The 144,179-nt window shown below is 37.3% G+C and overlaps 6 protein-coding genes and 2 long non-coding RNA genes across 18 annotated transcripts; 4 read left to right on the top strand and 4 right to left on the bottom strand.

The window, feature by feature from the left end:
* Nucleotides 1–13,398: 13,398 nt before the first annotated feature.
* Nucleotides 13,399–14,423, bottom strand: LOC149948674 (uncharacterized). Its single transcript, XR_016480296.1, has 3 exons — nt 14,400–14,423; nt 14,275–14,328; nt 13,399–13,472 (listed from the first exon to the last, which is right to left on the bottom strand). It is a non-coding gene; the product is annotated as an uncharacterized LOC149948674 (long non-coding RNA).
* A 33,025-nt stretch (nt 14,424–47,448) lies between these two features.
* On the bottom strand, nt 47,449–86,462 carry LOC149948671 (uncharacterized). The gene is made up of 6 exons (XM_090173762.1): nt 86,447–86,462; nt 80,907–81,038; nt 49,579–49,681; nt 49,131–49,423; nt 48,531–49,053; nt 47,449–48,464 (listed from the first exon to the last, which is right to left on the bottom strand). Exons 3-6 carry the CDS (start codon nt 49,600–49,602, stop codon nt 47,742–47,744), a joined length of 1,563 nt encoding a protein of 520 aa, XP_090029888.1. The 5' UTR covers nt 49,603–49,681; nt 80,907–81,038; nt 86,447–86,462; the 3' UTR covers nt 47,449–47,741.
* On the top strand, nt 57,889–62,567 carry LOC149948673 (uncharacterized). The gene is made up of 2 exons (XM_090173759.1): nt 57,889–58,919; nt 60,856–62,567. The coding sequence occupies exons 1-2, from the start codon at nt 58,083–58,085 to the stop codon at nt 62,383–62,385; spliced, it is 2,367 nt and encodes a 788-aa protein (XP_090029885.1). The 5' UTR covers nt 57,889–58,082; the 3' UTR covers nt 62,386–62,567.
* Nucleotides 66,733–86,355, top strand: LOC149948672 (ATP-binding cassette sub-family C member 4-like). Of its 4 annotated transcripts, none has more exons than XR_016480681.1 (27): nt 66,733–66,812; nt 69,100–69,178; nt 70,017–70,127; nt 70,502–70,625; nt 70,710–70,928; nt 71,200–71,289; nt 71,765–71,928; nt 72,493–72,618; nt 72,686–73,055; nt 73,130–73,219; nt 73,283–73,474; nt 73,543–73,637; nt 73,690–73,776; nt 73,848–73,944; nt 74,386–74,598; nt 74,653–74,828; nt 74,898–75,172; nt 75,561–75,640; nt 76,110–76,260; nt 77,789–78,013; nt 78,077–78,177; nt 78,726–78,938; nt 79,005–79,250; nt 79,331–79,503; nt 79,556–79,661; nt 80,766–81,052; nt 86,093–86,355. XR_016480681.1 is itself a non-coding variant. In XM_090173760.1 (26 exons), the coding sequence occupies exons 2-26, from the start codon at nt 69,111–69,113 to the stop codon at nt 80,973–80,975; spliced, it is 4,002 nt and encodes a 1,333-aa protein (XP_090029886.1). In that variant the 5' UTR covers nt 66,733–66,812; nt 69,100–69,110; the 3' UTR covers nt 80,976–81,333. The 4 variants fall into 4 exon arrangements, 2 of the variants coding, with proteins under 2 accessions (XP_090029886.1, XP_090029887.1); XR_016480680.1 differs by lacking the exon at nt 86,093–86,355 and adding an exon at nt 81,220–81,333; XM_090173760.1 differs by lacking the exon at nt 86,093–86,355 and having other exon boundaries at nt 80,766–81,333.
* A 411-nt stretch (nt 86,463–86,873) lies between the features above and the next one.
* Nucleotides 86,874–94,588, bottom strand: LOC149948670 (serine/threonine-protein kinase D3-like). 5 transcript variants are annotated; one of them, XM_090173755.1, is made up of 15 exons: nt 94,259–94,587; nt 93,928–94,079; nt 93,725–93,863; nt 93,366–93,664; nt 92,794–92,998; nt 92,636–92,710; nt 92,432–92,579; nt 91,941–92,368; nt 91,827–91,876; nt 91,520–91,756; nt 91,086–91,450; nt 90,917–91,023; nt 90,756–90,841; nt 90,448–90,682; nt 86,874–87,328 (listed from the first exon to the last, which is right to left on the bottom strand). In XM_090173755.1, exons 1-14 carry the CDS (start codon nt 94,266–94,268, stop codon nt 90,449–90,451), a joined length of 2,535 nt encoding a protein of 844 aa, XP_090029881.1. In that variant the 5' UTR covers nt 94,269–94,587; the 3' UTR covers nt 86,874–87,328; nt 90,448. The 5 variants fall into 5 exon arrangements, with proteins under 5 accessions (XP_090029881.1, XP_090029882.1, XP_090029883.1 ...); XM_090173756.1 differs by lacking the exon at nt 86,874–87,328 and adding an exon at nt 87,545–89,269; XM_090173757.1 differs by lacking the exon at nt 86,874–87,328 and having other exon boundaries at nt 90,111–90,682; nt 92,432–92,573; nt 94,259–94,588.
* A 2,149-nt stretch (nt 94,589–96,737) lies between these two features.
* On the top strand, nt 96,738–107,327 carry DAAM (disheveled-associated activator of morphogenesis-like protein). 4 transcript variants are annotated; one of them, XM_090172361.1, is made up of 24 exons: nt 96,738–96,781; nt 96,965–97,186; nt 97,950–98,039; nt 98,101–98,166; nt 98,235–98,323; nt 98,390–98,525; nt 98,984–99,181; nt 99,787–100,001; nt 100,100–100,166; nt 100,237–100,354; nt 100,423–100,555; nt 100,609–100,735; nt 100,805–100,927; nt 100,991–101,219; nt 101,284–101,423; nt 101,482–101,589; nt 101,649–101,870; nt 101,930–102,036; nt 102,098–102,186; nt 102,256–102,532; nt 102,601–102,661; nt 102,732–102,863; nt 102,937–103,110; nt 106,932–107,327. In XM_090172361.1, the coding sequence occupies exons 1-24, from the start codon at nt 96,749–96,751 to the stop codon at nt 107,217–107,219; spliced, it is 3,444 nt and encodes a 1,147-aa protein (XP_090028487.1). In that variant the 5' UTR covers nt 96,738–96,748; the 3' UTR covers nt 107,220–107,327. The 4 variants fall into 4 exon arrangements, with proteins under 4 accessions (XP_090028487.1, XP_090028488.1, XP_090028486.1 ...); XM_090172362.1 differs by having other exon boundaries at nt 100,234–100,354; nt 101,652–101,870; XM_090172360.1 differs by having other exon boundaries at nt 100,234–100,354.
* A 1,684-nt stretch (nt 107,328–109,011) lies between these two features.
* On the bottom strand, nt 109,012–110,092 carry Tbcb (tubulin-binding cofactor B). The gene has a single exon (XM_090172359.1). It carries the CDS (start codon nt 109,899–109,901, stop codon nt 109,191–109,193), a length of 711 nt encoding a protein of 236 aa, XP_090028485.1. The 5' UTR covers nt 109,902–110,092; the 3' UTR covers nt 109,012–109,190.
* An 880-nt stretch (nt 110,093–110,972) lies between these two features.
* On the top strand, nt 110,973–111,576 carry LOC149948667 (uncharacterized). Its single transcript, XR_016480410.1, has 3 exons — nt 110,973–111,085; nt 111,175–111,402; nt 111,465–111,576. It is a non-coding gene; the product is annotated as an uncharacterized LOC149948667 (long non-coding RNA).
* Nucleotides 111,577–144,179: the final 32,603 nt, after the last annotated feature.

Raw genomic sequence — 144,179 nt, 5'->3', positions numbered from 1 at the left:
CGTCTTTCCCATTGGGCAAATAGGGCACTGCCCTAGGGCCCCAAGATTCTGAAGGGCCCCATTTTCAACTTTTGTAAGGTGAAAAAGATGAATCTTACAAATATTGTTTTTCACATTTTTTAAATTGTAGTATTGTCTATTTACATTTTACAAATTTTTAGACTATCTAAAACATGTCTTTTCGTGATATAGACGGTGTAGACCGTCGCATTTTTTTATTTGAACCAATATTTGAAGATTCGGGCGACGATGGACTTTGCATTGGAGGTTAAATGCCTAGTTTTTCTTCTGCCTGCCCCTCTTTAAATTAGGCCAACATGTTCAGCGGTTGGCCTACCACCGGGGTATTTGTGCTCCAATAAGTTAATTTAAAGGGGGACAGGCAGAAAAAAACCTAGGCCTTTAAGAAATTGTCTGGAATTATTAGGGGCCCCGCGTATCGCTTTGCCCAGGGGCCCCCAATCACGTAAAGACGGCCCTGGTAATCCACTGTTAGACGCTACCTACAACGGCTCTCGGTTCACCCTCGGCTGTTACGTGAGGGCGCTTTGTTTTTAGCCTCGCCTTTACTCTCGATTTATACGCGCTCTATCTCACTGGGTAGACTTCCTGAGTGGTGGAAACAGGTGAACATCACTACTATCCGTAAAACCCCTGGCTAAAGATCAACATGGTTTCCTGTTACGGCAATCTTGTTTCACTAATATGTTGTCCACTCTTGAGGAGGTCACTCGATGTCTTGATGGTGGCGACTCAGTGGCGTTGCCGGGGTGGGGGGCACGTGTCCCTCCCGAAACGTTTGGTTGTATGTACAATTTTTTTTTTTTTTACTTTTTTTCATTGTGTGTCCTCCCCGAAACCAAATCCTGGCTACGCTACTGTGGTGACTCGTTTGATTTACTTTATTTGGACCTGCGGAAAGCTTTCGGCACGGTGCCACATTCTCTACTTATTCGTAAACTGGAGCTTTTAGAGGTCCCCTCTACGATTGTAAATTGGATTTCTGAATTCTTGACTGGTCGCTCTCAGCGGGTTGCTCTGGGGGGTGCGCGTTCTTGGTGTGAGGTGACTACCGGTGTCCAACCCTCTTTGTCATCTTCATCAATGACATGCCCCTGGTTGTCAAGGAGTCTTTTCGGAAACTATTTGCAGACGATAACCAAATAGGCCGCAAAATTTCGTCCCTGGGTGAGTCGAAGTCATTACAGAATGACATCCAAGCTCTTGAGCAATGGGCATCTTCCAATAGCATGTGTTTCAACGCCTCTAAGTCAATGGTTCTGCATTGTGGGGATAAAACCCCTGTTTTGAGAACCGTTTGGGTGGTAGGCTGATTGAGGCTCGAACTGTAGTCCGTGATCTTGGGGTTATGCTCAGTGGCCGTATGTTTGGAGCTACTCATAGTCGTGCTGCCGCTGCTCGTGGTATGCGCGCTCTTTATTTAATACGCCGTTCCTTTTCGCATTTCAGTGTTAAGTCGTTTACAATATTTTACAATGTATATATTCGCCCTCATCTCGAATACTGCTCGAGTATTTGGTCGCCCCATCTAGTCAAAGATATTGAGCATATCGATAGAGTACAAAAAAAGCCACGAAATTGGTTAATGGTATGCGTACTCTTTCTTACGAAGAGCGCCTTAAACCATTAAATTTATTGTCCCTTAAGGACAGGAGTGCAAGAAATGATCTCATTGAGACGTTCAAAATTATACATGGTCTACAATGTCCAATATAATGAGTTTTTTGAGGTCAGTAGAAGGAAAGTGAGGGCGAGACGCCACTCCCGGGTTCGGGTTTGGGTTCGGGATCGAAATCCGGGATTTAAGGGATGAAATGGGGGTAAAATCATCGAAAAGTCAATGTATTTAGGGTATTTCTCGCGACGATTTGTTTTCCCGTATATCAACATATTGTGTCCAGGCCAACTTGTTCATTTATCTACGCTTATCTCGAAAGATACTTGAACGTATATCTTATCAAGTTTTATCGTACGGAATAAGTTGAAATGATGTAAAAATTGATAACCTAGGCGACGCGTGCGCAGATTACCCCGGGGGACGCGGTTAATTTGAATTGAAGTGTTTTGACGTCATGGAATATTCGTTGTTAAAGTAGAATGGAAATATTTTTAAACTTCATTTTAATATCATTGTAGTATGCTTGACACTTGAACCAATCTCACGAGTATTTCTTAAAACGAATATCTCGATCGCGTTTTATCGTACGAAATAAGTAGAAATTATGTAAGTTGTATGATACTTGATAACCTAGGCAGGAAGATAGCGCGCGCGTGCGTGGATTACCTGGGAGGCGTGGATTACCTGGGAGGCGCGGATTGCCCGGGCGCGCGGTTAATTTGAATTTAAAACATGGATTCCCTCTCCGAAATAATTCATGTACCCAAAATTGGACCGCAAGTTTTTTTCTTTTAGGGGAATCTCTATGGGAGTTTAACATTACAATAAAGCTAATAGGTCCAGTTTGGGGTACTTTTGGTCCGAAATGGGGTACATAGGGCCGAAAATGGTGACTTTGGTCGTTTTAAGGGTACTTTTGTTCTATTTTGGTCCATTTTTGGGTACATCAGAAAAGCAGTTGGAAAAACGAAGAGCCTTATTTTTTTTTTTCCCACCCATCTCCAAACTCCAAAAATTTATTGCTTTAATTTATTTATCGCTTCCGTAGGTATAAAATAAGATAAAAACCACTTACCTATATTTTAATTACGGTAAATTAAAAATACTTAATTAGTGTACTAAGTTACGTTTAAAAGAACCTTTTGTAACAATTCCAATATGTAAATATAGGTATAAGGATTGAAAAAATACTTAAAGTGGTTTTACTGATAAACTCTAAAGGAATTTAACTTTAAAGGGTATCTTAGATTATTGTTTTTAATTTTATTCAAGTTGAAAACGTATTAAGAGTCCTTCAAAGTACTATAAAAGGATTTTATTTACGAACTTAATTCATATTTTCTTCAAACTTTCAATTCGCTTTTATTACTATTTAAATACGGTAAAATATAATTCTTATACACAAATATAGTCAGAAAGATACTATAAAACACTAAAATTAAAATTAAATTAAATTTGTGTGGATAAGATTTGTAAATATCATTTTGAAACTAATAACTTTCACGCTTTATTTAAGTCAAGCCAATAAAAACAATTACCTATATTTTAAATACGGTAAAATATAAATACATTTCCGATATGTAAATAGGTAGAATAACACTATGAAAAGTTCCTTTTTCTTCTTTTAATACGACAACACACAACTCTGATACGCAAATATATAAAGAAAATATAAAAAAAAATTACTCAACGTTCGATACGTTAAAATACATTTCCGATACACAAATATAGATAAAGAAATACTATAAAATGTAAAAAGGTAGAAAAATACTACACATTAACCATTATGAATTTAAGCTTACAACATCCTTCACGTATAGAGCATAACATATATGTTCAGAGTTAACTTGTTTCCTCGTTATCTTTATCGCACGTGTTTTAAATAGCGTATGGAATAAGTTAAGAATGTACTGAAATGGTGTATGTTTAAACCTCGTAGAATAAAGAGTAAAACATATGTTCAGAGTCGGCTTGATTACTAAAGCGAATAACACAGAGACGTTTCCGGTGTAGTCACGTAGGAAGAAAAATACTACAACACTCTCTATATTCTACATTCAACACGTTAAAATATACTTCCGAAATGCCAATATAGGTAGTAAAATACTACAAAATCTCTATACTTTACCTTCAATACGTTAAATTACATTCCAATATGTAAATATAGGAGGAAAAATACTACAAAAGCCTCTTTTCTTGGCGTTCAATATGTTAAAATAGATTTCTGAAATGCAAATGTAGGTAGTAAATACTACAAAATCTCTATACTCTACCTTCAATACGTTAAATTACATTCCAATATGTAAATATAGGTAGTAAATACTACAAAAGCCTCTTTTCTTGGCGTTCAATATGTTAAAATAGATTTCTGAAATGCAAATATAGGTAGTAAATACTACAAAAGCCTCTTTTCTTGGCGTTCAATATGTTAAAATAGATTTCTGAAATGCAAATATAGGTAGTAATTACTACAATTTAAAAAAAGTTGGTAAAAAGAATATCATTTTAACTTATTTAATTGTGTTTTTTACCCAACCAAGCATTTATTTGAATAAAAGTGGTATTTATTTAAATAACCAATAGTTAAATAAAAATTGTTAAATGTTTAAATAATCGAAAGTGAACAAGCCTATTTTTTTAAATAAAACAAACAGACTTTAGAGTTGATAAGATTTGTAAATATCATTTGAAACTAATAATTTTCACGCTTTATTTAAGTCAAGCAATTACATTTTTAAAAATGAAAGAAGTTAAACAATATAAAAATTTGTAAATATTGTAAATATTTTTAGGTAATAAAGAAATTAAGAAATGTTTTAATTAAAATATCTTTCATTTTCTACTACATTTTTAAAAATGAAAGAAGTTTAACAATATAATTATTCTAATATAATTTCAAAATCAGGTATTATTTAAAGTACAAATGCATAATTTAGTGAAGCAATTCTTATTTAAATACTTTTATTTAATTAATTTGTGTATCTGAAATGTATTAATTGAAAAATAAGTGGGTTTTACTATTTATCACGGTTTTTTATATATATATATATATATATTGGAATTGTTACAAAAGGTTCTTTTAAACGTAACTTAGTACATTAATTTATTTTGGAAGTTCAAAACGTATTAAGAGCCCTTCAGAGTACTATAAAAGGATTTAATTTACAAACTAAATTAATATTTTCTTCAAACTTTCAATTCGTTATAATTTGAATTTAAATGAAAACATCATGGATTATAGGTGCGTAATCTACTATTAGACCGAACTAATTAAAAAAAATACTTAAAGTAAGTGGTTTTACTGATAAACTCTAAAGGAATTTTGGAATTTTCTAGAATAGCAAAGTAAAACTAAAACGTAAACCAAGTTTAAAACGAAACTAATAACTGGGAGAAAGGTTGAAGTAAGTATTTTTTTGATTTTTCGTTTTTTAATTTTTGAGTTCCCTATATTATTATAAACTAAATTAAATATAATTTATGAAAATTTGTGATAAAAGATCTGCTCCTTCGTGTTTTACATATATTTAAAAACTCGAGATTTTAATGAATTGTTTTCAAAGCATGAAAAATATAGCAGATCCTTTGATTTTAATTGTAGTTAGTAGTTACTTAAAAAAAAAAGTCGCTAGCTGACTTGGAGCTGGTGTAGTTAAATTTTAAAAATGTGTATTTTAAATTTTGTTTGTAAAAGTTTTTTTTGAAAAAGTTTAGTATTATAGTTTAAATTTATTAAATAAAATAAAATATAAATTATACATTTGGTTTAGTATTTTACTATTGCAAGTAAAATTAATAGTAATTTCAATTACTTTTTTAGTTTTTTTTTTGACAAATATGCAAACTATTTAGTTATTTCAAAAACAAATACGTCGAATTATTTGGTATTCGAAATACTATTGGTTAGTTTTTATATCTTTAATTTTATTTTTCAGAACAATTTCTCTTTGTCTAGCTTCTTCTAACTTTAATTTAGATGGCCTTAAAGCCAAGTATTTAACAAATTTTGTAACCAAGTAGATGGAGCTTTAAACAATTTTTCTGTCATGTAGTCAAGGAAATGTTCAAATATACGTGTATTTGGTCATTTTGATGGTCAAATAGCCCAGTATGGAACTGCGAGATGATAGTCAGACATTGAGACGCGGGTGGCGCCCGTGCCCCAGCGTCCGCGCCAGCCCCGTCGGTGCCCCATTTCACATTTCAGACGTCGACGGAGGCTCGGGGCACCATCAGGGCGAGGGCGCGGACGCTGGGGCACGGGCGCCACCCGCGTCTCAATGTCTGACTATCATCTCGCAGTTCCATACTGGGCTATTTGACCATCAAAATGACCAAATACACGTATATTTGAACATTTCCTTGACTACATGACAGAAAAATTGTTTAAAGCTCCATCTACTTGGTTACAAAATTTGTTAAATACTTGGCTTTAAGGCCATCTAAATTAAAGTTAGAAGAAGCTAGACAAAGAGAAATTGTTCTGAAAAATAAAATTAAAGATATAAAAACTAACCAATAGTATTTCGAATACCAAATAATTCGACGTATTTGTTTTTGAAATAACTAAATAGTTTGCATATTTGTCAAAAAAAAAACTAAAAAAGTAATTGAAATTACTATTAATTTTACTTGCAATAGTAAAATACTAAACCAAATGTATAATTTATATTTTATTTTATTTAATAAATTTAAACTATAATACTAAACTTTTTCAAAAAAAACTTTTACAAACAAAATTTAAAATACACATTTTTAAAATTTAACTACACCAGCTCCAAGTCAGCTAGCGACTTTTTTTTTAAGTAACTACTAACTACAATTAAAATCAAAGGATCTGCTATATTTTTCATGCTTTGAAAACAATTCATTAAAATCTCGAGTTTTTAAATATATGTAAAACACGAAGGAGCAGATCTTTTATCACAAATTTTCATAAATTATATTTAATTTAGTTTATCATAATATAGGGAACTCAAAAATTAAAAAACGAAAAATCAAAAAAATACTTACTTCAACCTTTCTCCCAGTTATTAGTTTCGTTTTAAACTTGGTTTACGTTTTAGTTTTACTTTGCTATTCTAGAAAATTCCAAAATTCCTTTAGAGTTTATCAGTAAAACCACTTACTTTAAGTATTTTTTTTAATTAGTTCGGTCTAATAGTAGATTACGCACCTATAATCCATGATGTTTTCATTTAAATTCAAATTATAACGAATTGAAAGTTTGAAGAAAATATTAATTTAGTTTGTAAATTAAATCCTTTTATAGTACTCTGAAGGGCTCTTAATACGTTTTGAACTTCCAAAATAAATTAATGTACTAAGTTACGTTTAAAAGAACCTTTTGTAACAATTCCAATATATATATATATATATATAAAAAACCGTGATAAATAGTAAAACCCACTTATTTTTCAATTAATACATTTCAGATACACAAATTAATTAAATAAAAGTATTTAAATAAGAATTGCTTCACTAAATTATGCATTTGTACTTTAAATAATACCTGATTTTGAAATTATATTAGAATAATTATATTGTTAAACTTCTTTCATTTTTAAAAATGTAGTAGAAAATGAAAGATATTTTAATTAAAACATTTCTTAATTTCTTTATTACCTAAAAATATTTACAATATTTACAAATTTTTATATTGTTTAACTTCTTTCATTTTTAAAAATGTAATTGCTTGACTTAAATAAAGCGTGAAAATTATTAGTTTCAAATGATATTTACAAATCTTATCAACTCAAAAGTCTGTTTGTTTTATTTAAAAAATAGGCTTGTTCTAAAGTCCATTTTTCAGGTATTAGTAAGTATTTCATACAAACTAACTTCTAAAATATGGATTTAGTTCGTAAATAAAATTCTTTTAAATTACTTTGAAGGACTCTTTATACGTTTTGAATTTGAATAATATTAAAAACAATAATCTAAGATACCCTTTAAAGTTAAATTCCTTTAGTTTATCAGTAAAACCACTTACTTTAAGTATTTTTTAATCCGTTCGGTCTAATAGTAGATTACGCACCTATAATCCATGATGTTTTTATTTAAATTCGAATTATAACGAATTGAAAGTTTGAAGAAAATATTAATTTAGTTTGTAAATGAAATCCTTTTATAGTACTCTGAAGGGCTCTTAATACGTTTTGAACTTCCAAAATAAATTAATGTACTAAGTTACGTTTAAAAGAACCTTTTGTAACAATTCCAATATATATATATATATATATATATATATATATATATATATATATATATATATATATATATAAAACCGTGATAAATAGTAAAACCCACTTATTTTTCAATAAATACATTTCAGATACACAAATTAATTAAATAAAAGTATTTAAATAAGAATTGCTTCACTAAATTATGCATTTGTACTTTAAATAATACCTGATTTTGAAATTATATTAGAATAATTATATTGTTAAACTTCTTTCATTTTTAAAAATGTAGTAGAAAATGAAAGATATTTTAATTAAAACATTTCTTAATTTCTTTATTACCTAAAAATATTTACAATATTTACAAATTTTTATATTGTTTAACTTCTTTCATTTTTAAAAATGTAATTGCTTGACTTAAATAAAGCGTGAAAATTATTAGTTTCAAATGATATTTACAAATCTTATCAACTCTAAAGTCTGTTTGTTTTATTTAAAAAAATAGGCTTGTTCACTTTCGATTATTTAAACATTTAACAATTTTTATTTAACTATTGGTTATTTAAATAAATACCACTTTTATTCAAATAAATGCTTGGTTGGGTAAAAAACACAATTAAATAAGTTAAAATGATATTCTTTTTACCAACTTTTTTTAAATTGTAGTAATTACTACCTATATTTGCATTTCAGAAATCTATTTTAACATATTGAACGCCAAGAAAAGAGGCTTTTGTAGTATTTACTACCTATATTTGCATTTCAGAAATCTATTTTAACATATTGAACGCCAAGAAAAGAGGCTTTTGTAGTATTTACTACCTATATTTACATATTGGAATGTAATTTAACGTATTGAAGGTAGAGTATAGAGATTTTGTAGTATTTACTACCTACATTTGCATTTCAGAAATCTATTTTAACATATTGAACGCCAAGAAAAGAGGCTTTTGTAGTATTTTTCCTCCTATATTTACATATTGGAATGTAATTTAACGTATTGAAGGTAAAGTATAGAGATTTTGTAGTATTTTACTACCTATATTGGCATTTCGGAAGTATATTTTAACGTGTTGAATGTAGAATATAGAGAGTGTTGTAGTATTTTTCTTCCTACGTGACTACACCGGAAACGTCTCTGTGTTATTCGCTTTAGTAATCAAGCCGACTCTGAACATATGTTTTACTCTTTATTCTACGAGGTTTAAACATACACCATTTCAGTACATTCTTAACTTATTCCATACGCTATTTAAAACACGTGCGATAAAGATAACGAGGAAACAAGTTAACTCTGAACATATATGTTATGCTCTATACGTGAAGGATGTTGTAAGCTTAAATTCATAATGGTTAATGTGTAGTATTTTTCTACCTTTTTACATTTTATAGTATTTCTTTATCTATATTTGTGTATCGGAAATGTATTTTAACGTATCGAACGTTGAGTAATTTTTTTTTATATTTTCTTTATATATTTGCGTATCAGAGTTGTGTGTTGTCGTATTAAAAGAAGAAAAAGGAACTTTTCATAGTGTTATTCTACCTATTTACATATCGGAAATGTATTTATATTTTACCGTATTTAAAATATAGGTAATTGTTTTTATTGGCTTGACTTAAATAAAGCGTGAAAGTTATTAGTTTCAAAATGATATTTACAAATCTTATCCACACAAATTTAATTTAATTTTAATTTTAGTGTTTTATAGTATCTTTCTGACTATATTTGTGTATAAGAATTATATTTTACCGTATTTAAATAGTAATAAAAGCGAATTGAAAGTTTGAAGAAAATATGAATTAAGTTCGTAAATAAAATCCTTTTATAGTACTTTGAAGGACTCTTAATACGTTTTCAACTTGAATAAAATTAAAAACAATAATCTAAGATACCCTTTAAAGTTAAATTCCTTTAGAGTTTATCAGTAAAACCACTTTAAGTATTTTTTCAATCCTTATACCTATATTTACATATTGGAATTGTTACAAAAGGTTCTTTTAAACGTAACTTAGTACACTAATTAAGTATTTTTAATTTACCGTAATTAAAATATAGGTAAGTGGTTTTTATCTTATTTTATACCTACGGAAGCGATAAATAAATTAAAGCAATAAATTTTTGGAGTTTGGAGATGGGTGGGAAAAAAAAAAAATAAGGCTCTTCGTTTTTCCAACTGCTTTTCTGATGTACCCAAAAATGGACCAAAATAGAACAAAAGTACCCTTAAAACGACCAAAGTCACCATTTTCGGCCCTATGTACCCCATTTCGGACCAAAAGTACCCCAAACTGGACCTATTAGCTTTATTGTAATGTTAAACTCCCATAGAGATTCCCCTAAAAGAAAAAAACTTGCGGTCCAATTTTGGGTACATGAATTATTTCGGAGAGGGAATCCATGTTTTAAATTCAAATTAACCGCGCCCGGGCAATCCGCGCCTCCCAGGTAATCCACGCCTCCCAGGTAATCCACGCACGCGCGCGCTATCTTCCTGCCTAGGTTATCAAGTATCATACAACTTACATAATTTCTACTTATTTCGTACGATAAAACGCGATCGAGATATTCGTTTTAAGAAATACTCGTGAGATTGGTTCAAGTGTCAAGCATACTACAATGATATTAAAATGAAGTTTAAAAATATTTCCATTCTACTTTAACAACGAATATTCCATGACGTCAAAACACTTCAATTCAAATTAACCGCGTCCCCCGGGGTAATCTGCGCACGCGTCGCCTAGGTTATCAATTTTTACATCATTTCAACTTATTCCGTACGATAAAACTTGATAAGATATACGTTCAAGTATCTTTCGAGATAAGCGTAGATAAATGAACAAGTTGGCCTGGACACAATATGTTGATATACGGGAAAACAAATCGTCGCGAGAAATACCCTAAATACATTGACTTTTCGATGATTTTACCCCCATTTCATCCCTTAAATCCCGGATTTCGATCCCGAACCCAAACCCGAACCCGGGAGTGGCGTCTCACCCTCACTTTCCTTCTACTGAGGTCAAATGGTCTGGGTGCAAAGCCCCCACAATTGTGTGTTTTTCACTCAACGGATTATAAATTATTGGAATCAGCTCCCGACAATTGTGAAGGTTAAATCCTCAGCCTCAGCGTTCAAGACCCGCCTTGATAAGTTTTGTGGCTGGTAAATAAATAAATAAAAAAATGTATATATCTATATGCTGTATACCCATATTGTCTGTCACTTTCGTTCATATTGTTTTCTTTTGTTTGTATATTTCGTGTTTCAGGGCTCAATAAGTGTATTGCACGTTCTTTTCCCGACTAATAAATATTATTATTATTATTATTATTATTATTATTATTATCCGTAAAGGAGGTGAAACGGATGATGACGCAGGTCACGTTTACTTGGGTAAAGTCGCACAGTGGGTGGGTGGGTTGTGAATGAAAGGGCTGACTTTCTTGCAACAAATTTTCAAATTGCGCGCCTGGTGTGAAGCTCCCCCCCCCCCCCGCTATACACCAAAAACTTGTAAAAAATTATTACGTAAATATCGAAACACTAGAAATTTCACGTGTTGCAGCAGGATTTAGAATTTACATTCAATAATGGTGCTAATATTCATCCAATTGCCATTAATTTAATCCAATGACATCATAGGAATACAACTAAAACAGCATGAAATACACAATTTTTAAAATGAAACAATGGTTCTTTCTATTTATGGTATTATATTTTGTATATAAAGCCGGTATGACATACAAATTGCTTCTTTTAATAGGCGATATCAAGGATTCGCTTGCTACGATGGCATCCAACTCGAGCCAGGATTCACCTCAACTTGCTCGCATTTCACAACAGTTGGAGGATACTAATGCGCACCTCAAAACACTGGCTGATCTCCACGCAAATAGGTTATGATTTTAAGAAATTTCTTGAAAATGACACGAGGAAGACAGATGCCTTCTGTCAACTAGTTGCCTCAATTACTGGTGTTCCGGTGCAGCCTCCTCAGCAACCTGCTCCATAAAATTTTTCTGGTTATAATGCCCGGGGACTTAGGCCTGAACCCAATTGTGTCACTTCACGCAATTGGTGGGATGGGATACCCCGTTATCAAAAACGCGCCATTATTTCTACCTCCGGGGTGGTGTGGAAATGAAATAACTCAAATGGATTGGACTTTGAAAGGCGGTAAGTTACCCTTGGTCTTCTAATGCACAATTCCACCAGTTGCTGTCTAAGTAGTCTCCCCTGATCCAGGTAGTGATTGCCTTCTTCTGCTCTCTCAACCAATTCTCGTGGCATTACACGTGCAGTCACAATCCTTCGAACATCAGCATTGACATCGGCTACAGGCGGATAGATTTATTTAACTTAATTGTCTTTGATATCGATTGTGTTTTTTACCAGGTGCGACTGGATGTTGAACGTTGTTGCTTATGCATTAATTATGTAAATAGTAGCAAGCTGTAATGATACGACAGGCTTTTTCAGGCTCATAGCACAGATACCCTCCGCTCTCATCATTCAAACGTTCAATGACGTTCCTCCCTTTGAAAAAATGACATAAATGTTTGGAAAACTATTTGGACGAAAGTTATGTAATACCTCGCTTGTGTCGTTTGTTAAATTCAACCTCTTTTGGAGTGTTAGGGTTTAGGAATGGAGTCATAACACAGGGTTGCAAGCCATACCCGTTATCACCAACACTGAGAGAAATTTCTACTGCATAAATTACAGAAAATATCTGGCAAACCATCATTCCAGAAATGCTCTGATTTCTTTACAGATATTTCCATAATAAAGGTTTACAGAAACCAACTGCTTTTTTAACAGATAAAAAAATGTTTTTCACCTACAGATTAATTATATAAAAATTACAGATATTTGTATTGTAAATAATACAGAACAAATATGTTAAATAAAAATGTAACTTTTTTTTTTAAAAATCAATGTTCTGTACATATTAAAGAATGTTTTATTTAAAAACTGAACAAATTGTGTTTTTATAAAACGGCCTTCTGTAAATATGGCATACATTTCTGTAGGACAAACTGAACAACCTGTGTTTTTATAAAACATACTTCTGTAAATATGGCATACATTTCTGTAGGATAAACTGAACAACCTGTGTTTTTATAAAACATACTTCTGTAAATATGGCACACATTTCTGTATAACAAACTGAACAACCTGTGTTTTTATAAAACGTACTTCTGTAAATATGACATACCGACACCGTTCTGTAGGACAAACTGAACAACTTGTGTTTTTATAAAACGTTCTTCTGTAAATATGGCATACAGTTCTGTAGTACGTCTTATGTGTTGCAAAAAACGGAATTCTGTAAACATTTCAGATAATTTCGGTAAAAAACACTTTACCCAGATTTTCTGAAATACTTTGAATTCGGTTTTTTAAGGAAACTTCTTTTGAAAAACGGACATTCCGTTGTGATAAAAAAACTATATTCTGCAAATATTACATAATATTGGATACAATTTCGAAAAAATCATTTATTCATGAGCCAATTTCCCAAAATTACTACAGGATTTTATTTTTAATTAATATCCAAACATATTGGGATATTTTGTTTATATAAAAAAGATCTTCACGTTTATAACCTCTTTCGGATTCTCTGGATTTATCTTGGCGATGCATCTATAATATTGAAAGAAAATTAGTTAAACCTTGACCTCAATAATTTATGTTTAGTAGTAGAGTCAGCCCGCATTCAAAGAAAGGACTTATTATACAAGGAAAGATTATTCCCTCTTAATGTTAATACGGGTTGCCAAAACGTTTTCATTTTAAAATTCCCCAACAATTTTCATGGACCAATCAGTAGAGTAGCTAGGGGGGCGGCACTTTTCACTTCATGGCAACTGAAGCGACGGTCAATACTCCATTTTAAACTAGTTTTGAAAACTATTTATCTGAAAAAGGTCTAGCTACGCCACTGGGACCCATAACTTCTTTTGAAGTGGTAATTAAATATGAACAAGAGCACATAATATGCTGACATTAGAAAGCTATAAAGAAGTTAAAGACAGTAAATCTAATGTGGTCACCGGCCAGGGATGGTCGTTGTTCTACCCCTGTGAGAACAGTGTCAGAATTTGACAGGCGAGATGCGCGAAACTTCAAAGGGAGAGGAGCGTGAGAGGAGTTTCACAAAGTACGCGTTTCAGATTTGTCAAAAAACCTCCAAAATATTAGAAAATCATTCAATATTATTGTAGTACAGTCCAAAAGAAATAATTCAAACAATGTCATCTTCACGAGTTCTACTACAGTCGAACTATGGTCCCCAGAAAGCTTAGTATGGTTTGCACAATCTTTGCGTCAATGTCCGTCATGTGTTCTACGGCACCCACTCCCATATAGTAAAATTTAGCCAACGGGTTTACTTAACACAATAGGTGTTTCAATAAAATAATAAATAAAAATTAATTAAGCTTACTTTTAAATTAGTGCCTCACCACCTAAGCTCCAGTCTACGTCACTATTTACATTCCTTAACATCAAAACTGGAACATTAAAATCGTATAACTTTAACTTACGCTGCGCTGCAGTTTCGACACTAACTTCAGTCCGGAGTCATGAGCAGTGTTGCCACTCTATGATTTACAAAATTCCAAGATCGAGCTCGAAAAAATGCCAAGAAATGACAAGCGCGAAATTTGAAAGCAGTAACGAAAATGAAGCGTGAAAATTTTGTTTTATACAGGTCACCATGTAGTGGGCTCAAAATGACTAAATTTAATTACATAAATTAACTATGTATGTTTTAAATTAATCTTGTGCACTGGAAAAATTCGTCGTCTACGTTATTTTAATTTTGGTAATTTTTGCGCAAGTTGTTAAACTGTAATTTAAAAAATAAGACATTCGGTTACCATAGAACCTTCCAGCGGCCAACGCGAGAAGTTCGCTAAACTACTGGATTTCCGTCTGCTAATTCGTCTACTCACAGTCTAGAGTAGAGAAAAAACAACGCAATTTTATTTGATGTTGTGATAACTGACCGCTCTTTTTCTGATACATCAAAATAATCACGTGCTTGGTTGATACTTTGCCGTGGCGTTGTTGATTTCTTTTTTTTTGCACTAAAGGTTTGAATAGTTCTTTCTATAAAGTAACATGGCCTTCTTGTTTTAATGTAGCTCTTACGTCACTGCATTTACCTTCTCCAACACTACGAGCGCGCGCTCGCATCACGAGGAGCTTCCTATTTTCTAACGCTCGTGCAAATCGCGCGTGCTAAGATAATTCCACCAAAGCTCAGTCTTGTGACGTAAGAGCAACATGTTATACTTCTACTTTTAACAAGTTGGGTAAGCGTAAAACATTTATAGAAAGAACTATTATAAAAGAGGTGAGAGTTGCTTGTCGCGTCATGACACGAGTAGCGACCCGCACAGTCATGCTGCCGTGAGCGACATTTTAAATCGTGCCTAGCTTGTGCAACGACGATAAAACGACCTGACGGATGACAAAGGCTCCGTATGCTTAGGTGGCAAATCTTTGGTGTGGGATTTCACCTAATCTGCTATAGGGTTTATTTCTCAGTAGCATGAATGTTACATAAGTAAGCCTATCATCAAGAATTATTTTTTTAATTTATTTAAAAAAAAATTGGTTTACAAAATTGAAACAGTAATAATTAGTGGAGTTTGTAAAGAAATTCCCCAAGAGACGAGCCTGGTAGGAACGTGTTCAAGACGGCGACCGCAATGGCTATGCGTTGGCTGATGTATTCCACGGAACGCGGCTACCCGGTTACTTCCCAAAATTTCCGGTCAGTTGCGGGTTCCAGGGCCAAGCCAAGAGTTTCAACAGCCAAAGCACAGAACTGGAAGCGATGACCGAGGCCCACATTTATATGGCGTTTTTCTTCAATTCAGTCTGGATGGCGGCCCAGAGAGGGGCTGTAGAAGACGAAGCCAAATACGAAGGCGCTATGGGGTCGGAGCATGTGAAATCCCATACTAATGATTTACCACCGGACCAAGGGACAAGGGTCATGCCATCTGGGCGTTTGCCGTCGTCCCTCGACAAACTGCGGGGGCTCGAGGACGGAGGGCACACAGGCGGACATGTCACGAGAGCGCGCCGTACGATGTCGTTGACGGCGGCGTGGCGGGACAGACGACCAGCGTTTTTTTTGCAACTTTACCATGGATCCCGAATGATTATACATGGGCACCACAGTTGCAGATGCGCGGAATGCAGATATGAACAACCAAGCGAAGACCGATGGCGATTCTAAAAGAATTATCGTCGAGATGAGTACCCAGAGACGGAGAAGGAAGCGCGTTCAGCCAGGCACCGGATTCCGTTGAAACGACAGATAGGAGCCGCGCTTTATCGTGGTCGCAAGAGGCGCGTTCCGTTAGGTGCGACAGTGGCTATCATAGGCTTATGGTAATAACCGCAGAAATTTAGAAAATTTCGTTTCTATAAAATATTTATATTACAACTACGGATATACACGTAAAACTTACATTAAATAATTGTAGGGCAAATTACAAGACGAGATCTGTAATTTTTGCAGTTTTTGGTGAAAATTACAGTGCCACAAATAAACATATTTGGTCATTTTAACAGCCAAAATCGTTGATCATGGATTACAGAAATAGTTCTGTAATCTCTACAGTTCTTAGTACAAATAACAGCTCTGTAAGTAAAATATACATAAGGATATTGTACAAAAATAAAATGACTGAACTGTTTTACTTGCTTACAGAAACGTACTGCAAAAATTTCGCACACATTAATACTGTACAAAAACTCTGTAGAAAGTACAGAAATTTCTCTCAGTGAAGCAGATATCCCAAAGGCATTCTATTATGCACGAAATCTCCGAACATACCCGAGTGACGCCAAATAAATGAGTCATGGATGCAGCCTGGTCAGCCAGCAACAAGGTTGGTAATTTTCAGATGATTATCGCAGACTATTTGTACATTGATGGAATAATTGTTCTTGCGGTCCAGGTACTCAACAGCATTTTCCTTCGGTGCTTTTATATTGACATGTGTACAGTCCAACGCTCCAAGAACGTGTGGTAACACGCACCTACTCAAAAATGACCTCTGAAAAGTAAAACTCAGAATTCGTGTATTGTATGTTAAATAAAGTCATTTGCACGTACCTTGGTCTCTTCAGCGTACTCTGGTTGTGTTTGAAATGCACACATGTTCGGCATTCTAGCTATAATGGCTTCAGTTACTCTTCCTATTGGCCTACTGACAGATGGTTGGCTCATTCCATTTTCGTAGCTACTTGCTACTACTCGTTGAAACGAACCAGAGCCCTAAAACATCAGATCAGCTAGGACTTCCTGTTCTACGGTTATCACGATCGCGCCTACATACTGCTTGTCCAATTCTAAATGAAGCCTTAATATTTCGCACAAGTTACGTACATCGTCTTTCGACATCCGATATTGCGCTAAAAACTCTATATTCGGCAGTTCGAACGGATTTCGTCGCTGCCTCCTATAAATTTCGTTATCAGCTAAGTCTAATTCCGCAACAGCAGCTATAACAGCAACAGCTCCAGCCAGAGGCATTTTGAGAAATAATGGGAAAAATGGCGGAAAGTAGCAAAGACTAAATAAATTTCAAACTTTTGAGTACTGTTGAGAGTCTATGGAAAACATGACGGAAGTTTCGATTTACGTAACTCGACTCAATCTGATCCCGCTAATCAGGTATCTTAGTCAAGAGGGGTGAAACGCGGGGGTCGTCAGCGTTCCGCCCGAGGGGTAAGACACTCTGCGAACTCGGTGTACACTGCCGTACCTTTGACAGTGCTAAATGGAACTCGCGAACTCTTGAAAATATGTACCTTTAACAGTGCTAAATGCACGAACTCGGTGTACAGATTATCTGAGACTGTCTTACCCCTCGGTTCCGCCCAACGAAAGCTCTTATAATCAAGATGACGTTCAACTTACCTTAAGCGCAGAATTCATGTTCTTTGTGATTCTGGACAAGAAGACTGAATCATAGTTTTCGGAACGGATACTATGCTACGGAAACTATGCGACGTAATTACACTTTTCATTACTCAAATTAAAGTTTGATTTCGAAATTTCCATACCCAACCGCTTCAAGAGCTGGCTACTTTTTTCACTACACTCAAGCCGTATATCGTAAAGTGGTTGACGTTGGACTTACAGGAGACTACCCGAGGTGGTTATCACCGATTTTGTTGAAACTCGGGGGTTAGGCAGACCTTATGGTAGTATGAAAATTGCCACCTTTGGGAAAAGTTGCAATGGGCTTTAGTTTTCCCATGGCAACCGAGAATGTTTTTGGTCTCTCAAAACAAAAAATCTCAATTTAAAAAAGCATGGGATTTTTTCGGTTTCACAGGGTACTTACTTACTTAAAAAAATTTTAAAAATTATATTTTCAAAACTTACCCAAAAACATAAATTTAATATATTTTGGGTAAATTTTATCAAGGATTTTGGATATAACTGATCAATTTTGATTAAATTTTAACAAAATTTGGGTAACCAAGAAAATCCCATGCTTTTTTAAAAGGAGAGGTCAAAACATTTTCGGTTACCATAGGAAAACTCCCGAGTTTCAACAAAATCGGTGATAACCACCTCGGGTAGTCTCCTTTTGTTAAACCAGAGTATAACAACGTACCTGGGGATCCTAGTATCAAGAAATTGGTTCAACGTCTTTCAGCGCTGCCTCTTGTAAAACCTTAAGAACTGGACCACGTGTGGGGTATAATTTACGAAGAGAACTAACAATCCTAAAGTAGAGGCTCTTCAGAACTACTGATTTGTTATTACAACCATATCTCAAGATGTCTTTTAGTGCCCCCCCTTCCCTTGAGTTTTTTCTGTATCCGCCACTGAGTAAACGTGGTAGACGATTTGAAGCTGCTTCAGAATGGAAGAAAAATTCGTGTACCTGAACCATCTTATCAAACATTTTAAATAATGTTTTGTAAAAACAAAATTAAATGCAAATAATTATTACTCGCGGTAAAATGCTTCTATGCTTCTTATATTACACTAATAAGGCGGCTAAATGGTACTTTTTCGACGGCGAAATGTAAAGCGGCGATACGGGACTACTTGGCCGCGAAATGAAATACGGCGAAACGGGATCAGGCCTTGTATATGCGAAGGAGATCCTTCTCTAATTTTAGCGTTACCTGCTTTTAAATCCTGTACAGCGTGTACATTCGCCCTCACAAGAGTACGGTTTAAGCATTTGTTGTTATTGGAAAGAACGACGACAGCAACGTACGTGTATAATAAACAGCGGTTTATTCGATACTAACTGCACAATAGTTAAAACTAGTACCTTTATACCGAGATACGATTAAAGGTAAAAAAGTACATTATAGCTTCGGCAAATAAAAGATATCCCTTTTTATTTGTACAGATAAAGAACGATCTTTATTGTCATAAAAAAACTAAATGTAGCGTAAGACTTTGAAATACATATTATAAACAACACATTTAGTCCCCCCACTTGGTCAAAGACATTGAGAAGCTGAAAAGGGTACAACGGAAGGCCACGAAGCTTGTTTTAGGGATCAGGACATTACCATACGATGAACGGTTAAAATTGTTAAATAATCGTGCCCCTTAAGGACAGGCGTCTTCGTGCTGACCTTGTCGAAGCCTTTAAAATCATCTATGGCCTGTTTAGAATTTGTATACTAGCTTCGATCTCTGCAAAATCTATTGGGCTCTGGCGTCCGGCTCTGCTTTTGCGGAAAGAGCGAAAATGAATACGAGTATCGTGATTAAAACGGCTCTAGCTCTATCTCTATGGCTCGATTAAGTTGGCCCGGGCGTAAAAGATAAAAGAAAAAAAAAGTGTCCCATAAAAATGCTCTAATATTGCTCCGATTTGCTCCATCGTTTTTAAATATTGCTCCATATCAATTAACTGACAAAATTTACTTTAATTTCTAAGGGCCAACTTAATGCTAGCCCGCCGAAATGGACATTTTCCAAATAGGATAATATCAAAATATTGCTCCAATTTTGCTCTAATTTGCTCCATCGAAACCCGAATTTGCTCCAATTCGGTTAAGCCTTGATACTTATTTTTCAAGCGGTGGGCTAAATTAACGGTAACCTAAAATTTAACATTTACAATAAAAACTCCACACACAAAATATGATCCCATTTAGCTCCATTTTGCTCCCATAAATTAAAATTTTGCACCACATTAGGGAAAAAACTAAACGTTTTTGAAACTTTGTGGGCTAACTTAATTATAATTAAATACTTATGAAAAATCAATGTACATCATTCCAAAAATAATGCTCCCATTTTGCTCCATTTTGCTCCATTAGATTAAAATTTTGCACCATATCGGGTGAGAGTATAAAATGTTTTAAAACTGTGTGGGCCAACTTAATTATAATAATATGTACCTAAAACGCACATCCAAACAAAAATATTGCTCTAATTTTGCTCCATTATGCTCCGTGATATTTAAATTTTGCTCTATAGTGGTTTCAGAAATTCCCTAGCTTACTAAGCGTGGAGAATGAAGTAAAAACATTTAATTAAGGGGCTAACTTAATGAAATCTAAAAACCAGTTAAATTTTCTTAATACTACAACATATAATTACTTCAATTTTACTCTAATTTGCTCCGTATCTATCTAGTTTTGTTCTGATTCCGTGTTAATTACGAAACTGAAATTTTCGGGCCAAATGAATGATATTCAGATTTTAGAAAATTCTGAAAAATCAGTAATTCTAAAATTTTGCACCAATTTTGCTCCATTTTGCTCCGTAGGATTTAAATTTCATCTATTGATTTTCAAAAATTCACTAGCTTACTAAGCGTTGAGTATGAAGTAAATACATTTATTAGCGGGCTAACTTAATGAAATGTAAAAGCAGTTAAATTATCTTAAAACACAAACCATATTATTGGTCCAATTTTGCTCTATTTTGCTCCGTATCCATCTAATTTTGCTCTGCATCCGTGTTAATTACGAAACTGAAATTAATTATTAGCGGGCCAAATCAATGTTATTCAGGTTTAAAAAAATTCTGAAAAATCTACAATTCTAAAATAATGCTCCAATTTTGCTCCGTAAGATTGAAATTTTGTTCTATTGTGGTTTGTCTCTTAATTATTTAAAAAAAAATCCCTAGCTTACTAAGCGTTCAGTATGAAGTAAATTCATTATTAGTGTGCTAACTTAATGAAATGTAAAAGCAGTTAAAATTTCTTAAAACACAAACCATATTATTGGTCCTATTTTGCTCTATTTTGCTCCGTATCCATCTAATTTTGCTCTGCATCCGTGTTAATTACGAAACTGAAATTAATTATTTGCGGGCCAAATCAATGATATTCAGTTTTTAGAAAATTCTGAAAAATCTGCTATTCTAAAATATTGCTCCGATTTTGCCCCGTATCTAGCTAGTTTTGCTCCACAATGTGTTAAATAACAAACATAATTTATTAATTTTGTGGAGATATTGTGTTAATTTTACACATTCAGATATTGACGTACATCTAAAATAAGAAAGATACATTGATAACAATAAAGAATTTTAATTTTTCGGCATTCAGGTACAGTAATGGATCATTGATTAAAAGTAATTATTTTTGCCCTTACTTACCGTCGAAGAAACCGATTTTGCCATTCAAAAACATATTGTTACGTGTCCCATGCTAGTAATTTCTATTTTTGATATATCTTCGCGAGTCCGACTTTACTATGTAATGAACAAAACGTTACACAGCTGATATTGACTATTCTTCAAACCAATTTTGTATAACACATCAAAAAAGAATTTTGATGCTAAAGCTGGGTACATGACAACTGTTTCCGTGATTAGACATTAATAAACTGTCTAATTGTAGTATTTCTTATGACGATTATTTATAATGATTTAGATTTAGGCCTTACCTCTTACTTAGTAGTTTTTTTGTTTAATTTGATTAGTAAGCGTGTAGAAGATGAAAAATGTTATCGGATTTATCGTTACTTCCTAATCCGATTAAAATGTAACTTATGTTAATTAGATATCTTTTTAATGCTCCACTTATCCTAATTTACTATTTTTAACCTAGTATAAATATCCGCGTATGGCGTTGATTAGTTTCACTCTTCGGTGTTCCTCCACCCTATTGTTTCATTTGTAAATATGGTATTTTAGTTAAGAAATACGTTGCTATTTTTATCTTTGGCCTTTTGTCTAGTAACTAGTTTTTTAGTGTAGTTTAGCTTGGCTGTCTACATTGGATTTAGAACTCCAATAAAGCGGTTATAGCTTTTACCCGAATAATTTACCTGCAGGTGGCTCGGTCGGACATTTTGACGGTAAAATCACTCGTATCCCAACTGTACACTCTTTTTCAAAAGTCCTTGACCGTGGGCGATTTTGCAGTAAAAATCGATTATTTCAAAAACCGTGATCGCACTGAAACTAAACTCGAGAATATCAATAAGGGTATCGTTGTCCATCATTTTGAGCTGTTTCCGTGACGTAATTTTCAGCACGCGAAAATACGCCCATTTTGCAAATATTGAACTTTCTAAAATATTGATTTTACAAGAAAATAAATGTGATTTTCAGAATCATCGGGGTTGATTTATTTCAGAAAGTGTCACTGTATTTGTCGTATCTTCATTATTTCACGAGAAATTCGCGTGTGAAGAAATTTCAGATTTTAGGGATTGCCTACTTTGCTCACTATGAGACATTGCACCTACTATTAAAACATTCTACTTAGATTATTTAATTATGCCGCTAATTTTTTACTTGTGGTAACATGTTTTAGGCCACAGCGTTGAAACAAGCATATTCCTTAAAAATTTATTTTCTTATCAATAATGTGACGAATGTATAAAAACAAATGTAAAGTTCATAACAATAAAAAACAATAAAGCTTAAATAATAGTTATATTTTTACTATAAATGAACGCAAGTAATTGTGGAAAAAAAAACGAATCATAAAGATGTTACAGAATTTTACAGTCCTATTTTTTAATTAATGTTACGAGCGAAATAAAAGTTGGGAGGGGAGGAAGTTAAAACAAAGAAATAGCGTCTCCTATTTTTTATTTTTCGATGTTCTGTGGAGACGGTATCGCCATCTATCTACGATATAATACCAGAGACTTAAAAAAAAGCCAAAAAAGGGCGCCCAAAATTTATGTGGTTGATCTCAAGTCGAGCATTCATTAAACCTTTAGCATACGAATGTATAGGGATTGTCACACTTTTGGTAATTATGTCACTTTTGTACAGAATAGTATACAACATGAGTAATGTCGGCTAACCGGAAAAGCAACCTAAAGGAATAAACATACTGCGCAAGCGGACCAAAGCTTCTAAGAGCGCGTCACATGACAATAGTTCTTTTTATAAACTAACTTGGCCTTCTTGTTTAAATGTTGCTCTTACGTCACAGCCTCTTACTTTCACAAGCCTACTAGCGCGCGCTACAGTCGCGAGGAATATAGGTTTTTCTAGCGCGCACGTGCAAATCGCTCGTGCGCAAAATATACTAATAAAGCTGTGTCTTGTGACGTAAGAGCAACATTTTAACAAGCTGGGCAAGACCACTTTTTATTTTATAAAATCAACTATTGTTTTCGGGCAAAATTGACGTTCTGACTCTTACGTCATTTTGTTAAAGGGCCCCACCGGCGTTTCATCAGTTTCAACCGCGAATTGCGGACGGAGGGAAACCTACGACACGTCGTCTGCTACGTGATTTTGTGGGTGCATTTCTCAAACACCGGTTGGGCCCTTAAAATTCCAGTTGAAAAACTTTTCTTATTTTAAAATATTTGAAGTTCGCGCTATTTCTCAACAATCATTTTTCAAAAGCAACTATCGCTGTCAAACAGAGCAACGCGGCTTCGGTGCTTAACTCTTTTCCTCCTGGTACCTCCTTCGAGAAGAGTCTTTTCGCTTAAAATTCCGTCACATTTTTATGATTCGTTTTTTCCCCTACAATTACTTGCTTTCGTTTATAATAAAAATATAACTATTGTTTTATTGTTGACGTTTTTATTGTTATGAACTTTCCATTTGTTTCTATACATTCGTCACATTAATGATAACAAAATAATTTTTTAAGGAATATGCGTGTTTCAACGTTGTGGCCTAAAAAAAGGTTTATCAGATCCGAACTCGAGTTGCGGCTGTGCAATTAAAAAACAATTTCTGTGTTTTTTAGATAGTTAAAATATAACATGTTACCACAAATAAAAAATAACGGCATTATTAAATAATCTATAGTAGAATGTTTTAATAGTAGGTGCAATGTTTCATAGTCAGGGCCGTGCAGAGGTATCCTGTGGACCGGGGCAAACTTACTCGCGGGCCCCTTCGTTTTGCACCTCCCCCCTTGAGCCCTGAAAACTTCTTCCAAGTTATCTTGATTTGCACCCCCCCCCCCCCCCGTGAGCTTCTTCGATGGGCCCTACAGCTACGGACCCCCCTCGTGGGCCCTTTTCACCCGGGCCCCGGGGATTTTGCCCCCCTGCCCCCCCCTCTGCAGGGCCCTGTCATAGTGAGCAAAGTAGGCAATCCCTAAAATCTGAAATTTCTTCACACGCGAATTTCTCGTGAAATAATGAAGATAAGACAAATACAGTGACACTTTCTGAAATAAATCAACCCCGATGATTATGAAAATCACATTTATTTTCTTGTAAAATCAATATTTTAGAAAGTTCAATATTTGCAAAATGGGCGTATTTTAGCGCGTGCTGATAATTACGTCACGGAAACAGCCCAAAATGATGGACAACGATACCCTTATTGATATTCTCGGTTTTTGAAATAATCGATTTTTACTGCAAACGATAAATCCGATAACGTTTTTCATCTTCTACACGCTAACTTACTCATTCCATGATAAAATAAAACAACATATTATTAGTAAGAATTGAAAAAAAGCTAATCGGAAAAATTTTAATTATTACGACAAAAACATAATAAAATTAAACAAAAAACTACTAAGTAAGAGGTTAGGCCGAAAACTAAATCATTATAAATAATCTCCATAAGAAATACTACAATTAGACAGTTTACTAATGTCTAATCACTGAAACAGTTGTCATGTACCCAGCTTTAGCATCAAAATTCTTTTTTGATGTGTTATACAAAATTGGTTTGAAGAATAGTCAATATCAGCTGTGTAACGTTTTGTTCATTACATAGTAAAGTCGGACTCGCGAAGATATATCAAAAATAGAAATTACTAGCATGGGACACGTAACAATATGTTTTTGAATGGCAAAATCGGTTTCTTCGACGGTAAGTAAGGGCAAAAATAATCACTTTTAATCAATGATCCATTACTGTACCTGAATGCCGAAAAATTAAAATTCTTTCTTATTTTAGATGTACGTCAATATCTGAATGTGTAAAATTAACATAATATCTCCACAAAATTAATAAATTAGGTTTGTTATTTAACACATTGTGGAGCAAAACTAGCTAGATACGGGGCAAAATCGGAGCAATATTTTAGAATAGCAGATTTTTCAGAATTTTCTAAAAACTGAATATCATTGATTTGGCCCGCAAATAATTAATTTAAGTTTCGTTATTAACACGGATGTAGAGCAAAATTAGAAAGATACGGAGCAAAATAGAGCAAAATTGGACCAATAATATGGTTTGTGTTTTAAGAAATTTTAACTGCTTTTACATTTCATTAAGTTAGCACACTAATAATGCATTTACTTCATACTGAACGCTTACTAAGCTAGGGATTTTTTTTAAATAATTAAGTGACAAACCACAATAGAGCAAAATTTCAATCTTACGGAGCAAAATGGAGCAAAATTGGAGCAATATTTTAGAATTGTAGATTTTTCAGAATTTTCTGAAACCTGAATATCATTGATTTGGCACGCTAATAATTAATTTCAGTTTCGTAATTAACACGGATGCAGAGCAAAATTAGATGGATACGGAGCAAAATAGAGCAAAATTGGACCAATAATATGGTTTGTGTTTTAAGATAATTTAACTACTATTACATTTCATTAAGTTAGCTCGCTTATAAATGTATTTACTTCATACTCAACGCTTAGTAAGCTAGGGAATTTTTGAAAATCAATAGATGAAATTTAAATCCTACGGAGCAGAATGGAGCAAAATTGGTGCAATATTTTTGTTTGGATGTGCGTTTTCATTTTAGGTACATATTATTATAATTAAGTTGGCCCACACAGTTTCAAAACATTTTATACTCTCACCCGATATGGTGTAAAATTTTTATCTAATGGAGCAAAATGGAGCAAAATGAGAACATTATTTTTGGAATAATGTACATTGATTTTTTGGAATGATGTACATTGATTTTTCATAAGTATTTAATTATAATTAAGTTAGCCCACAAAGTTTCAAAAACGTTTAGTTTTTTTACCTAATGTGGTGCAAAATTTTAATTTATGGGAGCAAAATGGAGCAAAATGGGAGCATATTTTGTGTGGTGTTTTTATTGTAAATGTTAAATTTTAGGTTACCGTTAATTTAGCCCACCGCTTGAAAAAAAAGTATCAAGGCTTAACCGAATTGGAGCAAATTCGGGTTTCGATGGAGCAAATTAGAACAAAATTGGAGCAATATTTTGATATTATCCTATTTGGAAAATTTCCATTTCGGCGGGCTAGCATTAAGTTGGCCCTTAGAAGTTAAAGTTAATTTTGTCAGTTAATTGATATGGAGCAATATTTAAAAACGATGGAGCAAATCAGAGCAATATTAGAGCATTTTTATGGGACACTTTTTTTTTCTTTTATCTTTTACGCCCGGGCCAACTTAATCGAGCCTATTTCTATCGCATTTTAGTCGGAATGTCGAAATAAATAATGTAACCTAAAAACCCTTTCTAGTGTTTTCCGAATAGATCTAGTAAAAAAACTAAATAAAATAGCCATAAATTGCAACGATAGACCGCTTTCGTCCCATTTGGGACTCATCAGTACACTGCGGGAAATCTGCCTCGTGACTATCGAGGGGCTAACCACTCTTAGAAAATCTGTACACCGGATTACGCTTATATTACCACTGCCAAAGGCAGGGACTTCAAAGATTACGGGTAATCCCATTAGTGCAGTCAAAGGTACGGCTCTGTACACCGATTACGCGGAGTGATCAGCCCCTCGGTGACTATTACACCGAAAAGAACATAGTTCGTTGCCGTTGTTTACAAATTGTAATAAGTGAATCCAAACCTTTCAATAACGTGTGATAAAATCATGCAAAGCGTCAAAAGTAAGAGTTAAAATCTAGCTAGCCTTAAAGCGAGGTTCCACAATAAAAAATACACTCTTCTACCAATTGCCTAATTTCACCCTTAAAACAGGGTTGGGAATTTCAATTACGTTGCTTAAGTTTAATTCTAAGTTAGGTATTTTGTACAGCGTATACGTACCCCCCTCAACTTCCAACATTGGAAATACGCGTGGTTATAGAGACTACTAGCCGAGAAGCCCACCCTTTTTTCCCATGTTATAATTACCGTGGTACCCACCTCCCCCTTTTCCCCATGTGATAATTACCGTTCCTCCCCTTTTTCCCCATGTGATAATTACCGTTCCTCCCCTTTTTCCCCATGTGATAATTACCGTTCCTCCCCTTTTTCCCCATGTGATAATTACCGTTCCTCCCCTTTTTCCCCATGTGATAATTACCGTGGTACCCACCTCCCCTTTTTCCCCATGTTATAATTACCGTGGTACCCACCTCCCCCTTTTCCCCATGTGATAATTACCGTTCCTCCCCTTTTTCCCCATGTGATAATTACCGTTCCTCCCCTTTTTCCCCATGTTATAATTACCGTGGTACCCACCTCCCCCTTTTTCCCATGTGATAATTACAGTGGTACCCACCTCCCCCTTTTTCCCATGTGATAATTACCCTTGTACCCCCTCTCCGCTTTTCCCATGTGATAATTACCGTGGTACCCTCTCCCCCTTTTCTCCATGCGAAAATTTCCGTAGTACTCCCCTCCCCCTTTCCAATGCGAGAATTTCCGGCAAAAATAACCAAACCCCCTGTACCCCTTTAAACCCTCTGTATCCAATGGCTGATGCATAATAAAGACCACGGGACTAACGTACGCCGAGAGTGCCACGGGACTTTCGAATCGGAACGACCTCGAAACCCCCCCATCTCCCCGTTTCCGAAACTCGCCGGCCTTCTGAACCCTTTCCCCCACTTATCGGAGTAATACGCGATACTTACAACGTATGACCTGAAGTAACAAAGAAGTGTGACACTTATCGGAGTAATACGCGATACTTACAACGTATGACCTGAAGTAACAAAGAAGTGTGACACTTATCGGAGTAATACGCGATACTTACAACGTATGACCTGAAGTAACAGAGAAGTGTGACACTTATCGGAGTAATACGCGATACGTACAACGTATGACCTGAAGTAACAAAGAAGTGTGACACTTATCGGAGTAATACGCGATACTTACAACGTATGACCTGAAGTAACAAAGAAGTGTGACACTTATCGGAGTAATACGCGATACGTACAACGTATGACCTGAAGTAACAAAGAAGTGTGACACTTATCGGAGTAATACGCGATACGTACAACGTATGACCTGAAGTAACAAAGAAGTGTGACACTTATCGGAGTAATACGCGATACGTACAACGTATGACCTGAAGTAACAAAGAAGTGTGACACTTATCGGAGTAATACGCGATACTTACAACGTATGACCTGAAGTAACAAAGAAGTGTGACACTTATCGGAGTAATACGCGATACGTACAACGTATGACCTGAAGTAACAAAGAAGTGTGACACTTATCGAAGTAATACGCGATACGTACAACGTATGACCTGAAGTAACAAATAAGTGTGACACTTATCGGAGTAATACGCGATACGTACAACGTATGACCTGAAGTAACAAAGAAGTGTGACACTTATCGGAGTAATACGCGATACGTACAACGTATGACCTGAAGTAACAAAGAAGTGTGACACTTATCGGAGTAATACGCGATACGTACAACGTATGACCTGAAGTAACAAAGAAGTGTGACACTTATCGGAGTAATACGCGATACTTACAACGTATGACCTGAAGTAACAAAGAAGTGTGACACTTATCGGAGTAATACGCGATACGTACAACGTATGACCTGAAGTAACAAAGAAGTGTGACACTTATCGGAGTAATACGCGATACGTACAACGTATGACCTGAAGTAACAAAGAAGTGTGACACTTATCGGAGTAATACGCGATACGTACAACGTATGACCTGAAGTAACAAAGAAGTGTGACACTTATCGGAGTAATACGCGATACTTACAACGTATGACCTGAAGTAACAAAGAAGTGTGACACTTATCGGAGTAATACGCGATACGTACAACGTATGACCTGAAGTAACAAAGAAGTGTGACACTTATCGGAGTAATACGCGATACTTACAACGTATGACCTGAAGTAACAAAGAAGTGTGACACTTATCGGAGTAATACGCGATACTTACAACGTATGACCTGAAGTAACAAAGAAGTGTGACACTTATCGGAGTAATACGCGATACTTACAACGTATGACCTGAAGTAACAAAGAAGTGTGACACTTATCGGAGTAATACGCGATACGTACAACGTATGACCTGAAGTAACAAAGAAGTGTGACACTTATCGGATTAATACGCGATACGTACAACGTATGACCTGAAGTAACAAAGAAGTGTGACACTTATCGGAGTAATACGCGATACTTACAACGTATGACCTGAAGTAACAAAGAAGTGTGACACTTATCGGAGTAATACGCGATACGTACAACGTATGACCTGAAGTAACAAAGAAGTGTGACACTTATCGGAGTAATACGCGATACGTACAACGTATGACCTGAAGTAACAAAGAAGTGTGACACTTATCGGAGTAATACGCGATACTTACAACGTATGACCTGAAGTAACAAAGAAGTGTGACACTTATCGGAGTAATAAACGATACTTACAACGTATGACCTGAAGTAACAAAGAAGTGTGACACTTATCGGAGTAATACGCGATACGTACAACGTATGACCTGAAGTAACAGAGAAGTGTGACACTTATCGGAGTAATACGCGATACTTACAACGTATGACCTGAAGTAACAAAGAAGTGTGACACTTATCGGAGTAATACGCGATACGTACAACGTATGACCTGAAGTAACAAAGAAGTGTGACACTTATCGGAGTAATACGCGATACTTACAACGTATGACCTGAAGTAACAAAGAAGTGTGACACTTATCGGAGTAATACGCGATACTTACAACGTATGACCTGAAGTAACAAAGAAGTGTGACACTTATCGGAGTAATACGCGATACGTACAACGTATGACCTGAAGTAACAAAGAAGTGTGACACTTATCGGAGTAATACGCGATACTTACAACGTATGACCTGATGTAACAAAGAAGTGTGACACTTATCGGAGTAATACGCGATACTTACAACGTATGACCTGAAGTAACAAAGAAGTGTGACACTTATCGGAGTAATACGCGATACTTACAACGTATGACCTGAAGTAACAAAGAAGTGTGACACTTATCGGAGTAATAAACGATACTTACAACGTATGACCTGAAGTAACAAAGAAGTGTGACACTTATCGGAGTAATAAACGATACTTACAACGTATGACCTGAAGTAACAAAGAAGTGTGACACTTATCGGAGTAATAAACGATACTTACAACGTATGACCTGAAGTAACAAAGAAGTGTGACACTTATCGGAGTAATACGCGATACGTACAACGTATGACCTGAAGTAACAAAGAAGTGTGACACTTATCGGAGTAATACGCGATACTTACAACGTATGACCTGAAGTAACAAAGAAGTGTCACACTTATCGGAGTAATACGCGATACTTACAACGTATGACCTGAAGTAACAAAGAAGTGTGACACTTATCGGAGTAATACGCGATACTTACAACGTATGACCTGAAGTAACAAAGAAGTGTGACACTTATCGGAGTAATACGCGATACTTACAACGTATGACCTGAAGTAACAAAGAAGTGTGACACTTATCGGAGTAATACGCGATACTTACAACGTATGACCTGAAGTAACAAAGAAGTGTGACACTTATCGGAGTAATACGCGATACTTACAACGTATGACCTGAAGTAACAAAGAAGTGTGACACTTATCGGAGTAATACGCGATACTTACAACGTATGACCTGAAGTAACAAAGAAGTGTGACACTTATCGGAGTAATACGCGATACGTACAACGTATGACCTGAAGTAACAAAGAAGTGTGACACTTATCGGAGTAATACGCGATACTTACAACGTATGACCTGAAGTAACAAAGAAGTGTGACACTTATCGGAGTAATACGCGATACTTACAACGTATGACCTGAAGTAACAAAGAAGTGTGACACTTATCGGAGTAATACGCGATACGTACAACGTATGACCTGAAGTAACAAAGAAGTGTGACACTTATCGGAGTAATACGCGATACTTACAACGTATGACCTGAAGTAACAAAGAAGTGTGACACTTATCGGAGTAATACGCGATACTTACAACGTATGACCTGAAGTAACAAAGAAGTGTGACACTTATCGGAGTAATACGCGATACTTACAACGTATGACCTGAAGTAACAAAGAAGTGTGACACTTATCGGAGTAATAAACGATACTTACAACGTATGACCTGAAGTAACAAAGAAGTGTGACACTTATCGGAGTAATAAACGATACTTACAACGTATGACCTGAAGTAACAAAGAAGTGTGACACTTATCGGAGTAATACGCGATACTTACAACGTATGACCTGAAGTAACAAAGAAGTGTGACACTTATCGGAGTAATACGCGATACTTACAACGTATGACCTGAAGTAACAAATAAGTGTGACACTTATCGGAGTAATACGCGATACTTACAACGTATGACCTGAAGTAACAAAGAAGTGTGACACTTATCGGAGTAATACGCGATACTTACAACGTATGACCTGAAGTAACAAAGAAGTGTGACACTTATCGGAGTAATACGCGATACTTACAACGTATGACCTGAAGTAACAAAGAAGTGTGACACTTATCGGAGTAATACGCGATACGTACAACGTATGACCTGAAGTAACAAAGAAGTGTGACACTTATCGGAGTAATACGCGATACTTACAACGTATGACCTGAAGTAACAAAGAAGTGTGACACTTATCGGAGTAATACGCGATACTTACAACGTATGACCTGAAGTAACAAAGAAGTGTGACACTTATCGGAGTAATACGCGATACTTACAACGTATGACCTGAAGTAACAAAGAAGTGTGACACTTATCGGAGTAATACGCGATACTTACAACGTATGACATGAAGTATCAAATAAGTGTGACACTTATCGGAGTAATACGCGATACTTACAACGTATAACCTGAAGTAACAAATAAGTGTGACACTTATCGGAGTAATACGCGATACTTACAACGTATGACCTGAAGTAACAAAGAAGTGTGACACTTATCGGAGTAATACGCGATACTTACAACGTATGACCTGAAGTAACAAATAAGTGTGACACTTATCGGAGTAATACGCGATACTTACAACGTATGACCTGAAGTAACAAATAAGTGTGACACTTATCGGAGTAATACGCGATACTTACAACGTATGACCTGAAGTAACAAAGAAGTGTGACACTTATCGGAGTAATACGCGATACTTACAACGTATGACCTGAAGTAACAAAGAAGTGTGACACTTATCGGAGTAATACGCGATACTTACAACGTATGACCTGAAGTAACAAAGAAGTGTGACACTTATCGGAGTAATACGCGATACGTACAACGTATGACCTGAAGTAACAAAGAAGTGTGACACTTATCGGAGTAATACGCGATACTTACAACGTATGACCTGAAGTAACAAAGAAGTGTGACACTTATCGGAGTAATACGCGATACTTACAACGTATGACCTGAAGTAACAAAGAAGTGTGACACTTATCGGAGTAATACGCGATACTTACAACGTATGACCTGAAGTAATAAAGAAGTGTGACACTTATCGGAGTAATACGCGATACTTACAACGTATGACCTGAAGTAACAAATAAGTGTGACACTTATCGGAGTAATACGCGATACTTACAACGTATGACCTGAAGTAACAAAGAAGTGTGACACTTATCGGAGTAATACGCGATACTTACAACGTATGACCTGAAGTAACAAATAAGTGTGACACTTATCGGAGTAATACGCGATACTTACAACGTATGACCTGAAGTAACAAAGAAGTGTGACACTTATCGGAGTAATACGCGATACTTACAACGTATGACCTGAAGTAACAAAGAAGTGTGACACTTATCGGAGTAATACGCGATACTTACAACGTATGACCTGAAGTAACAAAGAAGTGTGACACTTATCGGAGTAATACGCGATACTTACAACGTATGACCTGAAGTATCAAATAAGTGTGACACTTATCGGAGTAATACGCGATACTTACAACGTATGACCTGAAGTAACAAATAAGTGTGACACTTATCGGAGTAATACGCGATACTTACAACGTATGACCTGAAGTAACAAAGAAGTCTGACACTTATCGGAGTAATACGCGATACTTACAACGTATGACCTGAAGTAACAAATAAGTGTGACACTTATCGGAGTAATACGCGATACTTACAACAATATGACCTGAAGTAACAAAGAAGTGTGACACTTATACGTTGTAAGTATCGCGTATTACTCCGATAAGTGTCACACTTCTTTGTTACTTCAGGTCATACGTTGTACGTATCGCGTATTACTCCGATAAGTGTCACACTTCTTTGTTACTTCAGGTCATACGTTGTACGTATCGCGTATTACTCCGATAAGTGTCACACTTCTTTGTTACTTCAGGTCATACGTTGTAAGTATCGCGTATTACTCCGATAAGTGTCACACTTCTTTGTTACTTCAGGTCATACGTTGTAAGTATCGCGTATTACTCCGATAAGTGTCACACTTATTTGTTACTTCAGGTCATACGTTGTAAGTATCGCGTATTACTCCGATAAGTGTCACACTTCTTTGTTACTTCAGGTCATACGTTGTAAGTATCGCGTATTACTCCGATAAGTGTCACACTTATTTGATACTTCAGGTCATACGTTGTAAGTATCGCGTATTACTCCGATAAGTGTCACACTTCTTTGTTACTTCAGGTCATACGTTGTAAGTATCGCGTATTACTCCGATAAGTGTCACACTTCTTTGTTACTTCAGGTCATACGTTGTAAGTATCGCGTATTACTCCGATGACCTGAAGTAACAAATAAGTGTGACACTTATCGGAGTAATACGCGATACTTACAACGTATGACCTGAAGTAACAAATAAGTGTGACACTTATCGGAGTAATACGCGATACTTACAACGTATGACCTGAAGTAACAAAGAAGTGTGACACTTATCGGAGTAATACGCGATACTTACAACTTATGACCTGAAGTAACAAAGAAGTGTGACACTTATCGGAGTAATACGCGATACTTACAACGTATGACCTGAAGTAATAAAGAAGTGTGACACTTATCGGAGTAATACGCGATACTTACAACGTATGACCTGAAGTAACAAATAAGTGTGACACTTATCGGAGTAATACGCGATACTTACAACGTATGACCTGAAGTAACAAAGAAGTGTGACACTTATCAGAGTAATACGCGATACTTACAACGTATGACCTGAAGTAACAAATAAGTGTGACACTTATCGGAGTAATACGCGATACTTACAACGTATGACCTGAAGTAACAAAGAAGTGTGACACTTATCGGAGTAATACGCGATACTTACAACGTATGACCTGAAGTAACAAAGAAGTGTGACACTTATCGGAGTAATACGCGATACTTACAACGTATGACCTGAAGTATCAAATAAGTGTGACACTTATCGGAGTAATACGCGATACTTACAACGTATGACCTGAAGTAACAAATAAGTGTGACACTTATCGGAGTAATACGCGATACTTACAACGTATGACCTGAAGTAACAAAGAAGTGTGACACTTATCGGAGTAATACGCGATACTTACAACGTATGACCTGAAGTAACAAATAAGTGTGACACTTATCGGAGTAATACGCGATACTTACAACAATATGACCTGAAGTAACAAATAAGTGTGACACTTATCGGAGTAATACGCGATACTTACAACGTATGACCTGAAGTAACAAAGAAGTGTGACACTTATCGGAGTAATACGCGATACGTACAACGTATGACCTGAAGTAACAAAGAAAAGTGACACTTATACGTTGTAAGTATCGCGTATTACTCCGATAAGTGTCACACTTCTTTGTTACTTCAGGTCATACGTTGTAAGTATCGCGTATTACTCCGATAAGTGTCACACTTATTTGTTATTTCAGGTCATATTGTTGTAAGTATCGCGTATTACTCCGATAAGTGTCACACTTATTTGTTACTTCAGGTCATACGTTGTAAGTATCGCGTATTACTCCGATAAGTGTCACACTTCTTTGTTACTTCAGGTCATACGTTGTAAGTATCGCGTATTACTCCGATAAGTGTCACACTTATTTGTTACTTCAGGTCATACGTTGTAAGTATCGCGTATTACTCCGATAAGTGTCACACTTATTTGATACTTCAGGTCATACGTTGTAAGTATCGCGTATTACTCCGATAAGTGTCACACTTCTTTGTTACTTCAGGTCATACGTTGTAAGTATCGCGTATTACTCCGATAAGTGTCACACTTCTTTGTTACTTCAGGTCATACGTTGTAAGTATCGCGTATTACTCCGATGACCTGAAGTAACAAATAAGTGTGACACTTATCGGAGTAATACGCGATACTTACAACAATATGACCTGAAGTAACAAATAAGTGTGACACTTATCGGAGTAATACGCGATACTTACAACGTATGACCTGAAGTAACAAAGAAGTGTGACACTTATCGGAGTAATACGCGATACGTACAACGTATGACCTGAAGTAACAAAGAAGTGTGACACTTATCGGAGTAATACGCGATACTTACAACGTATGACCTGAAGTAACAAAGAAGTGTGACACTTATCGGAGTAATACGCGATACTTACAACGTATGACCTGAAGTAACAAAGAAGTGTGACACTTATCGGAGTAATACGCGATACTTACAACGTATGACCTGAAGTAATAAAGAAGTGTGACACTTATCGGAGTAATACGCGATACTTACAACGTATGACCTGAAGTAACAAATAAGTGTGACACTTATCGGAGTAATACGCGATACTTACAACGTATGACCTGAAGTAACAAAGAAGTGTGACACTTATCGGAGTAATACGCGATACTTACAACGTATGACCTGAAGTAACAAATAAGTGTGACACTTATCGGAGTAATACGCGATACTTACAACGTATGACCTGAAGTAACAAAGAAGTGTGACACTTATCGGAGTAATACGCGATACTTACAACGTATGACCTGAAGTAACAAAGAAGTGTGACACTTATCGGAGTAATACGCGATACTTACAACGTATGACCTGAAGTAACAAAGAAGTGTGACACTTATCGGAGTAATACGCGATACTTACAACGTATGACCTGAAGTATCAAATAAGTGTGACACTTATCGGAGTAATACGCGATACTTACAACGTATGACCTGAAGTAACAAATAAGTGTGACACTTATCGGAGTAATACGCGATACTTACAACGTATGACCTGAAGTAACAAAGAAGTCTGACACTTATCGGAGTAATACGCGATACTTACAACGTATGACCTGAAGTAACAAATAAGTGTGACACTTATCGGAGTAATACGCGATACTTACAACAATATGACCTGAAGTAACAAAGAAGTGTGACACTTATACGTTGTAAGTATCGCGTATTACTCCGATAAGTGTCACACTTCTTTGTTACTTCAGGTCATACGTTGTACGTATCGCGTATTACTCCGATAAGTGTCACACTTCTTTGTTACTTCAGGTCATACGTTGTACGTATCGCGTATTACTCCGATAAGTGTCACACTTCTTTGTTACTTCAGGTCATACGTTGTAAGTATCGCGTATTACTCCGATAAGTGTCACACTTCTTTGTTACTTCAGGTCATACGTTGTAAGTATCGCGTATTACTCCGATAAGTGTCACACTTATTTGTTACTTCAGGTCATACGTTGTAAGTATCGCGTATTACTCCGATAAGTGTCACACTTCTTTGTTACTTCAGGTCATACGTTGTAAGTATCGCGTATTACTCCGATAAGTGTCACACTTATTTGATACTTCAGGTCATACGTTGTAAGTATCGCGTATTACTCCGATAAGTGTCACACTTCTTTGTTACTTCAGGTCATACGTTGTAAGTATCGCGTATTACTCCGATAAGTGTCACACTTCTTTGTTACTTCAGGTCATACGTTGTAAGTATCGCGTATTACTCCGATGACCTGAAGTAACAAATAAGTGTGACACTTATCGGAGTAATACGCGATACTTACAACGTATGACCTGAAGTAACAAATAAGTGTGACACTTATCGGAGTAATACGCGATACTTACAACGTATGACCTGAAGTAACAAAGAAGTGTGACACTTATCGGAGTAATACGCGATACTTACAACGTATGACCTGAAGTAACAAAGAAGTGTGACACTTATCGGAGTAATACGCGATACTTACAACGTATGACCTGAAGTAATAAAGAAGTGTGACACTTATCGGAGTAATACGCGATACTTACAACGTATGACCTGAAGTAACAAATAAGTGTGACACTTATCGGAGTAATACGCGATACTTACAACGTATGACCTGAAGTAACAAAGAAGTGTGACACTTATCAGAGTAATACGCGATACTTACAACGTATGACCTGAAGTAACAAATAAGTGTGACACTTATCGGAGTAATACGCGATACTTACAACGTATGACCTGAAGTAACAAAGAAGTGTGACACTTATCGGAGTAATACGCGATACTTACAACGTATGACCTGAAGTAACAAAGAAGTGTGACACTTATCGGAGTAATACGCGATACTTACAACGTATGACCTGAAGTATCAAATAAGTGTGACACTTATCGGAGTAATACGCGATACTTACAACGTATGACCTGAAGTAACAAATAAGTGTGACACTTATCGGAGTAATACGCGATACTTACAACGTATGACCTGAAGTAACAAAGAAGTGTGACACTTATCGGAGTAATACGCGATACTTACAACGTATGACCTGAAGTAACAAATAAGTGTGACACTTATCGGAGTAATACGCGATACTTACAACAATATGACCTGAAGTAACAAATAAGTGTGACACTTATCGGAGTAATACGCGATACTTACAACGTATGACCTGAAGTAACAAAGAAGTGTGACACTTATCGGAGTAATACGCGATACGTACAACGTATGACCTGAAGTAACAAAGAAAAGTGACACTTATACGTTGTAAGTATCGCGTATTACTCCGATAAGTGTCACACTTCTTTGTTACTTCAGGTCATACGTTGTAAGTATCGCGTATTACTCCGATAAGTGTCACACTTATTTGTTATTTCAGGTCATATTGTTGTAAGTATCGCGTATTACTCCGATAAGTGTCACACTTATTTGTTATTTCAGGTCATATTGTTGTAAGTATCGCGTATTACTCCGATAAGTGTCACACTTATTTGTTACTTCAGGTCATACGTTGTAAGTATCGCGTATTACTCCGATAAGTGTCACACTTCTTTGTTACTTCAGGTCATACGTTGTAAGTATCGCGTATTACTCCGATAAGTGTCACACTTATTTGATACTTCAGGTCATACGTTGTAAGTATCGCGTATTACTCCGATAAGTGTCACACTTATTTGATACTTCAGGTCATACGTTGTAAGTATCGCGTATTACTCCGATAAGTGTCACACTTCTTTGTTACTTCAGGTCATACGTTGTAAGTATCGCGTATTACTCCGATAAGTGTCACACTTCTTTGTTACTTCAGGTCATACGTTGTAAGTATCGCGTATTACTCCGATGACCTGAAGTAACAAATAAGTGTGACACTTATCGGAGTAATACGCGATACTTACAACAATATGACCTGAAGTAACAAATAAGTGTGACACTTATCGGAGTAATACGCGATACTTACAACGTATGACCTGAAGTAACAAAGAAGTGTGACACTTATCGGAGTAATACGCGATACGTACAACGTATGACCTGAAGTAACAAAGAAGTGTGACACTTATACGTTGTAAGTATCGCGTATTACTCCGATAAGTGTCACACTTCTTTGTTACTTCAGGTCATACGTTGTACGTATCGCGTATTACTCCGATAAGTGTCACACTTCTTTGTTACTTCAGGTCATACGTTGTAAGTATCGCGTATTACTCCGATAAGTGTCACACTTATTTGTTACTTCAGGTCATATTGTTGTAAGTATCGCGTATTACTCCGATAAGTGTCACACTTATTTGTTACTTCAGGTCATACGTTGTAAGTATCGCGTATTACTCCGATAAGTGTCACACTTCTTTGTTACTTCAGGTCATACGTTGTAAGTATCGCGTATTACTCCGATAAGTGTCACACTTATTTGATACTTCAGGTCATACGTTGTAAGTATCGCGTATTACTCCGATAAGTGTCACACTTCTTTGTTACTTCAGGTCATACGTTGTAAGTATCGCGTATTACTCCGATAAGTGTCACACTTCTTTGTTACTTCAGGTCATACGTTGTAAGTATCGCGTATTACTCCGATAAGTGTCACACTTCTTTGTTACTTCAGGTCATACGTTGTAAGTATCGCGTATTACTCCGATAAGTGTCACACTTCTTTGTTACTTCAGGTCATACGTTGTAAGTATCGCGTATTACTCCGATAAGTGTCACACTTATTTGTTACTTCAGGTCATACGTTGTAAGTATCGCGTATTACTCCGATAAGTGTCACACTTATTTGTTACTTCAGGTCATACGTTGTAAGTATCGCGTATTACTCCGATAAGTGTCACACTTCTTTGTTACTTCAGGTCATACGTTGTAAGTATCGCGTATTACTCCGATAAGTGTCACACTTCTTTGTTACTTCAGGTCATACGTTGTAAGTATCGCGTATTACTCCGATGACCTGAAGTAACAAATAAGTGTGACACTTATCGGAGTAATACGCGATACTTACAACAATATGACCTGAAGTAACAAATAAGTGTGACACTTATCGGAGTAATACGCGATACTTACAACGTATGACCTGAAGTAACAAAGAAGTGTGACACTTATCGGAGTAATACGCGATACGTACAACGTATGACCTGAAGTAACAAAGAAGTGTGACACTTATACGTTGTAAGTATCGCGTATTACTCCGATAAGTGTCACACTTCTTTGTTACTTCAGGTCATACGTTGTAAGTATCGCGTATTACTCCGATAAGTGTCACACTTATTTGATACTTCAGGTCATACGTTGTAAGTATCGCGTATTACTCCGATAAGTGTCACACTTATTTGATACTTCAGGTCATACGTTGTAAGTATCGCGTATTACTCCGATAAGTGTCACACTTCTTTGTTACTTCAGGTCATACGTTGTAAGTATCGCGTATTACTCCGATAAGTGTCACACTTCTTTGTTACTTCAGGTCATACGTTGTAAGTATCGCGTATTACTCCGATGACCTGAAGTAACAAATAAGTGTGACACTTATCGGAGTAATACGCGATACTTACAACAATATGACCTGAAGTAACAAATAAGTGTGACACTTATCGGAGTAATACGCGATACTTACAACGTATGACCTGAAGTAACAAAGAAGTGTGACACTTATCGGAGTAATACGCGATACGTACAACGTATGACCTGAAGTAACAAAGAAGTGTGACACTTATACGTTGTAAGTATCGCGTATTACTCCGATAAGTGTCACACTTCTTTGTTACTTCAGGTCATACGTTGTACGTATCGCGTATTACTCCGATAAGTGTCACACTTCTTTGTTACTTCAGGTCATACGTTGTAAGTATCGCGTATTACTCCGATAAGTGTCACACTTATTTGTTACTTCAGGTCATATTGTTGTAAGTATCGCGTATTACTCCGATAAGTGTCACACTTATTTGTTACTTCAGGTCATACGTTGTAAGTATCGCGTATTACTCCGATAAGTGTCACACTTCTTTGTTACTTCAGGTCATACGTTGTAAGTATCGCGTATTACTCCGATAAGTGTCACACTTATTTGATACTTCAGGTCATACGTTGTAAGTATCGCGTATTACTCCGATAAGTGTCACACTTCTTTGTTACTTCAGGTCATACGTTGTAAGTATCGCGTATTACTCCGATAAGTGTCACACTTCTTTGTTACTTCAGGTCATACGTTGTAAGTATCGCGTATTACTCCGATAAGTGTCACACTTCTTTGTTACTTCAGGTCATACGTTGTAAGTATCGCGTATTACTCCGATAAGTGTCACACTTCTTTGTTACTTCAGGTCATACGTTGTAAGTATCGCGTATTACTCCGATAAGTGTCACACTTATTTGTTACTTCAGGTCATACGTTGTAAGTATCGCGTATTACTCCGATAAGTGTCACACTTATTTGTTACTTCAGGTCATACGTTGTAAGTATCGCGTATTACTCCGATAAGTGTCACACTTCTTTGTTACTTCAGGTCATACGTTGTAAGTATCGCGTATTACTCCGATAAGTGTCACACTTCTTTGTTACTTCAGGTCATACGTTGTAAGTATCGCGTATTACTCCGATGACCTGAAGTAACAAATAAGTGTGACACTTATCGGAGTAATACGCGATACTTACAACAATATGACCTGAAGTAACAAATAAGTGTGACACTTATCGGAGTAATACGCGATACTTACAACGTATGACCTGAAGTAACAAAGAAGTGTGACACTTATCGGAGTAATACGCGATACGTACAACGTATGACCTGAAGTAACAAAGAAGTGTGACACTTATACGTTGTAAGTATCGCGTATTACTCCGATAAGTGTCACACTTCTTTGTTACTTCAGGTCATACGTTGTACGTATCGCGTATTACTCCGATAAGTGTCACACTTCTTTGTTACTTCAGGTCATACGTTGTAAGTATCGCGTATTACTCCGATAAGTGTCACACTTATTTGTTACTTCAGGTCATATTGTTGTAAGTATCGCGTATTACTCCGATAAGTGTCACACTTATTTGTTACTTCAGGTCATACGTTGTAAGTATCGCGTATTACTCCGATAAGTGTCACACTTCTTTGTTACTTCAGGTCATACGTTGTAAGTATCGCGTATTACTCCGATAAGTGTGTCACACTTATTTGTTACTTCAGGTCATACGTTGTAAGTATCGCGTATTACTCCGATAAGTGTCACACTTATTTGATACTTCAGGTCATACGTTGTAAGTATCGCGTATTACTCCGATAAGTGTCACACTTCTTTGTTACTTCAGGTCATACGTTGTAAGTATCGCGTATTACTCCGATAAGTGTCACACTTCTTTGTTACTTCAGGTCATACGTTGTAAGTATCGCGTATTACTCCGATGACCTGAAGTAACAAATAAGTGTGACACTTATCGGAGTAATACGCGATACTTACAACGTATGACCTGAAGTAACAAAGAAGTGTGACACTTATCGGAGTAATACGCGATACTTACAACGTATGACCTGAAGTAACAAAGAAGTGTGACACTTATCGGAGTAATACGCGATACTTACAACGTATGACCTGAAGTAACAAAGAAGTGTGACACTTATCGGAGTAATACGCGATACGTACAACGTATGACCTGAAGTAACAAAGAAGTGTGACACTTATCGGAGTAATACGCGATACTTACAACGTATGACCTGAAGTAACAAATAAGTGTGACACTTATCGGAGTAATACGCGATACGTACAACGTATGACCTGAAGTAACAAAGAAGTGTGACACTTATCGGAGTAATACGCTATGCTTACAACGTACCTTCTATGGGAGAGTATTTTTCCACTGAAAATATTTTTTCCCTACTATCTATCTGGTTAAAGTATTAAAATGAAATGTTAAATGAAGAAAGATAAAAATTACTAGTTTGCGGGAGAAATAAGGAGTTGACCTTTGATGCTTTTAGGCGTCTTCGAAAATTCACCAACAGAAAGGACAATTCAAAGAGATTTTTTTAATTTTATTTGCTTATTTCTCTTCTTTTTTTGGTTTAAACTAGTTTTTTTTTGTAGTTTTAAAAACTTGTAAACTGTTTTTTCGATTGTGTTAATTTTTTTTAACGTTTTTGTTTTAGCTTCGTAGTGTTTTGGTAAGAAAAATGTACAAATAATTGGGAATAAAACACTTATAAAAAACAACTTGGATTAAACCATGGTTTAAGAATTGGATTAATCTGAATTAATTCGACGTCAACAAACTGAACAATTTACGCGCCCAGAAAACTTAGCACAAACCAAACACATTTTAATAATTTAAACCGAGAAAAAGATTTAAACTTCCACTCTCCGAGTCTCGATTTCGAGAGTTACCTTACAAGATTTGTAGCCGAGAGTACGTCTTAGCGTACACAACGAGGTGACTAACGCTTTTATGGTATTTCTCTCCGTCGAAACTCGTGCCTAATGCTAACTCACATCCTCCTCGCTCACATTGCTCTGCGCGATTTCGAACAGGAAGTTTGCGACCACTACGAGGTAGCTGATTCCCAAAGGAGGGCGTTTTTTTCACTCTAAAGTTGGAAGCGGAAAACGGGGAACGGTAAATTTTCAAATTGAACCGTCAAACCAGTCACGTGATATAAAATGGGGAAAATAGGTGGGGGTCTGAAAATGAAATCTATAGGGAAGAACTTATTTTCGGCCTTTCAAGAAGTTGTAGTGTTGGTCAAAAAATATAGTTCTTTCTGCGTCTCATTTTACTATATGAACGTGAATAAATAATTATAATGGCCCTTTTAAAAATATATTCTTAAAAAAATAAAAACTTTATATTTTTTTGACATAATTTCAGTTAAATTCCTCAGTAGATATCTTTTTCTGTCATTTCAACCACCAACGTTTTAGCGGAAACCCCACGTGTAACTTTGGAGTCCTTTTAAGAAATTTGAGGTTTCGAAAAGGTAATTTACTCTCTTCGCACATTTAAGAGTACTACTAGCTAACCCTATTACTAACACCACTATATTCTTTTTTATATTGAATCAAGAATATTCATCCCAGCACCAGGAATGCAAACGTTGATCTAATGTTCCCCAGCTGTTGTTAGAATTTTCTCACAAAAATGAAGATGAACCGCAGAAATTAGTAAAGCAATCCTTATTGTCATTTAATTTAATTTCCTATCTCGCACTGCTGGATCGGACTTAAAACTGATCTGGTTAGCACTGCTGGATCGGACTTAAAACTGATCTGGTTAGCACTGCAGGGTCGGACGGTTTTACTAAAGGCGTTAAAGAAGAACCTACGCGATTTTGTTTTTTTCCTGCCTAAGCCAACCTCTTCCTGAGGTTTTCACGTTACCGGAAACCAGGATCCTGACTTTTGGCAGCGTACCTTTCCCTGTCTTTAAATCTTATCTTTTCTCAACGGTCAGCTTTACCTAAATCGGCCATATTTAAACTTACCCAAAACTTTTCGCAAGCAATCAAAATGCAATATTACGTTAAAAGATGTCCATCGTAAATGAAATGTATCAGGGGCGCAACAACATGAGGTGTCCAGGGTGTCAGGACACCCCTAGAGTCCTACGGATACCTCCTCCCAAGGTGTCCACGCAAATGTCTTATGCGTTTTTTTTCATTAATGTAGCAACTTGATGGACACCCCCTAACTAAGCATGCAATTCAATACTTAACCTGATAACGTATTAATCACTAAAACCATAAGTGGATAATAAAAATAAGTATGACACTTCCTATTCACCCAATGCAAATTTTTTAATGATAGTCTGTTTCGCCAATGACAACGTAAACCATTACGTACCGACGGACTGACAGCTCTCCGCGAAATGCTTCTAGTATTTGGAGGAAGCCCGGAAAATCTTTTCGACGGACAGCCAAGGCCAATTGAAAATTGAAATTCTTTCAAAAGTGTAAATAACACTTACTTTTGGAAAATAATGATGAATTATTGAATCGGAAGATAAAAATAACTATTATAAACACTGGCTCCATTTCAAAAGTTAGTTTTTTCCGAATTTCAAACCTAAACGCGTGTATGCTATTATTTCTTGCTATTTAACTAACCAACTATTTTGCCAACCGAAAGATTAGGAAACTTCCTATTTCGCAATCACTATACGACAGACTGTCATTAACCGAATTCGTTCTGTGCCATACTTATGTTTATTATCCACTTATGCTAAAACTAATAATTATATCCAAACTAAGGTATATAGAAAACCTTTTTCCGTCTGCATGGCACCACACGCGCGCTCCAATCACCCTAACAACCAAAAACTAAGTTCGTTTTACTATTTCATCGGCCGAGCAACAAAAGTGTGTTCTAAAACCATCGACCAAAAACAAGAAATAGCTCTAATAAAATCCATCGCGAGCGATAGAGGCTTTGACAGTTCTATTCTTAACAGAGGCACATGGTGGGGGAAAACTCACTACTAGAGAAAGATTTTAAAAAGAAAGAGGCTGTTGCCCTACATATGTTAACATTTCTAACGCTATCGGCAACGTGTTCTGTAAGACTAACGTCAAACCTGTTTATAAGCCCATCAACAAATTATAATCCAATCTTCAACCGCTTAAAGACAAAATTTGTAAAAAAGAAAATTATGGCATATATCAAATAGCTTGTAGCTGTGACAGTATTTACATTGGCTAAACTAAACGCAACTTAAAATACAGAATTAATGAACATAATCTAGCAGTACGCCACTCGAAGTTTTCGACGTCAGCCTCTCGCCGACCATAACTGGACACCAAATTGGGAAACATTTAATATATTATACAAAAGTGATCATTATTTAATATTAAACATAAGAGGATCTTTAGAAATTATCAAAAAACACAATTCTTTCGTGACTGATTTAAATAGAGACGATGGACCCGGGAGTCTCCTTGCGCAAATGTCGTTCGTCCGATATTATTTGTATAATTTGTTTGATTTGTAGAATGCAGCGGTCGTCTGTGATTATGAAATTTTTCCACTATAAAAATTTAATTGTCTTTTTAACTGTAGTTTTATCAAGTTATATATTTTTTATACTTAAAAAACAGGAGCTAATTTTGTTGTGACTCTGTATATAATAACCGTAATCGCGCGCCGGCGTTGAACCTGAAGTAATCGCGCGCCGGCGTCAGACCTGAAGTAATCGCGTGCCGGCGTCAGACCTGAAGAATCTCCCGAATGGCTCCGCGAAACTAGTCGTCTGTTTTTTATAATCAAACTTTCCTTATTGTACAATAAGTGGTTTTATACTTAGTCTATCTTATTAAAACTAAAACAGCCTGAGGCTCTGATGTAGTGAGGGAAATACACACTAAGTTATACTTTAGAGGTTAAATTCTTAAACCAAAGGAATAGCTGATGGGCATCACGAGAACCACACGCAACACAAAAATAAGACTTTCATGAAGCACTTCTCATTAAACTGAATTGATTTTATGTTAATATAACGAAACAATCCGATTTATATCAGTCGTTTTTTAAACAAACGTTTAGCCACGTATAACACATTTCAAACGGCAAAAGAAATCCAAACTTTAATCTCGAATAAACAGATAACAAGCTCTCTAAGAAGGCGATAATATTATTTCGTTGCCCGTGGACCATTTAAATAGGGTAATATAATCGCAAGCTTTAAATTTACACGATGTTCAAGAGTGACCCTTAAAGGGATAATTGGTTATCAGTTACCTAAATACGTTAGTACCTATAGGTCTTTATTAAAAGGTGGGTAAAAATGACGACCCTCCCAGCAAAATTTTAATTTATGTGAAAGACCAATTAGAAACTGCTATTTCGTTACACGACGTCTGAAACGCAGACGATTTTAAACCGAAAACACGAAACTACGCGAGACAGGAAATTCGTTTTCATATAAATTCAAATATTGCTGCGAGGGTCGACATTTTTACCCACTTTTTAATAAAGGCCTATAAGAGTTTTTGAAGTTTTTTTTTGGTGTTATGACCTTTGTTTTTAAGTTGGCGTCTTATAAAACAAACCCTGAAGTCTGAAGATGATTAACTATTAAATAAACTTCAACCAAAAGCGCTTCAGCACTTTGATTCGAACCGAGGGGTTCGACATTTGTAAAAATTCCGTACACTCGAGAAGAATTATTTTAGAAATATGAAAATAAACTGAACATCGCGAAATCTGAGTGAGAATCAGTTCCAAAACCAGAATTCAAAATGAAAATCTCAATCAATTTCTGATTTCTGAAATCAATTTTTAAAATCCCTAAGAAAAATTTGATTCCCGCTCTTTGACTTATTTTTAAATCGAAAGAAATGTTCATATACTTAATATAACTACCACTGTGATATCAAAAGTATTATTTTATTGGTTTTTAATAAAAAAATGAGTTTCAAATTTTATTTTTTAACATTAACAAGGCCCGATAATTAATATTTTTTATCGCATCACCAAACATTGGCAAAAAAAAGACTACGAAGATCGTGACCTAGCAGTCTTTCAAGCGCGTACAGGGCTTTATAATAAAGTAGGATACAAATTAAGTTATAGTCTATCAAGCTTTGGTTAGTTTATTTTACAAAAAAATCGAAATTAATTTCTTACAAGTAAAAATATTTATTTTAATGATAAATTTTGGAATATAATACAAAAAGAACCAAGTAAAGAAAGTTATATAATTCTGCTTTCGTAATAGGGTTGCCACTTTTGCTCTTGAACGCGAGCCATACATCTCCTCAGGTCATCTTCCAAATCCCGGTCTCCCTCCATCCTCTTGAACTCTTGTCTGAACTCGTCGAAGAAGCGGCCCAGTTCGGGTCCCAACACCTCCTTCTTCAGCTGCTTATCTCGGAGACGCAAATCTATGGCTTGGATGACGGACAACAAACACCCGGCCGTCACCTGTTCGACCAGTGTCATGACTCTAAGGGCGTATCGGGCGGCGATGGTTCCCATGCTGACTTTGTCCTGGTTATGACTTTCGGTAGATCTGGAGAAAACCGCCGTCGGAATAGTTAGTTTGGACGCTTCGGCTACATAGCTGGACAAGGCAATTTGAAGGTTTTTGTAGGCCAGGGAAACTGGTAACTTATCCGGAGAGGCGCCTGAGAGATTGGGAGGCAATCCGTTGTTAAATTTGTAGTCGACGATCTGACCCATTTGACGTTCCAGAAGGTCCGCCACGCTGACGGCAGCGGCAACCATCGAATCCATGGCGAAAGTGATGTATCCTCCGTAAAAATGACCACCGTAATAGATCTCACGGTTGGGGACGTCAATGATGGGGTTGTCGTTGGTCGTGTTGACTTCGTTCTCGATATCTCTTCGCATCCAGACCAAGGCATCTCTCAATACTCCGATAACGTGAGGGGCGCAACGAATAGAGTAGCGATCCTGCGATAGTAAAAGACGTAAAGTATAATGTCAACCCAAAGTCGCGGAGGATAGATATATTCTCACCTGAAGCCTGTCAGGTCTGAAAGCGTAGCTAGCCAAATCTTTATAAATCCAGTTGGCAACATCGGCGGATCCTTTCTGTAGCCTAACGGCAAACAATTCGGGATGGAAGTGTTCCTTGTTCCCCAACATGGCCAAGCTTATCAGCGACGTAATTCGTCCTGCCATTCTGCAGTAATACTCGCAACGTTTCCAGGCCTCGCAAGCTACCACGGACATGACGTTAGTCGAATTGATGATGGAGAGAGCTTCCTTGGGTCCGAAAGAGTGCGGCTTGATACCCAGCTCATCCAGAACCTCCTTAGTGTCCCTAATCTTTCCTTTGTAATAGACCTGTCGTTCTCCAATCAAGGCCGCGGCGATGTAGGACATGGGGATCAAATCGCCACTGGCCCCGACGGAACCTTCCTCCGGGATAGCGGGAATGATGCCCTTCTTCAAGTACAATTCCATCTGACGCAGCATATCGATACTGACCCCGGAATGACCTTTGGAGATGCACAATAATCGAGCGAACATAATAGCCCTGGTTAATTCGTAAAAATTAATTTTTAAGAGATTAGAATGAGAGAAGAGGTGTTGTAAAAAAGTCGAATACTATACCTGCACGTATCTTCGGGGAAAATGGCGCCAATTCCGCATCCGGAGTTATAAAGAGCGGCAAAATTCAGCTCGATCGATCTCTTGTAATGGACGACCGTGGTAACGGCATCTCCGTACGAAGTGGTCGCTCCGTAAACCTTTTTCCCACTTTCCATATGCTCCAACAGAACGACTTTACTTTCACGCAAGAGATCGTGGTACTTGGAATCGTTGGACAGTTTGACCTCCCTTCCACGACCCACAGCCAGGACATCCTCGATAGTGGCGGTTCTCTTGCCATCAATAACAAATACCTAGACGAAATTAAATAATTAAATCGTTACGCTTTTCACTTTCCGGATAAATCTGCCATTTTTTTAATAAATTATAAAAATAATTGAAGAAATGAAGGCATCATTATCCGGCAGGCGAAGGAACGAAAAAGTTCGCGATGAGCAAAGTGGCCTACTGAATTCTCGTGGTTATTATCCATTTTGTCAAGCTCGGCTATTTTCGCTTTCGCAATCGGTGAACGTGTCTGGTCAGCGGAAGAGTCGGGCTTTCTTTTTATACTGAGAAGTTGAAGAAAAAGTGTGGCAAAAAAGAAGCGATAAGATACCAAAGGACGACATTATTTTATCATGACCCAATCTACAAATCCACTTTGAATCCTCGCCTCTCCTAACCACCCTACCCACTCCGCCTCCCAAACATTTCTCAAGGGAAATTTTGCCAAGTCTGTTCGTACTGCATTCTATTACAAATTAAATTGAGCGATATCATCTTGTTGAAATACGACACCCATAAGACTACTCTGTTCGTATATCGTCCGTCACTCGTCAAATATACGAATACCTTTAAATGGGTATTCTTTCACCCGCAAAGAATTCCGATATTGTCCGCTGCCTACTATGGCTTCTTCCAGGCCCAAGTTAATTTTGGTGCCCCCTTTCAATAGTGAGCGAAGCGAGCTAGGCGCTTCCTCAATTTATAATTGAGAAATGGAAGGAAAATTCATTTTGCTGCCAGATTTAGTATGTCGTCAGGAGCTAGACGGCAGTCCGTCAGAGAATGTGACAATCAAACGTGTTTGGTTCATAGGGGTGGACGCATTTACTAAAATTACTCCGGAAAATATTTAGTGAAAAGCAAATTATTAAAGTTTTGTACTTTTATTTTTTTCGAACCTTCTTGGTGCCCCTTGTAGGCTTGGTGCCCTAGGCCCAGGTCTATTCGGCCTATTGATTAATCCGGCCCTGGCTTCTTCTATTTTTGGCGCTGCTTAGTGGCTTGTCGCGTTGGAGGTTATATTCCCTTTAAGCGTCGAATCTCGAAGGTAGCTAGTGCGCTTTTGGGGTTCCAATATCGGATGACTTTAACTCGGTTTTAACAGATGTATCTCTCTGACGACAAAAATATACATCTTTACTCGGCTGCAGGTTAAGAAAAGCAAAATATCTAGTACATTTGGCGGAAAGATACTAGCATGAATTTCCGGTAAATCGGTGGCGGGAATTTCGGATTTGGCCAATTTGGTCTAAGTATACCAGCGGGCGTTATATAATTTCGGAAAATTCCGTCTAGTGCGTAATATTTCAAAGTGATAATTCATTAATTAACATAAATTAGATTTAAAGACCATTGTAATAATTAATTTTTAGTTCTGCAAATGAAGCACTCTAAAAAAATTGACGAGTCCAGGGTAAGTATAAAACAGGTAATGCCGAAATTACCACGTTGACGTACATAAACGTGCGATTTTATGATTGTTTAGGAGAATAATACTAAAAATTCGATTTAATCTAGCTTAAAAATAATAATCTACATTAAATATTTATTGATCACTTTAAAATTTACGCAATAGGCATTTCTAAAATGGATTAATATAACACACGTAGGACCCTTTAGGAACTCAACAGAAAATATTCGAAATTCGAAATTCCCGCCGACAATTTACCGGAAAGTCGTGCTAATATCTTTCCGCCAAATGTACTAGATATTTTGCCTTTCTTAACCCGCAACTGAGTATAGGCTATAAAAGTTTACCTTCAAAATGTGGTGGATAATAATGATGGTAAATGTAGAAATTGAACTTATTAATAAACCATATTTTACCGATGGAATTGTTTTAATAAGTCGCAAAATATTATTTTTTATATATCTGTACTTAATTGTAACGTGACATTTTGGAATAAAACAAATTATCTATTCCGCCCGCACTCTGGTTTTTGTCGGAGATGTGCTTTGAAAAATCAGTGTTGTGCCTGAGAAGCGATACTTCTCTCGTGATATATATTTGATATACTTCTTTTATTAAACATTGTAACCCGACCACCTGTTTAAGGGATCAAAAGCTGCTAGATGACTTGGGCCTCAGGTGGTGCCTTGGGTATTAGCTTATCTGATTACAGGGGCGCCCACAGAAAGTTTTCAAAGGGGGGGGGCAATCTTCATACTTAGTCAAAGGGGGGGAAGGAACTTCATACCTTTATTAGCGCATTTATAGCTCATAAAGGCGGGCGCCCATGGCTGATTATTATTATTATTATTATCATCCTAAATTTTAGCTTGGCCATTTCCCAAAGAAGAACGCAATAGCCATTATAAAACGGCCACGCTATTCCGAAATGCGTACCGGCTTCGAAAAGTCTTTTTAATAATAAGTAGTTATGTAAAAGATGAGATCACGTTTTTTAAATAAAATCCAATTTTTTCCGATGTTGAAAACTTGGCTACGCAATCCGAACTGGAAGTCACTTAATGTATCATTAGTTTATCAAAATGAATGAATTTAGTCAGACTAGATTTTAAAAAGAAATATGCAAATTACAGGCAACTTATTGAGGCCATAAATAAGAGAGCCTTGACTGGGTAGTTAAAACGAAAATTTAACAGTAGTGGCTTCATTTTTGGCGAAATTCTACGATTTGAAAGCCTCAAATCAGTTAATTTCGCGAAGCTACATCGTAAATCAACAAATTATTTACTGTCGTAAAAGGCTGTCAACCCTTCTTTAGAGCCTCAACTTCCTCTTCATCCGGGGTTTTTTTTTTTGTAGTCTTGATTACGATTAGCGCCAGTAATTTCCAGTTTCAGCGTTCGATGTCAAATTATTAGTTTCGCACTCAAAATAACCATAGCGGCAATGTAAATCTTCGGTTTTCGAAGTCGTCCGCTCCCCTTTCGACCACGAATTTGCACGTTTTCAAGGACATTTTATTTGCAATTGCGGAATCGGGAGCGTATATTAGATGAATAATTTTTTTATCGTCGCTATCTCGGATAATTTGTAACCCGAGCTTTCTTTAAGCGGTTACCACGAAAAAAATCATTTTGGAAAAATTTAAAATGTTTCAATAAGATCGTCCGGAAATGGTGAGAGAGAATCGAGTTCATAGACCCGTTTACGATAGATGGATTTTTTTTTTAAATAATTGATTGATAAATATTTCGACAACATCCACGCTTCTAGTAAACGTTTTTTTCTTCACATTTTGCAGTTCATTTAATAACGCCATCTTTAATATCTCTCAACTAAATCCGTTAGGAAGTCGGGAAACAGCGGACGCCTTTTGGATTTTTATTTTAAGTGTTTCTAGGATGAAAAGGTCAGCCGTTGCATCGAGATAATTTTGAATGAGCAGACAGCTTTTATCCATTCAATTTATAACTCGGCTGCTAGGCGGCCAAACTTTCGACCAAATGCTTATCAACGCGTATAAGCATAAGTCCGTAATACCATCCTGGCATCCGTCATTCGTTTGCTTTTAATCGCAATACGTAAATATAGCTGGCATTCGCGTGTACCATGAAACGTGGGACAGCGGACAAACCTTAGCTTCAAAGTATGCGCGGGTTTCTGACTTCCCATACTCTTGGTCAGTGGCGGCGGAAGCTAATTTTTAGGGGGGGGGTGGTACAAACAAGCAAACGCGTCCAACTTGGTAACGCGCGGGGGGGGGGAGGACAGTTATGTAGATGGGCCATCTGTAGTAATTGGTAGTATTACTGTACTGCAATTTGGGTGGTACAAATACATACATTTCACCCACCTAGTGAAATCTGGGGGGGGGGGGGGTACAATGTACCCCTGTACCCCCTATTCCGCCGCCACTGTTCTTGGTACTTGAAGAAATTATTCGTAACATCCACACTAGTAGCACTTCTAGCTGCAGACGATATTTTCTAGAATCCCAAAAGTTTCATAAATAAGCCTTTTCAGTGTAAATAGAGCAACGTAGCCAGTTTGAGAAGTTCATAATCCGCTGGTTTTTGTGTTAATATATATAATGCTATTATATGGTGCAACACAGAAATTCGCATCGTAAAAACAAAAATAGTTTTTTTTTAATTGGAGTGATGTGGCATCTGTTGTCAGTTTCTAGAAGCTATGAAGGTGCTTCGTAAATTATCTTAAAGTTAAAATATTATAAATATTAGGAATTAAATTAATATTTAGTCAAAATAAAAGTTTTTATTTATAGTTATTAAATATTGTGCACAATAAACACGGTTGTTATTTTATTGAGTTATGCACAAGAAGCCTAAAATAATTAGTTATTTTACGAATCATTATGAATAATTATATTTAAAAAGCACCTTATAAGTTAACGTTATCGGACAAACGATGGCGCCACTAAAATTCATCCACTATCGTAAATCCGTTAGATAACGAATATTTTAATATCAGCTTATGTGTTTCTCACGTATGTAAAATGAAAAGGATAATTAATAGTTCGGGAATGTATCTAATATTAGCGGCACGTTTGTGGCTGCCGTGCTCTAGTCTCCATGACAGGGTTGGAATCGCATGATTGACCGATATCGAAATAATGTTTTTTTACTACGTTACACTATAGCCGCGTTCATACTATGTAAATACATTCGACACCAAAATTTTACAATTTGGTCTTTCGAAACAGTTTTAAAACGTTTCCAAAGTGTCTACTGCGAACATACACGGCTTATTTTTTAGAGCTTCTTAATGTAGAGATATTTTCACGCGCAAACCAATTTTGAATTCCTTTTATAATGTTTACACTTTAATTACTCACTCCCGATATGCTCGCCTAAACACTTAGGAGTAACAACGTTTGATCTCTTTCGACGAACCCAGATATCATTAAATGCGCATAAATCACCGATTAGAATCGAAATCGAGAAAAGATTGGAATGTACTTGGTCCGTTTAAGTGTTATCGCGGAGAGCGGTCCCGTAATTTATATATTCGCAATTAGCGAATTTGTTTATTTGTAAAACGGCGGTTTTCGAAGCTCGCCAATCTCTCGAACTTTTACTCTTCGTCGCCTCCTTATCATCTCTCACTCAATATTCAATCTTTGCCCCTATTTTTACTATTTTTACTATGTCCCTAGGAGGGGTTATACAATCATCGTGTCTGTCTCTCTCTCTCTCTCTCTCTCTCTCTCTCTCTCTGTGTCTGTGTGTGTGGGTGTATGTGTGTGTGTGTGAGTGTGTGTGTGTGTGTGTGTGTGTGTGTGTGTGTGTGTGTGTGTGTGTGTGTGCCTGTCTGTCTGTCTGTGTGTCTGTCTGTCTGTGGGCTGCGAACGCGTTACCGGGGCAAAGTCCAAAACAATTTACCGGAGCAAAGTCGAAAAACCGTATTTGCAGTTTAAGGGTTGGCAAAACCACCGTCTGACGGTGAGCGTTAACGGATAAATTTGCGGTTGGTGCAGTTTGGTTTGGTTGTTTTTTCGTTAACGCTCAACATCGTGACGGTTCCAACTCAATTTTATTGGAAATTTTGTTATTGCAATGTTTATGCGTAATGTGGGAATGTTGAGTTCGTGTTATGGCGGTTGTGGGTGTTAAGTGTGTTGTGTTTGCGTTTTGTATGTATGGGAGTTTTCTCTCTAAGTTCTTCTTATTGACTTTTGGGACGGACCGAGTGCTGAGGGTTACGATAAACGTCTCAACGTCCAAATAGCAGGGTTTCCACCAATTGTTTACGGTATTCGTCTTAGTATCAATTTGCGATCGCATCGCGCGGGATTCGAACCCGAGACCAAAGAACCACCATCACTTATTACGCTTCATCGAAAATTAGACCCAGCTTTATCGGAAGCGTTTATTACAAATTAACAGAGTATTAAATTTCGGTTTTTATTAAAATAGAACTAAATTTCATGTTCCATTTAAATTATTGCATCGAAGATATTCTAATGTAGCGTCTTCTCTGTTGATTAAAAACGAACGCGCCGCCCAGGTTTCGAACCCGAGCCCTCCTGCATGACAGGCGAATGTTCTACCACTTCTTTAAAAAATTATAAACTCAGCTTAGCGGAAGAGCATATTAATGGTTTTTAAAGTCTACATTTTTACGTATGAATATTTAAAGGTCAAATCTTGTTTTAGCGCAGTCAGCAGAGATAAACGGTTAAAGGGTAGAGCCTGTGGGTGGTCCACTTTGTTAGTTTTTTGTTATTTATTTACGGGTTTTCGTATCGACTTAAATGTAGTTGTATTAATGCAAAGGCGTTTATATAACGTTTATTGATATACGAGCGGTCCTTTAAACAAGTGGCTCTCTGTGCTTTGTTGATGGTAAGGTTTTTGCTTCTTGTTAATACATTTGGTGCGGATATTTGGATTTCCTGGGTGTGCGAGTCATTATATGATATTGGAAATTGGACGGCATTGGTCTTTTTCACGCGGTATGTGTCACAACGGCAACTATTCTACGGTATCTTCATCAAGGGCGAGTGTTGAAATAAAATGAGCGTTAAAGATGCGGCAAGTATGTCGTAAGCGAGAAAAATACAAATACCCTCTGTAGATATTGCTTTCATTAAAATTTGCTTCGTATTATATTCAACTGATAAACTTGTACTGTAAAAAGGGTTAAATTCAATTGTGCATTGTTTTAGTACGTCTAACTCATTGTTGTAACTACTTAATCTATAATATTCTGAATAAATTAAAATCGGTTGTTTCGCCTCAATTATTTTAATTATAATTAAAATTTTATCTTTAAAGGTCATCTCGAGAAATGAATACCACTAGAAACCATTCTTCCGAGGAGAGATATATTTTGGCTTGCCAACTTGTTAATTCTCACTCAAACAAAGACGATAATTTACGCGCCGCTCGATTTTCTTGTGAATTTCTTTTTCCAATAATAGACCAAACTAAACAATGTAGGAAGAGTGATAAACTTCATATTTGCGGTAGATTTGGACGCGAGATTTAGCGCGCTCCCTAAAACGTCTTTACGCCGACGCATACTAACTGGCTGATATCGAATGTTGCTTCGCGATTTCAGACGGAAATTTAAGGTTTATCATTTTAATTACAAATTTTTCAAAAAGTATTACGCCTTTCGCGGCTTTATTCATGACTCGCAGTTACACAACGTACCCTTTTCGAGCAACGCAAGTTTGGCATTCAACCGATCCCACACTGTCACCTTCCCTAAATACATTTCTTAACTATTATTTATCAAAACTTTGTACATTCGTTTAGAAACTGTCGCCTGCTAAATGAAACGAATCTAGAGATGGTTTTAATTTCTTTAATTAAACTACAACGTGTTTAAGATCTAGTTTATTTTTATATCAACCTCGAGAGGGACCAGGTTAGGCTTGAAGTATGACGTCGGAACTTGGCGAATAGCAATACTGTGTTAGGTGGAAATTATAACCTAAATGCTCTGGCAAATAAGTCGGGGAAATTTCATTTTTTTACCAACAAAATTTGAAGTGGCAGACTTATGTTTTAAGCAAACTTCAGTTCACTCCTATTTACACCGATTGCGCGAATGATTACAAAAGGTTACGCGATTTACGCTAAATTGAACTATTTGCTTGTTCTGGTGAAAAATTGGACAAGGTCAGAATATTGGAGTTACATTTTCTAGTCTTCCCTAAAAGCAGGAGTAAAGACAATAAATTGATAAAATTGTTTTACCCCAACTCGAATCCACCACAGAATTGGAGTAAAATGACGTCATAGGATTACTCTTCTTAAGCCTACTCCTAAATGCCAGAACAAGCGAAATGTATCCACCGAATTAAAAAATAACAAATAAGTGTACTCTTTTTCGCACCAAAGCAAACCAATCACTTCCGACTATGGCTCTAATGACGTATATAATACTGCCTAATAGTGCCTATACCATTAATTTTATATCCTACACAATATAAGTATTACACGTCCAGGCGTGCCACCCATTGAAAACTGCGACGAGCCAACGAGGGTATAATTTCATTTACTCTCGTAAGATATTAGACAGGGTTGGACATGTGGGAAAAACCGGTTAAAAAATACCCCTTTTCAGGCTAAATGAATCATTGCTATATCTATGAAGTGACTAATTTGGTCATTGCAAATAGGAGAGATGAAGAAAAGCCAGAAGAAGAGTGAATAGAATAGAAGAATATCACTGCTTTTGTTATTTATTTTTTATTGAGTTTTGCCACTAGATGTTGAAAAAAACCACGTTTTTCCAGACTGTTTTTAACAGAAAAACAACAGGTGAAAAATGCCGCGAGAAAAAAACAATTTTTTTCCACCCGGTTTTATAGACCGAGCACTAATAATTTAGAAAATCCAAAGTAACGCGTAAAGAACCGGCGTCGTCGTTGCTCTGACCTTAAGGGAAATCAGCTTGTTAAATAAATAATAAAACGCAATAAATGTACACGCTTATCCGCTGAATAACAATAATGAGTGTTGCGATACAATATTTCCCAGCCTGTTCCAAAATGCGTCCGAAAAAAAATTTAAATCGTGCGAAATTATCTGGGCGGGAATTTTTATAAATTTCTAACAATGCGTTTTTCGAAAACTCGTACGGCTACCTTTTGGGCTTTAAATAGCAGGGGCGGTCTCCACGATTCTTCAAATGAGATTTAACGCGCGGCCGGTCGAGATACGGGAAAATTTACTACAAAAAGTTTTTATTTTGAAAATATTTCATTACACCACTTACGTTTCGATCTCGTGGTTTAAAATATGCCGAACCTCGACGGTTTTCAAAGATTGGACCTTGCACACGACTACCCTAAATCGATGGTAAAAAGCTCGGCCAAGGTTAACGCAGCCAACGGATCAACAGGAAGACAAGCAATTAACGGATCAACAGGAAGCCACGAAGCCAACGGATCAAACGGATTTCACGCAGCCAACGGATCAACAGGAAGCCAAGCAATTAACGGATCAACAGGAAGCCACGCAGCCAACAGATCAACAGGAAGCAAAGCAATTAACGGATCAACAGGAAGCCACGCAGCCAACGGATCAACAGGAAGCAAAGCAATTAACGGATCAAACGGAGTCCACGCAGCCAACGGATCAAACGGAGTCCACGCAGCCAACGGATCAAACGGAGTCCACGCAGCCAACGGATCAAACGGAGTCCACGCAGCCAACGGATCAAACGGAGTCCACGCAGCCAACGGATCAAACGGAGTCCACGCAGCCAACGGATCAAACGGAGTCCACGCAGCCAACGGATCAAACGGAGTCCACGCAGCCAACGGATCAAACGGAGTCCACGCAGCCAACGGATCAAACGGAGTCCACGCAGCCAACGGATCAAACGGTGTCCACGCAGCCAACGGATCAAACGGTGTCCACGCAGCCAACGGATCAAACGGTGTCCACGCAGCCAACGGATCAAACGGTGTCCACGCAGCCAACGGATCAAACGGAGTCCACGCAGCCAACGGATCAAACGGAGTCCACGCAGCCAACGGATCAAACGGAGTCCACGCAGCCAACGGTCACGACCACGAGGATCTGAATCTCCAATTCCCATTGGTTAATGGATATGACAAACATTATCATGACGTAAGTTTTTACTTCTGGTATTTGTTTTGACAAACCGAATCGGCCTAGATGCATAGCGTAAAATTGAAGAAAACTTGACCTACAATTTTGCCCTACAAATAGCCGTTTAGCACGTTCAATAATTACAGTTACAAAGTATCTGCGTTGGTCAGAGGAGAGTAAAGAAACGTAAATCAGAGATAGCTTATATGGTAATTGCGGATTTTAGAACACGTGGTTTCAATAGTGGATAGCGGTATAGCGGATGAACGGTCTATATCGCACTGAGAGCTTCATCACAGGAAGGAAATCGCCCCTAGCGAGGTTTTCTGTAAGATGACGTTGAAACAGAAGTTTATAAGATGATCTTACGATAGAAGTATATCATTGTTGCCCTTAAAATGCAAAATGTACCATCGTAGGATGTGTTAAACGCATCAAAGCCCAAAATTTACCGAGTGCTTTACTTCACATAACGATTTCAAATTTAAAAATCACCTTATTCAAAAACGAGCAAAATAAACGGGGGATTACGAAGTATTTCAAGCGAATAGCATTAGTAGTTTAGGGATGTGAATCAGTAGCGTAGCCAGGATTTTGTTTCGGGGGGGGGGGGCACACCATTGAAAAAAAGTAAAAAAAAATAAAAATATTTGTACGTACGACCATACGTGTCGGGGGGGCATGTGCCCCCCCCTGGCTACGCCACTGTGTGAATACTTATCTCGTAAGAGACATATTATATACTTATGATAAGACGTGGAAAGGAGTCGACAAAAAACGGCGAATACCGCGAAATTTTACACGTGAAGCCTAATAAGTGGCATGTTTTGAGAACCATATTAGAGTTATAGCGCTTCTGATGGCGGTATAGCGAAGTGTCGCTATAAACGAATTTAATTTGTGCTAATATACCTTTCTTTAAAAAAAATTGTACTTGGGAGTTCCCCAAAATTATTTTGAGGATAGCTAAACTATGTTAGTTATAAACAAGAACGTATTTATGTTAGTGAGAACAAGTCGACCTTTTTAGGTAATAGATCATCATTTATTGGTCTCTTACGTTATCACTAACCTAAGTGTGTTCTTGGTAAAAATGCTTCCTTAGAAAGGGCTTTATGACTGATAAAATAAGTAACGTAACAACAAAAGTATGACACTTTTTATTCCATTGATGCTAATTTTCTTGCCGAACCTTCTTTCGACACTGACACTCACTCAGCTCCGACTTGGAATCCCAACTTAACTGAGTAGTATATTATCATCCTTTGTAATAGTATATTTCACCTTCCGCATATTTAAACACTAATGAATTACGCGCTGAAATCCCGTGAAAGTCAGTTCGGCGAGAATTTTTGCAAATTGTCATACTTATTGGTATTACGTTACTTACGCTGGTAATTCAATCCACATCGTGTGTCGTAACGTTATTTCCCTCAGACGACCTTCATACGTGATATTTTCTTAACTGTTGACGATATATTTTTGTTGTACCGGTAAATTTTAACCCGTACGCTAAATGGTGAAGTTACGGTTTTCAACGCGTACGTACAAACAATTATCCTAACTAAATAGACTTCTTTCTTTCGAGGTATAAACACCGTTTGGTTGGTTTACTTTACGCGGTAACACGGAGGTGTATTCAGATTTCAACTTTTTTGGAGACGTTTAAAATGCCCTATCTGTCATTCGAAACGAATCGGTTCTTGGGAAAAAAATAAGGGGAAGTAAAATCGTAAAAATCTAACAAAATACAGATATGACCTAGATGTCAATTTATCTCCAAGTTTAAACATCGGCCAAAAATATGTGTGCGGAAAAAAAGCCTTGGAAAGATCTTATAATAGTAATATCGGGAAACGTTCTTCGTGATTGTGACCATTTCATCGACATTCCGGCCAAACGGAAAAATTTAACTAGTAAAAATAATAATCCGGTTATACTTTTTCTATTTCAGTTGCCCATATTCGTGACGGACGGGAAAATAAGAATCGAGGACGTGATTTCGGTTTCTAAAGGTCGGCGGGTATTTTTGTCGAACGACGAAACGTTTCTGGAAAAGGTAAACCGGAGTCGAGAGTTGCTGGACAGTCTGCTCGAGGGAAACCATCGCATTTACGGCGTGACCACGTCCTACGGAGACTCCTGCACCGTCAACGTCTCGAAGGAAAACTGCTGGGAGCTGTCCAGGGCCTTGATTAACTCCTTCGGCTGCGCTCTGGGAGGTCACTTTGACCGCGAAACTGGACGGGCCATCTTATTCACGCGACTCGTCTCCTTGGCCAAGGGCTTATCCGGAATTCGAGTGGATCTGTTGCTGCAGTTATCCGGCTATCTAGAGAAGGACGTCATTCCGGTGATACCCCAGGAAGGGTCGGTCGGAGCCAGCGGGGACCTCTTGCCCATGTCCTACGTCGCCTCCTGTTTGATCGGCGAAAGGAAGGTCTACTACCGAGGAAAGGTTACCGAGACCAGATACGCTTTGAAGGAAGCCGGCTTGGTTCCGTTGGTTTTCGCCCCGAAAGAATGTTTGGGCATTATGAACGGTACCACCGTTATGACGGCTTTGGCGTGCCAAGCCTGGACGAGAGCCGAATACTTGACCAGAATGGCCACCCGCATCACCGCGCTGACCAGTTTGGCCACTCTGGGTAATAAAGAGCACTTTCATCCTCGCCTAATGTCCGCTAAGCCTCACGCCGGCCAGATAGAGATTGGTCAATGGATCAACCAGGATTTGAATCCCATTCCGAAGAGAAGCACCCACTACAGGCTTCAGGATAGGTATTCCCTGCGTTGCGCCCCTCACGTCATCGGGGTTCTCAGGGACGCCTTGAGTTGGATGCGACGGGACATCGAGAACGAACTCAACAGCGTCAACGACAACCCTCTTTTTGACCCCGAAAGTGGGCTGGCCCTCAGCGGAGGACATTTCTACGGCGGACACATCGCCTTCGCCATGGATTCTCTCAAGAACGCCGTCGCCAGCGTCGCGGACTTGATGGACAGGCAACTAGCTCTCTTGGTCGATAACAAGTTTAGTAACGGCCTTCCTTCTAACCTAACCGGGGCGGAAGGCGAGCGGGCGTCGCTTAATTTGGGGTTCAAAGCTTTGCAGATCAGCGTGTCCAGCTACACGGCCGAAGCTCTCAACTTAACCACGCCTACCACGTCCTTCTCCAGATCGACCGAATGCCACAATCAGGATAAAGTCAGTATGGGAACCATCGCTGCCAGAAACGCCACACGCATCCTGGAACTGACTGAGCAAGTGGCCGCTGGTACCATCATGGCCGCCATCCAGGGTTTGGATATGCGGCTAAAGGAGGAAAGCCTCACTCCGGCGTCGGTGGGACCTACCATCAAGCGCTTCTTCGACGATTTCCGACAACAATACCCTCGCTTAGAAGAGGACCGCCCTCTGGAAGACGAACTCCGAAAATTACTGGTCTCCATCAAAAATCAGGAGTGGAATTTTTACAATTGATTATATTCTTTAAAACTTTAACCATCCTAGCTCCTCCCCTATCATTTTTAAAGGATTATTTAATGGCTGAAAACGGTGATGGGATATTGTTAAAAGACGCGACCAAATGTATTATTTTTAAGATAGGCGAATTTTGAAATTCACGGTTTTTTAATATAAATATAATGATAAAATAAACGTCATTTCGACATCGTAATGAATTGAATATTATTCCATTTAAAGCTATTTCCTTCTGAGGAAGAAAAATGTCCCCTTCATTTAATTCTTCTTTGTTCGAACGCATTTTAAGCCCCTCGATATCTTTCTCGCAGCAAAGAACAATTATAACTTCAAAGTCGCATCACTTCTTAGATATAATTATAATTAGTTAATTATAATATATTATAATGAAGAAAATAACTTTAACTTTCTAATTTTTTAATGGTAAAACACCTTGGTACCGATGTACCACTTTTAATAAATCAGTTGAATCATAGATAATAACGTAAGTTACTTAAATACGTTATGATAATTAATTTTAATGTTAAAAAATTCCGAAACTCTTTAAAAATTATCTCTAGAATTAGGTAAAGATCGAAAATTTAAACTTCACAATTATTAATCATTTTTGTAAAGCTAAAATAGGAAATCTATAAAATATCGGAGATAAATGTACTTTCGTTTTTGATTGGCTATTTCGTTATTCTTAATTAAGAATAGAGCAATGTCGGGAGAGTGGCTGGAAGATTCATTTAAAATGATTAAAATAGAAATATGTGTTTCAATAATCCGGGTTTTATATTATAGAAGGAGCTATTTGTAAATATAGAGTAGTAGCACTCCGTAGCTTTGGCGATGGCCGCCATTGTGGGCGCGAATTTTTGATGAATGGGAAAAAGCATGGGTGACGTTGTGCTACACTGATATTACTCTATATTCCAGTGTAGGGGGCGCTATCGCAAACTTGCAACATCGAACGGCAATGAACGCCCTTTCATTGTCTGCTTAATAGCGTAAGCGTATTTTGTACTTATTTTAGTTAAAGAAAAATCACGTCCCACAATAGGCCGTTCAATAAATTAACGCGATTGGTAGCGTCGTAGGCATACGTCGTAGCTTAGCACGTCACGGATCACGAGGCAAAACGCCACACGATCCCGCGAAATAATGAAGTGACCGCCATAGAGTAATGGCAGTGCTAAGTCACACGACGTCACCCATGCTTTTTCCTATTCATAAAAAATTCGCGCCCACAATGGCGGCCATGGCCAAAGCTACGGAGTGCCACTACTCTATGGGCGTCTTATTGTCATGGCTGACCTATACGCGTCACCATGGCAACGGACACAAACCACACCCACGAGCAAGCTACGAATTGGGGTTTTTAAATGACGATGGCGATAATTTAGAATATTTCACGAATATTTTCACTTTAAATGCCAAAGGGGAAGCCTTAATCACTAGCGTGATCGTATAGAGGATGAAAAATAGATTTTATGTCAAAAACCACGTTAAAAAATCTTAATCGGTTGTTTCTTAAAGTTTGACTTTCTTGTATTCTGTGCTGAAACTTTGACGGAAAACGACTAGCGTCCTCCAAATCCCGCCTGTAACCATGACAACTTGGCCGCCGCGCGCAGTAACGCGTACCAAAAGCGTGCGCGGGATAGTATAAACCCGAGAATATTTTATAGCGATACATAATATAATAATATGATTTGTGATACTACTGATGCCGATAAGTTAGTCTCCTTTGCAGATGATATGGTAAATTTGTATTATGGTGACACATGGCCAAGTGTTTATAAAAAAGCTAATACCAGCCTCAATAATCTAAAATGTCTATTAGACGAACATCTCTTAAGTTTAAATCTTGTTAAAACATGTTAAATTACTTTTTCTATAACGATCAGTGGGCAACCCACAGATGGAAAGTTAATAATTAATAAAAAACGGTAATAGATTAAACATCTGTGGATGCCATATTATTGAAAAAGTAGATAGTACTAAATACCATAAAATGGGAAGTTCAGATCAAAAAAATTGTGAATACATTAAGATGTTCATTGTTCACTCTGTACCAGCTGATAAATATACTGAATCACAACACATTAAGGTCAGTGTATTATGCTATTGTAAATTCGGTTTTAAGCTATGGAATTATTTGCTGGGGCAGTGCAACTAAAATGATATTAAACCCCCTTGTTAATTTACAAAACCGAATAATTAGAATATGCCTCAAAAAACAGTGGTACTATTCTACTGTAAAATTATATATTTTCGGTACTAAATGTAACGCAACTTTATACTTTAGCAGTAGTAACTGCATATTTTGTATATCGCAATACTATTGAATCTGATGAAAAAATATGCTTAACCCGGTTTCTTGATAACCAAAATGTGCAAATTCCCAGAGCAAACTTTACAATTATCCGAAGAAGTTTACAATATCTTGGACCAAAATGGTTCAATTTGCTGCCTTTAAAATTGAAAACTGAAAAATCGCTTCATCAATTAAAAATCCAGCTAAAAACACTAGTAAAAAATAACTCGATATTGTTTTAATACCTGTTCTCATTTAACATTGATTCTCTTGATTTCTCTTTTTTTTTGTAATACCTAATTGAATCTATAATTTAACCCGCAATTGACTAAAGAATTTAAAAACACCCCCCTAAGTACAAGCACTGCTTAGGTAGGGGGGGTTCTGTTGTGCACTATTTTATGTACTACTTCATTTTCAAAAAAAATAAAAAATTTCAAGCGCAATAAACAATAAATAAATAAAATATGGACACCAAAATTAAAATAACTATTTCAGAGTATTTATACCAGTTAAATATATTTGGAAGTTAAATGAGTTTTTTATATGAATTAGGGTCTTTGTTCAACTTTTAAAACATGTATAAACTGATATTTGCAACAGGTTTCCCTCAGAACAGGTAGCTCCTCCCTTTCCGTCATGTGACCAAAGCGTACCTTCCGACTTTCCAAAACACGTTATCATGTAGCCACAAAATTTTAAACGATTCTGTGACCCTTTAAATAGAATATGGAAAAAGGTCGACTTTAAAAATAGGTTTTTTCGTTGCAATTTTGCGAAAATAATATGCGTTCCGCTTGAGTGAGATAACAAAGCCATAAAAATATTTTAAACAAATCGATCAAGCACTAATAATTTATAAAAACATAAATTTTTCATTTTTTAAATTGAGGAACAGTTACGTTATTGCCTTTTAGAGTCATAGTTACAAAATTACTACCAAATAGGTTTATTAAGCCGCAAATCTACTTGGACCCGCGATAGGTAGAAATAATTAAAATAGGCAATTTAACGAATCGATATTCTTAGAGCAGTTATTGGCCAAAAACAAGGGCGTATTTAAGAGGGGGTTGAAATGAATCAAGGGTGGATACAAAACCTAGCATTTATTTTATGATTACAACATCATATTTATTAAGGATATCGTTCTTAGCAAGTGCTACTAGTTTAATTTAAAATAAATGGCATTTCTAAACAAACAAACTATCGAATATATTCACGATAAAATATATTAAAAAGAACAACTGGCGGTAGAAGGCGCTAGTGTCACATTTCAAAAATTACCCTATACATGTATACCTCAAAGGCGATGTTACAGGTACCACTCATTATCTTTTGTTTACGTTATACGTTGGTATTAAGTGGAATTAATTAGGCAAATGGGGGCTAACAGTGAATTTAAAAAATATACCTTTACGTAGCCTAGAAATGAAGACGACTGATATTACCATAAGTCTATAATATTGTTCCATAAGTTGGCCACTTTGGGAAATATTTTACTGAGAGCTAGTAACGTAGTGACGTCATCGCAAGAAGAAAATCTCCCCCTAGTGAGGTGCTGTCAAAGGCTACGCGTGACGCGTTAGCAATAGGATGGCCGTAATTCAGCCCTCTGTCTTGTGAATAGCTCTCAGTATAGAAAGTGTCACACTTATGTCACGATATTATACACTTATGATATTACTCAACGTTATTTCTTTCCAAGAAGTAGAAGCGGCGGGAAATTCCGATTCCAAGCAATGTCGTTTCGCCATAGCGCATTAATTCGCAATTTCAAGGAAGAACGAAATCGCAATAATTCTCGTTTCATTGTATGAAATATGTCCCAAAGACAGTTGAATGTCATTTCGTAGATGGACACAATAAAAATATGAATAATACCGATAAATTAACGTTAGCCGTGCATTGCGACGCGGAGTGGAAATCCGAACCAAGAATCCTACACCTGCGTCCTTTAAATTTCTCCCCCCCCCCCCCGGGCCGGTGTTTGATATCGCATTTCGACGTGTATTAAAACGATATTTCACTTTTCGAGCCATTTAAGTCGTGGATTGGAGAGATTATAACGTCCGTTGCCATATCTAAAAAGAATTTGATAATAATACGACCGTCAAGCTGTTAGAAGGTAAGTCCGGAGTAAGCCGGTATCAGGGCTAAATTAACCATTAAGCAAAATAAGCACTTGCTTACGACATCGAGGTACTTTGCAATTAGTAAAAGGCGGATAAAACGTTATCATGTAAATTAAGTGCGAGTACGAATTGTTATTTTTCAATTCGAAAATGAAACGGTTTATTATTGTTTATTTACACGGAGGTGCCAAATCCTTCTCCCAAGTTTTTCACCTAAAAGCATATACAACATAATACCAATAAGTGGGGCAATAAGCGGATTTTCAGAATTATTGCTCAATCAAGGTTTAGTTCAAGCGATCATAAATATTTCGTGCCTCTGAATATAAACAACAATGAACCGTAAATTTTTTAGATAAAAACTTACAAAGTTTGTATAATTTAACTTTAAATTCGAAATGTTTTCTCACGAGAGTAGGAACTATATCGACAAATAATTTTCTAACACGCGCTACGCTTTGTTTTTAACGGAACTAGCATCAATCACCTCTAGTTTAGTTAAACCCGGTGGCATAATGTGAAACTAGTTGATCCAAAAAAAGTATGGAAGTTCCAAAAATTATTCAGCCCTGCTCAGTGGCGGTGGAAGGGATTTTTTTTTGGGGGGGAGGTTCATACGCGCTGCCAACTTTGTTTCAAGCGCGCAACCAAAGTAGGCAGTTGGGGAAATAGGTTAACCATGGTCATTGTCTACCATGGTGATCGTTGACACAGGCAACGAAGATAAGGGATCGCTCGGAACGGATCTCTGGTATCCGGAAACCTTCACCGCGAAAATAGTTATAAATTAGAATTTTACACGTATGACAGCTATGGATCCTCCCAAAGTAAAATCAATAACTTACGTTTCCATTTTAACTATTTCTAACTATTTTTATCACGCAACTCTTCACTCCAACTTTGACCTCGTTTATAGACGAAAAAACCGCCTCGAATAACTTCACATAACCGAAAAACAAATCAACTCCTCTGATCCTTATCAGATTACTTTAAAACTAGGCTTATCGCCGAGTCGAGTTTCAAGTAACCATAGTCCGTGTTTCCCAAGATTGTCCAAACTGAATCCGACCGGATAATCAACTTCTTCAACCGATCCCGACCTGTTCCGACCAACACGTACAGTGATATGAAAGCCTCAATATAATATACAACCTCACCTATAATTATGGATTTGATGTCAAAAGTAGACTTCAAATAACGACCATTCTCAAAACATTGGTGTACTAACTCTAAAACTGGTCGTTTGCTGCTTAAAGCTAGGAGCTAGGGGCGTGTTTGTTGCTCCTAGCTTAAAGTTACTTCTTTCCTGAGTTTTGCTTATCCATTAGCCCCCCCCCCCCCCTGAATACCATAATATTGTCTAAGTTTTGAAGCCAGTAGAGGATCAACCAATAGACTTGGTAGGCATCACCCTAGTAGCCCGAAACTTGGCATAAGGTAGGAAGAGGCCAAAGCAGAGGCTAGAGCATTGTCAGGGGGCTCGGGTTGCCCTACCCGACCAGGCGGAAAGCCAACATTCTAGCTGGACATCTGGAAGAATAGTTTTTTCTAAAACACGTATAAATTACTTTACATTAAAAGCCTTTTCGGTAACTAGTTTTAAAACAGTAAAGAAACGTATGACCGTAGCTTAGGATAGGGCACTCTGTCACATTTCCATTTAGGGTCGTTTTATACGCTACGACTACTGTGAAAAAAATAATTAAACATGGTATGAATTTATCAATAGGATGCTTTTGCATTTTTATTCCATAGCCGCCTATAGCTTCTTTGTTAATTGAAATTTACTTTTAGCCAAAGACCTAAAAATGTTGGGTGGGCTCAATGGTTTCAATGAATAACGAGCCAAGTTATTCACCGATTCACAATTTGTTTACAGCTAAGATTCGATTTTAACGTTTTTATTTATACTAGATGAGGCCCATATACACGTTTCGGCGGAAAGTTAATAAATACTCGGAATTATTATAAAACTACATTTTCTGGTACGACTACGGATATTTAAAAATCGGTCTCGCTAATCCAGTAAATGGTGTCCTCCCTGTTATAAAAGGGATTTGTATTTCAAAGGGAAAATAAATATTCATTCATTCATCGGTCTATTGTAATGGAATTTACAGAATCAAAGGGTTTTTGGGGGAAATAGTTTGAAGAGAAGGCAGATACGTAAAAAATACAGTTTCCAATGATGGAACTCGTTCAAAGTGTATACCCTGTAATAAGTCAGGGAATTCTTTTTTAATATCTGTAATCGACTACGTTTTTACTCTTCGCGTAAAGAAGAAGAAAAAATGGAGGTTTCAGATTCCAAATCCAATCCTTGGTTAAAAGCGAACTTCTTCCAGAGACTTTTCCACAGGTAAATTAAACAAAATTTCCGTTTTAGTGTGATAATTAAATTAGAGGATTATTAACTACGCGTTCTGAGCTCTTTTAGAAACCTTAAGTCCAGTGGCGTAACTAGGAACTCTGCCCCCCCCCCCGCGAAAAACGACTCGGAGCCCTTTTAAATAGCACCGATTTTAATCATAAACATTTGGGGGCCCCCTAGTTTTCGCCCCCCCCCCGCGCCGCGGGATCTGCGGAGGCACTATTTACGCCACTGCTTAAGTCTATGCCATAGCAAGATGGGCCATTTTTTAAACCAAGGTAAATTATAGCTTTTAAAGGGAATATAACTTACAACAATTTTAGGGATAACGTGCGCAACCAATTACCACTAAGTCGTGCCGAAAATATCAAAAGCCATAGGAGGGAATGTCCAATAACTATTGTTTGAATGGTGAAACGAAATGTGTAGGAAAATTATGAAAACATTTCAACTGCCATATATGATATTAATTTTTGAACCGACCATCTTTGATTTATAAATTTATCTATTGACGAAAACTTTCTAACCATTTATTAAGTGCTGAATTTTTATAAAAGGTTGCTACAAGGAAAACGTGTCGTTCAGTATTAACAGAGGTTTATATTAAATAATTATCAGGATAGTAGTATTCATTTAGACAATTTTCAACCGGCGCGAATTTCACGCCAAACCGCGAAAGTACACGAGGCATCCTGGATCACCGCTAGAGGTTGTAAAATGTAGAAATTACACTCCCTAGAAATATTTACTGATTTATAAATAATATTTTCCCGATTTTAAATACTTATGAATTAACATTACGACGATATTGTTTTACGAACTGTAGTTGGGTTTATCGTTTGGTTATTCTGGCAAACAAGAGGGACTTGAATGAAACGGATTTGTACAAATGCATCCCGAAATACCAATCGAAATTAATCGGAGAAACATTCGAGAAGTAAATTAATTATTATTATTATTTATTAAATCAAATCATTTAACAATAAAGACCTATTCGCACGAGCTAACATTTTTGTCCAACCTTATGGGAGCGCAGCTTTCGTCCCGAGTTCGCGAAAACACGTTGCATTTTCGTGGACACGCTCCACAAAAAGTCGACGAGATATATTATATTAATATTACCCTTCAGTTTTGCGTTATGAAAAGATTAGATTGAAATGTTTAGAGCGAAGTCTTGGTCACAAAAACCAACGGTTCTTTCAAACTTGGTCAACGCGTTTTGGAAATATTTATCATTCACGGAACAACTTGGTCTTCAAAAATGTTGGCTCACCAAAATCTAAAAAACCTAATTAAATAATTACGCTATAGACAATGGAAGAAAGAATTAAAGAAGAGAGACCATCATCCAAAATACAGGCCCAGTCTGGTGAAAGCCATTTTCCGTGCCAATAAAGGACCCATAATTTACTATGTCACGTTGTCAGTTTTACAAGTATAAAATTAAATTATTTCGTAAATTAATAATTTTAAAAACAATTCATTTTGACGATTGGTAATTGCGAATGAAATTGGTCAGAATTGCTTTTTGAGGGTGATTCAACCTTTGATTTTGGGCGAAATTGTACGATATTATAACCACGGTGGAAACGAATACGGACTGACTCTCGAAAGCTGCTTCATTTTGTTATGGCTAAGCTCGATGGTTTTTTCCTATCTCGGCAATTTTATATTTCACGGCGGAAGCGAAGAAGGAATACGAATCAGAATTGGATGTTCGCATTTACTCTACAAAAAGGTGACATTAGTTTTCATTTAATTAACCGTAGTAGATCTAAGTATGACACTATAGGATATCGGTTACTAAGAGTTTGACGCAGAGGGATTGCGTAGCCAGGAATTAATCAAGGGGTGGGCTCAAACTATAACATTTTTAGAGAGGCAGTCGCGAAGGGAGTTGAATTCGGTGATTATACGAGTATTAAAATAGGACGTGTCATACTTATCTTAAGGTGACTTATGTCTTAAATTATAACATTTTCACTCACTAATTTGAATGCATTTTCTAGGTTTTGAATTTAAGTACGTCCGCTTTGAGTGACATAAAATTGGGACAAATAATCAATATGATGTCTAATAATTTCAATCGATTTGAAGTGGTGAGAAAATTAAAATATTTAATTGATGGATAGTCTTTAATACATTACGTGTTGAGTAAGGTCTAATTTAAGTGATAATAACAAGAACCTTGGTTACTAAGAACGTACGACAGGCCGGTAGCTAGGATTTTTCAGTTGAGGGGGCCCAGCAAATTCCTAAAGGGCACACTTAAAAATCAATTTGTTTCCAAAGACCTATGAGGCTAAGACTACTTCAAAATGAGCTTAAGGGTCCACACGGGTCACACTGGCGTTTGGCATTGGTACACGTGCTTTAAATAAGTATAAATTAAATCTATATAAAAAGTAAATCGAAGTGGAATTTCAAATCACCTTAGTTTGATAAGAGATAATTCCGACCTCTATACAAAGTTATACAAGAACGTCTTCTGATATCGCTGTATCGATTTTCAGTAGCTGTAATTTGTTTTCTCTTGTTTGATACATATACTGAGAGTAAAAATCTTTTGAATAGACGGGCAAGTTTTTCCCATTCGTAATAGCATCGCCGCTGCATCTGATCGTCTCCGGGCTCATTTTGTGGAAAATCATGGGAGTATCTACGACAGCGGGATCTCTCATTTTCCTTGTACAACTATTGTTTCAAATTGCCATGGGCAAAGTGACGGCCAACCTCAGGTACGCGCCTTTCGAAAGTATATCATTAACCGATTCGTAAGACCACCCCATCCGTGTCTTAAACTAGAGGGCTGCATTAGAAGCAGAAACGTTACCATTCCCGCCATTTCCCGACCTCACGCCTTTTCTTATAAACATTCCCGTTAGATTTGACATAAATGTTATCATTCCCGTGTCATTTCCGAAATTAACATTCCAAATTTAAAATATAGCGACCAAAGTGAAAATCCATTCCCAACCATTCCCGAACTCAAAAGTAACATTTTCCATCCATTCTCTAACCGAAATAAAAGATAGGTCCACGGACGCCTGCAGGGTGGTGTCGTTAAATGACGACTGCCCATCTTAAACTATGTATGAAGATTGTCACACGTACAAAAATGTTGGCGGGTGCTCGTGGGCCAATCTGATCCCCACCCACACCCGCGGTCACCATAGTAAATGGTTTAAAAAACGTTACTAGGCAGTTCTATATCTCAAACGGCTAAATCATTGTCAGGATAACGTTTTATTAATTAACCGAAGAGTGTAAGATACAAGGCCAATCTTTTCACATTGTTTCAGGAACAAAACATCTAAAATAACCGACGAACGAATCCGAATTTTGAACGAGAGCGTATCAGCTATAAAAGTGATTAAAATGTACACTTGGGAGAACAAAATGGTTCATCAGGTCGAAGCCGCGCGAAAGTATTTACACATACCACAATCAAACATCCTTAAAGACAACCTGACTAAAAGTACGAAACTTTCGTAGAAAGGAGATAGCGCAACAACTTCGACAGTCTACTACGGTGGGACTGGCATCCGACATGGCCCAATTATTCGGAAAGTTGGCCCTCTTCGTGACCATAATGGCCTATTACTTGCGCGAGGGGATCACCATCACATCTATTAACTTGTTCATCGCCATGAGCTTCTTCGAAAGCCTGCGCTTGAGCTTTCGCCTCTTTTCGTACTCCATCATCAACGTGGCCGAAAGTTTGACCACCTTGAAACGACTGGAGGAGTTCCTGCTCTTGGAAGACAAACGAAACGACCACCCGAACACCGACAGCGAGGCCGACGGTACGGAAAGGAATCACGCGCCCATAATCACCAAGAACGTGGTCGCTACCTGGAGCGCGGTACGCGATTGCTCGTGGTATTTATGTATTTAATAGTTTGTTTAAAATGGTTTCTTTTCCGCGACTGGTTATAGAAATGTAATGTATCGGCTGTAAGCAATTTATCCATGTCCATCAGGAAAGGAGAGTTGGTAGCCATTATTGGCCCTGTAGGAGCTGGGAAGGTAATAGTCTGACGCCAAATAGCTTAGTTCATAACGAGAATCATGTTTATTTTTTTCTCGAAGACATCGTTATTGAAATTGCTGATGGGGGAATTGCGAATCTCCGAAGGGGACATGAAAGTGATCGGAAAAATCGCGTACGTACCCCAAGAGGCGTGGCTACACACGGGAACCATTAGAGAGAATGTGCTATTATTCTCTAATATCACCGAAAACAAATACTTGCAGGCACTACACGTTTGCACCTTGGATAGGGTAAGAGCGGCAAAAACCGCCAGCTAGTCTAGAGAACAGAATCATTACAGCCAAACTAATTAACGCAGGACATAACTATGATGGAGCTGGGCGATAAAACTTTAGTAGGCGAACAGGGAGCATTGCTCAGCGGTGGACAAAAGGCCAGGGTCAATCTGGCCAGGTAAGTAATGGAATATCCGTGTGATTACATCCTAAGCAATGTTTTCCAATAGGGCACTATGTTCAAACTCGGACATCTACTTATTGGACGATCCTTTGAGCGCGGTGGACGCCTCAGTGGGCAAAAATATATTCCAAAAGTAACCACGTTTGCCACAAAAAAATCCCCTCAAATTCAAAACTAGTACTGACTCAAAATATTTATTTTTAGCTGTATTGTTGATTACCTAAAGGGGAAAACGCGGGTGTTAGTTACTCATCAAGTACAACACCTTAAAAACGTCGACAAAATTATAGTCATGAAGGAAGTGCGTTGTTCACGATCACTGTAAAGACTGGTTTTCACTACAGAAAAACGCCACGATAACGAGCGTCAACGCAAAAAAAAAGTGTATTAGGCCTAAGCCTAAGGCTTGGTTTCCACTAGCATTTTTCTTTAAGCACGGAAAACAGCCCGTCATTCAAATTAGGCACTTAAAAACGATTTAACGAGCGTAAAGAAAAATACATTATTACTCGAGCTAATGTAAACCACGCTTAAAGGGAGTATAACCTAAGCACGGAAGGTCTAGCTTCCAGCAATACTAACTCGCGCCACGAGTTAGTATTGGCGAAAGCTATAGACTTTCTCTGCTAAGGATTAGACTCCCTTTAACGGAGATTTTTGGCGTCGACGCTCGTTGTCGTGGCACTTTCGCCTTAGTGAAAACCAACCTTTGAACGGAATTTCTAACAAAACTACTTTACAGGGAAAATGTGAAGCGAACGGAACGTACGAGGAACTAACGGCGCGAGGAATCAACTTAGAGACGTTGGTCACTTTAGAAGGGCCGGAGGAACCATCAACCGACAAAAGTAAAACGGAGCTAGAACGAAAACTGAGCGATGCCTCAAACCAAAGTTTAGATACTAAAAAGGAAAGCAAAGCTACAACTCAGAATAACGACACAAAAATCACCAACGTAAGCTATAGCGATGCAAAAGAAGGATAACGCGTAATACGTTTTCAATTTAAGAATGTCCAAGAAATACTGGAAGTTGAAATAGGTAAATGCTCGAAAAGGACCACGGCTAAAACTTTGTGGCAATATATCAAATCCGGAGGAGGCATTCCCGCCATCTTGCTAATTTTCACGTTGGCTCTTCTGTCACAAGCGTTTTTCAACGGTACGGACATATACCTCTCCTTGTGGTACGTTTTATTTAGACTAAAAGCCCTAGACGCTGTAAATTTTTAATGACCTGCCCTGGTGTCCTATAGGACGTCCGCTAGACACTGTCCAGTGGAAAATAGCACCGTTAACCGGGCCACCCCCTTTAATAGCACTATCCCAGGATCCTGCCTTTCGTTCCTAAAATCCAGGAACAGCTATTTCTATACCTACATCTTGCTCATATCCTGTCTTTTGGTTTTATGGATGGCGAGAATAGTCGCGTTTTACGCGCTTACTAACAGAGCGGCTGACAGAATTCACCACAAAGTGATCAGGAGACTATTCCAGGCGCCCATGTCATTCTTTGAAACCAACCCGAGTGGTATGTAATTAAACTCTAAAGACTGGTTTTCCCCAGGGTCAAAACGCCGCGACGTTGTGCGTCAAAGCCAAAAAAATGCATTCGCGTTTGTTTCCACTAGCGCGTCATTCAACTTAGGAACGTACAATCGTTTTCTCGCTCGTAAAGAAATTACATTATGACGCGCCCTAGTGGAAACCAAGCATTTAAGCCTTAGTTTCCACTAGCGCGTGTACTGACACGTCATTAAACTTTGGGACGTACAATATTTTTCACGCGCGAAAAAGAAAAATTCAGTACATCGACTCGCCCTAGTTTAAATCAAGCTTTAGACTTAACGAGGATTTTTTGCGTCGACGCTCGCCGTCGTGTAATTCTTTAGAGGTTACTTTCTAACTTAATTTTACAGGAAGAATACTGAACAGAGTAACCAGGGACATGGGAACCATCGATGATCTATTAGCCTATATGCTGTGCGAAAGTCTCATGGTAAATGAGTTCAATATCATCAAGAGTGCATAAAGATACCAAGAATATGGTTTCTGTTACTATTCACGCATACTTCGTAGCGTAATTTCGTCCGCCTTTTAATCACAAAACGTAAACATAGATGGCGTTCGTCTGTCAGGGGCGTGCAAAAGGGCGCAAAATTAGGGGAGGAGAAGCCTTGATTTTGCCAACTCTACCCTAATTTTTCCCAAAAACGTCGTCTAGAACTTCATTCTGCCACTGAGCAAAATTATTGGTAGGAGGCTGCCCTTCTCTCCCAGGGAGAGTCTCCCTAGAAGTGACGTCCCAGCCGTCCGTGTGAAAGAGTGTAACGAAAAATCAAAAACAGACAAACTGTTGCTACAAAGTATGCGGGGGTGGATTTAGACCCGTATTCTTTTAGGTACCCGAATGAATTTTTGGTATCATATAAAAACATTTCTAAGTAGTATCCGACCTTATATTATAGGTAGCGGTGCTAGAATTGGGATACTTGTTCGTCATTGTTTACTATTTCATTATGATGATAATACCAGCTATCCTTTTGATGATAACTTGCATCACACTGGGATACTTTTTCGTCAAGCCAAGTCACGATTTTCAGAAATTAGACTCATCGTGTAAGTTTTAAAATCACCAAATCGTAATGTATCTTCAATGAGGTATTTATTTCAACTATGGGAAAATGACTATGTTGAGACTTTTTTTTAGCGTTGCTCCCAATCCCCCTCACGCTCGAATAGTTAGCTGCTTTCCCACTCTCGTGGGGCGAGGGGGGAATTCGACCATCATGGCCGCGTATCCGAGGGGCTAACCACTCTTAGAAAGTCTGTACACCGGATTACGCTTAGATTAGCACTGCCAAAGGCAGGGACTTCAAAGATTACGCGTAATCCTATTAGTACAGTCAAAGGTACGGCTCTGTACACCGATTACGCGGAGTGATCAGCCCCTCGCGCGTATCGTTTCAACAGTTATTATCTTCGAGTATAAATATAAATACACTCTTCACTGAGAGAAAAAACTGTAGAATTTACAGAAATATTTTACAGCACCCGTTCTGTATTTTTTTAAATACAGTACAGTACTGTTTAAATTACTATATTCGAGAAATATTTACAGTATAAATTACAGGATGTTTCATAGGTATTTAAAATACAGGGGCTTCATGTAGTATTTATCGTTGAATAGTAATATATACATACATTTTCGGTACATATTACTATTTGTTTATAGTAAAAATTAGAGGTTTGTTTCAGATATTTGTAATAGAGGACAGCCATGTATTTTCTATCGTAGAAATGTTATATATGTATATATTTGTTCAATACATATTACTACGTATTTACAGTAAAAAATGAAGACGATTTAAGGTATTTCAAATACAGGTAGTTTCTGTAGTTATTGTGGTCGAAGTTGAATTGCTACCAAACAGTAATAATCCATAAAAATTAATTATTTGTTGTAAATCAACTAATATGAAGAAAAGATTTTTAGCGACATCTCGTACAAGCACCAATGGAGTCATATTTTTAATTACCTATCAAATGAAAACCAATTAACGTTAATACATTTAAATGCAAATTCATCGCGTTAGTGTTTATGGTTTGAACTAAGTTTAATACGTGTCTGAATTCCGAGCCAATGAGTTGCATTACTATGTTGTGCACGTGTTTATGGCTCTTGCTTTGGACTCTAGTTCTGCTGGAGCTTATTGGTATATATTTAGCAAATTTGTTGAATATTTTTTCCAATTAAAGTACCTTATTGGTTAAAAATTAATTACGGAAATGTTTAGTGTACATAAAATTATTTTAAAAAAGGGTAGTAAGAACAAATAGAATATATAATATTTCCTGGCTATATTCAGGCAGTTTTTAAATGTAAATTCCGTAAAATTTACAGGCGTGTTGGAAATTTCAATTATTATTTCAGTTGTATACAATACCATGATTCTGGTTGAAAATTTTACTATCAGCTATTTGTATAAATTACAGGAATCTCAAGTAAAAGATATTTACGAAACTTTCTGTAAACAATACAGAACATTCCTGGCTACTGTGCGTCCAGGATTTCCATGTAATTTCTACGCAATATTTTTCTCTCAGTGTTGGTATCTTTAAAGACTTCAATAGCATTACATTTTAGCTGGCAGCCCAGTGTACTCCCACTTGGCCTCGAGTGTACTCGGACTGCATACGATCAGGAGTTTCAAAGGACAGGACAGATTTTACAACACGTTCAGCGTTCTTTTAGATAAGCAAACTTCGGCGACTATAACCAATTTGACCAGCTGTTCATTCTTCCAAACTGGCATCGAAGTTGTTTGTGTTTTCTTTCTGACGTGCGTTCACGTCATGGTTTATTTTTCAAGTAAATATCCGGGTGTAACTACGAGATGTCATCGGTTAAAACGAAATTAATCGACATTTTCAGGTGGCAGTGGAAGCTCAGCGGGTCTAGCTCTATCCTCGTGCTTACAAATCGCTCTAGCCTTGCAATACGTAGCTTTATTGATGTTAAATAGCGTTTCTCTGGTACGTTCGATTCTTTTTTTTATTTAATATAATAATTATTGCATACGCAAGGAGCAAACATATGAGAGTCGTGTCCGGTAACAAACCCAACGCGTCATCGTGATGCCAACATTAGAATGGGGACTGACAAAAGTAGACTTTCCGCTCGACTTTGAAGCGATGTGATGGCGTCAAAGTCACATACTAGTTTCTCTTTGACGTCATCACGCCGCTTCACGGGTAAAAATAATATCCGATGGCCACCCCAATTCTCCGGCTAGCATCAGGGCCGTGCAGAGACATTTCGGGCCCCGGGGCAAATTATGTCATCACGGGCCCTTCTAACTGAAATTTTCAAGGGGGGGGGCGTGTGCTGGTGAAGGGGAAGCCGATGGGCCGGGCCCCTATATTGTACCGGGCCCTTTTATCGTCAGGCCCCGGGGGTTTTGTCCCTCCTGCCCCCTCCTCTGCACGGCCCTGGCTAGCATCACTGTAACGCGTTAAAATTGTTTCACAACACTACTCCTTCTTTTTACTCCATAGTATGAAATGCTTTAATTTGTTTCCAGTTGGTGTCAGTTGAAAGGGTATTAGAGTACAGAAAACTACCGAATGAACAACTATTTACCGACCCTAAAAACCAATCTTCCACCGTGGCTAAAATGAAGGAGAATTGGCCAGCCGACGGGTCGATCAGATTCGATAATATCTCCTTGTATTACGACTATTCTAAACCACCGTCGCTCCGAAATATTAGCTTCGAAATAAAACCCGGACAAAGCGTAAGTACTCTATTTATTACGGGTGCCAAAAATGACTCGGATTTATAAGTCCAGTGTACTTGTAAGGTTGGAATTGTGGGCAGAACCGGCGCGGGGAAAAGTTCCATCATAGCGGCTCTTATGCGACTGAGAGAACCCGAAGGTCGCGTACTAATAGACAACGTATCCACCAAGGATATTAGTTTGGAACATTTACGCGGCAATATATCGGTCATTCCTCAAGACCCTGTACTATTCAGCGGACCACTACGACAGAGCATAGACCCTGACTGCAAATGGCCAGATTTCAAAATATGGAATGCCTTGAAACAAGTTTGTTTTACCGATAAACACATTTGATAAAAACTTAATACCGATAAAAATATAATATTGATACACACGCACCACTAAAGGTTCAGTTGGACGCTACAATTAGAAATTTACCACGTGGCTTAGACACGATTTTAACGGATGGTGGTAGCAACTTCAGCGTGGGTCAACGCCAATTATTATGTTTGGCTAGAACAATACTACTCAATAACAAAATATTGGTTCTGGACGAAGCGACTGCTAATATAGACCCTAGGTAACTCTAGAAATATGGATTTTACAGCTTGATAATCCATTTTCGTTTATAGAACGGACAGTATGATACAGCAAACTGTCAAGGAAAACTTTAAAAGCTGCACGACCTTAACCATCGCCCATAGATTGGACACGATAATGGACTGCTCTAAAGTTATGGTTAGCGATTCCGTTCAGTTAAGTTCAGTCAAGAATTAATTTAGTTATTGTAGAGTTTCTAAACACCATCCTCTCATACTTTGCGTCTGTTTTTGATATTTAACGAACTCCCCACCCGATCGCTACTAATGCAGGCCGTATATTCTCCAAGCTTTAATGCAGACGATTGCCACATTCAACGATAATATAGAACTACGTACCCTAGATTCGAATTCGCCAGTTTCAATAATGTAAAGGTATTTTAAAATACCACAAGTACAGCCAACTTCAATAGTTTTGACACGCGCTTTTATTTTAAAGCAATTGGCCCAGATGGTACTCTTCCGCGAGACTAATTTGAAGTACGCGTAGCCTCTTTCAGTGCTAAATTTATAAAGCAACAGATGGCGATAATGTTATTGAAACTGGCAAATTCAGACAGCTTTCTGAATGATGGTTTTGAAAAATCGGCTTCCGACGGTAGCTGTAGGGCGCTATCTATAGTTGGTTACCATGGTAACTATGAAGCTTAATTTTTCGGAGTTCCGGCAGGAAATGGGTAAAATCATAGTAAAATCTATTGACAATGCGCAAGGCAGTGATTTCGTATCTAGGATACGAGGGCTATATTATCTTTGCGATTAAAAAGCAGACAAACTTTCGTGACGAAGTATGGAAGGGTGGTACCAGAGCTAATGCCCCATATTCTTAGGTACCTGAATTAATTCTTGGTTCAATTTGCCAGTTTCAATAACATTACCGCCATCTATCGGTTTAGGGACTTGGCAGTTCTACGTCACAGTTTTTTTCAATAGTTTTCATCGTGGGGAGAAAAATATGACCACAATGGCGGCCATGGCCAAAGCTACGGAGTGCCAAGTCTCTATAATAATAATAATAATCAGCTAGACTAATACCCAAGGCAGCGCGTTCTTAAATTTAGTCTCGCGCAAAAGTATCATATTGGCCAATTAAGATAAAATAAAAGCGCGTGTCCAAACTATTAAAGTTTACTGTACTTGGGGTATTTCAAAATACCATTACATTATTGAAACTGGCGAATTCAGATTAAAGTTTTACTTTGATTTCCTTCATAAAGATTTCACCACTTCCCTTTGCCTTTAGGTTCTCGATATGGGCACCCTTCTAGAGTACGAAGAACCCTACATACTATTGCAAAACAACACTAGCGCGTTCAGTTCTCTCGTGAACGAAACCGGACCTAGTGTCAGGGACTACTTGTTTAATAAAGCAAAAGATACTCACCTAAGGAGAAGACAGGCTTTCGTGAATGTTGCGAGTGGATTAGGTAGGCTGGAAACTTTCAGAGTGTGAACGTGATCGATTGAACGCCAAAATTCGACGAATGAACCACGAATCCGTCCAAAACGAAATCTACTGTAAATAGTTGAGTAAGTATTTTTTTAAATAAGCACTCGTAAAATCGACATCAAGTTGTCGAAATATACAACCAATGGGTCATTGGTGGTTTTCCAGAACTACTCTCATTTTCAATTTCGTAATAATAAAACGACTTTTACTTTTAAACAAATTTTCTCGTCGATATTGCAAATTGCAGGAACGGGGAGAGATACAGGAGTATAATGTAACCTCTAATACTTTGGAGGTAAGCCAAAAAGTTGGCGAAAAATTGAGATTTTAAAATAAATTTAGAAGCTGTTTTCAAAAATCATTATATTTTATTAGTTCATTTTAAGATGTATCTACATAGAATGTTCTTTAAAGGGAATATAACCTCAGGTATTTGGTGTGGAACACCAACGCTTGCAGCTCTAGCCGCTCTTGCCTTTGGCTTTAAAAATATTTGGCGCCACTGTACAGGGAAATTTAAAGGCAAGAGCGGCTAGAGTTGCAAGCGTTGGTGTTCCACACCAAATACCTGAGGTTATATTCCCTTTAAATTTCACATATTTTCGTTTCTTCTCCCAAATATAATTTGTGGGCTTTTGATTTTATTAACGCTTGTGACCTTAAGCACTTTGCGAAGCGGTAACTCTAAACTTCCAAGAATTTTCCTATGGCACACAAGAAAAACACAATAATCTCGCTTTAACGAAAAACACAATAGCACACTTGATTTTTTCCAAAAACCTCGCTTTAACAATTTATTTGGTAAGTTGCGTTGAAGGTATAAGCTTCGTGCGTAGTTTAAACTTTGGTCAGAAGTATCGCCGCCTACCGACTGAGTTTTAAATCAATCAAAATTATCTCGATATAAAGGCTACGTTCAGTGAAGCTCAACGGTCTCAACGTTGACAACTTTTTTTCACTGAGCGGTTTTTGTAATTTCCGGTTTTGACGTCACGTTGGCAACGTTAGCTCATCAAACTCACCGATTGAAAGAGTAGGGGTACGTTCAGCAGAGCTCATCGGACTCACCGATTACTAATCGGTGACCTCGGTTTCCTACTGTTCGCTTTGTCGCGTTTCCGGTCTTGACGTCACGATAGTCATCGGTTACTCACCGAAGTCATCGGCTGGAAGAGTCGGTTTTTCCGATGACTGACGTCATTTCTGACGTAAAACCACTATAGAAGCTACGGCATTTTAAAAAACACCGATGACTGAATAAAAGCGTTCAGCAACATACGACGTCATTTTGACGAAAAAGCTCATCGGTGGAAAATATCAATTCCATCGTTTTTTTTTTCGTTGACTGCTGCTGAACGTAGCCCAGGTTTCTTCGTTGTTAAACGGAATCGTGACGTCACAGCACACCGGAAGGCTCGCTGCGGACGACTCAGCAGACGATATTTAAAAAAAATTACAACAATCGTAAAAAAGCGTTCAGTTAAAATCTCAACGGAATTAACGCAAACGTAAGACCGTTAAGCTTCACTGAACGTAGCTCAAAGCTGAACGTTTCAGTTAAAGAACATTCAAATTCAAAAGTCGTCTGCTATTTCTTCACACATTAAGTTGACAGGTATTAAAGTAGATGGCGCTATCTTTTCTAAGCTCGAAGCCTATTTTGGAAAATGGACGCGAGAGCTATCTAAAGCGAAAAAGTCTAGTTGAAATCCAGTCAGATTTTGATATATTCGATTTAACAATGTTTTGGAATAAAATTATTTCCAATTGAATATTTTGAATTATGGAGGTTGAAACATTAGGCCTTGGACGGGGTAAATGTGTGCCGCTAACCTCACCCTGCATGGATCAGGCCCGGACTGGCCCGGGCGGCTAACCGGCGATCGCCGGTCAGAACGGGGTCAACTCAAATTGGGGGCCAAATAGGAAATATTTTGAATTAATGGGAAATGGGGCCCATACGATTGCATTGCCGGTGGGGCCAACTACTAGCCAGTCCGGCTCTGCCCTGGATTAAGAAAATCCAAGACCTCACACACTTCGCCCTATTTCCAGTCTCCCTTAACAATTTCCCTATCATTATACCCTGACAGAATATTTATCTTTGTTTAATTACATTTCTTTTGTAAAAAAAGGATCCGATTGGTCGGTAAGCTCGGAAACTTCACTTTCCTAAGTCATTTTCGCGACTAAAGAATTAGAATGCATGGATTTTCCATAAAAACCGCGAGAGACGCATTTATACAAAATAAATTCGTCAAATATGGTTCTGCATTTTTTACCGAGAGAAAGGCTATGGCAGCTAGGAGCAACAAACACAACAACCTGTCAAAAGTCGTGGATTTTCTTGTGTACGGTTTTCATTGGCTAGATGCTTTAGCGCCTGCTGCCGTCGGAAGGGGAAAATTCGGAAATTGTCTTCCCCCCGCCCGTAAAACATTCATCGTAAAGGCTCGTGACGATCTTCCAATGAAATTCGTACACCACCCTTCGTTAGCGTGTTTAAAGGCTAGCTGCGTTCTCCTTGTGTTTGATGCTCCTAGATGGCAGATAGCGCATGCGCAGTCGTTTTTTTTATCTATAAGATAATTTACCCCCCTGCATGGTCACTTGTGTTGCCCTTTAAGCCGGGACCATAGAAATCGGATAACAAACTACAACGCTTAATCGAGTGGCTGACAAGGTACCGATTAGATTCTTGGCTAAAACGACAGTAACGCCATCTGCGCTGCCTAAAGAGGCGCGCTCGCGCGTAACTTGGTTAAAAGTTTCCCCCCACCCCATTGAAATTAATGTAAAGTTGGCGATAATTAAACGTTAATTAACCTACCAAATGATATAAGAAATATTCCACTGACAATTTTTACCGTTTATATGAACTTAAATGTAATATAAAATCGTCTTGAAAAATCGTTTATCGCTTTATAACATTCAAAAATAATATTTTTCCCCCACATGTAGATAACCGAGCATCTGCTCGTCTAGGTAAAGTTTGTGTTGTCAACACGCGTATTTGAAAGAAAAATGAGATTTTAGAAAGTAGGTTGTAATTCGGAACGATATTAATACTTTTCACGAGTTTTGTCATCGGTGAATTATAAATATGACTTGAAATAAGTTTCAAGGTTTATTTAAAAGCTAGTTTCATAACTTTTCATCCATTGGTTCGTTCAGAATGTATCTTTAAAGTAGACGAAAATTTTAAGGCGCGGAATCTTGCCCAGTCTTAAGCCTCGGTTTAATCTACTGCGTATTTTGAAACGGAAAAACCCGATTACTATCGTTAAATCTTGGTTAAATGATGGCGAACGCTCCTTGTAATAAGAAACAAATAACTAAATACGTTCTAAGCTTATTTAACGCCAAAAATTCCACGTATTTCGTTATTTGTTTCGTATTAAAAATATCATATTATTAATCCAAGATTTAACAATAGTAATCGGGTTTTTCCGTTTCAAAATACGCGGGTTGACAACGCAAACTTATTATATTATTAATGTTAATAATTTTAATATTATTTTTGAATGTTATAAAGCAATAAACGGTTTTTCAAGACGATTTTATATTACATTTAAGTTCATATATAAACGGGAAAATTTTAATGTTGAATATTTCTTATATCATTTGGTAGGTTGATTCGCTCGCGTTCGAACCATAGAAATCTCATAGGTAACTAGAATCCTGCCGTGTAACTGGCAAATGGGCCAAACGCCGTGGCAGACGATAGCCAGATCTCAGCCAATCAGAGCTCAAAGAGTGGTTCTGCCAAGAATTTAATGTCACCAGAGAGAATGACGTCACCTATCTCCCGCTATAGTAGCGGATCCAAGGAGGATTATTATCCTCTTTGGCGGAACCACTCTACGGCCTCTCATTGGCTGAAGGTTCAAGGCGAACTGACGTCAAGCTCGGCCGTAGGCGGCAGCATTCTAGTTACCTATGAGATTTCTATGGTTCGAACAGTCTCATCGGTGTCGTGTTTTCTTTTCAAAGCATTGATACTGGATTTATTCCTTACGGCAGTCAATATGAACTTAAATTGAAGTGACCCATTATTCCGACTTTCCCATCATTTTGTCTCACACAACCTTCACAATAGCTTCATTTTCAAGCGATTTATTGCAAAAATAACAAGAGTTAGCTGGGTGGTAAATTTTAAACGCGGTTACATGAATAGCGGCGGATGCGTTTTAAGTCAACGAAGGCGCCAAATTGTAAGACGCGTTTCAGGTACAACGTTAAAACCGCGATTACGACACAACGATTGCTCGTATGTAAAATGTTCATAGAACATTTTTTGTAGGAAATAGCCGGACCCTAATGTTCATACTTGGGTTTATAGCCGTACATACAATACTAACGTAGATATTCGCGATAAACCCTTACTGTGCACCGGTTTTCCCCATAACCCCTGCTCGTAAAACAACTATTTCTAATAGTAACTTGTGAAAAGATATGTTTTTGTTTGAGTAATTACTCCTTAAATATTTAATTACGGAATTTTGAACCATTCTTCATTTTTTATTTAAAAAACTATCTTTCTATGATCTGAAAGAAACGCGTTTTCTAGTGCGTTCTTAGCGATTGGAAATTATGGTAAGAAGAAAACTATTTCTAACACTAACCTGTGAAAAGATATGTTTTCTTTTGAGTATGTACTCTTACACGATAAGTTACTTTAAAGATGTAAAAAAAAACCGCGTTAGCGTCGAGCTAAAGTCGGCCATTTAATTTTAGGCGAAATAGTGTTAGTTCACCAGTTTGGCAACGATTTTTTGGCTGTAACTTCGTTCAGTTGCGCGTATTGCTAAACGAAAAGCATGGGCCAAAGGCAGGCTTTTTTAAAAGTTCTAATCGGAACCCGCGACAAAATTTCCAAAATCGTTCTAGTTTGTTATTCGATTTCTATGGCCGGGACCAAGGGGCGGATTTTTTATTGTAGATTTGTCATGTTAAGTCTATGGAAGCGAAATTTTTGGTTTTTTATCCAAATGTTGTTTCCGATTTGGCTAAATGTCCGACCCCTCAGCCGGGACTGCAACCCCTCCAATCGTTTTTTGGCGCCACCGCCTAACGATTTTGAACGGCGTGCTGCCTACGGTTATAATATATTTTAACAGGGCTACCAGATTTTCCGTTGATATCAGTCTTCGGGTCAAAATTTCGCGGCGTCGGGGCCCGGGGCCTATTCCAAAGATCACGTTTTCGCCGACCCCGAGCAAAGAATATAAAGCTTTGCTCCGAGAGGACCGAGACGACTTAATAAAACAAACGTTCGCTAAGGCGGTAGACTAATATTTCCAGTCAGAAAGTTAAATTGACCACCAGGGGTAATCTTCCGAAAAAGTCGCTTCTTTTGAGTTTTGAATCGTGTTTCGAAACGTTTGTATGGACCATGGACTTGTTAATTAGTCCATGTATGGACAGTCTTTGTCCTATTTGTAATAACTTAAATAAAGATTCATTTTACTTACCTTATGTATTTAACTTCTAACTGAAAATTAAATGTAATTTAAGTAGAAAGACTATGTAGATATATAAGGTATGGTAATGTAAGAGATCCACACACCAAACGACTGCAATGGGAGAGTGAATTAAATAATGTTCCTTCTTTTATATTTATGTGCAAAAACATTTATCTATGTAGGAAGTCGCTAACCTGCTAATGATGACAAATTTCCCCAACTATCAGGATAAAAACCATCTGTTTTGTTAACAGTCACAAACAATACAGGGTTTTTACTATCAACATACCACCCAAGTTATGGAATATGTTGAAATCAAGCTTTAGTTTCACCAAAGTAAACTGCAAATAAACTTACTTCAAGATTAATATTTTTTAATAATACATTTTTTAAAAAGCTGCCAACTTAGCATTACAAATGGAATTCAAATTAAGAAAGATTTGGCGGGAAAAAATTACTGGTATAAACAGAATTCTGTTCAACAAAATACCAATGAAATGTCGATAAAACTAATATTCCTGCACTAATAAACAGACAGATTTCTTCCCTCCGTTACAATTATTTTAATAAGTCACCATAAATTAAAATATAATTCAGATAAATAAGTAAACTGCAGTTTAAAAACGTAAGGGCCAAAACTGCTTCAAAATTATACAATATTTTGAAATAGTTATTTAGCTTTTTTGCATTGAACTTAAGTTTCATGTAATGTGCCCATTTTTTTATAGACATGAAATGTTTTGTCACATTTCGCTGAAGGCACCAGTTCCTATTAAATATTTTACTTTTTCACTTAACTTTTTAAAAATAAAATTTTTATCATACCATGCATTCAACTCCTTTCACATTTCTCAAATAATAAATACCTTCTTGATTAGTTTTCAAATTTACCTTCGGAATAAATAAATTTAGTTTAGTAATACATAAGGAAAAATTTCCCAAGTACCAAAAATACTTTTGATTAACATTAATATTGGAATGTTTAAAATTTACATATCAAAATGATTTTTACTCCAAAAAAGCCATTGAAATATTAGCAGGGTGATCACAGAAAAGACCATAATTTTTTTTTGGAAAGTATCACATAATTTTAGTAAAATAGTTAAACTAAAGCTTTTTAAAGGAAATGGGTTAAATTATTGACAGATCTGAGCATTTTAATAGTTTAAAAAATTATTTAAATCTGCATGAAGCAATAATAAACTTAGTTTTGGTCAAAATGTTTTCCAACTTTGTAGTTTTTTTATCATACTATTTTAGAAACTGTTAATGGAAGTAGAGGAAGGATGGCAAATTCCCCAAAATAATAGTAAGTTATAGGAAGACATTGAAAAAATTATAAAATGTAGAAGGTGTGATCGCCTTGTAATAAACAGTTAACTCAATTTCTTCATGGTTTGTTTTGTTAAATGATTTTTTGTACCGGGGAAACTTTTCAGTTGGAAGAAATATTTTATAACCCACGTACCACAATTGGTAAAATTCGGTAAATATAGAAATATTTTCATAAAATTATGTACAAAGTAAAGAAATGTTATACGTATATTCAAAAGTAGTCGTATTTATTATTTGCTTAAGGTTTGTTTTCTTAAATTTTCCGTCAACATTAATATGCAATTCACTTCGCCATTTCCAAGGAAGTGAAGGCATTTATTGAATTGTGGTGAAAGTTTTTTTTTTACTAGAGATAATAGTACCCACAATTTTATTTTGCATATGAAATACGAAATTAATAAATGTTACTTATGTCATAAAAGATACACCAACTATTTGAAAAGTACCGAATGAAATTTTGCAATGTATTGTACATAATCTTCACTAGTTGTAACGTTTCCTAATTTAACCTTAATCTTTAAAGCGATTATAAAAAAGGAGGGGTTACAAATTAACAAAGGCTTCAAAGCTAGTTTATGTTAATTATTATATAACCAATACTAACTAGGATTGTCAGGAGCGAGTTTTTTCATTTTTTTTACAAGATTTTGGAATTTTTAAAATAAGTTCGGGTTTTGCGGTAGGATCTTAAAATTTTGTTTTTAACAAGGGATAAAAAGTGAAATCACTGGTTAATATACAGACTCACATGTACAGTATAACAATTAGAAAACATTTGTTTTTTTAAATTCCCCATAATTTATATTTAATAAAAATTTCATTTGATTGTAAAGGTAAAAATTTCATTGTCAACATTTACACCAATAGATTTAAAAATTTTATTTTGAAACTTATGGTTAGCTAGAACACAAAAGCCTACCATTTAAAAAAACCTGTAATCTTAAGTTCATAAAGGTTAACAGATCTATTAATAAATAAAACATTTGGCCCAAATTTAATTATCCATTTTAGGGTGGGTTTCAAAATATATTTTGGCATTGGTTGTAAACCGGGTTGGAAAAGTCTTATCAAATAACATTTACAAGGAAAATTTTCAAAGCAATTATACTGATAGTAGAAGAGAGTAAAATTGGATTAAGCCATTTGATTTATTTAATAATAAACCCAAAATTCTATCATATACCTATAACAAGTTGAAACAAGACTGAGTATTCTATATCCTTATACATTAACATCCCTATTGTAATTATTCTTGCTTAATTGTAAAAAATCTAACTTGTTTCTTCGTTAGAACCCATTCTAATAAGGTCAGGTGTATTTTTTGTTTATTTTTACGTTAATAACCTGACAAGTCCCACACACAATGATAACAGGTGCCGAAATATTCCATACTTATTTTCAGGTAGATCTAAGTTTCGTTGCGTCATTTTATGAGCATCCAAAATACCGAATAAAAAATATTTATCAGCCCGAAAAATCCACCACACTTTTGATAGCCTTTTAAAATAAACAAATTTAAAAGGACAGAAATTTCTTATAATTCAAATAACAGAAATTGCAAAGCAATAATGAAGTTTATCACATCTTTTTTGTTTTAAATAACACCGATTCAGTCAACCGGACTAAGCTATGCCAATATCTTCGAAAAATATTTAAAATCTAAAAATGGGTTATTTCAAAAATATTGTGACCTTGAGATATATTTTTGTATAACTTAAAAACTTGAGATTTAAAACTGACAAACTTAAAATTTAATTAACAATGCATAGCTGAACCCAATTTTAGGGGTAAGCGTAATTTTATCAATATTTATAAGTAAAAACCACAATATAACACTTCATGTTAATGCAATAGATCAAAACAAACAAAATTTTAACTGAGAGCGCTCTTAGTGGAACAATATTTGGACAATGCGTATTATATATATATTGCTCTTTTGAGATAAGTTAACTTGGAAGGGAAAAGTTATACAAGAATATGTTAGTAAAATAAAATACATGTATATTGTAAAAAAAAGCATACATTGTACGTAAAAATGTTAAATAATAAAAGCTAAAGGTACAGTCTGAACGTAAACATACTAAAGAGTAAAATATGCAAGCATAAATAATGTTACAAAATTCCCCCTCCCCCACAAAAAATTACCTATTTTCAATTTTAATTAAAAAAGTGGAAATCAAAAACTTTTTTTGTAAAAATATATTAAAAAAAAATATTTAAAACATTTGAAAATATAACTGGAATGTTTTCTTTTTTCTGCATAGAGAAATAACTAACCAAATTGGTAATCTCAACCTTAATCTAAAAAAGTAAAAATATTATAAGGAAATTTTGGTGCTTTGTAGAATACTGAAATTTTTTCAATGGAAATAAACTTAAGTAGATAAAATTTTGGGTGTTGTAAAAAATGTCTGTATAAATGCAGTTTAATCACAGCCATTAGGTGTTTAATAACAACTGTGTTAACGCAAGGTTCTTGGAATTTGTTTAAATTTACGAAATAGTATAATAAAAATGTTATTAAAAAGCACCAAAATGATTAAAGTAAAACAATGAAAATCGCAAACTCATTAATTTTTGCAAAATTATGCTATTCTCGCATATCCTCATAACTCGGCAGATTTCAATATCTTGGTTTTTTACACATTTAAAAAAATTGAAAAATTGAGGCTTACTTCACAGATGTAGTGTGGTGAAGTTTTTCAAAGGATCCGTACTATTTTCTCCATTATTTTCAGCAACTGGATCTTCATTTTCTTCAGCAACTGACTGAGGAGCACTAGACCTTGGGGGTGGTAGATTGTGGTTTGTGCGATACGACTCCCATCGCGCATCGTCAGATTCGTGGGTCAGATATCGTTCGCCAACTTGAGTTTCAAGTTCCCTCAAATCTTTCCAAGTGTTGTAATCCTAAAAAATTTTAATTTATGATTTAAAATCATTTGAATACGACTGCTTTTACTTGATTTTAAGAACTAAGTACCTGCAACCAAATATGAGCCAATGATTTGTCTACTGTATATCTTTTACGCTGTTTCACTTGTAATAGGTTATTGATTAAGTCAATAGCTAAAAATTTAAAAGATTAATGTAAAATTCAACTAGTGAACAAATATCATGCGAACTATAAAGTGATAAAAGTACCAATTGTGGATATTTCTTGCCACGGCGTTGGTGGATACATAAAACCAGCATTTTGGATTTGGTCATTGATATCTTCTTCTTCGTTAAATGGGAATGTTCCACTGAGACTATTTTGAGACCAATTATTTCCATAAACTCAAATATATTAGTAGATTAATTAGGAACTAACCTGACATATATGATGACACCAACGGACCACATATCTAAGGACCTATTGTAACCTTTATTACGGAGCACTTCAGGGGCTAAATAGGCTGGTGTTCCGACGACTGAACGTCGAAATGATTTCTCCCCAATAATTCGAGCAAATCCAAAATCACAAAGTTTGACCTGTGGGAAATCAGAATCGGATGACAGGAGGACATTTTCAGGCTTCAGATCACAGTGGACAATGTTTTTGGAATGAAGATGCTTTAGAGCTATGAGAATCTGATAGACAAGGAATTTGGTGATTCTCTCTGAAAGTCTACCATCCTGGCTAGAGAGGATCATTTCTAGCATGTCCCCTTTCAGTTTCTCCATTACCACAAATATCTGAGACAAAAAAATTTGAAATAAATCTTTACGGATGAAAATCATAAAACTAATGAATTTCAAACTTACTCTTTCAGGTGTCTCGTACATCTTCTCTAGGATAACAACCCCAGCATGGTGAATATTTTGCAGGATGGAAACTTCATTTTTAAGCTGTGCCTCTTGTTTAGTGGGAAAACGACTTTTGTCAATAACTTTGATAGCAACGCTACGACCACTCGTTCTATGAACTCCACCGTAAACACATCCAAATTGCCCAGACCCCAGAATTTCATCGGGGAATATTTGATATTGCTGACTTATATCCTACAATGAAAACGAAATCGTAAGAAAGATTTAATTTGAAGATTATTTCGATTGAAAATGGAATAATTACCACATCTTGGTCATTAGTTTGGCCAGATCTAGCTACATCTTGATTAGGTCCTACAAAATACGAAAAGCAAGCTCAAATTAAAGAAAACAATATTAATTCCCTTATGATACTTACGAACAGCACCCTTATTTTGGTTTTCCCTTTCGGAAGGAGCAGTTACTGGCATTAGAGCTCTTCTGATAGCAATCTCCCAACCACGAGCAATCTCGGGATCCTCTTCTATGCAATAGTCTACATTAGCAGTTCGGAGCTCAAAACAGCAATTTCTAGCAGCTTCTGCAGCCAAAGATCTTGGACTTTGAGTTTCGACATTCAAAATATCAGACAAGGGAATTTCCTTGTAATATTTAGAAGTGGTTTCATTTTGGAACATGGTTATGGCTTTCGTATCCAGTCTCCAGTAATGCCGCTTCCTCATTCTCTCCTTATTCGTGTAATGTATAATCCAACCTTCTTTGAGAACTTTGGAACCCCTTCTTTTTGTGTTTTTAACACTCTGAACAATTCTCTGCAAGGGAATGTTGTTTGTACTGGATTGTTCCCTGAAATAATCAAGATTTTACCAATCACTTGCTGAAGCAAAATTAATACCATCTAAAACTCACATTACAGGGATCTTCCCATCTTCTTCATTGCCTTCCACACTACCTTGATCTCGTATTAAACTAGCTTTTTCTCCACTGCTCGCTTCACTTTCAGTATCAGAGTCATCTTCAGCACCATTTTCTTCGGGGTTTTCTCCATCACCTGTAACTAAAACCATTTATCGATAATTCAACATGGTTAACGTTTCCCTCAGAATAACTTACCAAGTTTTGGAGCTTCCCCGGTACAATCTTTTGGAACTTTATCCATGCACCGTTTGTGGACATTAAATTTACAATCTAAAATTGTTTTGAGAAAAATATCTTTGTGATAACGAGTTATATGTCGAATAAATTAAATAATATCTTTCGAGGTTTATAACCTTTGCATTGTAGACCCTGTCTTAATAGACCCTTGAGGAGTTTACGGCACCCATTATATTGGCAAACAGTAGGCCTGGTGTATGAATGAATGGCAAATGTGTGAGGAACTCGAATTCTTGTAGCCATCTCTCTATCCACCCAAGGAGGACGACCCATGTTCACAGACTGGGAACGCCGCTCTCTGACTGGGGAGCTTGGAAACAGCTAAATTCACCAGGGAAATAGAAAGTAAGTTGGTGTTTAGTGTAATGTTTCAAAACTATAAATAAAAAAAGGAGGGTTAAGAAATATTTTATTATAAAAAATTGTAACAAAGGTAAAAAAATAAAAAGGCCCCAAAAATGAGATACTGGTAAATAATACATAGTAAACAATAACTGAGTATAACCGGAATGTCAAAGTAAAAAACCTATTAAATTTAGTTGTACCTTTGTAAACTAGTGTAAAATAAAAGTAAAAATGTATAGTTGGTAAATATCAAACCCACAACCCTTCGTCCCAGACCCTAAAAATTAGCTACCTAATCCCATTTCTTTTGCTAAGTGTGATTACAATTAGATGGTGAACGTACAGTTTTCTCTGCCGGTTGTTGGAAGAGAGAACATCCACTGAATGTTCTTTTAACCTCGTCAGTCGGACTGCTTGGGAAAAGAGAAGAGGAAGACCGCCTGCGTCTGGTATGAGTGCAATTATTTGGAATTTTAAAGGCGCATCTCTTATGGAAGTTCAAGCCACATCCTTCACACTTTAGGCCTTGCCTAACAAGGCCAAATAGCATCTCTCCACAAAAATCGCAAAAGGTCGGAGTTTTATACGATTGCACCTTTAACGAATGAGGCCTTATTTGAATATCATCCGACGGACTGTTGGCTAAAATGAAAGGAAAAACTTAGGAATAGAACAAAGAGTTTAAGAAATATAAGTAAATACCAGATAGAACTACTTCAATAAGAGTTCCTTCTGTAATGTCAGAAGCCACATTTATAGGAAGTAACATGTTTTCTGACGTGTATTCATGGCGAAAGAGCATTAGCCTTTCATTTAGTCGATTTAGTCCATGTTCTGGAAACTAAAAAGAAAGAATGATATATTTTGTCAATAACACTGTCTACTCTGATAAAATTTGTATTTACTTTTCTCTCAATAAAATTGCAGGCCAGATCTTTTAACATTTTCAGATTCAATTCGCTTAATTCGCAGCTAACCGAGTCTTTTACTAGTCCTGTTTGCATCATGAAGGTAACTTCACCAGGAACGTTGAGTACCGGAAGCTCCATTATGACGTCTGTTAAAAATTAATAATATAAAATTAATTTATCATTCCAAGGTAATCGTTTTCTTGATTTTAAAAAAAATTATCATTTTCAAAATAATTAAAGTTGGAAATGAGACAATGGGTAAGGAATCTTTGACCTTTGAAATTTCAAACAAAAAAAGAATAATAAATATATAACAAAGGCTTACATTTTGACATTAAGGGAACAAAATAGGCGTAGGCCTAGCGTGAATCCCAGGAATTCGGATTCCAAGCGTAGCTGCCTACCTCAAATCGAAAACTCTAATTCAAATGAGGAAAGCTAAAGCTTTAAGAATTGAAAAACATCACCGCGTAACGAGGAAAGTTAATTTCCATATGCCTATAATTTACGGGTACTCATAAATACATCATTACGTTATTTCCATAGGGTTATTCCTAGTTATGACAAAAACGACGAACAAAAAATAATAACCACTGTTATCATCACCAATGGCCCGAGCCCCGAGGTTCGGACTATCTGACCAATAAATGACGCGAAAAGATTGCAGCGAAATGACAAAAAAGTTATGTTCCGTAGTTCCGGAACTAGTTTCTACGGAAAAATTACAATCATTTAATAACAAAATTAAAAAAAATTATAATTATAGAAAATTTTCAAGCACCGGGAGAAAGGGTTACTAGCACCAAATAAATTTTAACATAAGTAACATAATTATGACAAAAAGTATGACAATTTGACAAATGGCAAAATTTTAACTACTTCTTTTATTCAAAGTAGCGTCCAGATATATCGAAATAGTGACACCTGGTAGCGACATCCAGGAACGTAATAACCTTTGCTCAATATTTTCCAAATTTTAAACGCTTTAAAAACCAAAAACCAACGCTTATTTTGGTAAAATGTTTCAGTAGTGCATTAGTATGTTATAAAATACCAAAAGTGGATATTAATATCAACTTTTGAAAATACTAATAAGTTTCGAATTTAAGACAAACGCGTTTTGAAGTGTCTGCCTCAGCCGAAGTTCGGCCTGGCACTTCGGGAGTTCCTTGGTTTGCCATAAGTGCCTCTGTGTGTTTAATGAGGATTTCATTTTACGTCATTTTACGTTACTTTTCTTGTAAATCTGACTGTATATACTTTTTTTTTCTGTATGTCTGTATTAAGTCACTACTATGTACCTTATCTTTTCTGGCGTGATGGGCACCGCCTTTTGCCAGTTAATAAAACTTTAGAACTTGTGTTGAGTCACAGTGGAGTATTTCAAAATTAACGTACGTTTTTTTTCTGATCAGATTGGCTGAATTTGAATTTAGCTAACCAAAAAGAAAATTGAAAAGCCTACCAATATTATACACTTCTGGCCTACTTAATTTCTGGATTCTGGATTCGATAATCCTTCAATTAATTTGTCAGTGGTGTTGAAATGGGCAATAAAAAAGAAATTGTATGAACAACGCAGCTGATTAGGTGTTTTTTTTTTCGCTTGTCCGGGGACAAAAAGTGTAAACTTTTTACCCTAAGACGTTTTATTCGCCTGTTCTCGGGGTCAGATTTACCCGAGGGGCTGATCACTCCGCGTAATCGGTGTACAGAGCCGTACCTTTGACTGTACTAATGGGATTACGCGTAATCTTTGAAGTCCCTGCCTTTGGTAGTGGTAATCTAAGCGTAATCCGGTGTACAGACTTTCTAAGAGTGGTTAGCCCCTCGGATTTACCCTGTCCCGAATTTTGTTCGCTAGTTCCAGAGCTCTAAGGTTACTCTTTTTACTCCTCCTCGAAAGCTAGGAGGTGTGGAAGGAGTAATCTAGCTTTGTCGTCTGCTTAAATTTCGTTTCACGAAAACATGACGGACAAGCTTTTTATAAATAACATCTAACCTTTAACTACTCCCTAGTCCCTTCTTACTCCAACTCGTTTTTTTCGTCAAGACAGAATTGAAGTAAAATGACGTCATATGGCTACACTTTTTAACCTGCTCAAAAAACCCAGAACAGGCAAAAAAAAAACCACCTTATATAGTTATTATGATTTTAATCACCTTGACCATGAACAAACTACCAATACACGCTTTCTTCTAAAATTGTAAGCTCTTCTTCCTATTGGGTTTTCCTCTGCAGCCCCCGAATCAGTACACATTAAAAATTTCGGTGCCAATAAAATCAAATGGATTCCATGGAAAACGTTTTGAGGAAAAGGAATATTTAAAGCTACTTGGCTATCTTGTTTATATTACAACCGATAACAAATCTAATTTATCTACAGGCCACGTATAACTTTGAGGGGGAGCAATACAATTGGAAACTAAAACGTTTGTGTATCTGTGTCCACAATTTCATCGATTTTTCCCTAGCAACCACCGGGACAGGCGAATAGAAACACTTAGCAACGGGAGAGGGAAGAGTAGGAAATGGACGACATAGGGGAGGATAGTTGCGTGTTTCTATGGCAATGACGACCAGCGGCAACCCCAGACACTGAATAGATCCATAGAAGGGGATAACAAAGAGCCTCCGCGAACGCTTAGTTTCAAGTCATTTCCGCATTCAATTATTATTTTTTTAACCATAAACTCGTAATTAACCAAGCGAGTAACACAAAAATATCGTAAATGAACTTAAGTATTCAGTCATGTTAGCCCCTTTAGTAAAATTCAAGGAATTGCAAAGTGAAGCGAGTGAATCATCTCGAAAATGGCAGGATCAGTTCTCATCATAAAACCCAAGGTAACTCAGAGAACAGAAGGCATCATCAAACCGTCGAATGTTGTGGTTCACCCGGTGCACCGAAGCGAGTCTGTCGGAACACTTCTACAGGCGTTTTGGTCTATTTTTTGAACTACTCGAATTTGAGAGGGGAACCGATAAAAAAAATAAAATTGGTATTTTTGTTTGGTGTAATTTTTGCAGGAAATATATTTATCTGTTGGTGCACCAGTTTTAAGTATGCCTGCAAATATCAATCGTCGAAAAAACGGCCTCTGTAGCTGCTTGGGCAGTAGTGAACCTCCGGAAATAACCTATCATGTCGTCGAGAATGGCGGAGTGGTTAATATGCAACCTACCGTCCTGACCCCCGTCCAACCGATGCCAGCGGAGGAAGAACTTAACGCAAAATTCGCCGAACTAGTGGCAAGTATCCGCATAAGTCTATAATCATGTTCCATAAGTGTGTCGAAATAATGACGGAAAGCTAGGTGCAGAGTGATATAGAATGGATGCCATATCAAAAAATATAAGCGCCCCTTGCTAGAAAAATGAATACGCAACTGAAAAAGTGATTAGCACGCTTTAACCATATTAACATGAGCTAACATAAACGAATAGATTAATATATCTAGATTAGTTAGAGATTTTACGGTTTTGTCCACATGTTCCACGAAAAGTTGCCGAGATTTCGCTCGTTTAAAAAAAAAACCTCTTCTACTAAAAATATGTCAATTTACATTATTAAATATTAATACTATCGTTTAGTTTTGTTTAATCACAAGGATGTGTACAAACATTATTAAATATTACGAGCTAAGACTCGTTTAGAAAACCCGGCTATTATAGTTTTCTTCAAAACTAGGCCGAAAAAGGGTTTGTTGGGCCCAAACGTTGTGGAATGTTTTTCTCCATTCATACGAAGCAACTGGGTTTCTCATTAATGTTTTCCAACAATATTTAACAAAAGTGTTGGCTCCTATGAATTGTCTTTATGAAGAAGAAGCAAAGATCACCTATAGGCCTAATTACTCAAAAATAAGTTCTATTCTAGAAATGAATTACAGAAATGAATTTAGGAAGATAGGGAATAGTCACACTTATGTGAAAGAAAATTAAGAACTAATGAAATCATACTTCACGCACGGATCGAATAGTACAATAAGAAACGAATTAATTTTCATCGTAGGAGGAACTGGATTTGAGCAATGCTAAAAAAGAAGTTATGTTTAATTTGCCTCCCCAAAAGAAATGGCAACTTTACCTCAGCAAGAAGATGGTAAGGTCGAAAAAAGAAAACTATCAAGTATTAGCGTATGATTCCAATAAAAAAATCTTAGGAATCGGAAGAAAATACACACAGCTATCCCGACTATTACATTGAAAAAGTGAACAATATGGCCATGGTAATTTTCGCTAATAAGGTCGTCATCTGTGGTTAATTATGGAACGATAAAGGGGATATTATTTTCAGTACGTGTTTTCCAAAGACGAAGAGGAAATATCTAACCGCGCTAAGCTCTTGGATAACCTGAAAACGGCTCTCAGAACGCAACCCAACAGGTAGGTTTAACATTCAATGGTGAGTCGAAAATACTTAACGAAACATGATTAATTTCGTCCACAAAGCTTCGTGACTCGGTTTCTGGAGAGGGATGGTTTACCTTGTCTCTTAAAATTTCTGGACCACATGGACTTCGAGACTGCTCAGAGTCAAATACATACTTCCCTGATCGGTTGCGTGAAAGCCCTGATGAATAACTCGGTAACTGATAATACCTTTAATAAGCCGATCCCACTCTTATTTGGAAAAATATACTAGAGACACGACCTAATGTAAATTCCTGTTATAGCAGACAAAGGTTTGTAATAACACTTTCGCCATAATTAGCAGAAGACAGTTTCTAGAATTTCGGGAGCTTTGCTGATTAATAGTTTAGCAATGAATTCAGGGGATGTCACTACCTTTGCGGCCGTCGCGCGTTAGTCGTTATGACCGGGCAGTGGCGTAGCCAGAAATTCGTCAAGGGAGGGTCAAACTATGTGAATGTTAAGAGGGGGTCGAGAAGGGGGTGGAAATTTAGTACAGTCAAAGGTAGGCCCAAGGGGGGTCTGCACCCGGAACCCCCCCCACCTTGTCTACGCCACTGTGACAGGGTGGGATCGGTTTATTGCGGTATTCCTTGACATTTCATAAATGTATTTTGCAATTTAACTAAAAAGAACGGAAGAGCCTTTGTTCTGGCACATGATAGCGCGATCAACACCATCAGCCAAAGTTTGAGTTGCGAAAATATCAAAACGAAGACGGCGGTCTTGGAGATTTTGGGAGCTATCTGCTTGGTGCCAGGCGGCCATAAAAAGGTGCTAGAGGCCATGCTGTACTATCAAAAATTCGCTTCGGAAAGGGCAAGGTTTCAAGTAAGGATTTCGTTTATTGGCGCTTCGATAAAACCGATTGTTAGATATAGCGCCCTGCAGCAACCGATGGAGGATGATTTTTCGTGGGTCTCGTGTTGGAAGTGGGTTCAATGTTTTAGAATCTAGGGAACGAGGTCTTTATTATCTTTGTTTTCACTAGGACTAAAAAAACTCAACGGCATGGGTCGACGTAAAAATATTGCATTTGGCCTAACCATAAGTCTATAATATTGTTCCATAAGTTTGTCACTTTGGGGAATATTTTACTGAGAGCTAGTAACGAAGTGACATCATCACAAGCGAGGCGCTGTCAAAGGTTACTTGTGACGTGGACGCAAAACATCGGCCAAGCCCTTAATACAGTCTGTCTTGTGAATAGCTCTCAGTGAAACATTTGCATGTGAAGAATAGGAAGTGTCACACTTATGTAGAAATATTATACACTTATGGCATAACGGATAATATTTGCCCTGGCGAAAATAAAAATGGCGTCTGATTGTTTGACCTAAGCTTGGCTTAGTTAGTAGTTATCGAGAGGTTTTATTAAAGCGCCTTTTCTAGAAATAGGAAACAGAAAAGGTATAGTGGTACTTAAACGCGTGTAGACGATAATAAATGACTTGGACAAAAGTACGGGGATATATAAAGACGAGGTCAGTTTGAAGACAGCCATCATGTCTTTCGTCAACGCTATTATCAACTACGGACCGGGACACGATCATCTCGAATTCAGGCTTCATTTGAGATTCGAATTACTCATGCTGGGCATTCAACCGATCATCGATAAACTGAGGAAACACGAAAACCAAATGTTGGATAGGTAAGAATATTTCTACGAACGTTGTCCTTTAGACCTGCCTTTACTTTTCAAAATTTAAAGAAATGTCTTAATATATCAATTATTCGGTGTTTCCGCAGACATTTAGAGATTTTCGAAATGGTGCGCAACGAGGACGAAAAAGAGCTGGCCCGAAGATTTGACCAAGTAAGAGCGCGATTCTATTTCACTGCGAGAAGAAACCATTCTAAGCGTGAACTTCAATGTTTATAAGCAGGTACATGTAGACACTAAGAGTGCTGGCAGTATGTTTGAGCTTCTTCGGAGGAAGCTGGCGCATTCGGCCGCGTATCCCCATTTCTTGTCTCTACTGCACCACTGCATCATGCTACCCAGTAAGTTAATATAATTGTAAAAACTAACTGGTGAGCTAGATGATAAGGTCGAATTGAAATGTGCGTAGTGGACTACGGAGCTTGTCCTCAACATTGGCTTCTATTCGACCGGTTGGTTCAACAGATTGTCTTACAAGGGGAAAATGGCGACAACCCCGACGTCCCGTTCATGGACATCAATGTCAAAGAGACGATACAAGTGTACGTTTTACTCTAAAATTTCTAAATCGCTCTCAATAAGCTTATTATTACAGATTGGCTACCGAGGAGGAACTAAACGCTGCCCGCGAAAAGGCAGAACGATTCGAAAGGGAACACCAAGAAATTAGCAATAAATTGACAAAAAAAGATCACGAATTGGAAAGAGTTATTCACGAAAAGGTAGGCTCCTGTTTTTGCTTAGGATATTCCAACTATAAGGCAGTTGATAATGGATGTTACCCATTTTAGGAAGACCTACAATCTAGCTGCGATAAGTTGAAGACCAAACTGGAAAAGGAGATAATGAACCAACTGGAAGCCAGTCAGAAAGTATCCGAATTGGAATACAAACTCTTGCAAGTTTCTCAAATGGTAAAATTTGCATTTAAGGTGGTTTTCAAGATGGCTCACGGTTGTTTTGTCTCACGTTACTAGTTAGAGAATGAAAAACGGGAAAAATCCTCAAAAACGTCGATAGATATTTCAATCAAAGCCGTTGGTTCTTTGTCAGATGACGCCAAAGTTGGCCTGCGTGGCTCATCGAGGACTCCTACCAGAAATATTCAAACTCCATCTTCGCCTTCCAAGGCCCAACAGCAGCCCCCACCGCCTCCTCCCCCGCCGCCACACGCCAATAGCCCTGTTCCACCACCGCCTCCTATGGGTAGGTGATTTATGTTGTAGTGTACATCTGTTTCATTGCTTAATGACGTATTACACTTGCGCAGGTTCCGGCTTCCCTCCCCCACCTCCGCCTCCAGCATCTTCTCTAGACGGTAATATGGGCGTCAAATTGATGGCTCGCCGCAAGGACATTCCTCAACCATCCAATCCTTTGAAATCTTTCAACTGGGCCAAACTACCCGAGGTAAACGATATCTGGATGTATCGTTTCATGAATTGTGTCTAAACAAAGGATCTTATAGAGCAAAATTAACGGAACGGTATGGTTGGAACTGGATGATACAAAGGTCTACAAGGAGTTAAACCTTGGAGAGTTCGACAAAGCTTTTTCGGCTTACCAGAAGCAACAGGTGAGAAAATAAAAAAAGAGATAAGTTTGAAAAGTAATCAAACAAGTTTAAATTTAAAGCAGGTGGCTTCCGGTTCTACGGAAGACATACCGGCGTCCTTAAACAAATCCGCGGGAACAACGGCGCAACGGGCTCCCAGGGAATTTTCGGTCATCGATGGCAGACGCGCCCAGAATTGTACCATACTGCTGTCCAAACTGAGAATGACCAACGAGGAAATATGCAAACTCATATTAACTATGGATTACAGGGATCAGTTGCCTAAGGATATGGTGGAACAGGTTCGTTTAGCATCTTCCTATTAAGGAGCTAAGTTTCAAGGATGTCTCCATTTACCTAGCTGTTGAAATTCACCCCGATCGCCGAAGAAAGGGCGATGCTGGAAGAACATAGTGTAGAAATTGAAAGTATGGCCAGGGCCGATAGGTTCCTGTACGAAGTTAGCAGGTAATCGGCTGATATCCACGAGTTAATTATATGGTCGGTAATATCATAATATCTTAATCAGAATCTTACACTACGAACAACGTTTACGAACTCTGTTCTACAAGAAAAAGTTTCAAGAACGTATAAGTGACTGCCGTTCCAAAATTGAAGGTAATTATAATAGCGGCACTCTCTTCAAGCGATTTGGTCTACCCAAACCTTAATCTTAACCAATTCCAGCTATAATGGACGCGTCCAAAGAAGTGCATCGTAGTAAACGTCTGAAGAAACTTCTGGAAGTGATCCTAGCTTTGGGTAATTACATGAACCGTGGCCAACGGGGTAACGCCGTCGGTTTCCACTTAGCGAGTCTCAACCGCATCGCCGACACCAAGTCCAGCGTTAATCGAAACATGACGTTGTTGCACTATATCATCGATACCCTCAGTTGCCGATTCAAGGACGCTCTCAAGCTAGAAGAGGATTTACCCCACGTTAAAAAAGCTGCCAAAGTGAAGTAAGTAAAAGTATCAATACCTTGTAATAGGTCAACAGCGTTAGTAACTAGGTAATAATCTCCAACAGCCTACAAGAACTGACCAAAGAAATTACGCTCTTGAAAACTGGCTTGGAGGAAGTACAGAAGGTGAAATGAAAGGCGAATTTATGATGGAAGTTTTGTAAATTGTTTTAAAAAAATGTACCGATTGCGTTAGGAATTGGAATTTCATCGTAGTCAACCACCAAACAGTCAAGATCGATTCGTTCCCGTCATGAAAGACTTTGTTAATTCAGCGACTTTCAAAATTACGGATTTGGAAGACAGTTTTCAGGACATGAAACAAAGGGTAAAGGAGAACCAAACTAATGCATTAAATATAACGGAATAGAATGCATTCGAAACCTTATTTACATTTATAGTACGAAAAATCGGTACGTCGATTCGGAGAGGACCCCAGCCAGTTCCCCCCTGACGAATTCTTCGCCATATTCGACACCTTTTTGGTTTCGTTCAACGAAGCCAAACTAGAAAATGAAGCGAATAAGAAACGGCAAAGGGAGGAAGAAATCCGAAGAATCAAACAAGAAACCGAGGTGGAAACTATTCGCATTTCGTCTACAGTTTAGCTGGGATCTTTTTATGGAGAGACAGCGCACGGGCAATAGGAAATCCCGTAAAGCGCGATTTAAGACTCCTAGTCGTAAATTATGATTGAGTATCTTAGAGCGCGGCCATTTATTTAGTCTAAGAAATACATCGATTGCTAAGCTGTATTGAGCTTATATGCAGTCGTAAAGAATGAAATTGTTGATTATACGTAAATGATAATACAAAAACAAGCTAGGGTGGGAAGGATATAGTTTGGAATGTGTTTTTGGTTGAAATTAGGGCATTGTGGTCCCGCATAGAACATCGGACAGACCCTCGCGACAATAGGTCACTTGGGAGGGAGTTCCATACCGAGACGCGGTGGCTACTATGCGTTTGTCAGTCGCTGACAGCGTTGACGGGTTATGAAAATCAAATTATCGTTAGTCCAGTAACTTTGGGGTTTCTCTTCGGAAATATTGCTACTGGGCTGAATTTTTGCAGGCAACTTAATTTAGTCATAATATATAAAATGTCAAGAGTCCCCATCATTTGCTTGTGAGCACAATTTGTTATATGGCGGGAAATATGCGCACTAAAATGGGTTTTGGCTAATATCTCCGTTTGCATTGTATTCACGACTATAAAACCAATTACAAAAATTAGGGCCAGGCTATTTTCTACAAAAACGTATGTTTGGAATATTTTTCTATACGAGCCATCGTTTTGGCGCAAACGCAGTTTCAATGTTATACCCGAAAAGCGCCTTCCTTGACTAAAAATGCGGCAGCCGCTCTCCTTCGCAATCACGTGAATTTCAGAATTTGTTACGACGCACCAGATTATCCACATCTGGACCAAGAAGGATTAGACATCCTTCTTGTCTGGACGCACTGAGTCTGTTTGCGACGTTTTTTTCTATCATTTTTGCGCAATAACGAGATTCCTTTTGGCGGATATAATACTAGGTGGTTTCTTTTCGCTCGTTTGGAAGAGTAACGCTATGACGTCCTTTTACTCCGATTCTTAGTGGCGAATAGTTTGAGTCGGAGTATAAACGTTCTTCCAAAATGGCTGCCTGTGGCCTTCTTAGTAGATAAATTCTGTCTAGCAGACGACCAAATCCAATTTACTCCTTTACACCTCCTTTTCAGAATGAGTAAAAAGAGAAGCCCTAATTACCCCTGCACGAATAGATTATGGGCCAGAGTAATTCTCATCCCCAGACGCGGCTCCAGACAAACATATCGGGGAGGGGGGGGAATACATTGATATTGGTCGAGGGAATGAAGCGACCGAGCTTTCTTCTCATACAGTTTCATATATATCTTCAGTGGTTTGGGGGTACGTGGCCCCCCTCTGGAGTCATGCCTGCTGGTGGTACTCTATATGGACTTTAAAGAAGATACATTGCGCATTAATTCGATTTTCACATCGTTCCTCTCAATATAGCTTCTATCAAAGTATTCAATCCACGCTTACCCGTCACAGTAGCTTCATTTTCAAGCGTTTTATTACAGAAACAACAATAGCTAGCCGAGTAATCCGTTTTAAACACGGCTACCTGGATAAAAACGCGACGTAAATTCGGGCAAATGCGAAGAAAAGCGGGGGCCGCGTTCTTAGTCAAGGAAGGCGCCAAATTGTAAAATTTCGGGTATAACGTTACCGAAATATTCCATCCGTTTCTTTAGAAAATAGCTGGTCCCTAATTTTTATAATTGGTTTTATAGCGGTGAATACAATACAAACGGATATATTAGCCAAAACCCATTTTAGTGCGCCTATTTCGCGCCATAACAAATTGTGCTCACAACCAAATAATGGGGACTTTTGACATTTTTTATATTATGACTAAATTAAGTTGCCTGCAAAAATTCAGCCCAGTAGCAATATTTTCGAAGTTTCGCCAAAATTTTTACATAAGTTACTGGAAAATTATCGATTTCAGAAGAAAAAAAATCCTACGCATGAAAATAGGTACGTTGGTCGTCGTCCGAGCTTTTTTTTATTCAAAGAAGAAAGGGCTGATTGAGTCTGAGAAGACCGCGAGCCCGGCGAAGACACCAACTGATTAATCAGGGCGAGATATGTGGAACGGCCACGCCAACGGGGGGATACGTGGGAACAAGGGTGGGGACACCCGTGGCGGAAGTATTCCGACCACCCGTTGGGGAATTGGTGGTCGTCCTCACACGGCAATCCACAAACTCTGCCTCCCGGACGCCTGGGATTACAGGAGTGAGCCACTACTCCCGGCGTCGTCCGAGCTTTCAGGAATGTTTGCTTAGTCTGTCACGAAGCCAAAGGTGGGGCGGCGAAGAAAAAGCGACCCGCGGAACAGAGGGAAACCGAGACTGCCTTTCGCTTCGTTACTGAGGTGGTTCGACTATCTATTTTCTCAAAATCTGTCGCCCCTGAGAGTTGGGCCGTGTTTGTCCCAACACGCATTACACCCGAAATTTTCTCTCTGTTTCCGCCGCGAATTTCGGAGGGGAAGGGGATCGTATGAGGTAGTTTCGGAAACGGGGAGGGGGAGGGGAGGGGGTTTCGGGGTCATTCCGATTTGAAAGTCGGCGTACGTTAGTCCCCTGGCCTTTATGCATCAGCCATTGGATACAGGGGGTTTAAAGGGGTACAGGGTTGAGTTATTTTTGCTGGGAAAAGGGTACCACGGAAATTCTCGCATTGGAAAGGAAGGGGAGTACTACGGAAATTCTCGCATGGAGAAAAGGGGGAGAGGGTAGCACGGTAATTATCACATGGGAAAAGCGGAGAGGGGGTACCACGGTAATTATCACATGGGAAAAGCGGAGAGGGGGTACCACGGTAATTATCACATGGGAAAAGCGGAGAGGGGGTACCACGGTAATTATCACATGGGAAAAGCGGAGAGGGGGTACCACGGTAATTATCACCTGGGCAAAAGGGGGAGGGGTACCACGGTAATTATCACATGGGAAAAAGGGGGAGGAAGGGCCTTACTGGGGTGGTTCTACTATGGGGAAAAGGGTACCACGATAATTATCACATGGGGAAAAGGGGGAGGTGGGTAGACTATGGGGTTAAGGGTACCATGGAAATTATCGCATGGAAAAGAGGGAGGGGGCCTTACTGCGGTGGTTCGACTATGGGGAAAAGAGTGCCATGGAAATTATCGCATGGGTAAAAGGGGTTGGGGGGGGGGCGTACTGGCGTGGAGTGCCTGGAAACACACAACTAGCTGAGGGTCCGCCTGTAAGGCGGGCTTCTCGGCTAGTAGCCTATATTAAAATTTGCAACCAGTTTTCTGCCAAATTAAAAAAATATCGAAAAGATCCTGGTTTAGCGATATAACAGAAAAGCGCGTGTTATTGTAAATTACAATAATACGCGCTTTCATTTCTAATTTCACCACCAAAGCAGCTTGCATTCTCTAGTATATGGCCCTCTATTGAAAGCGACATTCACGCTGTTTTCAAGGGCATTGTAATAGAGTAGTAGCACTACGTAGCTTTGGCCATGGCCGCCCTTGTGGGCGCGAATTTTTTATGAATAGGAAAAATCATGGGTGACGTCGTGTGACGTAGCACTGCCATTACTCTATTGTTGACAGCAGTTACAATGTCGGAACAGTCGGATAGATGGCTAACTTAGCGGAAAATCGAAAAGTACGTTTTTCCCCAAAAATTGCTTTGAAAATACGTTCTGTGATTGGAGGAAGAAGTACGTTCCTGAAATCACTCGGAACAACACTGATTGTAATGAAATGAAGCATCAAACGATGAAATGATTATTTATATCTTTTGGCTACGTTTCTCATCATATTACCTTTTCCGGGTTTCAGCAAAGGAAAGAAAGAGGAAGTAAAAGGGATTTGAGTGGGAGTCAAAATGGACTTTGCAACGGGCCGGTCAACGGGACGCGGACAATAGGAGCTACCACGAGCAAAGGCGAATTTGATGACTTGATCTCGGCCCTTAGGACCGGTGACGTCTTCAATGACGATCTAGCCAAACTAAAGAGAAATCGGAGAAGGGGACAGCTGAATGGCACACTGCCAAGCGACGCCTCGCAATGGAGTCTAAGCAGGGAAAGAGTTATTTCTTCTCAACAACAAAAAGTTAAAGGTTAGGTGACGCCTATAAAACAGAGGGGGCCAGTAGACCAAAATACATGGTCTATGGTTGAGAAAAAGCATTTATATAATCCCTGGAAGCAGTTTGCCGCTTGGTTTGGTTACAGTTACCATGGACTAATTAACAACAGGGACGGTCCGGCCCGGGAAAAAAGTAAAAAGAACAAGCAACGACGCACTCTAGCGGTATTCGCGGGCATAACAGGAAATGCTTGTATAGGCTGGTGATTCAAAATAAGCGGGGGGTGGGGGAGAAAATAGGGAAAGAAGCTTCCTTGGAATGCTTGGAACTTAAAAGTTGAACCACGAGATTACCATGCGGTGCTAATATATTAGTCTTTTAAATTAATCATCGTAAAAATTTAGAATGGCGAGCTTTTCCGATCGTACATACAGTAAAATATTCTGCTTACCGTCTGGAAGCAATTCCCAAATTTGTTACGGTAATTATTATTATCATATAATATTATTCATAAATATAAATGATTGTACCAAGGCTTAATAGTTGTTTACCTTTTCTTATGATGAATAATTTCCGAGATAATTTCGAATCTATCTTAGAATCGGAGGTGGAAAACGTATCATTTAACTATACCAATTATACTAAAATAATAACTATAATTATAGTTATTTAACGTGATAACGTGGATGGTTATGAGAGACGTTTGAAAATTCAAATCACAACCGCTAAAACCGTTAAAAATCAGTTTCCTGTTTATGACGTTTGAATCACCAGGATAAAAAATATTTGCCTGGCAACGCTGCTGAACGCGTTAACACTTTTATTTGGGGTCTTTATAGGGAAATGTTATAGATCTGGGCCGTCCCTGTTGTTAATTAGTCCATGCAGTTACTTAAGTGATGTCTATTATATAAGTATGCTTATGTTGTAAATTGTGATTAGTGAGGTCCCGAAGCAATTAACAATATTTTCCGTTAAACCCAATTACAACTAGTTCAAAAGGGACTGGAAATTTATCACGTCGGCATGGCAGAAATACTAATGGGACGCCCAAAGTCTTATATAATACAATCTCAGACAAAAATCACTTAAAAATACTAGTAACCCAGCCAGGATTTTAAAAAATATCACTTTTTAAAACTACAAGATATTGTGGTCAATTGAAATTTTTATTTAAATGTAGTTAAATTGAGATTAATATGAAATGGTATTTGTGAGATTTATGTACATAGACCCATACGGTATTCCTAGATTGATGGTTTTAAACTTAGTACAGCTATAACATAATATATCCTCTGTAGTGTAAATTACCTAGATGTTTATATAAAATTAGGTTCCTATTTAATTTCAAAATCCAAAATGGAATGTCTACCCTAGAGGCAATTTTGCGATTGAAGTCTTTAAATGCACAATTAAGCTAGCTAAAAGAAAATAATTCATTTGCACATTACATAAAAAGCCTTATACATGAGTGTATTTATCACTAGAATAGTAATCTCTTATAATTATCGATAGTATTGAGTTAAGGCCAAGTAAGGGACAGCACTTTATTATTATATTATTTCATATTTGGAATAGAAATTTCATTTAGTGAAAAGTTTTTTAAATCTTTTTGCTACAAGATAATTTTTTTGTATACATGTACATGTTAATATAATTGTTTTTCACTTTTATACCAGATTGTTAATGAAAATTTTACAAAAAAAACAAGCTTTTGTACATTTTCATCAAACAATTTTATGATAAATTTATGGAGCTTCAACTAAATATTTAAAATTTGGGGAAAATATGTAACAAGGAAAGCATAATAAAAGGAACATCCAAAAAGATAGTTCGGTGGTCAATATCTTATTTTTATTTACTGGAAAATAAAAATTTTAAACAAAAAATATCATATTCTGCAAAATATTATCAATTAATGGGATTAAAATGATAATTATATCAATTATTAAAGACATCCATCTATACAGCAATATATTTTAACCAATTTACAAGGGCATTTAAAGTTACAATTCTTCATCTAAATCATCTAACTCTGGAAAGTCACCAATAAAGACATCTGTGGGTTTAATAAAACCACCGTATTTTGGCAAGCACTCAAAGTACTGCTTTCCTTTTACAGATCCATCATTCTTTCCCATTGGTTCATCGTACTTCACTCCAACCCAATACCCTGGCTTAAAATCAGTCTGTCCCACGAACATAACAGTTCCTCTACGAGCAGGCTGTCCTGTAGTTCTCACTTCACATCGGCTGCCCACTGTTATCTTTCTTGCCAACTCTTCCTCTTCTTTTTCAAGTTCCAACTTCTTTGCTGATATTTCTTCTCCTCTTTCGGTATTAAACTGCCCCAATTTGTTTTTCTGTTTGAAAGCTCGTAGTGATTCGGATCTTTTCGCATACTCTTCTTCTGTTAACTCAAACTTAGGAACACTAGATAAATCCTCAAACTCACCCACTTGATTGGATAAATCCACGACATGTATCTTCATACCATCCATTAGTTCATTTGCTTGTAAAGTTGAATCTTCATCTTCTAGCTTCCTAACAAAATTTCCCTCAGGTGTCCGCGCCTCCAATTGCATTTTCAGAGGGGAAGCACCAGTTAAAAGCTCTAGCTTTGATTTTAGGTCTGATATTGTAATATCTTTCTTAAATTTACGTTCAGTACCAAACGAGTTTAGGTTGCTAGTCACATATACCGTTATGTAATCCATGTTTGGTATTGTTTTTGAAAAATACAATTAAACGTCAAAATGACAAGCCCTATTTGGTATCCACGTCTTATAAAATTTGTAATCAATAACTAAAGCAGACGAGACGTCTAGTCTGCAGTCGTCAAAATCCAAGGTCTGTTGAAAACAATACACTATTGGTCAAAATATACCTTCAACATCCAAGCTTCAACCAAAGATAATATAACCAGGGTTGTAGAGAGATGGTTCGATCACTGAGCTGCCTGAGCAATTCTACCATAGGATAGTTTGGCTAAAGAAAAAGTGGCAAATAGATGGCGCGCCCGACACTGTGTAGCCCCTTCAGATAATTATGGGCATTCCCCCAATACATAGACGTACTGAGGTGCAGCCTAATTTATAGGAGATAGCGGGAAATTTGAATTTTACAAGCTAACTGGGATCACTTTAATTTCGGTTTCGTTTTTGCACGTGTCAATTTTAAGGAAATTTATTTTTTTAATATTTATAATTAGCGAACCTTAAATTTCAGTTTCTCAGATATTTATTTGAACTGAAATATAAATTTTGTACTAGAATTAATAAAGGAATAACACTGACCGTAGTTTTGCCTTTTGGCTCTTAATTAGCTTAGGTTTGCTTAGATTGTTCGCAATTTTCAAAATTTAAATTGTTAATGAATTTATAACAAAGCGAAAATTAACTAATTTTGAGATCATAAAGAACCGAGATCGATCGACACGAAAACTTGGTAGCATCAGAGAGGGTAAAGTCGCCGCTTCGCTATGAGAGGCGCCTCTTCCTATTCCTGTAATGTTAAAATTTGTAAGAGATTTTTGAAGCGCGCGCTTCATGGGGGATAGTTCAGGTCCCCAAAACGCGATGGCGCTAGTGAACGAGTTTCATACTTTCATTACAATATGTAAGGATCCGGAAAGTGTTTTCTCTAAATTTTCCGATGGTCAATTTTATTATTAAAAAGACATTTCATGAAAAATATCATTAGTGAGGACAAGAAATTTTACTATTTTATTATGTTTTTTACTATGACAACCACTAACTTTTAATAAATTAAAGAAATTCATGGAAAACTGTACAAAATGACCAAGGCCTAAAGTGATAACATGGAAAGAATAATTGTTTACGCTTATGTATATGAATGAGGATGAAATTATTTGAAAAATGGTTTTCCTGGAAATTCCTGGGTATGTATTTAGTGTTGAATTTTCATCAATTTTCTGTCTAATCTTTTCTGAGATTTCGCGTATTCATGGTCGATATCTTGCTTTTTCAGTGCGCTGTGAATACAAAACTCAATGAAAAAACCTATCATGGTTTGAAATGTAGCTGCGCATGATGAATTGTCTGGAGCAACAAACCACTTTTTTTCAATACGTCGTGTTATAAATCTTTCTAAGCGGCCTCTTACATTTGTCATATGAGACAGTAATTGAAAACTGGTGTCAAAAACTTCATTGGTCTGCGTTACAAATTTCAAGAATGCTTCTGTTGGTACAATAAGGTTACCAAAAGCATAGTTTTTCTCTGTTTTATTTGCTTTGTAATAACTGAGAATGTTGGTAGGATCAATCATTGGATTTTCAATTTTAAGCTGACCAAGACAAGATAAACATTGGTGATGTGAAAAGCATCGGTGGATTAAATACCCTGAAATGTAACTTAAAACCGTTTGCTTTAGTAGGTTTATGCTTTCAATTGATTTACAAATTTCCAAGTCTACTTCAGAGCAATGTCCTTGGCTTTGCAGAACTTCGTGACTTTCCAAATTTGATAAATCTTCATCTGGTCCTGGAGCTGGGGTTTTAAAGGAATCAATATTCAAGATGAAATCATCTAAATCGTCAATGCAATTTGAATCTGGTGGCTTTAAAAGGTTGTTTACTGATGCAGCTCTATATGCAGCCCGGAATTGTTGAGGATTTGGGTGGTCTCTATTCCCTCCTTTTTGACGGATAGAACCAAAATAATTTTCAACAAAATCTTGGCTTAACCTCCCAGTTAATAAGAACTTAAATCCAAAATTTTCTTTTAGGTCTTTCCACAAAAAGAGCAGTGATTGAATGGAAAGTTTCCACCCTTCGATACAAGGCAATTTTTTATATTTGCAGTTTTGGGGTTTCCATGTGTTAAACCATTGCAATTTCTCACTCAGCATTTGCTTATGGATGGATGTGTCTGACATGGCTCTTTTGCATAGCGTAGCACTGTTTAGGGTCCTACTATTGAAACAATCAAAAAGATCATTCATGTGTAGTAGGAACTCCGCAGTGTAAGTACTACGCATGGTAAGATCCCCTAACCCCAAAGAAAATGCTGCTTGTATACAATTAGCTACGCTTTTGCTGAATACTTGCGCTGCCAAAATAACTTTCATGTTGGAAAATGCTGGTAAAGCGATATGCTTTCGTTTCAATTTATGCGCACTTCGGAACTTTCCAATCTCTTGGTCTAAATTGAAAAAAATTTCCAAGTCTTTCCATGAAACCTCTGTGCCTTCCACCAGAAATGGATATCTTTTAAAATTATTTCTGACACTTTTCAACAGATGGGGAGGGTCAAAGAAAAAATGAATTTTTTCCTCATCAATTTCAATAAATGGTTTCTCCACGGATATTCCCAGATTTTTGTATAAATTTTGATTGCCAGTTCCTTGGTCGCAAACAATAGCCTTGACTATAAGTCCGATATCTTTTAGGTGCTTCAGGCATTCATTGAGCAGCAGCTTCAAAGTCTCCCCGTGGCAAGCATCTCTAGTAAGGAAGTAGCCTATGGGTTGCTTCCATTTCACCTTCAAACCTTTAACCATGAAAACCAGGGCTTGATTTGCGTATTGCTTTGCTCTTCCAAATGGTCCATAGTCTACATAGCCTTCTATGATGTCACTTGAATGATCATATGTGAGTTTCTCTTTCAAACTCATTTCATCAAATGAAAGTACTATAACTCTCTCACATTTTTTCTTGTTTTGAAATTTCATTTTCAGGGCTTGCAGGGTTTTGTGGTCGAAACCAGGGGCAATTTCCATGCGAGACAACCATTTCTCAAGCGTTCGTTTTGTTGGTAGACACAAAACTGCTTGCCACATTCTGTACGCTTGAGGGCTGTGATAGAAGAGCGAGAGAGCCTATTTCTTCAACATTGATGAATATCTCCTCCCTTTTTTGTGTCTTTGCCTAAGTTTTAATTCGGAGTTGAAGAGCTCTTCAGCAAAACCGTTTAAAAACCTCTTTGCATCAGAAATATTGGAAATATTTTGACTATCTGCCAGTTTTTCTTTTAAACTTTTCAATTGTTTCTTCATTCTGTGAATTTGAACACTTTGCTTATTTAGTTTCTTAAGCAGTCTTGCTTCTTTCTTTGTTTTCAATCCTGAAACTTGCACAGACTTATTTTCGCTCTTATTTGAAATGTCGACCTCAATTTCGGCTCCTATATCTGGCATCAGTAAGATAATGATTAAAAAGCTTTTAATAAATGAATTGCATTAAAAATATTAATGTATCGTATTATCTAACCATTTCCACAGTTTTGATTTGACAGATTACAATAATTATGGTCAATCTGAATTCTTTTAGCAGGCAATGGTTCTGTCGTAAAATCCAATGTTCTTTTCCGATATGAATTAACTACAGCCACTGCAATATATAACCAATAAATGTTCAGTGGTTATCACTTAGCAATGATGAAATCTCACATTTGAATTACCATTTTCTGAAATTTCTAATGAAATGGTGCTTGAAACCATTTCATCATTAGTAAAACTGTAATTGTGCTCTACCAATATTTCTTCCAAAGTGGTTTCTTTTGGCCTTATATCTTCTAGTCCAATCTTACACGTTGCATCTCTGTACACTATATTTTTGGTTTATTATTAGAAGCTATTTTAACTACCCCTGCAAGTAATTTCTTTACCTTCATTATCACTTTCTAGGGTTTGTTTGTCACTATCATAAAAAATTGTTGGAACAGAGGAATCTGTCAGTCTATTCTTGGTTTTTATGTTCATAAAACAATTGTCAGTAAAATGTTTAGCACATAGCCTGTGATTAGCGTGTAGGTATTCCGTTGATTTATTTATTAGCTTGTCACATTTTAGATTTCCAAGCCACAAAATGGAACTAAAATTTTTCAGTAAGAATATTAATGTAAATAAAAATATGCCTATGTTTTAAAAACGCTTATTTACCGGTCTTTTTCTTTCGGAAATTTGAAAAATGATAAACGAGAGTTTTTTGTTTTCGCTGACAAACAATTCTTCGCTGAACAAACTGGCCCTGGCATATTGAAAACTTTAATAAAGTCGTCAAAATATTTTTGCGTCGTCAAAAACGCGTCTTCAAAACGCGCGCGAGCACACTGGCAATGCAAGTGGCGCCCTCTGTCAATGGGGACCTATGGACGCTATTGCGGCAAAAATATTATTACGTGTTTTTTCGAAAGAGGCGCCTCTCATAGCGAAGCGACTTTACCCTCTCTGGTAGGATGGAGGAAGCACGTGAATGATACTACGTTCAGTCAATAGGAGCGGACATCTCCATAGAAGAGTAGGGGTTCAAAAATCAAGTGGCTCTGCCAAACGGCGGAGACATGAACTGAGTCTTAGCGGACGAATTTTTGTGAAAATTGTCTTTTATCCCCAATGCTTTTCCTACGGGAATTTGTTTTCCTAGCTGTGTTGCAATTCGGAGACTTTTTAATAATTTTAGTGTTTGTACTCAACTTTGATTTTTTCATATGATTTTTAGTAAGTTTCCAGGTTTTATTTAAGACTACTTTCATAATTTTCCCTTAATTATTTCGCTCGTAATCTACTTTTAAAATGGACGAAAATTTTAAGGCGAGGAAATGAATTCCCCGCCTTTGAGACCTGTATTTGTGCTATGCCTCGGTGTTAATGTTTGGAATTTAAAAATCATTGCGCAATAATTGAAAAAGGCTGGTTCGTTACTCGTTAGCACCTATAGTGGGGTTTTAACTGTGAAATGGTAGACAAAATGAGCTGATAATCAAAGTTTAATCTAATTTTCAATTTTTTCTTTGCTCTGCTTTAAAAAAAGCGGCTTCTTCATTCAAGCAATCAACAACCCGGTTAATTCTGAATATAGTAAATATTTCTTTTACTTCCAATTGGGTTGCAAAGAAAAAATAGGAAATTAGATGAAGTTCTTCATTTGTGAAAGACAAAGCATAAACAACATTTAATACCCTAATATCCAAACCATATGATAAGAAAAACCATTCATTTCTAAACTTCTAAAGTATTTTAATTCCGACAAAATGCGATGCCCATCACGTCAGAGTAAAACAGAAGTTCAGCTTAGAGCTGACCTAGATATTTCTGAAGTTCACGTGTGAAGTTTACGCGGTTTGGCAGCCTATGGCAGGGACTTCAGGTGGTCCCGGAGAGAGTTCCAGTCCTTGATGCTAGGAATATAATACTGCGTATTTCCATCCTCCTAGCTTGATGGAGGAGGGAACAAATGCGTGCTTCCGAAGCTTAGTTTTAATAAATCACCTTCGCTGGTTAATTTAGAAAAAATTCTGTAACTTGATTCATCATTAAACTTTGTTTATAAGCCCATTTTATCTTCCATTTCACAGTTAAAACCTCACTATTATGCAAACGAGTTAAATTCCAAACATTAAAACCGAGGCCTAGCGCAAATACAGGTTCCAAACTTACTAAATCCAAAGGCGGGGAATTCATTTCCTCGCCTTAAAATTTTCGTCGATTTTAAAAGTATATTACGAGCGAAATAATTTAGGGAAAATTATGAAAGTAAAAGCCTCACGAGAAACGCCGTGATTTCGAATCTAGAGTACGTAGTCTAGATTATCTTTGCTTCAACCACCAACTCACCCTGGAACTGCATTCATTTAAGATTTTAAGTACTCCGCGCCTTCTATATTTATTTATAGTATACTTAATTCAATAGTTGATTTTATAAAATAAAATGTGGTCTGGCCCAACTTGTTAAAATGTTGGGCTAAATCACGGACATTCAATATACAGGACAAGACAGTCACTCCCATGTTTATTATTCTCGCCTTACTTGTGCAAAAATCTGGCAGTACTGAAACTAAATTTCTCATTTAAAACCAGAGATATAGGAAACGTATATAAAGGTTTAGATAAAAAAATTCAAAGGGAGTGAATACGGAGGTGACAGCTAGCAGAAACACGTAATTTCTGCAGGCTATCCTTATAAGGCGCTATCTATCGGTAAAAAAGCTCGTGCTATCGTCGCGAGAGCCATTGTTTCCTGCTTAAAAATTATACTAAAAGTCACCAACAGAATCAGATGGTGTCTATAAAGACTAGTAAAGGTCTGCGGAAAGGTCAAGCACTTAGTACTAAAATGCTAAGAGAGCTCGCGCTCTTGGTCACGTGCCTTCCTCGGTGTCTGCTAGGTGTCAATTCTGTATTTTATGTTAGGCTTAGACGCCCCGAAATTTATCTAGACCTTTATATACATTTCTTAAATCTATGGTTAAAACACGGCCGACTTAGATCGTTGGATCTAAGTTGGCCGTGGTTAAAAGGGGAGTCGATGTTTAAAGGTTTATTTGTGCCATAGAAATCTCATAGGTAACTAGAATGCTGCCGCCTACGGCCGAGCTTGACGCCAGTTCATTTGGAACCTTCAGCCAATGAGAGGCCGTAGAGTGGTTCCGCCAAGGAGGATAATAATCCTTCTTGATTCTGCTACTATAGTGGGAGATGGGTGACGTCATTCTCTCTGGTGACATTAAATTCTTGGCAGAACCACTCTTTGAGCTCTGATTGGCTGAGATCTGGCTATCGTCTGCCACGGCGTTTGGTCCATTTGCCAGTTACACGGCAGCATTCTAGTTACCTATGAGATTTCTGTGATTTGTGCCATACATAGTACACCCTTTAGGATCAGGGCGGCTCGTTAAAGGAGCGCAGCATTTACAATGAAATTATTACAAAAAATACAATACACCGAATGAAAGAACTTACTTAAGTTAATATCACAGTGGAATACAGAGGAAAGTAAATACAATAGAAATTAAAAATTAAAAAATTACAATTAAAATGGAGAAAGACTTAGATTATCACACTCTTAGAAAAAAAGGTTCTAAACGGGTGTCTTTTAAAACCCAAGGGTTCTTTGTAGAACCGTTAGGGGTTATTTCTTGATATAAATGGTTCTTTATAGAACCGTTAGGGGTTATTTCTTGATATAAATGGTTCTTTATAGAACCGTTAGGGTATTTCTTGACAGAAATGGTTCTTCTTAGAACCTCGGGGCTACTCTTGGAACCATAGGGGTTTTCCTGGAATTTTAGGGCTCTTTATAAAACCATTTTTTTTATGGAACCTTATGGGTTTTGTCCGGAACGCAAAGGGGTTCGCGTTGGAACCTATAGGGTTATCATGGAACCTTGGGGTTTCGACGTGAACACGAATAGGTTCTTCTTGGAACCTAAGGGTTCCACTTGCATTCCCGGGCTTTTTATTGAAGTCAAGAGTTTTAAATAGAACTCCAAAAGGTTCTTTAAAATGTGGATTTATTGAAAATTGCAATGGTTTTATTTTTGTTTGTTAGAGTTTATTACGTTTCCTGAAGCTGTATAATAGGCCTCTTCAAATATTAAGTATATTATAATAACTTCGGAAAAAGTTTTATTATATTAACGTATAATACAAATATAATAAATATAAAATATAACATAACATAACATCACAAAACAACATCATAATATCATATCCTAAAATAGAATAGAATAAAATAAAATAAAATATAATAAAATATAAAATAATATAAAATAATATAATATAAAATATAATACAATATAATACAATACAATATAAAACGATATAATATGAAAATTATATTATAACTCATAATAAATATATTATACGTACTTGTGGTAACATTGATTATATCAAAAGTGACAAAATTGACAAAAGTGTGACAATCCCTGTACTCTCGTATGCTAAAGGTTTAATGAATGCTCGACTCGAGATCGACCACATAAAAGACTATTTATTGTCACCCTTTCTGGCTCTTTTTTTAGTCTATTTTATTATATCGTATTTAGATGGCGATAGCATCTCCACAGAACGACGAAAAATCATAAAATACACTAGCTTTGACCAGTTCTACTTACAAGTTAGTTCCTCCGTTTCTCACTACATGGCGTTAATTCTTTGTTTCAACTTCTTCCCTCCCAACTTGTACTACGCTCGTAACTTTCATTACGAAATAGGTCCGATTGACACACTTTTAGTAATGATGTTACTTTTGATTATATTAAATACACTGTATTCTACTTTAAAATATCTAATATATAAGTTTCTATAAAACGCCGGGCAATCTTCGTATGCTACTAGAGTTACATTTACTCTGTTCACTTCGGTGAGTTAAGCTTACAGACGACAATGGCACACGATATGAGACGAATGTTACGTGTAGCCGTAGTGTGGTGCACTCTCGTAATCCAAAGCGTCTGGGAGGGAGATAATGAGAATGACCGCTAGAGGACGACCACCAATTATCCAACTGGTGGTTGTTATACTTCCGCCACCGGTATCCCTTCCCTATCCCCAAATATCACCCCGTGGGCGTGGCCCTGACATATATCTCGAACTTGATTAAAGGGGCTCCAAAGTTCGGTGGCAAAATGTGTGTAAAGTCAGTAAAGTGTGAAATTTACGGTTGGCTCTGCCCGCCTCTGCCAAGGCCGAGTGGGGGGTTGGGGGGAATGAAAAGCATGCTCAATTTTCTTTTTTTTTGCCACCGAACTTTGGAGCCCCTTTAATTTCATAGCGGTATAATGGAATATTGTCATATCTACGCTAAAACCTTTCTCTAGACACCGTGCTCTTCGCTTTTGACTAATGGATCTTTAACATGGAAATTTACAGTCACTGTGGAGCGATTTATTAACGTTAAATATAACTTTAAAAAGATTTTGGTAAGAAATGGGAGCGGGCAAAGAGCGGTTGAAATGTCTTGAAGCTGACGGTTGTTTCGAAATCCTTATTTTTTACCTCTCCGAGGGGACATAGTCCTCTAGGAGGGGTATTACATTCACCGTGTCTGAGAGGGTGTGTGTCTGTCTGTCTGGGCTGCGAACGGGTTCACATTTTCGGAGCAAAGTGTAATCGCTGCGTAAGCAGTTTCTTAGAATCAGGGAAAAGGTTTTTCCAAAAACGCTCTCTTTTTGTCTTTGGGTGTATTATAATTATCTTTTGCGTGAAGAATCTTCGACGCTTGGGACGGACCGTGTGTTGAGGGTTACGGTAAACTTCTCAACGTCCAAATGGCAGGATTTCCACCAATTGTTTACGGGATTCGTCTAAGTATCAATTTGCGATCGCATCGGGCGGGATTCGAACCCGAGCCCTCCTGCGTGACAGGCGAGCGTTCTACCACAGAACAACCGATACATGTTACTTACACTTCACTGAAAATTATAAGCTCAACTTAAGCGGAAGAGTATATTAATGGTTTTTAAAGTCTACATTTTTTAACATATGAAAATTTAAAGGTCAAATCTTTTTTTAGCGCAGTCAGCAGATAAGCAGGTTAAAGGGTAGAACCCGTGGGTGGTTCACCTAGTTAGTTTTTTCAGTCGTGTGTTTAGCGTATTTAGTTTTCAAGCGTAATTGTTCATTTATGAAGAAAATTTCGAGCTGTATACATCGTGCCCTTTCATTTATGTTGGTCTGGTTTTTAACTGGGTCGTCATTACGACGGATTAAGATGTTTAATGCAGTTCATCGTTTGGGTTTGTTTGTTTTTATTTTTAAAGAGCCCTAACTATTCCGCCTATGGTCATTTATTGTACGTTGTAAGCCGTGTATTGCTAACGGTAAGGTTTTTTTCTCGTTATTCCTTTCACATAAATTTTTCAACTTTCAGTGTTTGGGTTTATTTATTCTTAATTTCGAAGTATTTGGATTAACTTGTTTCTTGGTTGAATATTCTTTTACATTTTTCTATTGGTTATTTTTGTTGTTGTTTAGTACGTCTAACTCGCTGTGGTAACTACTTAATTTATAATATTCTGAATAAATTAAACTCTGTAGTTTCGTCTCAATTATTTTAATTATAATTAAAATTTAATACCGGGTGGGATTGAACCGGGATTACGGTTTTAGTAAAAAACTCTGAATTGCGGAGATATATCTTTAAGGGTCATCTCGAGAAATTAATACCACTAGGGACAATTCTTCCGGGGAGACGTAAATTTTGGCTTGCCAACTTGTTTAATTTTTCTCGTGTCCAAATTCCCGTCTACGGTCTACCATTTTTGTTTCGCGGTTTTGGTGTACAGTTAGATCGGCATTTAAAGTTGGTGAAAGAATTGAGGGGACGAAGAAGCATTTTCTTCTACGAGGTAAGTAATTTACGAGTAATTTCCTACAAATCAAAATTTATAAAATCAACGGCAATAGGCCTAAACAAGCAGAAACTATAGTTGGTCATGAACTGATTTTAATACTGTGCGAAATAAAGTACCGTCGATTTCCAAACTTTTGAAAGGGACTTGGCAAGTTGGCAGCATGACGTCACACCTTTTGCTATGGCCGCCATGCTGTTATCCTTTTTTTTTCTTCAATTTAAAAAAGCAAAGGTGACCTACGTCATGCTGCTAAGTCCCTATAAGTAATTTATGCACAAATAGCCGCAACCAATTGTATTGAGTAATTTCTTAATTATCGTGTTAGTATAAGATTATACGTAATTAGGGCGTTAAACGTACAATTTTTAAGTAGCCCATTTTAAATTTTGCTAAATAATTGTATAATAAAAAACGCACTCTTTATTTCGGAGGGAATTTGTTATCAATGAAGGATGACTCAACATCATTGATAAAAAAAACTCTTAGATTATACCAAACATCTGATCTTTTTCTTTTAGGCTGAACCGAAGCACGTCACACCAACGCTATTGTTTCGGATGAAAATATCTCAATTTTAAAAAAAAGAATTGTTTGTCTTTTTGCTTCGTGCTTTGTTTTCTAGCTACAATACCCCAAAATATTTTGTAAAATGTTGGAGTACTTCCAAGAGGTAATTTTTGGAATATACCCCAAAAATGTCAATTTCTGCCTGCAACGTTGTTGGCAAATTAGGTACATGAAAGAAAAATAAATACTATTATTTTCACTTACAAGAATTTTTTTTTCATGATTTATCCAGCTAATTGGAGTAAAACTCGTAAGGAAAGTAGGCTGACAAAGCTAAGGTATATAATTGAAAGCAAACCCAATACAATCTTATAGGATTTGAAGTAGTATTCTTTGTGGTGAAGGGCGGAACCGTACTTCTGAAGTTGCTAAATAGAACTATAGAGTGTTGAAATAAAATCCCTAGAGATGCTGGCTTTTCAAAATTAATGCATTGAGGTGGTACTTAGAACTGTGGAGGGCTTAGAAATGAACCTCACCTCGTAAGCGGAAAAGTAGAACCGTTACGGGTTTAAATATTAACCCCTAGAGTCGCTTTCTAGAACTGTATATGCTTAAAAAGGACCTATGGGGTGTTGGGTAGAACCGTGGTGTGTTTGAAGAAGAGCCCTTGGGCGTGCTAGATAAAACCGTAAGCGGCTTAAGCTGGAACCCCTTTCGGCGCTAGATGGAACCATGATGGCGGCCAAATCGAACCCGAGGCGGCGTCGGGTAGAACCATAAGGGTGCGAAGAGGGACCCCTGACGGCGCTTTATGAAACCATGAAGGGCTTAAAATTGAACCCCTGATGGTGGAAGGTGGAACTCCCTTCGGCGCTAGATGGAACCATGATGGCGGCCAAATCGAACCCGAGGCGGCGTCGGGTAGAACCATAAGGGTGCGAAGAGGGACCCCTGACGGCGCTTTATGAAACCATGAAGGGCTTAAAATTGAACCCCTGATGGTGGAAGGTGGAACTCCCTTCGGCGCTAGATGGAACCGTGATGGCGGTCAAATCTAACCCGAGGCGGCGTCGGGTAGAACCGTAGGGGTGTGAAGAGGGACCCCTGACGGCGCTTGATGAAACCATAAAGGGCTTAAAATTTAACCCCTGATGGTGTAAGGTGGAACCGTAAGTGGTTTAAGCTGGAGCCCCCTTCGGCGCTAGATGGAACTGTGATGGCGGTCAAATCGAACCCGAGGCGGCGTCAGGTGGAACCCCCGACAGTGCTAAATAATACAAAAAGGGGGTTCGATAAAAACCCCTGGTGATGCTAAATGGAACCTTTCAAATAGGTTCTAACTAGGCCAAAAAAGGGTTCGAAATAAGGGACATTTTTGGAAACCCTTTTTCCGACCTACATGAAGCCTTTTTTTCTTAGAGTGCATGAATCTAACAAAACAAAAAAATCATTGTATTAGATTTAGGTAGGAGAAGGAGGAGGGGCCAGAGCCCGAGGCCGTGGCGGCATTATGGACTGTTTCATTTGCTTTGCGTATCTCTTGCATTCTGGCTCTCCATACATATAGGATGGACGTAATGATTGGTGAGCTCCAATTCACACCTTCTACTAAGCCTAGAGCCTCATCTATGGGTCGATACATATTTATATCTCGCCAATCAGTGGCTATACCTTCCACCACAGTGTTAGGGCAATTGAAGATGACATTTTCTAGCGTCTCTTCCGGGCAACCGCATAATAAGCAGGCAGCCGACGACCCGTCCAGCTCCTGGCGCCTTGTCCCCACAAGGATTGAGCCCGTGTGGGCTTGAAACAGAAGCCCGCTACCAAAACTGCCATTGTAGCATGTCACTTTAGCTGGCTTAGACTTGTTCTTAGCATAAGTAGATAAACTTCGCTTTTCCTTAGTTTGGCACAACCAGTGTCTCTCTCCAGCAGCCTTGGCCTCCGCCTCGACCACATTCGCCCACTTTTTATATTCAGCAGCCTTACCTCTTTCCGTACCTATGCCATATTTACTGTCTAATTGCGAGACTCTCCTAGTCCAGGCGGTCATATAGCCATTGGAGCGGATAAAATCAATCATGATTTTTGCAATTCTTTCCTGGGGCATGAACTTGAGACGTCCCAGATACTTCAGTTTGCTCTTAACCTCTCTTTGCTCCATTGTGCTCCAGCCCATCTCTCCCTGTACCGCCACATTCGCAGCCATAGGACCCGCATTTAGCGCAGTGCGACCTACTTCACGCTGTACTAGCTCGGACACTTTATTAGTTTGTTTCGAATAGCAAATCACCTCATTGGCATACGTAACCGCTGGAACAGCCACTGTCTTCCATAGAGTGCGTCCTACCGAATATTTGTTATATGACACCCCAGCTAGATTTTTGACAGCCCATCTCAGTCTATTACACTTACAAGGAGACGACCCGAGGTGTTACACATCGATTTCGTTCAAACTCGGGGGATTGGTAGACCTTCATGTAACTTGAAAAATCCTAAATAGAATTTATTCAATGGGTAACGGTTTTGCCATAGCAACGAAAAATGTTTTTGACAACATAAAATTGAAATTTTTCCTATTTAAGCCATATCGGTTCATTTTCACCCATTTGGTTCAAATTGATCAAAATGTGATCAATTTTGATTTTTTTCGTCAATTTTTAAATTTGTTTTTTATAATTTTGGTATTTTAAAACTTTTCAATTTTTTAAAATCTTTCACAGGGGGGACCCTTGGAATCGGTCCAAATCCCATGTTATTTTCAATGGGAAAATGTCCATTTTATGTTGTCAAAAACATTTTTCGTTGCCATAGTAAAACCGTTGCCCATTGAATAAATTCCCTTTAGGATTTTTCAAGTTACATTAATCCAATCCCCCGAGTTTGAACAAAATCGGTGTGTAACACCTCGGGTCGTCTCCTTGTTAGTAACCTGGAGTTTTTCCATTTCTTCAAGTAGTTCTTCTTGCGCCATCAAGGTGACTCCAAGGTAGGTATAGCTTGAGACTCTCTTCACGGGCTGTTCCTGTAGATAATACATGGGTTCAGGCTGTGATTGTGGTGTGCTACTTATGTAGTTGGACTTATCAATACTGAAGGTCAAGCCAAGCCGAGCGGCAAATGAAGTGCAAATGTCGAGTAACTGACGCATATCGGAAGGATTGTTGGGAAAAAGGACTATGTCATCGGCGTAAAACAGACAGGCTAGCTTGAACTGATAATTTTTACCATTCAACACTGCTCCCACCCCTGTACGACATAGTTCTAGGGCTAGATCATCCAGATACAGAATGAATAGCAAGGGTGATAGAGGGCAGCCCTGTCGTAGCCCAAGGTGGCTTTCCACCACACCGGTACGCACATACTTTAGACTATACACGTAACTGCATCTTGAGTATAAACTTGAAATGTCTCTCACTATCTCATCCGGTAATCCTTTAGACAATAGCTTCTCCCACAAAACAGATCTATTTACGCTATCGTATGCCTTTTTTAGATCTAAAAAGGAGACGTTCAGAGGTGTGTTAGTCTTAGCCGATAATTCCAGAAGACTAGTAATGACAAAGAGGTGGTCAGCCATTCTTCTATATGGGCGGAATCCCGCTTGTTCCTCACTAAGCAATAAGCACCTAGTTTGTCTTTAATAAGCATTGCGTAGAGTTTGTTCATTACGGACGTCACTGCGATTGGGCGATACGAGTCTAGGTCTGTGTCATCCTTTCCCTTGCCCTTAAAGACCAGTGTGACTCGTGCAGTTTGCCACTCACTTGGGGTGTCTTCACTACATCGTATTCCGTTCAGTATGCGACAAAGTGTCAACCTCGCTATCGGACCAAGTCGTTTCAATACTTCAGCATATATCCCATCAAGGCCAGCAGCTTTCCCCGTTTTCAGACGGGTCAGGACGTCCGCAAGATTCTTGAGCGTAAGCTCATCTAGAAGAATGTTTTTGTCAGCAGCTGGAGAAGGGTTTTCTGTGCGGTGTACATATTCAGTGGAGGAATTAGAAACTTCAGAGATAGTATTCTGATCCAGAGGGGTTACAATAAGAACTGCTAATTCTTCCTCAAGGTCACGCATATAGTTCGATATACGTTCTGATATCATGACCCTATCCGTCAGGTGTTTGCCATCCTTTGTTTTAACACGTGGGGGTCGTTTGACTTCTTGTTTTCCAACGCGTCTAAGCTTCTTCATGAATTGCCAAAATTTACGGTCCCGGTCCTTTGCTGATTGTTCGATATTCTTCTCTAGCCTAGCGTGATAGTGCTTGATTTTCTGGGCGATAAGCGTTTTGGCATTCGATTTCTCAGTCTGGTACTCTACACACTCAAAACTTACTGTTGAAAAAACAGCAAATACGGTTTATAATTTACAGCAAGGTGCAGTTGAAGTGGGTTAACAGCAGTTTGTCGTAAAATTTACAGGTCTCTGCTGTATTTTGAAGAAAACAGTAGCGACTGTAAAAATTCATATTCGTACTGTTTTTAAAATGACCGTTATATTAAAATTAAAAATATGAAACCGTGGTTGACGTTTTACTTCAAAAATGCGTAAAATCTACCACACGTTGCTGTTTTTACCTCTCCGAGGGGACAAAGTTTGGAACGTGAGTGAATGGACTTAAGTGTATGAACAGTGCGTGTTTAAGACTGAAAGTGTTAACGTAATTGTGAACTAACTCAAGTCAGCTGTAAGATAAAATTGATTGTTATTATTTTTTGAATTGGAATAACCGAATTATACCCTTGAAATTATCAACTCAACCTGTGAGGCTAATTAAGTAGATTGGAAGTAATTAGTAGCGAACAGCTCTCAGCTGTTAATTAAGACAGTTTATAGTTAGGTAGTTTGAATTTAGTTAAAATTACTCAGTATAATTTATGATATTTACTTAAGTGTAAGTGTGTTTTGGTTTATTTTTCAATCACGAATCTAGTCTTAGACACTTGAGTACCAGTTCTGTACAATTACGTAGATGGGATATATATTGTTGGGTTATTGATGAAAGTTAAATCTAGAACGTTCCATAGACTGTTTTGAATAAAAATAAACATTTATAATTTTGCATAATTCTGGTTGCCATTTTATTTTCTAATCCCTCGCCCACAACATTACAATTCTGGCAATCCCGAATGAAATAAATTTCGGTATAACGGCGACGGGAAATTATTCTCGTAAATTTATCGCGCGGCCTTAGGGAATATTCTTTTAACCAAATTTCGACCCGATTCCGTTAAAATTATAAACCAAAAAGCGAACGGTCGTTATAATACCCTCTGTAGATATTTCTTTCATTAAAATTGGCTTCGTATTGTATTCAACTGATAAACTTTTACTGTACAAAGGGTTTAATTCAATTGTGCATTGTTATAGTACGTCTAACTCACTGTTGTAACTACTTAACTTATGATATTCTGAATAAATTAAAATTGGTCGTTTCGTCTCAATTATTTTAATTATAATTAAAATTTCATACCGGGCGGGATAGAACTGGGATAACATTTTTAGCAAATAACTCTGAATTGCGGAGATATATCTTTAAGGGTTATCTCGAGAAATTAATACCACTAGGGACAATTCTTCCGAGGAGAGGTATATTTTGGCTTGCCAACTTGTTTCTGTTATAAACGGCAAGCGCTAGTACATAAAACCACTAATTATTATTTAGTTGTCAAAACATTTTTTTAAATCGCACAAGTTTCATTTTAGTTTTAAATATAATAATATCCGATAAAAATATTTTTATATACTCTTTTGTATAAGTAGCATCCCAAAATGCTATATTAATTACAAACCTTGTTCATCGTGTGCTTAATAATTTGAAACCAAGTTAATAGTTTACTTTCCTTTGGTTTTCCCTATAACTCTAAACTACAAAGGCTCGAGTTAAACATGATCAACTACAGATGTAGACATTTTTAATAGTTTCGATAAAATTCTTCTATTGGATTATGAAAATATTTAGTCAAAGTTTTTGTTATAATAATTTTAATATTTGATAAAAAATTTTATATATTTCTATCATGAATTGATTAATAAAATATTTGAAATTTGTCAATTAAACCAACGTGATAATGGTTTGATCCGTAAAATTGTTGATGAAATTTTAAGGTTGTGAATGGGTTCTGTACTTAATACGTTTGATAACTAAAAGTATGGCAAACACTGGAATTTTACAAACGTTCGATTTTACTGTAAAAACTGCATGCATTTACCGTATTAAATACGTCTGGAATGAAGGTTAAAAAAACAGCAATACTCTGTAAATATAATTTTATCTTGCTGTATTTTTAAACAGCAGAGTGTCCAGTAAATTTAACAGGAAGCATGACAATAAAAAAACAGTCAGAGTTGGTTGTGAAATTAACAGCATTCTGCTGGCATCTATGCTGACCGCAGCTTACTGTAAAATTTACAATAATATTTTTCTGTGTGTAGCCATGTACCCCTTACTACATCGGTGTCTTCCTTTGCGCGTAAGGCCATACGGTGTGCCTTACTCGCGGTCTTCCGGGCAGAGATAGCTTGTGAAACCTCTTGGTCCCACCATTTCTTTGGAGAGAAGCCATTCTTTAGCTCACTTGCCGTTCTTTTCTTGGGTATTGTTAATTCCATTGTTGCATGAATAGCAGAGATAAAATCTCCATACGACGCCAGATCAGCTTCTGCACGTTCTTCCATTGCCCTCGAGAAGTTAGTAAGCGCGTCTTTATTTTCAAAATTCCAGAACACCTTCGGCGTCCCACGGTCGCCCTTAGCACGGTGCTTGTAGTCAGATGCGAAATTATATTCTAAGAAGATGGCATTATGGTCGCTACAGACACCTTTATCACAGTCGTCATCTATATACATATTAACAAGGTTATCAGTAAGGCATTCGGATTGTAGGACATAGTCTACCGTTGAAATTGACTTAGGGCCACGCCAAGTAGTACAGCCATGGCATTTGGGTGATAAGTTGGCAATCACTAAAGCGTTAGCTTCAGTTAGGTTCTTCATTAATTTTCCACTCTCATCTTCGGCCCCAAACTCTGCAATATGGGCATTAAAATTACCTAACAGACATACTTTGCTCCATTTGGATACTTCATCAATTATATCCTTCTCCAAACAGTTATAGATTTGTTTATCCATGCCGCCATTTTAGCGCCAGAGCCGGTGGAGCAGTATACCACCGCAAAACTAATCCCCGGGTGGATTGCAAGCTGGAACGAGAGGTGCTCTGTGCATAGCTTATGCTTTACTAATCGGTGGTGTTGGAGTGCTGATCAACACTCCAACACCACCACCCTTCTTATCCTTACCATGACGAAAGCGCCGCCCAGGTTTCGAACCCGAGCCCTTCTGCATGACAGGCGAATTTTCTACCACAGAACCACCGATAGATGATACGCTTCTTTAAAAATTATAAACTCAGCTTAGCGAAAGAGTATATTAATGGTTTTTAAAGTCAAAATTTTTTACGTATGCAATTTTAAAGGTCAAATCTTGTTTTAGCGCAGTCAGCCGAGATAAGAGGGTTAAAGGGTAGACCCTGTGGGTGGTCCACTTTGTTAGTTTTTTGTTATTTATTTACGGGTTTTATTATCGACCTATATATAGGTGTGTTAATGCAAAGTCGATAATTTAACGTTTATTGCTTTAAGAGCTGTCGGTTAGTAAATTGGCTCTCTGTGCTTTGTTGATGGTAAGGTTTTTGCTTCTTGTAAATATATTTGGTGTGGATATTTGGATATCTACGATTTCTAACGCAGTCATTATATGATATTGGAAATTGGATGGTATTGGTCTTTTTCATGTGGTATGTGTCACAACGTCAACTGAAAGTCTACGAGTGTTGAAATAAAATGAGCGTTATAGATGCGGCAAGTATTTCGTAAGCGAGAAAAAACCAATAACATCTGTAGATATTTCTTTCATTAAAATTTGCTTCGTATTATATTCAACTGATAAACATGTACTGTAAAAAGGGTTAAATTCAATTGTGCATTGTTTTAGTAAGTCTAACTCGTTGTTGTAACTACTTAATTTATAATATTCTGAATAAATCAAACTCGTCTCAATTATTTAAATTAAAATTTTATACCGGGCGGGATTGAACCGAGAATACGTTTTTCGTAAATAACTCTGAATTGCGGAGATATCTCTAAGGGTCGTCTCGATAAATTAATACCACTAGGGACCATTCTTCCGAGGAGAGGTATATTTTGGCTTGCCAACTTGTATAAACATGCATGCCCCATTGCTTAATTATTTCGTTAAATGTTTACTAATTTTTCTATAGCTATGCCCCCAAAAAATGTGCTGTATTTGATTGTCCGAATTATTTCAAATCAAATACAGAAATATCATCACATAGATTCCCTTCTGATGAAAATTTAAGGGCTATATGGTTAGCAAGATGTGCAGGGTGCAATGTTAAAAAAAAATTAAATCAAAAATATGGTAGGGTATGCAGTAGCCCCGCCAGGATTTTTTCGCGAGTAGGCACTGCGTGATTAAGAGGCCCCCATAAAAAACTCCTTTGTAATTTTTGTTGTTCTTTAACTAGCCAAATTGTATATAATTATTTAAAAATTTTATTATTATTAAATCTATAAAATTTTTATTATTATTAAATTAATAAAAATTTTATTATTATTAAATTAATAAAAATTTTATCATTATTAAATTAATAAAAGTTTTATTATTATTAAATTAATAAAAGTTTTATTATTATTAAATTAATAATTTTTTATTATTAAGTATATTATTTACAAATAAATATTACCAACTTTACTTTTAATCGAAGAATTCCACCCTACGATTACCTCTTTACCCAAATTCATCAACTACTTATTTAGGCTTGTCTCCCCCATTGTTAAGGGGGAAGACTACAGTGGCCATTGTCTAGTTTCGCGCTATTTCAAGCTGAACTGTTTTATTGTTGTGTTTTAACTTATTAAATTAATATTGATGTGTAAAACAGCCTCTTGTTTAGTGCTTAAAATAATTTTGACAATTTTAAATTTCAAAGTAATCTAATTATTACGTTTTAATTCGGACCCCCGGAGCTAAACACGTTGGGCAAGCGCCCAAACTACCCTATAGTAGTTGACCTCTTGAACAATAATTTTTCTCACTAAACTTGCTTTTAAATCATGAAATTTTTTTTAAAATATCTAATATTGCAATAAAGTTTCCCCTATTCCCAATATTGTCGGCGGATGTGTAAGTGTTCCCCTGAAGTGCTAAATCTTGTTGGGCACATAAAATAATCACTTCCACGTGTGTAGATAGGACCTCTCTGTTTCTAATAACGTCTAGTCTATGGTGGTCGTTAACCTGGCAAACTATTGATCCACGGGATTTGGATTCCATGTAGTCTAAGTACATTTTGTAGGCTAGTTGGTGAGAAGATTTGTTGGAAGTGAAGTGTTCTTCGAATTGTGTCCCCATGTTTTTCCAATCCGAAAATCCCTTTAGAAATGCAGTGTTTCTACTGCCTAAAAAATGACGGCAACAAAAACAATACACTGCATAATTTGCAACTGAATATTCAATCATTTGATATTTGTCATACCAAGAAGAATTGAAACCTCGATTTTTACCGCCAATTAATCTTTTAGGAAAAGGATTTAGTTTAGGCTGAACTGGAAGGCAATCTTTATCTAGACTAATATCCAAGTTATTCAAAGCGTGTAAGCCAATTTATTTTGAATTGGACACGTTGTTTGATGTATTTTGTGCATGGTTAGAGTTGGGGTTTGCAATTACTTCTGGAATTTCTCCTTCATGAGTCAGTTCCATTTCCATATCAGTACTGACGTTTGGAAGAACTTCAGCAGTATTACTAAAACAGTGACTGTTATCAGTCTCCAAGGATTCTAAACCCTTTCCCAATTCTTTGACTAGGTTTTTCTCAGAACTATAGTTATGGCTTTGCGCCGACGATTTCAAAAAACGTGCCATTGCACCTTTCTGATTACTAACGAAACTATCTTCCCTTTTCCATTTTTCTCATTTTTGGGACCCAGATAAAAATTTTCTGGTACTCATATTTGAAAATGCTACTATTATATACTAATAGCGAAATAACCTTAAAAAGGTTTAAGAAAATAAAGCTTAGTTAAAGCTATGTAGTCTTCAAACAGACTTTTTAATAATACCAGCTATATCAAAGCCCCGAAAAAAGCGGTTTGAATATTTTTTCTAGAATAGCTAATTAGCCTTGAAAAAGGCTTTTTGAATAATTTAGCTAGAATATCTAATTAGCCTTAAAAAAGACTTTTTGAATAATTTAGCTAGAATAGCTAATTAGCCTTGAAAAGGGCTTTTTGAATAATCTAGCTAGAATAGCTAATTAGCCTTGAAAAAGGCTGTTTAAAAATTAGCTTAAAACAGCTAAATAGCCTTTAAAAAGGCTGTATTGGCAAAGTTAGTCTCGGAAGAGACTTAGAAAAAATTTTACTGGGAGAGAATCGAAATTGAGAACTACCTGTTTGTTCAGGAGCAGAAAACGAAATGAAGAAACGCGCTTTATCTGGGACAAGTCCGACCACCGAAGGTCTAGGTCCTTTCTCTACGATCAGTGGTCACTGATATCACGTGATTTCGCAAAAGGGACAAGGAGTAAAAAAGAAAAAACCCTAATCCCCAGGACGCTCTATATTCAAAGTAGTGACTGGTACGATGCTTTACGCTTCGACTTCAGCTCCGCTGGGATTTCCCTTCGTTTAAGCGTTGCAACGGTTTAAGTCGTATTAAAGAAATCCAGTTTCTCACTTTATGCCCCCTTTTGTAGAATTCCTAGAAACTAAGCTTATGTTTATTGTGTTGGTTGGAGCTAAGTTATCACTGAGGCGAACAGGTGGTTTTTTTTGCTGCTTTCCTTGCACGACGGACTTCCCCGTCCCGGGCCAGTCTTTGGTCATATACTCTATACACTACCAAAAGCAGAAACCACAGAGTTCGCTGCCTTTGTTTGTGTACTCAAGTAATATTGATTTCGAGTATAGGTGGTTCAAAAGGGAACGTTTTGTTAGGGCCATTTAGGACTCTTGGAAATTGGAATTGAATGGGAGTTCTTTTTTTAGGGGGCTAGATGACCAATTTTTAAAAATAAGTAAAATCTAAAAATCACATTTGGAGGCCCCAGAGGTAATTTTTTTAAACTTTTAGAGGCCCCTAAAATAGGCCTAAATGTTTTTAACATAGGCACGTGCCTACTTATGCCTACTGCTGGCGGGGGCACTGAGGGTATGTTCTGAACATTTTTCTCCAGAAGATTTTGAAAGAGATCTCAGAGCAGAGCTATTTAATGAAAAAACCAAGAAGAGGTTAATAATTAATGCCATTCCAACTTTAAAACTTCCATCAATTGAAGTAAATGAAACTGTAAGTGAGTCAAGCGATATTAGCGTATCAAACACCCCAAAAACTTCAAACAGTCAATGCCAAGTGCCAATAACCTCTGATAAGGATTCCCCCAAATTCCTTAAATTTTCCCAAGCTGTGGTAGACTTTCCCGCAACCCCCAAATCATTGCTAAGCTTCCAAAACTACCCAGTAGTGTCCGAAACTGTGATAAGCTTGCCAATCACCCCTGTAAGCTTCCAAAACTCCTCTGAAATGCCCGAAACTGTGGTAAGCTTGCCAGCCATGCCTGAATCCTTTCTAAGTTTTAAAAATTCCCCAGAAGTGCCCGAAGCTGTGATAAGTTTGGCTAGCATCCACCAAGGGTTGATTAATTTTAAAAAATCCCCCGAAACAGTGATACGATTTGAAGAAGCCCTTGAATCTGTGATAACTTTACCAAAAGATATTCAAAATAAAAATAATTTTAGTACCCCCAAGTCCAAACGTGTTGGTTTTAAAACTAACGAGGAGACGACCCGAGGTGGTTCTCAACGATTTGGTTCAAAGTTGGGGGATTGTTAGACCTAAATGTAACATGAAACCCGTTAAAGGGAAAAGTTACGCTGGGCTTCCGTTTTGCCATGGCAATCAAAAATGTTTTTGACAACATAAAATGAGAAAAAGGCTATGTAAAATAACATGCAAAAATGACAAATGCAAAACTTCATTAAATAATAAAAAAATTATTTAAAAAAAATAAACAAAATAGTAAAATTAACATTTTTGGATTACTTTGGACAAATAGGGGGGAATAAAAACCATTTTGGGTGAACTCGAGCTAATTTGAATAAATACGTCGAAATTTTAGGTATAATACAAAATATTTGTAAAACTTATGCCGTGATAACTGCCATATATTTTCGCCGATAAATCTTAAAATTTCTACATTACATTATAAAAATGCGGATACAAATATAAATCATGGTGCAATAAGTTAGGTAATTTGTATCCGATTAACCTAAGATTTTCTACGTTACATTATTTGCCCGAATGAATTCGTGCTATAGATTTTTATAGAAATCCGACACCATTTTGGAAAATGGCGGATATCAATAAAACTCATCGTGCGATAAGTTTCGTAAATATACGTCGATTAATCAGAAATTTTCTACGTTTCATTATCTGCCCGAGTTAATTAGACCTATGGGTTTTCCAATAATAATCCGACGCCATTTTGAAAAATGGTGGATATAAATATAACTTATGATGCGATAACTGCCGAAATTATTGGTCGATTTACGTGAAATTTTCTACATTACATTATCTGATCGAATAAATAAGCCCCTTACACTGTGATAGAAATATGACGCCATTTTACAAAATGGCAGATATCAATATCTCATAATGCGATAACTGCCGAAATTATTTGTCCAATGGACGCTTCAATAAAAGATACTCGGTTTCTACTCCCCTCTCCAAATTCTTCTGGGAAGGAGCTATTTCCGGTCGGTCGGTTAAACGGTTAGAATGGCTAGCCACAAAGTCATATTTAAGCCAATTGGAGACGCGTTTTTGCCCTAATGAGAATTTTGCGTCAGATAAGAAACGCGTCGGCTCACGTGTATAAGGAACATACTTATGTTTATTTTCGATAATATATTTTAAGGTAACATATGTTTTTAAAACTAAGTATAAGAATATAATATTATTATTATTATCATCCTCTTATGGTACAAATAATTAAAATTATATGTAATATTTTTATAATACCAGGCAGAGTTAATTCATTTCGTATAAAATTATCTTTTGGAAAAAGATGAAAACTCATTCCTTTAGAACTAAACATATTACTTTTGCAGTACGGTATGCAACAAGTGTTTCCTTTTAACCAGGTAACTTTTTTTTCATGTTAAGGCTTAGCAAAAAACTGATGTTACGTTCGAGAAAGTTTCCAGCTTTCTAATATTTCACCAAGCACTATATAAATAATATAATAATGGCTGTCAGAAATATTACTTCTTGGCAATTTCTGGGAAGATGTTTTATTTAAGCGCCTATTACTTGAAATTTTCTACTTTACATTACCTATTAAAGATAATAAATCCTATTAATTTTAATAAAATTCGAGGCCATTTTGGAAAATGGCGGATGTCATATAATTTCCGTAATTATTCGACGATAAATCTGAATTTTTCTGTTTCATTAAATGATCGAATAAATAAGTCCTTTCTATTTTGAAAGAATTCCCAAGCCATTTTGCAAAATGGCGCATGTCTGAGAAGTTCCGTAATTATTCGTCAACTATTCTGAAATTTTCTATTTCTAATCGAGTAAATTAGACCTATTTCTTTTGAGAGAAATACTCCGTTTTTCAAAATAACGCACATCAATGTATCCCTTGGTGCGATAAATTCTATATTGTTATTGTTAAAAAAATATATAGGAAACTTCATATAAAATGGGTAAATTTTAATACATTTCGGCAAAATCCAATAATATTGATTTTTTAATATAGTTAATGCAGAAAATGGTTGTAATTCAGGAAATTTTGGGTAATTTGGAAAATTATTGGTAATTTGGGAAATAATTTGGTATTCTGGAAATTATTGGTAATTCTGGAAATTATTGGTAACTCGGGAAATTATTGGTAACTCGGGAAATTATTGGTAACTCGGGAAATTATTGGTAACTCTGGAAATTATTGGTAACTCGGGAAATTATTGGTAACTCGGGAAATTATTAGTAACTCGGGAAATTATTGGTAACTCGGGAAATTATTGGTAACTCGGGAAATTATTGGTAACTTGGGAAATTATTGGTAACTTGGGAAATTATTGGGAACTCGGGAAATTATTGGAAACTCGGGAAATTATTGATAACTCGGGAAATTATTGGTAACTCGGGAAATTATTGGTAACTCGGGAAATTATTGGTAACTTGGGAAATTATTTGTAACTTGGGAAATTATTGGGAACTCGGGAAATTATTGGAAACTCGGGAAATTATTGATAACTCGCTAAATTATTGGTAACTCGGGAAATTATTGGTAACTCGGGAAATTATTAATAACTCGGGAAATTATTGATAATCGATAATTTTTCTAATAACAATCAAGATAGACTGGTTCACTTTTCTCGAAAGTGGTCATTTTAACAAGTCTAGCGGCATTTTGGGTAACATTTGGCCAAATGATTTTGTTTTACTAATTCGGACCTCCTGAACACGAATTTCGATGTTGGCACTCCCGATTTTGGACCGGAAGCTCAGAATTCAAGATGGCGGACGTTTTCATACAAGTACGATATTTTCACTCCTGAGGCCGTTTTCAAGGTTGTTTTTGTCGTTGTTATAGACTGTTAAAGCAATTATTTGACCGTTTTATATTATAATTTTCCATAAAATAAATAGATAATCGTGGAAAAATTACATAATATTGTGTACTGGGCTACTTATTTCGGCGATAAGTTTTAATAAGATTTGAATACAGGGCGAAGGCGCGGAAATCGAATTCCTTTTGATAAAAAAAAGCTTTTTTCGCGTGCCTACGCAATATTTTTGTACAAACTATGTTGAAATAAGTAAATGTGAGAAGTTTATAATTATATTCAAAAAGTTTACTAAATTAAATAAACTAATTAAACGAGAATGCGTTTCTCGACGGGAAAGGGAAAAATTACACGAATTTATACAATTTTAACCAAATTTACAGAAAACTTTCCCAAAAATTTACAATATTTGGTCTATATTTTCTTTTATTCTACGCAAATTTAGACATAGAATAAATTTACCAGGGCAATTTTAGATATTTCAAGTAAATTTGCCCTATTATATCCCGAATGTAGGCAATTCACATACATTTTGTCAATTTCTTAAAATTTCGCTAATTTTTCAAAATTTACTTGCATTTACCCAAATTTACCCAGTTTAATTATATATGCCCCAATTTAACCACTTTTTTAATAAAAAAGTAGCATTAGAAAATTTTAAATTTCATTTGCAACCCGTCAAAAGTCGTGCATTTTCTTGTGTACATTTTTCATTGGTTAGACGCTTTAGCACCTGTTGCCGTCAGAAGGGGAAATTCGGAAATTGTCTTCTCCCTCCCCGTTAAGCGTGCAGCGTAAAGGTTTGTCCAATGAAATTTGTACACAAAACCGCGTTAGCGTGTTTAAAGGCTAACTGCATTCTCCTTGTGTTTGTTGGTTCTGGATTAACATATTATGTTCACCATCATGGACGCCATCTTGAATTTTAAATATCGGGCCAGGGCTAATAAATTGCTTGAACAGTCTATAACAATTATTTTCGCATTCTATGACGTCAATAACCCTGAAGACGGCATTTACGGAATTACGTTCGCCATATTGGGCGCCATCTTGAATTCTGAGCTTCCGGTCCAAAATCGGGAGTGCCAACATCGAAATTCGTGTTCAGGAGGTCCGAATTAGTAAAAAAAACTCATTTGGCCAAATTTTACCCAAAATGCCGCTAGAATCCTATTTTGACGAAAAGTGAACCAGTCTAAGAGATATATTGTTATGCGCTATTTTGCATACGGCAGATTTCAAATTAATGTACAAATAATTTCGGCAGTTATCGCATTATGAGATATTGATATCTGCCAATTTGTAAAATGGCGTCATATTTCTATCACAGTGTAAGGGGCTTATTTATTCGATCAGATAATGTAATGTAGAAAATTTCACGTAAATCGACCAATAATTTCGGCAGTTATCGCATCATAAGTTATATTTATATCCACCATTTTTCAAAATGGCGTCGGATTATTATTGGAAAACCCATAGGTCTAATTAACTCGGGCAGATACTGAAACGTAGAAAATTTCTGATTAATCGACGAATATTTACGGAACTTATCGCACGATGAGTTTTATTGATATCCGCCATTTTCCAAAATGGTGTCGGATTTCTATAAAAATCTATAGTACGAATTCATTCGGGCAGATAATGTAACGTAGAAAATCTTAGGTTAATCGGATACAAATTACCTAACTTATTTCACCATGATTTATATTTGTATCCGCCATTTTATAAAATGGCGTCTTTTTTCTAAAAATCTGTTTACATCATTCAGATAATGTAATGTTGAAATTTTAAGATTTATCGGCGAAAATATATGGCAGTTATCACGGCATAAGTTTTACAAATATTTTGTATTATATCTAAAATTTCGACGTATTTATTCAAATTAGCTCGAGTTCACCCAAAATGGTTTTTATTCCCCCCTATTTGTCCAAAGTAATCCAAAAATGTTAATTTTACTATTTTGTTTATTTTTTTTAAATATTTTTTTTTGATTTATTGAAGTTTTGCACTTTTTCTCATTTTATGTTGTCAAAAACATTTTTGATTGCCATGGCAAAACGGAAGCCCAGCGTATCTTTTCCCTTTAACGGGTTTCATGTTACATTTAGGTCTAACAATCCCCCAACTTTGAACCAAATCGGTGAGAACCACCTCGGGTCGTCTCCTCGTAAGATGAAATTATGTAAATGCGATTTGCAAGAGGCAAATGAAAAAAATTCCAAACTGGAATATAAAATCAAAAGAAAAAAGGAAATAGTCAGTAAAATTTGTTTAAAGCTGTTAAAAAAGAGTAAAAAAATAAAGAGTTTTAGGTATAAAATAGCAGCCTCAGAAATACTGAATAGAAAACTCAAAAAAGATGTGAAACGCTTGAAGAAAGAAAACACGAAACTTTGAAAGCTTAACTGTATTAAGAGTATTTTGTCTAAGTGTTTCACCCCTATTCAAATTAAAAGATTAAAGGGTTAAAAGAAATTGGAATGGGGGGATGAGGACCTCGCTAATGCTTTTGCATTACGATATTTAAGTAAAAGGGCCTATACATATTTCAGGGAAAAACGAAACTACCCTTTACCCGAGGGGTCGGACATTCCCAAAAAAAGCGTACGGGATTTCGAAATCTCTGTGATTTCGCGATTTCGTCAAAGATTTCGCGATTTCGTCAAAGATTTCGCGATTTCGTCAAAGATTTCGCGATTTCGTCGGAGATTTCGCGATTTCATCAGAGATTTTGCGATTTCATCAGATTTCGCGATTTCGTCAAAGATTTCGCGGTTTCGTCGGAGATTTCGCGGTTTTGTCAAAGATTTCGCGATTTCGTCAAAGATTTCGCGATTTCGTCAAAGATTTCGCGATTTCGTCGGAGATTTCGCGATTTCATCAGAGATTTTGCGATTTCATCAGATTTCGCGATTTCGTCAAAGATTTCGCGGTTTCGTCGGAGATTTCGCGGTTTTGTCAAAGATTTCGCGATTTCGTCGGAGATTTTGCGATTTCATCAGATTTCGCGATTTCGTCAAAGATTTCGCGGTTTCGTCGGAGAATTCGCGGTTTCGTCAAAGATTTCGCGGTTTCGTCGGAGATTTCGCGGTTTTGTCAAAGATTTCGCGATTTCGTCAAAGATTTCGCGATTTCGTCGGAGATTTCGCGATTTCATCAGAGATTTTGCGATTTCATCAGATTTCGCGATTTCGTCAAAGATTTCGCGGTTTCGTCGGAGATTTCGCGGTTTTGTCAAAGATTTCGCGATTTCGTCGGAGATTTTGCGATTTCATCAGATTTCGCGATTTCGTCAAAGATTTCGCGGTTTCGTCGGAGAATTCGCGGTTTCGTCAAAGATTTCGCGGTTTCGTCGGAGATTTCGCGGTTTTGTCAAAGATTTCGCGATTTCGTCGGAGATTTTGCGATTTCATCAGAGATTTTGCGATTTCATCAGATTTCGCGATTTCGTCAAAGATTTCGCGGTTTCGTCGGAGATTTCGCGGTTTTGTCAAAGATTTTGCGATTTCATCAGATTTCGCGATTTCGTCAAAGATTTCGCGATTTCGTCAAAGATTTCGCGATTTCGTCGGAGATTTCGCGATTTCATCAGAGATTTTGCGATTTCATCAGATTTCGCGATTTCGTCAAAGATTTCGCGGTTTCGTCGGAGAATTCGCGGTTTCGTCAAAGATTTCGCGGTTTCGTCGGAGATTTCGCGGTTTTGTCAAAGATTTCGCGATTTCGTCGGAGATTTTGCGATTTCATCAGAGATTTTGCGATTTCATCAGATTTCGCGATTTCGTCAAAGATTTCGCGATTTCGTCGGAGATTTCGCGATTTCATCAGAGATTTTGCGATTTCATCAGATTTCGCGATTTCGTCAAAGATTTCGCGGTTTCGTCGGAGATTTCGCGGTTTTGTCAAAGATTTCGCGATTTCGTCGGAGATTTTGCGATTTCATCAGATTTCGCGATTTCGTCAAAGATTTCGCGGTTTCGTCGGAGAATTCGCGGTTTCGTCAAAGATTTCGCGGTTTCGTCGGAGATTTCGCGGTTTTGTCAAAGATTTCGCGATTTCGTCGGAGATTTTGCGATTTCATCAGAGATTTTGCGATTTCATCAGATTTCGCGATTTCGTCAAAGATTTCGCGGTTTCGTCGGAGATTTCGCGGTTTCGTCGGAGATTTCGCGGTTTTGTCAAAGATTTTGCGATTTCATCAGATTTCGCGATTTCGTCAAAGATTTCGCGATTTCGTCAAAGATTTCGCGATTTCGTCGGAGATTTCGCGATTTCATCAGAGATTTTGCGATTTCATCAGATTTCGCGATTTCGTCAAAGATTTCGCGGTTTCGTCGGAGAATTCGCGGTTTCGTCAAAGATTTCGCGATTTCGTCGGAGATTTTGCGATTTCATCAGATTTCGCGATTTCGTCAAAGATTTCGCGGTTTCGTCGGAGAATTCGCGGTTTCGTCAAAGATTTCGCGGTTTCGTCGGAGATTTCGCGGTTTTGTCAAAGATTTCGCGATTTCGTCGGAGATTTTGCGATTTCATCAGAGATTTTGCGATTTCATCAGATTTTGCGATTTCATCAGATTTCGCGATTTCGTCAAAGATTTCGCGGTTTCGTCGGAGATTTCGCGGTTTTGTCAAAGATTTTGCGATTTCATCAGATTTCGCGATTTCGTCAAAGATTTCGCGATTTCGTCAAAGATTTCGCGATTTCGTCAAAGATTTCGCGATTTCGTCGGAGATTTCGCGATTTCATCAGAGATTTTGCGATTTCATCAGATTTCGCGATTTCGTCAAAGATTTCGCGGTTTCGTCGGAGATTTCGCGGTTTTGTCAAAGATTTCGCGATTTCGTCGGAGATTTTGCGATTTCATCAGATTTCGCGATTTCGTCAAAGATTTCGCGGTTTCGTCGGAGAATTCGCGGTTTCGTCAAAGATTTCGCGGTTTCGTCGGAGATTTCGCGGTTTTGTCAAAGATTTCGCGATTTCGTCGGAGATTTTGCGATTTCATCAGAGATTTTGCGATTTCATCAGATTTCGCGATTTCGTCAAAGATTTCGCGATTTCGTCAAAGATTTCGCGATTTCGTCGGAGATTTCGCGATTTCATCAGAGATTTTGCGATTTCATCAGATTTCTTTGACGAAATCGCGAAATCTGATGAAATCGCAAAATCTTTGACAAAACCGCGAAATCTCCGACGAAACCGCGAAATCTTTGACGAAATCGCGAAATCTGATGAAATCGCAAAATCTGATGAAATCGCAAAATCTCTGATGAAATCGCAAAATCTCCGACGAAATCGCGAAATCTTTGACAAAACCGCGAAATCTCCGACGAAACCGCGAAATCTCCGACGAAACCGCGAAATCTTTGACGAAACCGCGAATTCGTCGACGAAACCGCGAAATCTTTGACGAAATCGCGAAATCTGATGAAATCGCAAAATCTTCGCGGTTTCGTCGGAGATTTCGCGGTTTTGTCAAAGATTTCGCGATTTCGTCGGAGATTTTGCGATTTCATCAGATTTCGCGATTTCGTCAAAGATTTCGCGGTTTCGTCGGAGAATTCGCGGTTTCGTCAAAGATTTCGCGGTTTCGTCGGAGATTTCGCGGTTTTGTCAAAGATTTCGCGATTTCGTCGGAGATTTTGCGATTTCATCAGATTTCGCGATTTCGTCAAAGATTTCGCGGTTTCGTCGGAGAATTCGCGGTTTCGTCAAAGATTTCGCGGTTTCGTCGGAGATTTCGCGGTTTTGTCAAAGATTTCGCGATTTCGTCGGAGATTTTGCGATTTCATCAGAGATTTTGCGATTTCATCAGATTTCGCGATTTCGTCAAAGATTTCGCGGTTTCGTCGGAGATTTCGCGGTTTTGTCAAAGATTTTGCGATTTCATCAGATTTCGCGATTTCGTCAAAGATTTCGCGATTTCGTCAAAGATTTCGCGATTTCGTCGGAGATTTCGCGATTTCATCAGAGATTTTGCGATTTCATCAGATTTCGCGATTTCGTCAAAGATTTCGCGGTTTCGTCGGAGATTTCGCGGTTTTGTCAAAGATTTCGCGATTTCGTCGGAGATTTTGCGATTTCATCAGATTTCGCGATTTCGTCAAAGATTTCGCGGTTTCGTCGGAGATTTCGCGATTTCGTCAAAGATTTCGCGGTTTCGTCGGAGATTTCGCGGTTTTGTCAAAGATTTCGCGATTTCGTCGGAGATTTTGCGATTTCATCAGAGATTTTGCGATTTCATCAGATTTCGCGATTTCGTCAAAGATTTCGCGGTTTCGTCGGAGATTTCGCGGTTTTGTCAAAGATTTTGCGATTCCATCAGATTTCGCGATTTCGTCAAAGATTTCGCGATTTCGTCAAAGATTTCGCGATTTCGTCGGAGATTTCGCGATTTCATCAGAGATTTTGCGATTTCATCAGATTTCGCGATTTCGTCAAAGATTTCGCGGTTTCGTCGGAGATTTCGCGGTTTTGTCAAAGATTTCGCGATTTCGTCGGAGATTTTGCGATTTCATCAGATTTCGCGATTTCGTCAAAGATTTCGCGGTTTCGTCGGAGATTTCGCGGTTTCGTCAAAGATTTCGCGGTTTCGTCGGAGATTTCGCGGTTTTGTCAAAGATTTCGCGATTTCGTCGGAGATTTTGCGATTTCATCAGAGATTTTGCGATTTCATCAGATTTCGCGATTTCGTCAAAGATTTCGCGGTTTCGTCGGAGATTTCGCGGTTTTGTCAAAGATTTTGCGATTTCATCAGATTTCGCGATTTCGTCAAAGATTTCGCGATTTTGTCAAAGATTTCGCGATTTCGTCGGAGATTTTGCGATTTCATCAGAGATTTTGCGATTTCATCAGATTTCGCGATTTCGTCAAAGATTTCGCGGTTTCGTCGGAGATTTCGCGGTTTCGTCAGAGATTTTGCGATTTCATCAGATTTCGCGATTTCGTCAGAGATTTTGAAATTTGGTCAGAGATTTTGCGATTTCGTCGGAGATTTCTTTTGAAGTGTACGGGATTTTGTACAAATGTCCGACCCCTCGCCTTTACCACATATATCTACTCTTAAACGACATGCTACCAAATTAGACTTTAGTCAGGGGCTTCTAATTGATGTATTAAAAATAATGAAAGCTAATGCCCAAAATATGTCCGAACTGGATAGATTATTTTCTTTAACATTTGATGAGGTAAAAGTGAGACCCCTGCTAGAAAACGATTTGAAAAATGATCAAATAATAGGTGAACATCAGCAGTTGCAGGTAATAATGGCACGTGGGTTATTTAGTAGCTGGAAACAGCCAATTTACTTAGGGTTTGACAAAAGCATGACAAAAGAAATACTTTTTTTAGCCATAAATGAACTACACCAGTCTGGTTTTAAAGTTGTAGCTTGTGTTAGCGACATGGGGGCTACCAATCAGGGTAAGTGGAGATCATTAGGTGTTTCAATAAACAGAACCTTTATAGAAAACCCAGTAAACACTGATTTAAAAATATTTTTCTTTGCTGACACTCCTCATCTCCTAAAATTAATTAGAAATTGGTTTTTAGATTATGGTTTCACGCTTGATGGGTGTGTCATAAATAAGGATACAATTTTAGAAATATTTAAAAAGGATGCGGCTGAGCTTAAGTCACTTCACAAGCTTACAAAACTTCATCTGGAGTGTCAGAAGACTCAAAGGCAAAATGTTCGACTAGCCGCCGAATTATTGTCCCATAGTGTTGCAACTGTAGTCAGTAGAACGAACTCTGCTAGTGAAACTGCTGATTTTTTGGATTTAACTAACCAATGGTTTGATTGTATGAACAGTTATGTTCGCATCGATAAAACGGTCCCAAAATGTGGCTTCGGTGTACATTTACATGATCAAGTCAAAATATTAAAAGATATGACTAGATTTATGGAATCTATGACTGTGGTTGGCAAAAAATCTATTCAGCAATTTCAAAAAGGCGTGATTATAACATCTGAATCAATGTTAGGGTTATATTTTTTCTTGAAGGGTAACTTCAATATAAAATGTATTCTAACTCATAGAGTCAACCAAGATTGCTTGGAGAATTTTTTCTCCCAAATTAGAACTCGTGGGGGCTTGGATGATCATCCAACCCCTCTTAATGCTATCTATAGAATTAGAATGATTATACTTGGGAAAAACCCTGGGGTTGTGGAGTCGAATACTAACTCAGTATGCCAAGCAGATGATGAGTACAGGGTGAAATATCCATCGACGCCACTGACATTGAAGACCCAAGTCATTTAGATTTAGACATGGGTTTAGGCAAATTAGTGTTACCAAATGATGAAATTGACAATATCTCAACGAGTTTAGTTTCAGATGTCCTACAAATTCCCCCTTGAAAAAATTTTCAAAGGTAGCTCATAATAGGCCGCCTCTAGTAATACATCGAAAAATAACCGGTCCCCAGCCTCTCATTCAAAATCAATTACCCTTGCAATTACCTTTAAGTTTGCCCTCTACAAGCTCTATTCCTGATAAAGAAAACGAGAAACTCTTAACATTTTACGAAGAGGGTGGAATGGAGTATCTCGCAGGATGGGTTGCCAAGAAGTTTTATGAAAAATACCCAAACTTAAATTTAAAATCGAATTGTAGTGATCATGATTATAGCTTGCCTTCATGGGTGGAACACCTCAGTTACAATGGTATCATAGTTCCTTCTCAATCCTTCTTAAAGGATATGAAACTTATTGAA

The sequence above is a fragment of the Leiobunum rupestre genome, chromosome 4, assembly GCF_980474605.1.
Source record: "Leiobunum rupestre chromosome 4, qqLeiRupe1.1.hap1, whole genome shotgun sequence".
NCBI lineage: Eukaryota > Metazoa > Arthropoda > Arachnida > Opiliones > Sclerosomatidae > Leiobunum > Leiobunum rupestre.
Note: the sequence above shows the minus strand (reverse complement) of the source record. Positions and strands in the feature narration are given on the sequence as shown.

Excerpts from the sequence above, each read along its gene's own strand:
- LOC149948671 (XM_090173762.1), bottom strand. The coding sequence starts at position 49,602 with ATGGATAATAACCACGAGAATTCA. Across the intron at positions 49,424-49,578 it reads ATAATAACCACGAGAATTCA|GTATTTGTTATTGATGGCAA; the intron begins GTAGGCCACTTT and ends AATTTCGTCTAG. Across the intron at positions 48,465-48,530 it reads TCAGACCTGACAGGCTTCAG|GATCGCTACTCTATTCGTTG; the intron begins GTGAGAATATAT and ends TTACTATCGCAG.
- LOC149948673 (XM_090173759.1), top strand. The coding sequence starts at position 58,083 with ATGCCGAACCTCGACGGTTTTCAAAGATTGGACCTTGCACACGACTAC. Across the intron at positions 58,920-60,855 it reads ATGACAAACATTATCATGAC|TTGCCCATATTCGTGACGGA; the intron begins GTAAGTTTTTAC and ends TTTCTATTTCAG.
- LOC149948672 (XM_090173760.1), top strand. The coding sequence starts at position 69,111 with ATGGAGGTTTCAGATTCCAAATCCAATCCTTGGTTAAAAGCGAACTTC. Across the intron at positions 73,638-73,689 it reads GCCAGGGTCAATCTGGCCAG|GGCACTATGTTCAAACTCGG; the intron begins GTAAGTAATGGA and ends GTTTTCCAATAG. Across the intron at positions 73,777-73,847 it reads GGCAAAAATATATTCCAAAA|CTGTATTGTTGATTACCTAA; the intron begins GTAACCACGTTT and ends ATTTATTTTTAG.
- LOC149948670 (XM_090173755.1), bottom strand. Across the intron at positions 93,864-93,927 it reads GCAATTTTATTGAGAGAAAA|TTTCCAGAACATGGACTAAA; the intron begins GTAAATACAAAT and ends CTTTCTTTTTAG. Across the intron at positions 91,451-91,519 it reads TGTACGAGACACCTGAAAGA|ATATTTGTGGTAATGGAGAA; the intron begins GTAAGTTTGAAA and ends TTTTTGTCTCAG.
- DAAM (XM_090172360.1), top strand. The coding sequence starts at position 96,749 with ATGGCAGGATCAGTTCTCATCATAAAACCCAAG. Across the intron at positions 98,526-98,983 it reads AAGCCCTGATGAATAACTCG|AACGGAAGAGCCTTTGTTCT; the intron begins GTAACTGATAAT and ends TTAACTAAAAAG. Across the intron at positions 102,662-102,731 it reads GCTTGGAGGAAGTACAGAAG|GAATTGGAATTTCATCGTAG; the intron begins GTGAAATGAAAG and ends CGATTGCGTTAG.
- Tbcb (XM_090172359.1), bottom strand. The coding sequence starts at position 109,901 with ATGGATTACATAACGGTATATGTGACTAGCAACCTAAACTCGTTTGGT.